Source organism: Limanda limanda, chromosome 16 (genome assembly GCF_963576545.1).
Source record: "Limanda limanda chromosome 16, fLimLim1.1, whole genome shotgun sequence".
Taxonomy (NCBI): domain Eukaryota; kingdom Metazoa; phylum Chordata; class Actinopteri; order Pleuronectiformes; family Pleuronectidae; genus Limanda; species Limanda limanda.
In genome coordinates, this window is record NC_083651.1 from 3,986,952 (window position 1) to 4,121,075 (window position 134,124).

Genomic DNA, 134,124 nt, shown 5'->3' on the forward strand with positions numbered 1-134,124 from the left:
ACTGACCCTCAGGAATTCTCAGTACTTATTTTGTATTGAGAACTTGCAAAACACTGCCGGCGGGCCAGCTCTAATAGTAAATAGATTTTATCATGCGGGCCACATATAATTCGGCCTTGAGTTTGACACATGTGACATAGATCATTTAATACAGTTTGAAGTACATTGTGTTTGGTTACTGTCAATATATTACATATTTGTATTAACACTATAGTAATTCTGTGTTTCCTGTTCATTCTGCAGGTTATGCCACCCCAAGGGCTTCGTGGATCTCCAGCCGTGAAAGAGAAGGGCTGAGCTCCGCCCCCTCCCCCCCCCAGGTTCCTGCTGCTTAGCACCTTCCCCTTCTTTCCTCTTATGATAAATCCCCTCGCCCAACCTCACTAGGCCCCTCCCCTCCCCTCTCCCCCCCGACTCCTACACCTGACCCCCTGCCACCCCGGTCCTTCTCTCACACTAAGACTTCCCCTGCCCCCCCCTCGACTAGCTGCACGCCAGGCCCCATGGCGACAGGAGGTCATGCCCCTGAGATAGATGTGCTGATCAGTCTACAACAGGTACAGTTATTTTTTTAAATTTAGTTTTTTAAAGATGAATGTAGTAAAAGTGATTAAAAACACGTGAAACAGACGCCAATCTTTTGATAAACATGACCATGAGGTTTTTTTTTACAAGGATTGTGGTTTCATTCCATTTGAAAGGATTTAAGAAGTCTGCTGTCTCTCCTCCAGCAGCTCCCTCAGGAGGTTCACTGTCCCCCCCCCCCAGGGCTTTGAATGATCCAACCTTGGGGAGAAGGCCACAGCTTTCCGTTTGAATTGACCTCATTTAACCAAAGAGCGCTCATAGACGACTGAGTGATAAAGAACAGCGGTCGAGTCCCTTGAGCAAGCAAAGTGATTCTTACAGATCTGTGTGTTTATAGGTTGATCAGTTGATTTTATTCCTTATACACATTTGATTTCTATATAAAAACCCTTTCTGACAAAAGAGGGAATCTTTTTTTTATAAGTTTTAATTCATTGAGTTGAAATTTTATATTTTTGAAAATAAGCTTATTTGTTTTCTTTCCAAGAGTGAGATGAGCGTATAACATTAAAACTGGACTGGGGGTAAAGGCAAAAGAAAATCGTTCAAATTGTAAAACACTCTTTAATGCTTTAATATAATGTGTAAAGTATACGAAAAAAGGATTAGAAGAATAATCTTATGCTGTTCTGGCAACAAAAGCCATCGAGGCATATTTTCCTGACACCTGGACTGGATTTCAATGTCTGGTCTATCTGCTTATATGAATAATACAAATCCATCACTGTACACACTAGCAGTGCTGGTTTGCAATGTGGGATGTGTTGATAAGAGATGTTTAGGTTTCATCTTGCAAAGCACTGTGACTGTGAAGTCTTTAGGATGGAAATATGGATATGCTAAGGTGCTAAGGTTTGTAATGGATGTTTTTCTGGAAGCTGGTGAAAGGAGCACTGAGGCAGCAGCTGAGGTCTGATGCAGAATATTTTCCAAAAAGATGCCCAGACCTTTGCAAACAGAGAGATATCAGGAGTATGAGTGTGTAGCAGATGCGACTGTGTCAGTTTGTACGATGGAATGATTCTCAGTGAGCCTGTAAAAGGGTCAGAGCTGCAGTTACCAGTCGGAACATTAACGGTGGCAGCTTGGCTTGAAAGCTTCAGACTAGAAAGTGAAGTGAGAAAACAAGTCTTCAAACGCTTGTTCGGCACCAAGCTTGAAATAATGTCTGATCCAGTGTTAACTCCTCGGCTGCAGGAGAAGATACTGTGATACATTTTGACAATCTTCACACCAATCAGCTGCCAAGCAGCTTCTTTATCATCGACCAGCGAGCGATTCCTGTGGATCACATGCATGCTGCAGGCTACTGGGTGCTGCTGAGAATGTGTTGGATGATTTGCTGTTGCCAAGTTGTGCTGCTTTCCAGAGAGAGACAGTTTTCAAAAGGAAGCATTTGGATATAATAGCATTCTAACCCTCAGGCGGATCCTGCTCTTTGAAACAGCCTGTGTTTCATAAATGTCAAGAACAAAGAACATGTTTATTTTTCTATTGATGTTTTTTTATTGTTGCACTATGGTAAAAAAATGACTTTCAGTAAGATGTGCCCAAGGTTTACACATAATCCTTAATCAAACAATAAGAGGGGAAGGTTATATAAGATTATTATTATTCTATTATAACTTCTTTCTTTTCATTAAAGATTTGAGATTTTGTTTTTGCATTTGAATTGTTTTATTTGGTTGATGAATGAAATAAACATATATATACTGTATGTATATTAAATTCAGTTTTATCAGATTTTACTGAACAGTTTAATATAATCCTGATTCCTCCTCTGAAGAAGGAGATGAACGACTCAAATTCACATTCTTCACAGATTTATTTGAACTCTTTTAGCAAAACAGCAGAGACTCCAATAACATGATTTACTTAAGTCTTTAAAATGTGTCAGACACTAGGAAATAGTGTCTGACACATTTTTATTTGATAATTTATAATTTATAATATCTATAATCATTTTTATTTGACCCATACAGACTAGGGAAGGGGGAAAAAATCGCTTCTGTTACAAATCGCGATTCTTGTGAATGACGATTTTAAATCGATATGCTGCCGCCCAAATCGATTTAAAAAAAAAAAAAAAATTATTTTTTATTTTTTTAAAACATATTTATTGGTTTATACCGGGGGGTATATGGGGGGAGCAACATCACCCCAGAGCATGTTGACCAGCTCTTGTTTTTGCACAAGAATCTAAACATACCCAAGCACTAGCTTTGCATCGCCTACATGCAAACAACAATAGCCTACTTTTTGTTTATTTCAAAGTTTATATTTTAAGTAAACTTTTATTCATTCTATTTAATTTACCTTTTACTTATTGTTTAAAAGTAGCCTTAGTGGCATACATTTCTTAATCTGTCAGTTTGTGTGCAGTTGACAGGGGTTATACAATAATAGGGCACATCTTATTTATTTTCTCTATTGGCTGCCCGGCAGTCATTAAGTTAATGTTAATATTTGAAATAAAATTGGTAAAGCTCTAGTTGAATTTGACTGTGTTGTATTCGAAGGTATGATTCAACATTTTTCCATGGTCCAGTATTAAAAAAAAAAAATAACCAAAAGAAATCCCAGGAAATCGTAATATCGAATCGCAATACTTACAGAATCGCAATACCCACAGAATCGCAATACATATCGTATCGTGATAGTATCGTATCGGGAGGTCCCTGCTGATTCCCGTCCCTAAGTATGATGATGATATTTGTCTCTGCAGAAACGATATAGTGAGAGATTTTCGTCACGCAAAAAACAAATTGATTATCTGGACTGAAAAGTGCAACGACGCGTCAATTAAAAACTGAACTGTTCCCTCCAGTGTCTCAGCACAGCCATGAGTCACACGTGGATCTGTGAGAAATGCTCTCGTCCTGCCGAGTGCCTTCTCTCTGTTATTCAAGTGAAACCGATTAGCTTGTGTTCTCAGGGATAACGAGCTCCGCCAGCTGAGTAGCTGACGTGTCATGATGCGCAGTGGGGACCAGTGCAAAGCCTGTTGTGCCTCTGCTGAAGGAAATAAAAAGGCTCAACGACACATGAGTGGACCATTAACTGTCCCCCTCTCAATTACTGTGTACTTAGAATAACCACACACACACCAATACAGCAATACCAGAGTCGACAGAAAAGAAAAAGAAGAAGAAGAAAAAGAAGGTTAAGGAGGAGGAGGAAGACGATGACTGAAAACAACAATTAAGCCCATGTTTGTGTATATATTCTGTTAGTTTTTATGCCATTTTAGTTTTGTGACATACATTTATATAATTTTCAATTGATTTGTTCTTAACAGCAGGGAGAATATATAAGATAATTTGGTCAACATTTTATAACAGTGAAACGTGGAGTTAATCCCAGTGTCCAGTCATAAAGTGAGAAAAATGTAAATCTATACCATACACACTGCATCCACAGAGACACAACAGCATCTTTGCAGCATCACCACCTATAGGTTAACGATGCCACTCGGGACGATGACAGACTGAGGTGGAGGAAAATGTGTGAGGAGGAAATTAAACTCTCCTCCAGTTGCCACAGAAACGTCACCAGCTATGACCGGCTCGCATCAGCTGCAGTTTCTGAGGAGACACTTCCCGGGTGCTGGTGGTTTTGGTCATGACTTCAGATCATTTGCTTAAATTGAAACGTCTGGGGTTTTAACTGGAAACTATATTGGAGCTCAGTGCTCACAGGTGACACGATACACACTCTAATCTGTAGGTTATAACGTCTGAATCTGGATCCAGGTGCAGAACACAGACCTCAGAGAATCTTAAACAAATGTGTATTAATCCTGAGAGTCGAGTTGAGCAGGGCGGTGCAGCCAGGAGGGGGTGCAGGTGATATCTTTGCTTGATGCTTCACAGGTGTAGAGTGGATAATTGGGTCAGTCACCGGATTCCCACTCAGCACGAGAGAGAGAGAGAGAGAGAGAGAGAGAGAGAGAGAGAGAGAGAGAGAGAGAGAGAGAGAGAGAGAGAGAGAGAGAGAGAGATAGCAGAGATCCTGACAGTAACAGTGATGCTTACCTTTTGAATAAACCTGATCATGGACAGAAATAATCTAAATATAAACCAGACTTCTTGATCACTAAAGTGAGGGTCTTTGATCTCACACACACACACACACACACACACACACACACACACACACACACACACACACACACACACACACACACACACACACACACACACACACACACACACACGCACACACACACACACACAAACAGAGTAAGTCAGCATCTAATAAATATTTGAATGTGTCTATCTGGCTCAGCAATTCCTTTAAATATGAAATATTAATGTTGTACTATGAGTTGGACAGTTGATGAGAAAAGCTAAGACAGACTAGAACTCAAAGAATTACCAACACAAGGTCAGACACACACCTGACCTGTGTCTGGACTTTCAGGAACGATAAGTTCACTATTCACATAGTTCCTCCACCACCTGGGGGGGGGGGGGGGGGGGGGTGCCCTCCTCCTATGGCCCCTCCACTCCACCCGACTTCAAAGCTCACATGAAAGAGCTTCGAGCCATTTGCTCCAGTTGAAGCGTGAGCAAAGCACCAGCAGCTTTCCACCACTAAAAGCTGTTTCAGGTGGGAGCAGCATTCCCTCTCATGAAGTCACGCTTTTACTCTGAAAAGGACAGGATGTCACGATGTGAGAGGCTGAAATTAATCAGATCTGTTTGGTTTGTGGGAAAACAAGCTTTTACTGCTCAATCAATTTAAAAAATCCCTCTTTTATATCAGCTCTGGCTTTATTATCTGCCTTCGGCCCGGTGTAGATAGGTATAGCTCCGATCATTAAACGGATCCTGTCCCTTCAACCCACTGGTAATTAGGAGGTAATGGAGCCCTGGCACAGAGAAACCGGAGACCACAGAGCTGCAGCCAGTGTGCTCACCGTGCCAGCACCAATGTGAGGCAGAGGCAGCGTCCTGTCCCGGTGATCTGACCAATCACAGCCCTCACATGGCTCCGGCAGGACACGCCCCTCAGCCTCATCCGTCTCCAGGGGCCGTCTCGTGCATTAGCTCTTTTCTGTTTAGCACTTTGTCGTATTGATTTAATGTTCTCCCTTCATAGAGTGGAGGAAACACAGACATGTTGAGCTTGTTCCTCTGTGGAATCATCTCAACATACATTTCTGACATTGACACACAAAGGAAAACCAGGATTTTGACTTAAATGTGGGTGGTAACAATAAAAAGCATCGATAGGATCTGATTTTGTTGTCATCCAAATATTATAATTTAAGTAGTTGGATGCAGTGTGTTTAAACCAATCCTCTATATTGTTGACACAAAGTAGAATTGGTGTTAATTTAGTCGTCCTGTGTTCTTGAGGGATTTACATTTTACTTTCTGCTCCTTTTGCAATTTGATGCATTTCTCCCTGATTTCAGTCAAATTTAAAGTGTTTTTTCTTTCCTCCATTCTTCTCCAGGTGAAAGTGGAGGAGGAAGATGAGGACGGATCTCTGGAGGGAGAGGAGGAGGAGGAGGAGAACTGGGAGAAGGCTCTGTCTGTGGAACGCTTTGGGGACATTCTTGGTGACTCTGCTTCTGCCAGTGGAGACAAGATGGGCCGACACTACACTGAGAAAGACTTTGAGAGTAAGACAACTACCGTTTCTATATGTTACCTGCAATCATGAAACCAGTTTCACTACTAATAAGTTTTGTAATTAAAAAAAAAGGGAGTGAAAAATATCTGCTATGCACCTTTATCCTCTTCTTTACTGTTTGTCCATTATTGGAATAATTCTGCTCAATTTTCAAGTCACTGCAGTCAATTTTTCACACTGAAATAAAAACCAAAATACACAGCCCTGTTTTTCTTTATTGGATCAGAATCATTTTGAATCGATAGTCAATTCTGAAATTAATCATGACAAGAAACAAAATTGAAATTCAGGACATGAGGGAGCATGATAGACCAATTTTTGTAATTTCTAATTTCTATTTTTTGTTTTTTTGTATTTAATGGTTTCAAAAAGCCATTGCTTAAGAAATTAGGATTTAAACCTATACGTGTGCTGAAGAGTGAATTAATTTACATACGATGCTGTACAGGTCGGTGTCTAAACGTCAAACTCAAACTAATCTCTCCATCTGTATTGTGATGTATTTCTGACATTGTGTGTAATGTTTTCAACGCAGATCACAGACACACCTTCCACCACACGCACCACCCCCTGTCCACCCACCTGCCGCTGCCGCTGCCCCAGCGGCTACGCAAGCGGGTGCACGGCACGGACAGGAGACGCAAAAAGAAACGGAAGAAAAGAAAGACGTCTCTGCCCCCCTCCGATGTCACGCCCACAATCCAGGAGGTAGACGAGGAGGAGGCGGAGTCTGAGACCGACGGGCTGGGGGCAGCCGCCACGCCCACAGAGCCGCCCGGCATGCAACCACAGGTAAAATAAGACTGAAGGGCTGTGGTTGCTTTAGGGCAGGGGTCTTCAGCGTTTTTCAGGCCAAGGACCCCAAACTGATGGAGAGATGGAGCAGGGACCCCCTACTTTATATATTAGTTTAGTTTAAAAAACTGTGTTTTATATTAAACTGAGCTTAGTGCCATGTATACGCATAGCTACCCTGTCGATGTGCATTCAATACTAAGCTATTCAAATAATACACAGGTTCATATTTTTATTATTGTGTGTGGCTGAATGAAAGATAACGTCTTCTTCCTCCATTTATCCGTTCGCTACAATATGTTGGATTCATGTTGATGTATATTTGAATACATTTAAATTTGTCGAAACAAAAATTTAAATTTTAAAAATATAAAAATGTCGCGACCCCCCTTCAGTACCTCCGCGGACCCCCTAGGGGTCGAGGACCCCCTGTTGAAGACCCCTGCTTTAGGGTGTTAAGGTGTTAAACCCTGTGGAATTGTCTCTTCAGAGCTTGATTGGCTGTTGCAGGAGTGCTTATGCTTAATGGTTCCACTAACACCAGTGGTTTCAACCATAGATATATATGAAGACTAGATGTCTCGTCTGCGTTGCCGGCCAACGGAGCCGGACGTCCGCACATGGCGGCCATCTTGCTAGGGGGCAGCTCGCTCACCCATAACATTGTGTTGGTAGTGGTAAATAACCATAACTTGCTCAGTTTTCAACCGATTTTTAAACGGTTTGGTTTGTTATAAACGTCAGCGATGTAGTTATGACACTGCATAAATTATTCATTTTTTTTAGAAAATAACATAATTATTCATAAGTATGCAGAGTCGTATCTACATCTCTGACGTTTATAACAAACTAGACCGTTTCAAAATTGGTTGAAAATTGAGCAAGTTATGGTTATTTACCACTACCAACACAATGTTATCGGTGAGCGAGCAACCTCTGGCAAGATGGCCGCCATGTGGTGACGTCCGGCTCCGTCGAACGAGACCTCTAGTCTTTATATATATCTACGGTTTCAACAGCCTACTCTCAGCCACACGTTAGCACATCCCACTCCTCTCACTGATCTTCCTTTTCCTCTCAGTTTAGTTTGGGGAGCCAAGAGGACTTGGAGGAGCCCGTTCCACTCTCTACCGTCCACACGGAAAACGAAGGGCGGGCGGCGTCGTCGGGGGGGAACGCTGCGGTCACGCCCACAGAGGGAGCGGCTCACAACGGGGGGGGTGTTGCTCCTGGACAGGATGAGGAGCTGGACGGGGAGGAGGGGGATCGCCACAGGTACTGTACCACAACATCTCAAGATTCAAGACTCAAGATTCAAGATTTTTTATTGTCAAATGAACAGAGATAACATGAAGTAGTCACTGTCAATGAAATGCTTGGGTCACACACTCTCCTTAAGCAATGCTCAGTCATTTCAACCCAAAAAAAATAAAATAAAAATACAAATAGTATAAAATAGAATAAAAAAGAATAAAATAGAATAACAATGAAATAGAATATCAAAAATTTAAAATAGAAAATAAAATATATACATCTTAATATATATCTTTACAGATGAATGTTCAATTTGTGCAGTAGTGCAAATATTCAAATATGCTTATTATGGTGCTGGTGCAAATATTATGGTGCTGGTGCAAATATGCAAATATTCTCAGGTGGTGAAAACAGGTTTAATCTGTTAAAATTGAAACAGAAGCAGCTATAAACAACGTCTTATGTTCGCTACAGCATCAGCATTAATCTGTAGTTGTGTCTGAAATCTATTATTCACTTTCCTTCAGACTCTTTTTCTTTCTCTTCATCAACTTGCCAGGGAGATACCTGGGTCTGTAGCTGCTCAGTGACCAGTAGCCAGTGGCTTATCTCTGCAAACAGGTTCTGAATGTCCAGGAGCCAGTGGGCTGTGAGATTGGCTCTCGGCTAAGTGCCGGGCTGCTCAGTGGGTTTGATAGAGAGCTGCAGCTGCTTCCTGTTGTGGCTGGTAACAGGTGGTGGTGGGGGGAGTGGAGCCCAGTTGTGGCCAGTGACCGAACACGTGAGTTAGAGACGCTCGAACCCTCTGTAGAGCTGCACAGGGCCGGAGGATCGGTGGAGCTGATAAGATTTAATAGAAACAACAGCTGTGCTGCTCATCAGAATGTTTCTTTATTGATTTGCATTGTGATTCCTGATTGATTTCCTGAGGGGGGGGGGAACAAAGTAGGCACACTGCAATGCACAACTATTGATTTTTTGATGGAATGTCTTCTCATGGAATCGTATTAAAAGGGAATATCAACACAATAAGCTATTGTTGAAAGTTTAAATGCAGAAATGATCAAATCATAACTGAGCTGTGGCTTTGATGCCTCGAGATTATATCAGACGTCCCAATATTAAACAATTAGCTTTGGTTATTTGATGTAAACACAAGTTTCTAGGCTGTGGCTGCAGCTTCATTATTGATTCTACATTTTCATAAAATAAAGTATAAAGTACTAACGTGGCTCGGCTAAACACTTGGTGGTTGTTATTAACTTAGACATATTATTCCAGATTGCCAAGTGCGCCCATATCATCAACATTATCTGAAAAATAATATAATACAATATATATATGTATAATTAACCCTGATATTTATCTTTGGTAATATAGCAAGGTAAGTTTCCATAGTTACCTGCAGTTTAATACACCTCATGGACTGGTTTTATTAACTGGTATAACTCCTTTTTCATTTTTCTATTTTCTATTTAATGATCAGAAATAAGTGTTTTGTCAGCTAATTGTATAATAGAGGAAGGCACAGATAGCAAAGACGGATTTAAGATGAATTATTTAATATTCAAAGGTTTATTTGTTCTAAATTTGGGAGTGAACGCGTCCAACCCATTCACTGAGGCACATGTTTCACTGAGCAGCAAACACCCAGTTGTCTATGTTCCTATCACAACCATATACTTTATCCTTTAGATGCATGTGGACTTTACATTAGCAGCTCGAGTGTTTTCCTTGTGAACAGGATCAGCTTCAATCACACAATCGATACAGTTTTTAAGCTTCTTGTGATCCACTAATGGTCAAGAGAAGACCCATCTGTTCAGGAAGCGTGCAGAACCATCACAATATGAATTATTTGGTGACGCCTTGCATTATGCATGGTGTTTGCTGCCGGGTGGTCAGGGTCTCCATGGTGATTCAGGTATTTTTCTCTGCTAATGCCCGGTTGTTAAAACACTTAGAGCCCCATCACGCCTGTGCTGTGTGATGCTGTGTGTGGACGAGCAGCCGGGGGGGATGAGTCAGAGGCGAGAGGAGACCCGGGCCTGCTGCTGTGTGGGGAAGCCCTCTGCTGGTGGACTCGTAGAAATACAACAGAGAGGAACATCATGGAGAAAAATCTGTTTGCCACCTGAAGCTGTGGATCCTTATTCTGCCACATTCAGCCATTTGGTTCTCTGGATCACATCGGTGAACAGGCTCTGATTCTCAGGCGTCAGGCCGTCACTCCTCTAGATCCTTTGATTGAGTGGTTGACATTAGTGTCCTAAACTTTAGACTTGCACGGTCTTTACCTTCAGCCCTGAGTTCCAGAATTCCTCTCTCAGAATCAGAATTGGAATCAGAATTCTTTTAATTGCCAAGTATATTTGCACATACAGGAAATTGCCTTTGTGTGGTTGGTGCACTTTACATAAATAACAATCAGACATTAAACAACAATATGAAGCAATATAAAACAAAACAATATATACAGTAAGAGAGTTATGGGCACGTACAGTGCTAAGGTGTAGAGATTTTCTGGAATAGGTGGTGACCGGGGACTTCAACCTGTAGAGTCCACACAAATATTCATAAACAAGGAAAACAGCTGTGTGTGTGTGTGTCGTTGTGTGTCAATAGATGTCTCCCACATGATTTTGCAGAAAAAGCCAAGTTTGAGCTGGCAAATGTTGAATAATTGGCAAAGTGATGTTGTGATTCAGCTCCTGCACATTCAAATACATGACATGTGCAAATGAGCCCAAGGAAAAGGAATTTTTTGGTGACGCCGTGACAATAGGTAGTATATTATATTACCTATTGTATAGTCAAATACTTATATTCATACCTCTACTATATATATATATCATATATTATATCATAGTCTCTGTATATTCTTTGTAAACATAAGTCTATATACACATATTTATACATGTGTACATGTTATAATTACTATTATTATATCACTATTACTATTATTATTATGTATACTGTTTCTGCCATTATTACTATATACTGCTTTTATATTGGTATAATTACTATCATATATAAATATATATTATGTTATATTATATACTATATATACTGTACTATTCTTATATACTGTCTAACAATAACATTACCATCATATCATCAGTACTATTACCATCATCTTGCCACTGCACTTTATCTACCTATTTTATTTTATTTTATCTTGTGCTTCTGTTTTTTATTCTTTCTACCTCAATATTTTTTATTTTATTCCATTGTATTGTATTTTATTGTATTCAAATATACCGGCTGCTATGACAACTTAATTTCCCTTCGGGGATGAAGAAAGTAATCTATCTATCTATCTATCTATCTATCTATCTATCTATCTATCTATCTATCTATCTATCTATCTATCTATCTATCTATCTATCTATCTATCTATCTATCTATCTATCTATCTATCTATCTATCTATCTATCTATCTATCTATCTATCTATCTATCTATCTATCTATCTATCTATCTATCTATCTATCTATCTATCTATCTATCTATCTATCTATCTATCTATCTATCTATCTATCTATCTATCTATCTATCTATCTATCTATCTATCTATCTATCTATCTATCTATCTATCTATCTATCTATCTATCTATCTATCTAGCAGTGTTTTTCATACAAGCTGGTCGGGTCACATGTTCATATAATCTAAGATGCATCCGAGCATCTTCAAGATCATCTTATCATGATCTGTCCCTGGACATTGACTGAGATGTTGGGCATTTAATATTTGCATTAGTCACAGGAATCAGGCCGAGCACATGGGATCTGGACATTTCCCTTTCAAAGCAAATCATTTAAACATTCAATAATCATGCGTTGCTACTGCCTCTCATCTATATATCTCTCTCTCTCTTTGCTCCTTGTCAGTTTCCCCCCGGGGTCGGACCCCTCCACGTCCACCACGGCCTGCGGCTGGTTCCGCAGGAAGCCCGTCCACCACCGCCTGGCCGGCGCCCAGCGGAGCAACTACGACCTGCGGGAGCGGATCTGCATCGGGAGCATGACCGCCCTGGAGACCGCGGTCTACCAGCAGGTGCCCACTGATGAGGCGGAGGCCCAGATGTTGGCCAGTGCTGATCTGGACGACATGAAAAGTAAGGAGGGTGTAGTGAGAGACGTGAAAACGAAAAGTTACAGAAGCAGACAGAACAAGGTGGATTTATTCAGACATTAAATCGGACCAAGGGAAATAAAACTACACACACTTTGTGGCTAAAAGTCCAGATACAACACAAGATGTTTTTGTTGGAGCAGTTTTGAACACTTCAGTTCCCTCTACTGGCAGTGACATGTATCACTACACACTTGTCTTGTTTGCCTATTCAACACTTTAAATGGTTCATAAATCAAAAGAATAAGATGTATCTGCTTTTCATACGAGTTAAAGAAGAAAGAATGAGCAGGAAAGAAAAGAGTAAAATTTGAGAAAACAGAGAAGAGGAGGTTGACGAGGAGTCAGGAGCTCGTGTGGCCAGAGAGAAACTCTCTCTCGCTCTCTCTCTCGCTCTCTCTCTCTCTCTCTCTCTCTCTCTCTCTCTCTCTCTCTCTCTCTCTCTCTCTCTCTCTCTCTCTCTCTCCCAGCATCCAGGGGCATTAATTAACAGGGGCTGCAGTCGATTCCCCTTCAGCAGCGACCCTGCCCCGGGCCTTTCCTGCTTTACCAGAGCACAGTAATCATTGACTGTTTAGGATCTGGAAACACAAAACAGGGCAACCAGAGTGGCTCAAAACAAGCTATCGGATTTGCAGGGAGGAAAACATTGACAGGGCGCGAGTATCAACCACTTTGTGTCTCTCTGTTCCACTCTGGTTCTTTCCGTGCTCTCAGTTTAAAACAGGGTCTTCCTCTTAGGTGTGAGGTCTTGATGTGAATGAGGGTTTAGCCTTCATCGCAATATCTGTCTGGGTCATCCGAGATTTTGTTATCAAAAGCTTAAACTTGAAGTAGGAGGTGAATGTATCTCCTGGCTGAAAGACATTAAGACATTAAGAAGCCTTAATGACGGAGACCCTTTTATATATCATCTGTAAAAACTGTCAAGAAGCAGAACACACACATTAAAAAATGTACGCACACAATCACAGACACTGTATCCAGATCCCAGCTTCATGTGTCCCTCACACCTGTTGTAGTCCAGTCAGTCCTCGACTCCTCAGGCCACACATGGTTTCTATGGAAACGCGGGGACAGAAATGGTGCAGCCCGCTGTGATAATTACCAACGTGACATCTCTGAAGGCAGAGTGGGGGGGGGGGGGCTGACTCCCTATAGGCGTTATCATATGATTCTCTTATGGTTCCTCAGTATTTATATTTCCATGCATGTGTCTGTGTGGTGTTCATGTGCCCTTTTTTTTTGGATTAATTAAAATTTGCTTTGTCAACCATTGCATCCTGACTTTAACCCCCCCCCGATGCATCACGTGGTTGGAAAGTGATGGAGGCAGCATCGAGACGAGGGGCATCAACCCCACTTTGTGTTCCTCTCCCAGCAGCCCAGTGGATCAATGGGATGGGGACATCATTAAAACAGGGCGGCACCAGCGTTCAGTTGACGGGCGTGTCCCACAAAGTAGAGCGTCCCTTCTCAACACTCGCTTTCAGGGTTTCAGGCAGCGAGTGTTGGAACCATTTAATGCATCTTTCTGATCCTGGAGTCAACAGAGGGAATCAGCCTGAGGGTGGAACTCCAATTTTGTATTTTTGTTTGGTCTTGGTAGAGGTGGATATTTTCAAATCCTCTCAAAGTTCAGATTTTCTGCTTCAGAATAGAATATTCAGAAGTTGAAGACCCTCAGCTTTTCGTCTTTCTTGGCTATTTCGGACACAAGTCATTTTGCAGAACCAGTACGAAGAGGCAGGCTGGTGAACCCAGGCTCTTTGGATCCGGAACCCAGGGTGAGCGACGGCGTCTGACAGGTGGACGCCCTGGATGAGCAGCGTGTCCACTCAGAGAGAGGAGGAGCGGAGGAGGTACCGACCGTGGAGATGACAGACATTGAGGGAAAGGAGAACCAGGGGCAGGAGAACCAGGGGCAGGAGAACCAGGGGCAGGAGAACGGTGATAACCAGCTTGACGCAGACCACCACGGACCAGTGGACCACCAGACCAGTGTGCAGAAGGGAACTCCGAAGCAGCACCAACACCACAGCTCTCTGTCCAATGTGGCCGGGCTCGAGGACCTGGAAGAGTTCGTTTTGGATTTTGATGATTATGACTTGCTGGAGTCGATCCACACTCAGCTGGGGTCGCCTGAAGAGCCCGTCCGTAAGTTCTGTACAGCTGTGTGTCTGCTTTAGTAGCATTTAATATCTGTCCATTGAGTGAAGGAGGTTTTAAATCCCACTCGTACGAAAGTAGTGAAAGTCACGTCAAGCGCCTGAGCCTGTGACGCATCCTGACGCGATGGGAAATTCATTTGCATCAGCGTTTTTAAACTATTTTTACATGTAAATCAATAGATTGTGGAGTTCATGTGTTTCCATTGATTGTAGCCCACTGCTAGCTTGATTAATGGTAATGCGGAGCTTATTCATGGCCACGAACAGAACCCGGTCGTCCACAGTATCGAGCGAATTGACGCGGCGCTCGACTGGTGCGGCTTCCTGCTTCCCTATTGATCCACTGGCGCCCATTTGGCTTTGGGCTCAGCCACACAGCTGGAGCAGAAAGACATTTCATTGACAAGCTGTGTGTGGCTCTGCTCTTTGTGTTCCCATTTGGAAACAGCACATTAGGCCTGTGAGGCCGGAGAAGTTAGATTCCAACACGAATGAAGAGAAGAGAGCAGTCTGAGGACATTTAAGTGCTGATTGATTGTGGGGTTCATTTGAAGTTGAAAACATGGACACCTAGTTCCTGTATTTATAAAATGTGACACAGGGATATAGCTATAACTTGACTTTGTCTCACATTTGTATAAAATATGGTTGTTCCTCTTATAGTTGTCTCATAGCATATCAAGCTGAAAGGATGATAGTGATATTTTCGGTTTATTTTTAGTGACTCTCATTGAGAGGATCCATTGATCCACGAGTCAATACTGAATCCTTTTGACAACTACTACATAGATTGCTGGTCCCCAGGGGATGAATCATCATGACTTTGTATGAAACAACAATTACTGACAATACTAATGAACTGCCCATGAGTCTCAGCTGTCCTTTAATTCTGAATAACCAATATCAGCCTAATATCACACGAAACAAAGATTAACACCTGATAAGCCTGAGCGTTTAAATTGGCTAAATTAGCATTGAGATAAACACTGTTTTGCCAAGACTGTTTTTAATGAGGAAATATGTGACCATCACTCTCCTGTTTTTTATATTTCATGCATATATTGATTACTTTACTGTGGAAACACTCATTTCAGAGGTTCATGGCATGGCTGCTGCCTGACTGACATCGTGAATCCAGATTTGTGGGCTCTCGCAGATTGTTATTCCCGAATACGTCAAAAAATGTTCCCCTGTTGTTTTGAGTAAAACTTGATTTTCGATTATTTGGTTATAGATGTGCTGCATATCAGATTTGTGCAACAATTGAATTTCGTCCAGGCTAAAAGCACAAACAAATCTCAAATCAGATATGTGGACATCATGGTACCTGCCAGAAATATATATTGTTTAACGATTTCTGACATTTTACTGGATTTTTGTTTCTCGATCTTGGCCCTCATCTAATTTCTAAAGTACACAGAGATGATTATTCTATAAATGTGACATGCTGGTTACACAAGGACACATCCCCCTAAAAATGACTATAATCACGTACATGTGGGTCTTATCATGGACCCGAGTGAGCAATCAAGATGCCGCACACGTCCAGCTCACTGCTAGAGAAGTAAAAGTCACAAGTTTATGAATGTGCTCTGAAGCCAGAAATGTCTAAAGTGAACAAGAAATTCTAAAAGGCCTTGGCTTCGCCTTTTAAAGGCTGCGTCTGTGTCCTTTTCAACCACAGTTATTTACCCTGTCTTTGCCTGTGGGGAAAACAAACAAGGAATCAGCTGAAGGTCACACAAGGTCGACCTGTAAAGCTTCTCCTCCCTTGGGAAACTCGACAAAATGAAACACAGCCAGATTTAATCTCCATTTCCATTTCTCTCTGCTTCCCCGAGGAAGGCATGACGCAGCCGAGCGACACACAACACACAAACACAACACAACAAACATTGGTTGCGCTCTGGGTTCTTGAGGGTTACATTGAATAAGACATTCTATTTAGTAGGAAATCAATCATATTGAGTCCTTGGCCAGTCTGACTGGTTGGAAGCTGCTCCTCACTGAACACCAGCCACCTGTGAGCCTGTTCCTGTGCTGCGGTGTCATAATGACTAATCATGTCCTGCAAACACTTCTACTCTCACAATCTGGAGGATGAGCGCCTCCTTGGAACCGTTAGAAAGAGATTTCAGAACAGTTCCCTGTGCATTAGCATCACATTAAGACCAAGATAATGTATGGGGCTGAACAGTGGCGCTGTCTCCTCACTGGAGGAAGGATCAGGGGCTGGATCCTGGTTCTTCTGGGGCCTGTCTGTGTGGAATCTGCATGTTCTCTCTGTTTCTACATGGGTTTTCATAAGCTCTGAAAAATGCAGACTGGGTTCAGGTTCCCAAATGAGACTCTAATAGATGTGAATGGTTTGTCTCTGTATGTTGTCAATATGGTGATCACCTGTACCCGGCCTCTCACCCAATTTTAGCTGCAGTTCCCCAACAACCCTCAAAGTATGAGCATTGCAGATAAAAGATGGATGAATGGAAAATATTTGTGCATATATTAATGTCTGTATCGTCCTTACGAGTCAGTTTTATAGACTGAGGTATAGGACGAGCATCAGCTTATTTATGTCTGCCTGGAAAGTAGGAAATTAATCTAAACGCAGTTAAAAACAATATAAATATCATACACTAGTTGTGTATTTTCCTCTAAGAATCTCAAATGTAATTTTTTAATAACACTTTATAACCCTAAATGTCACTGAATATTACAATTTGTTCTTTCAGTAAAAAAACAAATACCAGTAAGTACTAAATAAGCTATAATTTTGCCAAATTGTTTTCATCACCAAAAGTAATTTTCTAAACACATTTCCACACACGCCTTTTACTTTTTCCTTTTCCAGTTGTTTTCTCGAAAATAAGTGACCACCTAAGTTTCCCAGCTTTTAACTTCTTCTCAATCAATCTTTCTCATTATATTAAATTCAATATAAAATGATTTGAAAATGGAATCGCTCCACCTCTGTAACAGTTTCCTGTGGTGAACAGATTCTCACTCACCCATGAAGCTTTTGTTGCTGGGTGGATTCTGTCGGCTGGAAACCAGGACAGACCTGGAAATGTTTTTTTCTGTTATTCTCTAACATGCAGCACATTTTCTGACTTAGAAGCTTCACGGTCCTGAATCTCCTCGTTCTACTGCCTTGGTCTCTGACGCATCACATCTCCATGTTGACCTTCTGCTCTCAGGCCACAGGTTTGAGGACAACCCCGGGGTGAGACGCCACCTGGTGAAGAAGTCGTCCCGATGTCAGCTGACCCGGAGCAGCATCAGCACCACGCCGCTCTCCAGCCTGAAGAAGAGGAAGAGAGCAGCCGAGAAGAAGACACATGAGGTTCGATGATCCCTCTGCCATTGGACTTATTGTCTCACTGTTAAAAGTGTATAAAACCTAACTCAAGCTGGCAAACATATCCCATCTCATATTCAGTTGTTGTCCTGTTTCCTCTCCAGGTGTTCGTGGAGCTCAACGAGCTGATCGTGGAGAAGGATCATGAAATGCGCTGGAAGGAGCGAGCACGCTGGATCAAGTTTGAAGAGGATGTGGAGGAGGAGACCGACCGCTGGGGCAAACCTCACGTGGCCTCGCTCTCCTTCCGCAGCTTGCTGGAGCTGCGTCGCACCATCACGCACGGTAAGAAGACGAAGATCAAGCACTGAAATACTTGTAAGACAAAACAGTCTAAGCCTCCACTCTTGCCCCTCCTGTACATGTCCCTTCATCAGGTGCCATCCTTCTGGACCTGGAGCAGAACACTCTGCCTGGAATCGCTCATCTGGTGGTGGAGACGATGATCATCTCCGATCAGATCAGAGCCGAGGACAGACCCAGCGTTCTGAGGGCGCTGCTGCTCAAACACAGGTCAGGAACCAGTCTGGATCTAACGTGATGGAGAATAATTATGACTAAGCTTTGAGGAAGGGGTGAAATAACAGCATTTCTGCTCGTCTTAGATTCTCAGAGGTGAAAACACAGGCTCCCTCCAACTGCTGTGGAAGTAGATGGAGAATCATTAAGCTTGTGTTGTGAGATTCCAATTCGCTCCTTTTTGCAGAGATGCATCTGCTGTTGCATTGCCTTGAGATATTGGATCTCAGCTGTTAGTGTGTGCTTCATGTTTGCAAACGGTACAACATCTAGCAATGCAGAGACAAGTTTATGATGTGCAATAGGTTTGCCTGTTGATGTTAAGTGTCAAAGTCGTGCTCAACTACAGCTCATGCAGAGAATGTACATGTTAATGGTTCTGCTTTCAAAATATCATATGCAGTTACCATTGCATGATGCTGATCAATCAACAATAAGGGTTCATTAAGGTTGTTTCCTGTAGATCTGGTCTTGGGGAGCAACCATCAGGTACTGGTGAAACACAGTTATGCTCCTCAGGCAGTCCCAATGTCAGTGTAGATACATACAGCCATAGTTGAGTAAGTACAGTGACACTGTCTAATAGCCTGGACCTTTAGATTTAGAAATGCAGGGGCTACAACTTTTTGACCTTTAAACGCTGCCTTTATTAAAATCTCTGTCCCCTCTGTCCTGAGATTATAATGTATGAACTTTAAAAGCTTGAGACCAGACTTTCTCAAAGCACCTGCGGGTTTTAATAAATCCAGGTTCATTACACTCCTGAGTTTTAAATATGCCGGACATACAGTAAAACCCAGGAATCGACTCGACTACACCAACGATCCACTTCCATTGTTTATTCAGTGCAGACAGGGAGTTTTTCGGTGCTTTGTTTTTTTTCTACATGAGCAGATTCTGTCCAGACAAACACATTATCAAGGTCAGTGAAAAGTATCGGGTGTGAGGATTTAATCCAATGGAAGCGGAAGCAGATTCTACTACAACTCACCCACCTGGAAACTGCACAGACACAGATCCTCACAGTTGATCATTTTGTTTCCCACACAACTCCAGAGGAAAAGTTCCATCAGATCCGGTGCAATGTTGAACATACATCCAACACACACCCGGCTCTCCATCTCCAGCTCTTACAGCTCATTGATCGGCACTCGTATTGACACAACAGCTAAACTGACCTAACACACGACCCATGGAATCGTGCGCTACACACCCAGCTCCATAGATTCTGCAGAGTTACATAATGAAAAAAAGCAAGTTCTCTAAATGTCGTCTGTCGGACTGATTTACCGGAGGAGAGATAAACCAGGCCTGTTAGGAACACAACTAAAGTCGCTCTCATTAGGCCGAACAGTCCCCTTAAATCAAGCTGCTCCACATTTCACACACTCATAGATATCAGTCCCATAAATATGCCTTAATATTTTGACCCCTGATCTGGATTTGCAACAAAACATAATTGGTTCTTCCCTGACTCATTCACATCAAAGTTTTGTAGTGAGCTACAAACTAACATAGAAGCAAACAAACGCTGATGAAGACATTTCCCTCATGTTCACTTTCTCCTGTTTATTTTGTTCAGCTTTAAAGGTCATCTTAAATAATATTTAATGTCTTATTACAATATTGTCAACCATACACATCTGAGATATAGCTTCAGACACAAGCTTCTTTCTGCGTTGGAGCTTTTCATCCCATGTCCTCAGAAGACAGAATTGGTCCAGTTGTCATGGAATTATGCATATTATCAGATTTCCATTTGTCTGACAACTTGAATGTTTCCTCTCTTTTATATACTTTAAGATTTAAAGTAAACAGGCTATGAAAGGACTTAAGAGTTAGATGGAAAGTAAACTTCCACTCCTTCCACTGATTTTGCTAATATAACGGTGACCAGATTCATCTTTCACAGCCTTTCCTCATAAATTCCCAGCTACTTCTACTGGAAAAAAAAACAGAAGACACCAGAGAGAAAAGATATTCATGGGGTGAGGTACTTTGTAAATTTAGCGTCGATCACATTCCACTTTGGCGTCACACCTCGTTCTATTGTCTTGGGGTCTGTCAATTCTAAATTGAGTGAGATGATCAGGTGATATAGAGCCATGTTGGAAACCTTGGCTTGTGTGAGACACAGATTAGTCACCAGCTGTGTCTCTGATTTTTTAATGCAACTTCCCCACAGTTCTCCTCATTAGCTGGACCTGAAAAGTGGTTTAGATTTTGCAGATGACTTTGCAAAATTCACAAGCTGTGTTGCTGTTGCATGAAGTGAAGATTCTTAGAATAGAGTCACGGCTGAGTCTCTGTAGAATCCAAATGATCCTGCAAGTCCACTTTAAGGCGGATTTATCAAATCATGAGTCAAAAATCAAGTAAAACTTTTAAATGTATATTTACTACTTTAGTTATAAACCAGTGACATTCCCATCCATCTCGGTTGTGCCACTCCACCCAGTGCTAATCCTGCATTACACAATTTGTTAACATTATAGATGTGAGCGTAATTTTCTTTCTTTCTGTTTCCTCACCGCAGCCATCCGAGTGATTTCAAACATCGCTTCCACCGCCACCAGTCGTCCAGCAGTCTGCACGGAAGCCTCAATCACAACCACGCCCACGAAACCAGCCTGCCGCTGGTGACCGAGGAGCACGACGAGCACCAGGACAGCAAGGGGCCGCAGTACGACCCCAAACAAGACGTGTTTGTCAGCCTCTTTGTAAGTCTGCTTGTTTCTTTCATGGACATTTCTGTTTCGGTTGTGAACTGTGAAGCAGTCCTGAGGGACGTGGATGGAAGCAGATGTGATGTCACCACTAGGGTTGCAAAGAGGCGGAGAGTTTCCAGAAAACATATTAACATGCTGATTGAGGATTGTTCATCTAGCCTATTTCCATTAATTAATCCTTCAATCGTAAAATATTTTCACAGACGATTCCAATTGTTTGGCTAACTATTTATATCTCTGGCATTGCATTAGTGTTTTTTTACAAACTTTTTTCTCATCTTATTCTACAGAACAATGCCACGTGCACTCTCTCATGTGTGGAGACATTTCACCCCATCCAATGTAGAAGGAAAGGCTGTGCACATTTGCAAATACTGTGCAAAGACCTATGTTAAGAATGACACAACGATGCAGAAGCATATAGTCAAGTGCCCAAAGTTTCCTCAGGACTCAAATCAGCCTATGACACAACAAAATGTTTATATTTATGTCTGTATATGACAAGGTAAATACAGTTAGTATAAATTACCTACAACATTTCCAGTTTATTCCTGTTAATTCCCGTTAATTCCCCTTAATTCCCGTATATTCCCGTTAATTCCCGTTAATTCCCATGGAAAGTTTCCAACTTTGAATATTCCCGGAATTTTGCAACCCTAGTCACCACGCAGGCAGACACCGCAGCAGATGCAGTTCCACCAAAGCCAAAGTGATTAACCAGTTTTGACAAGAACCCACTCGGATAATTGAGCTCAGCTATCTAAACGAGCGGAGATAAAAGCCGTCTTGTCTGACTTCCTGGTTTGCGTTAAGGTTCTGAGGATCGGCAGCGAGCGCAGGTTCGATCGTGATTACCCTGAAGTCGTGATGTGAGACCTGTGGCTCTGGCGTTGTTCTTTGAAACACGCCTCCATGAGGTCAGAGGTGGCGTAGGTAGCTCTTGAAGTCGGAGGAAAAGCCTCTCCGGGGTCACATGTGTTGACTTGTGTCTTCGGGTCAGCTGACAGGTGTTTCTACTTAAAGCTTCCCGATGCATTAGCTGTGAAAAGTTAATGTTCCCCCCGGCTTCGAATGATAAAACAGCCAAACGGGCAAAATTCTCCTCGAACACGAAGAGGCAGTCACGTGGCCGTGTGGTGTTAAATGAGTCACATTAATGTGTTGTGGTTCAGACGCTATCTGCACAATAACGTCTGTGTACTTGTCCCGTATATGATGTCACATCACACTGGAACAATCATGTGGATCATCTCCGTGCTTGTCTCCCTCCCAGAAATCTCTCCACCCTCTTCCTCCCGAGAGCCACCCGGCCGCGGCCAGATCCATGAAGCTGCTCGCCAAGATTCCCAAAGACGCAGAAGCTGTCATCGTTTTAGTCGGTAAGCGAAAAGGGAGTTTGGACAAAGTACATTAATAAAAAAAGGTGGTTATAGTATAGTATAGTATAGTAGTATAGTAGCTTTATTTGTCAATTTCTTTACATGTACAGACATACAAAGCAATCAATAATTTGTTTCTCACTCTCCCACGGTGAAACATAAAGTGCAGAGGGCACAACAGATAAGACAACAAGACATTGCTAGTTCTAAGTAAACAGATTCAAGTACAGTACGTATAGCAGCATAGGTTTTATGTAAAGTAAAGTGTAGACGTACTAAAGTGATAAAAGTGATAAAAGTGCAAAAGACATATTGTTTGTTTCATAGTCCTGAGTGATTGGGGGGGGGGGATGGGGGATTTCAGCAGAGAGAGTTCAGCTTCCTGACAGCTTGGTGAATGAAGCTGTTACTGAGTTCTGGTTATTGTTGGTGGTTATTTATTCCTTTTTATAAACTACCGAGAGATGAATCTGCTTGTTGTTAATGTTCCTTGTGTAAATTCCTGTTCGCCGAGTCAAATCACAAAGTGTTCTCCTGATGTGGAGCTGTGGACGATCTCTAACGGTTTGGTCTTTGTGTTTCTTCACCATCAGGCTGTGCTGAGTTCCTGGAGCAGCCGGCCATGGCGTTCGTCCGGCTGAACGAAGCCGTGCTGCTGGAGTCGGTGCTCGAGGTCCCTGTCCCCGTTCGCTTTATATTCGTCCTGCTTGGTCCCAGTCAGTCCAACATGGACTATCACGAGATCGGACGCTCCTTCTCCACTCTCATGTCCGACAAGGTAATTTGTAAGAAAAGTAAGAGTCCCGAACTTCATTTTCTCCATCATTCTGGTGCTGAGATCCGGTTATATTTTGCCGTAGAACTTCCACGAGGTGGCCTACTTTGCGGACGACAGGCAGGACCTCCTGAACGGGATCAACGAGTTCCTGGACTGCAGCATCGTCATCCCGCCCTCGGACGTGGAGGGCAAAGACCTCCTGAAGACGGTGGCTGACTTCCAGAAGCAGATGATGCGCAAGAGGAAGGAGCGGGAGCTCAAGAAGCAGCACTCCTCCTTCGGGGTGGTGCAGGAGAACAATGGTGTGAATCAAAACGTCTTTTTCAATCAGAAATACCAACACGTTTTTTTTATGTATGTTCTCAAATGTGAGAATGTTCCTTCAGTCTTCACATAAACTCTCAGCTGTGGATCTAAGACACATGCTGCATAAATTAACTCTTAAGATATGTGTCAACTTTTAGATCTTGCTGTTTGCATTTGCATGAATTTGTGCCTTTAATATTGTTGTGTTATTTTTATCAATCAATCAAATCAAATCAATTAGATTTTATTTGTATAGCCCATATTCGCAAATCACAATTTGTCTCTTTAACATTGTGAGACATCCTCTGTCCTTAACCCTCAGCAAGAGTCAGGAACAACTACTAAAAACCCTTTTTACAGGTAAAAATACGTAGAAACCTCAGAGAGAGACACATGTGAGAATCCGTCTCGGACACAAGTGCAATAGATGTCAACTGTAGGAAAACATCATCAAGATAGATATTGTCTTTTGCACACTCTGTCTACAAATTCTTAGACTCATAGTATATTATATTACCTATTGTATAGTCAAATACTTATATTCATATTCATACCTCTACTCTATATCATATCATACTCTCTGTATATTCTTGTTTACATAAGTCTATATACACATATTTATACATGTGTACATGTTATAATTACTATTATTATATCACCATTACTATTATTATTATATATACTGTTGCTGCCATTATTACCATATACTGCTTTTATATTGGTATAATTACTATCAGATATAAATATATATTATGTTATATTATATACTATATATACTGTACTATTCTTATATACTGTCTAACAATAACATTATCATCATATCATCAGTACTATTACCATCATCTTGCCACTGCACCTTATCTACCTATTTATCTAGTGTTTCTGTTTTTATTCTTTCTACCTCAATATTTCTAATTTTATTCTATTGTATTGTATTTTATTGTATTCAAATATACCGGCTGCTATGACAACTTAATTTCCCTTCGGGGATGAAGAAAGTAATCTATCTATCTATCTATCTATCTATCTATCTATCTATCTATCTATCTATCTATCTATCTATCTATCTATCTATCTATCTATCTATCTATCTATCTATCTATCTATCTATCTATCTATCTATCTATCTATCTATCTATCTATCTATCTATCTATCTATCTATCTATCTATCTATCTATCTATCTATCTATCTATCTATCTATCTATCTATCTATCTATCTATCTATCTATCTATCTATCTATCTATCTATCTATCTATCTATCTATCTATCTATCTATCTATCTATCTATCTATCTATCTATCTATCTATCTATCTATCTATCTATCTATCTATCTAAAGGTTTTAGCAGCATCACTATCATGTAACTATTATTCTCTCTGACCCCCTAGAGGTGAGCCCGGAGGAGGAGGGCGAGGGCGACCAGGAGGTGGACCCGCTGACCCGCTCTGGGATCCCGTTCGGAGGCCTGATCCACGACATCCGCCGCCGCTACCCGCACTACGTCAGCGACTTTAAAGATTCCATCGACCTGCAGTGCATGGCCGCCGTCATCTTCATCTACTTCGCCGCCCTGTCGCCCACTATAACCTTCGGAGGCCTGCTGGGTAACATGAACTTTCACAACAACACGAGGACAGTTGAATTTGCCACTTTGATCAAAGCTAATGCAGGTTTTTCATTGTGTTTATTTTGCACACAGGAGAGAAAACCGAGGGTCTGATGGGAGTGACTGAGCTCATCGTTTCCACTGCTACTCTCGGGGTGATATTCTCTCTGCTCGCTGGTCAGCCGCTCCTCATCATCGGCTTCTCAGGACCCTTGCTGGTGTTTGAAGAGGCCTACTACAAGGTACCTGAGCTGGAGAGATTATAAGAGACAATAAGACTGTACAACTCATCTACCTCTGTCAGAGCCACCATCACAGAACTGCACTAAACCTGTCTTCTTGCACTGTGAACCCTGTACAACACTCCGCTCCATATACACTTACTTCACATCATATGTGATATGTGTTAATATAAACCATATTGCTATTATATATCATTTTATACAATAATATTGTCTACATATTCTTACACTCATAGTATATTATATTACCTATTGTATAGTCAAATACTTATATTCATACCTCTACTATATATCATATATTATATCATACTCTCAGTATATTATTTGTATACATAAGTCTATATACACATATTTATACATGTGTACATGTTATAATTACTATTATTATATCACTATTACTATTATTATATATACTGTTGCTGCCATTATTACTATATACTGCTTTTATATTGGTATAATTACTATCATATATAAATATATATTATGTTATATTATATACTATATATACTGTACTATTCTTATATACTGTCTAACAATAACATTACCCTTCATATCATCAGTACTATTACCATCATCTTGCCACTGCACCTTATCTACCTATTTATCTTGTGTTTCTTTTTTTTATTCTTTCTACCTCAATATTTTTAATTTTATTCTATTGTATTGTATTTTATTGTATTCAAATATACCGGCTGCTATGACGACTTAATTTCCCTTCGGGGATGAATAATGACTCTATCTATCTATCTATCTATCTTTCTATCTATCTATATTTTTCCAACCCCAGAGTTTATCAATCACTGACGTCTGCGTCTTCTCACTCAGTTCTGTCAAGCTCACGACTACGAGTACCTGACGGGTCGGGTGTGGATCGGGTTCTGGCTCATCATCATCGTGCTGGTGATGGTGGCGGCGGAGGGCAGCTTCCTCGTCCGCTACATCTCGCCCTTTACCCAGGAGATCTTTGCTTTCCTCATCTCCCTCATCTTCATCTATGAGACCTTCTCCAAGCTCATCAAGGTGAACTGACTTTAGACACCGCAGTGTTTATACGTCCTTCCCTGGTCCTTTTCTGCAAAAAGCTCAAGTTACAGTCAGTCGCTGGAGGATGAATTGTCTTGTCTTGGTTCCAGGTGTTTAAGGAACATCCTCTGATGTCCTTGTACACCAGTGATCACTCTCCAGCTACTCTGCTGCACGAGGACGACGGCCCGGTCTTCAACCAGCCCAACACTGCTCTGCTCTCTCTGGTCCTCATGCTCGGCACCTTCTTTGTGGCTTTCTTCCTCAGGAAATTCAGAAACAGTCGATTCTTGGGTGGCAAGGTAATCATTTAATCACCTTCAACTTCAACTGTGTGAACATTGAATCGTACCCAATGGAGCTTTCTTTTAAAAAGACGAAGCTATGCAGAGGAAAAATATATAATTTACAGTTTGTTTTGATGTTGCTATTTAAACTCGAGTTTCGTTTTATTAATTTGAAAGTGATGGCTACGAGAAGATTTTTGCAATCATTAGATTTGCAGAAATCTTGCTAGTTTAGGATCAAACTTTATTCCAAATTTAAATCTGTCTCCAGCTGTGGAAAACAATGCTTATTTTTTTCACTAGTTTTGCTTGTAAACATGGATAAATTATACTTCATCAGGCCATATTGTCACTTTCTGATAGAATTCCCTGTAGCTCACAGAGGGAACATTAAAACCACGTCTTGTAAACTCAGCATAAACTCAACAGTAGCTGAAGCTCTTGGGAAACCATGACATGTTTGGTTTCTCCATGTCCTCAGGCCAGAAGAGTCATCGGGGACTTTGGAATCCCTATTTCAATTCTGGTCTCAGTGTTGTTGGACTACGCCATCACTGACACTTACACACAGGTCAGTGAACTGTCAGTCACATTGTTTTATTACCGCTGTATGAGTCAGTGTCTTTTCTATTTAGACATAACCACTTTTTTCTGATTTCAGAAACTCAACGTGCCGTCTGGCTTTTCCGTCACGTCCCCTGATAAGAGAGGCTGGTTCATCAGTCCCTTCGGTGACAAGCAGCCGTTTCCAGCCTGGATGATGGCAGCGAGTATCGTACCAGCGCTCCTCGTCTTCATCCTCATCTTCATGGAAACTCAGATTACTTCGTACGTACAGTGTGATCATCCACAGTAGTGATTAGGGTTGCAAAATTCCGGGAATATTCAAAGTTGGAAACTTTCCATGGGAATTAACGGGAATATACGGGAATTAATGGGAATATACGGGAATTAACGGGAATAAACTGGAAATGTTGTGGGTAATTTATACTAACTGTATTTACCTTGTCATATACAGACATAAATATAAACATTTTGTTTTGTCATAGGCTGATTTGAGCCCTGAGGAAACTTTGGGCACTTGACTATACGCTTCTGCATCGTTGTGTCATTCTTAACATAGGTCTTTGCACAGTATTTGCAAATGTACACAGCCTTTCCTTCTACATTGGATGAGGTGAAATGTCTCCACACATAAGATAGTGCACGTGGCATTGTTCTGTAGAATAAGATGAGAAAAAAGTTTGTAAAAAAACACTAATGCAATGCCAGAGATATAAATAGTTAGCCAAACAATTGGAATCGTCTGTAAACATGTTTTACAATTGATGGATAAATGAATGGAAATAGGCTAGATGAACAGATGAACAATCCTCAATCAGCATGCTAATATATTTTCCCAAGTAATATCATGGAAACTTACCTGACTAGTCCTGCACTCTACAGCAGGCCTCAATAGCCCTGCTGTAGAGTGAAGCATGCTGGGAGTTATCTGTGCATGTGATGGAAGAATGCACAGTGGAGGGTTGAAACTCAACGTTTTGTCAACTCAATTTTTTTTCAAAATTCCCAAAATTCCCGAGCTTAACTTCCCATGGAAAGTTTCCGGAAAGTTTCCGGAAATTTACCGGAAACTTTCCGCCCCTTTGCAACCCTGGTAGAGATACACAGTCGTTTATACATTTTCTGCCGTCTCATCACTCTCTCAATCTCTCAGCTTGATAGTGAGTAAGAAGGAGCGTCACCTGGTGAAAGGCTCGGGTTTCCACCTGGACCTGCTGCTCATCGTCATCCTGGGGGCCTTCTGTCCCCTGTTCGGCCTCCCGTGGCTCACCGCGGCCACTGTCCGCTCGGTCACGCATGTCAACGCCCTCACGGTCATGAGCAAGGCCACGGCGCCTGGCGAGAAGCCCATGATCCAGGAGGTGAAAGAGCAGAGGCTGACCGGGCTTCTGGTGGCCGTGCTCGTCGGTGAGAGGAAACAAGGGCATGGGAAGGATGGGTGGGGGGTGTTGTTGACCATTATAAAGTGTCTGCTGATAGCGTGCAGGCCGACACGCTGGAAAGGGGGGGTGCAAGGAGCTGCTGTCAAAACTGTGCCATCATCACATTTGCTTAATTTACCAGACATTTCTGAATCCTCAATGCATTTGTCTCCTTCAAAATAAAGCGTACAGTTTGAAATGTACCTATTTGGAATGACCTGTTTCCTTGACCTCTGCTGATTGCTGGTGGATCCGGTCAACAGCAGTTGTTTCATTATTAAAAAGTCTCTGTCCATCAGGCATGTCCATCGTGATGACCGACGTGCTGCGCCTCATCCCCCTGGCCGTGCTCTTTGGTATCTTCCTGTACATGGGCGTCACCTCCCTGACGGGCATCCAGCTGTATGAACGCATCACCCTGATGGTCACGCCCGCCAAGCATCACCCCGACCACATCTACGTCACCAAGGTGAAAACAGCAGCAGCAGCAGTAGCCATATAAAAAAACCCTTTATGATTCCATGAGCATTATCCAGGTGTCTGCAGCTCTGCAAGTGTTAATATGCACAACATATTTAAAAATACGTCATATAACTTTTAATCATAATCCAGTCCCTGGTATATGTCTGCACACTTTAGAGAAAAGGGTTTATTTAAATACAACTAAGATACAACAGGTAATAATGGCTTCCATTTTGGGTTTGAAGTTTAAATTACTGGTTGAAGATTTTAAGTTTATTCCTCTAAAGTAATAATACAAAATTGATAATATTCTTTTTACTCATTAATTCACTGATCCACTAGATGGAGCTAAAACCCTGCAAGAGTTTCATTCTGCAGAGGAGCAGTGTGGGAATGTGTGTTGCATGTGTCTTTGAGTGCCTGTGTGTGTGTACGCCTTCGTGTGTGTACTGCTCTGTGTGTGTGTGTACGCCTCTGTGTGTGTGTACTGCTCTGTGTGTGTTCGCCTCTGTGTGTGTGTCTCTGTGTGTGTGTACTGTGGTTTATTGTCTTTTGGGTTTCTTACCCATTAACCAACCACACGTGTGTCGCTTTCAGGTGAAGACATGGCGGATGAACATGTTCACCATCATCCAGCTGGCGTGCATCGTGGCATTGTGGGTAGTGAAGTCCACTGTGGCCTCGCTGGCGTTCCCCTTCGTCCTCATCATGACGGTGCCGCTGCGCCGCCTCGTCCTCTCCAGGATCTTTCAGGAGCGAGAGCTCCAGGCGGTGAGTAGAGACCTTCCAGGGATGTTTGAACCTCGGCCACAATCATCTGCTCTAACGTACTGGAACCTAAACTTATTCTACATCAAATTAAACTTGAGATGGATGCTGGCATGAACTTTACATTCTTCTTGATTTCCTCCTGTGTGATTATGGACAGCGTTCTTATCCAAATATTTTCCAATGATATGCAAATATTTCTTTTTGCCTTGACCTACTATGAGGCCGCACTTTGTGTTTTCTTGGTCTGATCCACTCAACCCATACGTGTCATCACTCTCAGATTCAAACCTTCTAGTTCCAAAATGTCCACTTTTTCAGGAGCTTGGATAAACAGCTTTGTTCTCAGCTTGACCACCGTGTGTGCTGTGTTCCATCGAACGGCCTCATGAACCTGAGGCACGAGAGAATTCCCTAAACCACAAAATAATTAAGTTAAACTTGAAAGTTATAAGAATTCGACCTCCATGATGTTTGATTCCTCCGACCTTCATTCCTATGTACACATTGCTTTGTGCACGTCAGTTTTTATTGTATTTCTTAGTTTGTTATTTAATTATTTTGAACCTAAGCTTTTTCGTGTGCTGGCTAGAGTCTAAAGATATCACTACGTGTATTTCTCAAAGTATTTAAATTTGCCTTTAATAAGTGGTGGACCCTTCAGTAGTTCAGTTTTTAAATAAATACTTAAATAAGATATCAGCTGTCGTGGCATCTCAGGTCACCGTCAGGTTCCGGGTGACAGTTACCAGATCTCTGACTGTCTGTGTGGACGGTAAAAACATTATGGATCATAGCATGGTCACACGGCTGAACGTACCAAGTTAGAGATCTGTGTAAAAATAGCTTTGGTGCATTATGAAACACCGTCTTGATAATTTCTAGGAAACACTGAATGTATTTGATTGGATATTCAGTCCACAGAGTTCGGTTTAAAGCCAAAAATCTAAATCCAAATAGGAACTAAGCAAACTTTGCATGAAACTGACTGAAGTCCATTCGTCTTTTTTCCCGCAGCTGGACTGTGACGAAGATTCTCCCAACTTCGATGAAGACGGACGGGACGAGTACAACGAGATCCACATGCTTGTGTAAATCTCAGAATGGGGCCCGGCCGACCGCACCCCCTCCGTCCTGCAGCTCTGACCAATCAGAGGAGGCCTCTCTGGAAAAAACTCAGCAGAGCGGAGAGGAGCTACCATAATGGTGTTTGTAAAATATACACAAAGCTATAGCTGGATAATTTTACTTGCTTAGCTTTGTTTATTCCAGTTTTTTCAAAAGAGCCCACCTCATGTTAGATCTCTGTGGTGTTGGTGGTGGTGGTGGTGGTGTTGGTGGAGGTGGAGGTGGTGGTGGTGGTGGTGGTGTAGCTCTGCTCACCCTGTCTGAAGTGGAAGCTGCAAACCACACAAACACTTAATCCAACTTTTGTATCCCGTCTATCCCTTTAACTACCACGCAGGTTCTGGGCATGAGTGCAATGATGATGGTGACCTGCCGGACGACCGCTGGTGATGATGCTTTTAAGCTGATTTTGCCAGCGAAAAAGTGGGAAATCTGGTCAATTTCCTCTAATTTCATTCAGGAAGCGGACATTCATCGAAATGTATTATTGTTCAGGTGACGTGACCCTCAAGCCCCGAGAGAATTCCACTGCCGTCATAGTTTAGCGGCGTTTACTACTGACATTTCCTGTAGGTTGAAACGATGTGCGGACGAGGAGTTGAGTAATGTTCCTGTCTGTTGTTGAGTCCGTGGGCACAAAGCCTCCTCCTGGTAGTAAAATCTCCACTGAGCCTTCAAGGGGTGTCACTGTACTGTGTTAGGTGTTCGATGCCCAACATACCAGTCCACTGGGCCTATTACTGTGACCTCGGGTGTATAACTACATAGCTAACATGGTCTCAACCTTATTTTTCTACTTTATTTCGTGTCCAGATCCAGAGACTCTTCAACAGCTTAAGATTTAAAATGAGATAAAAAAAAAAAATAACACTGTGTAGGTTGACGCACTAAAAACAATGATTCATCCGTCCCTTCAAGATTTTCGCAGTGTTGTGCGTTTTTTTTTAATGACACACTTGACTGGAAACTAAGCGAACATACAAGTGCTAAAAGTTGCCGGGGAACAGTTGAGTGTTTGGCGGAATGTATGAATGATGCTTTGTACAGTAAGACTGTGAACTTGGAATTATAATGAACCATCTGTGCTCCGAGTGGTTTTAAAAATACCGAGAGATTAAGTTTTCACCTCCCATACTGCGAAACCCATTACATGATTGGAAAGCTTCTCAGAAACCGGACTTCTGCCCACATGGAAAATGTTCAGGAAGAATGGCACCAAATTGCATAAGGCATTTCGACACAGATGAAACCGGAGTGTTGGTATGTTCTGACATTCCTAACACTCCAAATATCATCTTTGCACCTTTGCCTGAGGTGATGAATAACCCAGAAAAAGCCAGTTTGATGGACGCAGGTCAAACTGGGAGACGGCTCCTGCACATCTTCGTCGAAAAACACAAATTTTTCAGAAGAGGAATTGTGCAGGATTCTGTAATCTCCTGACACCTGTCGTATTTAACCACACTGCACAGGACAAACAGTGCACAGACACACACGGAGGCAGCTGAAGGGGTTTCTGGGAAAAGGTAACTTTATTCTATTCACCAGATGAACAACACAAAAAAACGCTGCTTAAAAGTGAAGCACAGATTCTAAACATTAAGTCCAAAATATTGTTGAGGGTCAGCAGTGTGTTAAAATGTATGTATGTCAGCCGCAGGTTCATTTCACACAACCATGTCCTAAATTATAAGCCATGCAAGGATTCTGTCTCAGGGGAAACTGACCTTCGATCTGTAAATATTGGTTCCCAGCCTTTAGTTTGTCCTTTGTACATAAAGCGGTCAAGGCAATCTCACGTGTGCAATGTAAGATATATATATATATACAGCGGGATTTTGTGTCACACGGCAGAGGAGAGAATAATGTGTCGACTCCATGGAGGCGACTTGGAATCGGACTGTGAACGAGTTCTCTCTACTTTGATGTGATCATCCACCTGCTGCTCACAGAGTTAATGAGTTACTCAATGTGCTTTGCATTAGCAGCTCACTCCACTGCTGGGCTGGTAATGGACCTTTTCAACCACGTGCTCGTGTTTCCGCTTCTTTGCAAAGAACAGGAATTTTTACTCCCATTATATTTGGCCCCACTGCGCTCGAGACATTTTAAACGCTGATGCTCGGCTGCCGGTGTTTTCACTTCTCAGATTCAGATGATACCGATTCATGGAAAGTCTGTTGATGACGAAAAGCTACTGGGGGACCGGCCACACGTTGAAGCTACAGTTCAGGGTTAGAGATGCATTAAGGACTCAAAAGGGATTATGAGTCAATGAAGAGGCTTGAATTTCAAAATTTCTATTAATGTGAATATTATCCAAAGTTTTATTTTTTTTTTTTTTTGTTGTTTTATTTAACTAAAAACATTTATTTCACCTCCTCCCTGTATGATTTTGTAAAAGCTGTTTTTCCCCCTTGAACATGTATTTTATTAATATTTTGGTCCCCCTAAAAAAGACTACTACTACCATGCAGTATTTTAAATTATTACTACACTTCAGGTCCACAAACTACAAGAGAAAATTACAAAAGACATGACCTCAGGCTCCTCTGTCTTCAAAATCACACATCCTGCGTTTTGGCCCTTTATTTTGGAATCAAACTAGAATATAATTAAGTTATAAATACGATGAACCTAATGTTAACTTCCATAGCTAACTTCTATTCAAGTATTTAAATGAGACATGTGACATTTTAGCAAGTCGCTGTCACCTGAGTCCGGTGGAGTTGTGTGTCTGCTGCACTGGTGGAGTCGCACACAGATCCACGTCCTCTGTTTTCAGAGAACACAAATCTGCTGAGACTGTAATAACACATGTATAACACATGCACGTGCTTTTATTATGACAAGACTTGTTGTGTTGGAGGAGGCAGCAGCCCAGACTCCCCCGACCGGAGTTCTTCTCAGCAAAACATCCTTTCAGTGTTTACACACGGCGGGAAAATGAAATTGCCGGTATTATTTAGGATTATAGAAGGTGGGATGCTGCCACTTGGTCCTGTCTGGGCGCTGGATGTTAAAACATGTGACCCTCATCGTCCACAGGAGCAGCAACAGACCAAATATAAGCATGTGTTGAGTCTTGAACCTCTTTTGATTCATCTCTATTGGTTCGAGTGAAAAACAGAGACATTTTTTGAGTTCTCCGATATGTAATCATGTTTTATTCAACCGGAGTCACAGGATTAGTTTCCCCATTTTGGTTTTCATTGACACATACTGTTGGTGATATCCTTTCCTGTAAATAAAATCCTGTCCCTATAAATGGCATATATTTTATTATTATATTATTATTGTTGTGACAGAATTCGGATGATGCCACAACAGTATGTTTTCCAGTTTTAACACCAATACCACCACTCACTTACAGCTTCAGTTTCTCATAAGATATCATCTCCAAACACTGCTCAAGCTGCAATAAGCATTTTGGAACCTGAAGAGCACAGACGGACATTTTTCACCCAAACTCACAGCGACAAGCTCTGATCTGCTACTTGTCGAGGAATGTTAGCGCTACACAACACGACACGACAACCCAAGTTTGTCCGTGACACACAGGTCTTGAAGAGCAGCTCCATCTTGCTATTTCTGTAAAGAGGTTTTCAAAAGACTGTCAAATGTTATTTTTTTGTCTGAAATAAATATTTATTATGTGTTTCAAATACAAGCAGAATCCTTCATTTTTCTTTCTTTATATATCACATTCAGAAGTGAAGTTGGTGTGAAGCAGTGCAGTAAATCTTGGAGCCTTTTGTTTTTGTATACGAGCTGTAGGGCCCAGACGGGGGCGGGATTAACCACGAAACACAAAATAATGAGTCTCAGGAAGTTAATACATTCACAGCCGAGAACTCAGACAGTCAAATATCATTTTTCTATGTCTACAGAATAAATCACCATATGCTTTAGGGGCATATAGTGATTTACAGAACCCACCCAGCCATAGAGAAACACATCAGGACATTTGAGAAGAAAAGAATTACTTCAACAATAAATAGTTTGACAGTTAACTTAAAATAAATATCACTCAGGTCACACGGTGCTGCTCGGATATTAGGCAAAGTAATAGTTAATTATGACAATGAAGACTCGATCACATTGAATACTTATAGAAAATATTGCATATAAATGGGCACTTTGAAAAGAAAAGCTAGTTGAGCAACTCAGTCCATTGACATTAGTCCATTTTTTAAACGACTAATATCTATGACTGAGTGCAATTTGGTGCTGTTTGGTTTGAATTTTAATTTAAAGGGCCTGTTGGGTTTTTGGCGGAGGAATATGATTAACTGAGTGCTATATAGTTGTGGCTATTCAGATTATGCACCTTCATAGAGATACTGTAAAATAAAGATTACAGCTCAAGCTTCATATAACTCTCTTTTCTTTTCATCGGCCCTAAAAGCAGTATAGATGCCCTGGATTAACTAGTGTTACTCAAAGTAACTTTTTTGCAAACAAATCTAGTTATTTTCGGTAATTGTAATTCGATACTATGAAAGTCACATAGTAAATCTGTAATTACACAGTTTTAGCAAAGACAAATTTCTATCTAAGTGGCAAGTTTGTTAAGCTTAACAAAGTTCAAGGCTGGTGATGATGAGAACTCATCAGACTCCTGATCAAAGATGTCTTGTGTCCCTTGGTGATGAGAGGAAGACACACGAAAGGCATCAGGAGGGTGATGATGGTGGAAGGGGATATTAACAGGATCAGGGTGATGAGAGGGGGGTCACGGAGCATTCCACAGAGGGAGAAGTACTTCCTGTGGACAGCCAGGTAGACGTCGTCCTGCAGAGACCCGTAGCCTTTGCACCGAGAGAACCCGGCTGTTTCCTTCACACATATCTGCAGCTGGTAGTAGAAGCTGCAGAGACAGAGAACAAGTTAACGTTAAACAGCTCACACTTGCTCTATTTGTTGGATTTTTAAGGATTTGGTCATTCGGTTGATGACCTTTGCATGAAGCAGTAAAACAAATCCCTGCTGGCCTGTTGTTGGCCTTTGGCTCTCAATCAATCCAACCCCACACAGCGTCTTTGATTCTGGGCAGTTTGAGAAGAGGAAAGTGAGAACATCCCGGAGCGATGGAGACTCCCAGCTCATTATGGATGTAACAGTCGCCCACGGATTTCGAGGAGGCAGCTTACATTTCACTTTGTCTCGTCTTATGGGCGAGCGATCGACCACAGTCTCACTGCAGCGGCATAAATTCTGCGAGCCGTTCTCACCGAGAGACTTGAAGGGGTGGAAAACACGAAACAGATTCAATGGAGCCTTGCAGCTGGAAGCCTGATCAACAAGCTTGGCTCTCTGTGATGACGGACGCTCCACCCTCGCGCGCCATTTGAGCTCTATGGGAGCACAGCCTCCAACCATGTTAGCCGTAAAATATGGATTATTACAGCCATAATTAAACCCCAAACGTCGGCAGAACAGCAAGAGCGAAACAGCTGCTGTCTGGGAATACGAGCCCGGGAGCACCAGTCTCGCACTTTTTTCATTAAATGATGACTAATTAGCTGAAACTTTGACCCGCGCCAAATGAAGCCAGGAAACGGCAAAGTACCTGACTCTCCCGTGACTAGAGGTCATATATCTTGACTGAGAATGCCATAAAAAGGGTGGAATGTGCCTCTTTGGCGCAGCGTTCCAGTGGCTTCACCCACTGGGCTGCGTGTTGAGCTCAGGAGCGGCTCGGAGCCACACGTGCACCGCAGGCACCGAACAGAACTCGGGCTCACGGCTGCCAGGAGCCTTCTTCAAAGCAGTCGCATGTGTTTGCTGATCACACGCAATTAATCACCAATACATATTTGTATTTAGGGAAAGAACAGTTCTTAAGCTCAATGATAAATGAATGCAAAATTACATTTACCCTTTTACTGTAGGCCAAGTGCACCTGTCCTCATAGCCGCTGGTCTCCATGCTGCTGTTGAATGTCAACAGACAGTTGTCAACTTCACTGTGGAACATGCGCAGGTCACACGGCGGATAGACTTTTTTGGCCATTCCTGAAGAAATGGAAAATCGGCATCAGGGACAGAGTCAGAATCAGTCTGAGAAGTCGATCGTCTGGTTTGTGATGGATAAACATCAAATGAACAAAGAAATCAAACTCCAAAAAGTGACAGAACTCCTTTTTATTAGAAATACATCAGTTTTCATGTTTTGGTTGCAAATACTTTAAAGAAAATAGTGTTTAAACAATTTATATCGTTCACATTTGTCATTGATATTATGTGTTATAAGAATAAAATGGATATTTATTTGCCAGAGATGATTTTGCCTGAATGGTAAACGGTATCTGAACTGTTTTTATAAAGAGCTTTTAGTCTTATTGATCACTCAAAAGCACAAATTCATACAGAGCATCTTTGCAAAGCCCAGTTTTCAAAGGGGTTCGAACCACCGGACTTCTCATCGGTGGACTGCTCACCTGTCGCTATGAAGCCGAGAGCCAGAAGACACACAGTCAACTCCATCTGTCAGAGAAAAACATGATGAAGGACTTCTACAACGAAATAAAATAAACAGATAAGTCTGGAACAAACCAGGGATCATTTCTCTATGTAAAGTTCAATGTGGTTTTTTTTTTAACTCATATCTATGTGAGGGGTGAGTCCCCTGCTTCCTCTGTAAACAACCTAATCTTGAAGAATATTTGTCATCTTAGTTTTGGAGTACATCTGTCATGTGGGCATTCAGGCTCACTCTGTCCAGCGTGAGAATCCATGTTCTATCTGTCCTCCTCCACACTGGAGAGATCAAGCTTTAGATAGAACATTGACTGAATGCATAACCACATTACTATTTGAGATAAATAATATTTAAGTTTTTATCTCAAGCTGCATTTTGTAACAGTCTCAACTGCAAGTTCATCACCACGTTTAGTAAGATAATCAATATTTTAAACAATAAAAATTATGTTCTGCAAGAAACAGACGTGACGGCCATCTGCTTCCTGGACATTCCCACAAATTAATGCATTTATCTCGGGGCTGGAAAACAGATGATTAGAGATTGCCTTCCCCTTCCACACACACACACACATACACACACACACACACACACACACACACACACACACACACTATTTTGCTGCTTGTATGAATAAAATATGATGTCACTGCCAGATTCATTACCAGATATTTACGAAATGTATCAAACTCTGAAATAAATGGGGTTAATGTTTGCCACATTATCTAAGCTACTCAAAAGAATGAGATATTGAACATTTATCAATACTCTAATACAGAAATTGATTGTAAAAATTGACAGAGAAGAAAACACTCTCCGTGTTCATACCTGAGCTTTTTTCCGCTGCTGTTATACTTTTCCCGTTTAGATCCCTGGTCGGAGCCTTGAATGGAATCAGCCAACTACCATGTGCACAAGTGCATGATCACAAAGAGCTTCTGCGGTTATCTCATCCACTTTCCCCATTGGTGCAACCCGGAGCTAATTGGATCGCGCAACAGACAGGCTGCTTCCTTTCCCAGACCGAGATGGCAGTTCCCATGCTGCTCCACACTCAGTCCCCTGAGGGACACTGGAACCGAGAGGCCGCAATGTCAACAAGTGTGTATGCTAGTATCTCAAATACATCAGTGTTTTGTTAATATTCTTGTTCAGGGTCAGGACTGTATTCTGCCAGCCGAGCAGGAGGTGGAGAAAGATCTTGAACAGGTTGTCAGGCTGTTTAATTCCTTATTTACAAAGCAAAACTTTCAGAAAACACACCAACGGGAAACATCTACAACCAAAAGGCACTTTGAGTGAACTTGCATTTCAGGGAATCATTTTTTTAATTATTTAATTTCCTGAAGGTTAAGGGTTCACAACTTAATCCAGTGAAAAGTAAAAATAAAACTCTATTACTTTGTCTTACATAATCGTGAAAACATCCATTTGCCATGAAGCTAATAGACGTTGAGATTCACTTGTGTACAAGAGGGAATCAAAAGCATTTGAACACCTTAGAGCAGGGGTGTCCAAACTACGGCCCGCAGGCCAACTGCGGCCCGCCATCCATTTTTAATTGGTCCGCATCAATGTCTAAAAATATAATGTATAAAAAAAATTAAAATTTTTTTTTTTTTTTTTTTTTTTTTTGAAACTCAAAATTTAGTAGCGCTCAAATGGCACTTACTTAAAGCACTTTGTTTTGCTTTATGGGGCCAGGCTTCTTCGACAGGGGAGGGGCCGGTGCATGCTTTTTGTAACTATACGACAAAGCTACGCAAGCCTCACGCAGCCCGCTGTGGCTGTGATTGGTCCGCTAACTACATCCTTTCCAGAGTCATATTTCCGGTTTCATGCTCCATAATACCGGCAGAAACCAAGGAAGATTTAGAAGAACGGTTATGGACCAAATAGAAGAGCACTTGGCTGAAGAGATCTGAAAGTATGACCGCTTGTATAATCCGTCACTGACTAAATACAAGGACACGCAGATGACCTGCAATTCCTGGAAGGAGATCTCGACCGACGTCGGTGTGCAGGTCGACGAGTGTACGAAGCTCTGTAGAAAGATCAGGGACAAATTTGTCCTCCAGAAAAAGTAATAAACAGTCGACAAAGACTGCCACACACAAAGAAGGTGTCTCTAAGGTTGTCTTCGACAAAAAATGTTACTCCACCTAGTGGTCTGGCGGTGAATTGCTTTGCTGACTTGCTAGCTGTCCCTCAGAACGCCACCACGCCACCACGCCCCCCCGCCCTGAGCGACGCAACTCTCAACAGTCCACTCCAGGTTCAGGGGGGCGTGGCGGCGTGAGTGGCCCAGTCCTTGGTAGTTTTTTTCTGTATGTGGCCCTCGGGACAAAAAGTTTGGACACCCCTGTCTTAGAGTCAAAATAACCTAATGAGTATTGATCAATGCACCCTTATCACTTAAAGCTTCACCGATTCATAGTTTGGCTACTTGGGGTCAGCAGAACAAGCTGGAAACAAAAACACTGACATATTATCAATTTTAAATGCTGTTTATTTTAGTGTATGTATTAACAATCTTTTAGCTTTTTATTCATTGAGCAGATGCAGCTCAACAAGTCCTATTTCTGTACATACATACAAAAGCTCTGGAGAACAATTTGCTCTGAGGTTTTACAGAATATATTATAACATAACATTTACAAACCTTTTCCATTCACAATCACATAAAGTCATTTTTTGTACAAATCCTGATTCTCATTACAAATCGCAGAATCCTCCCAAAGGCAGCCTCTGGTTTCACTTCCTCCATATGAATGTATTTCCTGTGGAAAATGTAACCACCACTCTGTGGTTTTGCATTTGTCTCGACTAATGACTCTTTGAAAGACGGATGTTTCAGGAGCACAGTGAACATGTGGAGTCAGTGTCTTGAATCTGCTCAGTGAGTCTGCAGTCAGACTACTTTGTATTGAGAAATGTAAACTGTAAAACTGCTTTGTTACATCACATTAGCTCTTTACTTATGTTACGTCTGTACAAGGTTTTTGTAATTTACTCGTCTTAAAATGCTTGGAAAGTTAGAGACACTACAAATAGGGGCCTTCATAGTTAAATATTTCAAGTAAACTTACAATAATATACTTCATTTCATCCCAGTAATTATTTATTAACATAAAAGCTTTTTTAAACTTGGGGACTTCAGTTCTTTTGTCAGACACTAATCTCCTGAATCTGAACCTTAGAATTCAGTCAGTTCACTCTTTACAAAAACAACCATTCAGAAGCTTTTCTTTTTTCTCTCATCGTCCTGTACAGCAAGTTTTTTTGTTTCCATCCAGAGACCGTGTGCAAATGGCAGAATCAGGCAAAGTGAGGATTGATGGCCCTGACAGACATTACTTCATGGTCTCAGACTATAGTTGCATTCCACCGCGCTGTAGCTGCCAAAGTAACCGTGCAATTTACGTATAGTTCTTAGAAAATGTTACTGTTGTGAATGTGGAAAGAATGTTTAAATAATAAAGAAACAGAAAGGTGAACTGAACAAGTCAAAGGTCAAGGTCAGCCTGACATCACAACCGAGCTCCACAGGGTCTAAGTCAACACCCACTTGTTCTGGAGCTGCGGTTCATCCAGACCATAATAACCTCGGTTCTCCAAGTCGGTGACACAATTATGTTGACGACCCACCACTCGAGAAAAAAAACATAATTAGGCTGCACAGAGACGCAGAGTAATTTGTTCCTGCTGTTCCCTCCAGAGCCGTGTTGGGACACATCACTGACACTCAGCACTGACTTTAATGTTCCAGAGGAAAGATCTGGTTTTTCTATAGATCTGCTTCGAGTTAAGCCTGTGATGCCGAGTCGGTCGTAATTGTGTTTGTCACATAAGCTCAGCGCTGAAAGGAACTTAAAAAACACAATCATTCTTCTTCTAGCAATAAAATATGGGTAATAAATCTAGTGCAGATAGAGCTTGTTGTAATTCCACTGCAGTTTAATAAACATGCATTTAAAACACACAAATAAACTAAACCACAATCACACGTCCCACACGAGACTCTAGCTGTGGACTCTGATGTTTGTCAGTCAGCAGGTAACATGGGAGCAGATAGGACCCTGTCCCTGGCATCAGAATGTTTACCCACTGACATCCAGGTTCTGATGCTTCAGACTGTTTCCTTCCAAGGGTCATTTTTGGATTTCACCGGTCAACAAACCCAGCTGTTGTTAGAAAATGCTGATATATGTCACGTACGGGTTGCTGTTCACATGCTTGGCCTTGCCTGGGATCTTACTCGGGGATCTGGCCTTCCGATGTCCGAGCTGCACCGCCGAGCGCTTGGCGGCGTGCCCCAAAGTCACGGCGCTGTGTGCAGAGATAGTGCGGGAGCCGGGCTGCGGCTGCTGTCCCATGTGTGCCCGGGTGGAGGGGGAGCTGTGTGGGGTCTACACGCCGCGCTGCTCCGGTGGTCTGAGGTGCTACCCGGGCTCAGGGGCCGACTTCCCTTTGCAGCAGCTCATCCACGGTTTGGGTCGATGTGGACAAAAGGTGGAAATAGACGTCACGACAAGTCTGAACAACCAGGCAGAAACAAATGGTGAGTCTCTTCCTCCTGAGAGCAACACAGGGACAGATTTAAACCCCACTCGTTCATATATTAACAATGGATCAAATTAATATGTGTTGTATATTCACCCAATTCTGCATTAGCTCTACTAAGTCTCTTTAGTTCACTATTAACTCCTTCTAGATCAAATCAGAGCTAGAAGGACAGCATCTTGTCACCGCCCATAAGAAGTATTCAGCTGCAATATGCAACTTCACCACTAGATGTCACTACATTCTACATGCTGAACCTTTAAGTCTTTTTATTGATGTTTTCTTTCTTTCTTTCCCCACCAAAAAATCAACCAAATGCAACTCATACGGTTTCTCTCTCACTCTCAGGGTCAAAGTACGTTTAGGCCTTTATCGTTAATATAAACCAAACAATAACGTAAAGTGATGTCCAACTTTTTATGACTTGTCTTCACTCTTTCAGTTACAATGCAAGTCTGTAACTGGTGATGAAACGATGGACATCAAAGTGTGTTTGAGGTCATGATATTGTGTTACTCTTTAAAAGTGTGTGATGTAACACTGCAGTCCTGTATATGTTGAAGCCTCTTTAATAGATTGTACGACTGGTCCTTTGCCAGGTGCTTTTATTCTGTAATTTAACACAGAAAAGCCAGTTTTGACCCGTCATCATATTTGGTTATGAAGGTCAATCAATCAGAATAAGGAGGTTACACAGAAAGCTTCTCACTGCTGGACTCTTTTTATGTCGTCTACATCAAACGTTCACAACACAGGACGTCGACAGAAGTGACCCAGAAATCCTGCAGGGGACACAGACATGTTTTTGCTTTGCTCTCCCACGTTACAGTCGTATTCGGGTGAAAAGGTCTCTATTGATTCCCGGGAAATGAATGTTGACATATGCGATGTGTTTGGCAGACGGTGGGAGGCCCACATCTGTCGGCGCAAACAAGTGGTATCCTCACGCTGAACCCGTAGCATGTCTGCGACCCACGTATCCTCAGAGCTCTGCTATCGGGAGGGCCAATAGGAGGATTAATGGCATGGATAAAAAACTGTGTTTGGAAGACGTCCACAACAGATTCTCCTCGAAAAGGTGTTTGGAAAAGCTGCAGGTGTCCATGGCAACCAGATTTCTTATATCGGACCCTGTTTCCTTCTCATATCTCTTCTTCTCCTGTCCTCCATAAGGAATGAATGAATCTTCATTCGGTTTGAATTCAAGGGTTTTGGTGGGAGAGGTTTGTAAAAACAGACCTAATTCCATCCTCATTATATATTCAGCTGAGCCCGATGGACCCGTCGGTGCTCTCCGCTCAGATTTACCATCTTCGGTGTTCAAACCAGTTCGAGCACATGAAGAAAAAGCCGAAAGCCGAGTGTCAGTGGAACGTGCGGTTTGCCCTCGGGTCACGGTGTAATGTTTGGCTTTTCGAGCGTGAGTAACTGCGCCGGCCGTCAGATGTCGACATCTGCCTCCTTTGTACCTATTAAAATGCACACTTTGACTTTTATTTTCTAGAGTTCTGTTGTGGTTGTTCGGTGTGATGCTGAGTTCAGATGGAAAGATCCTCTACCGAGCTGAAGTAAACAACATTGAAGCCCGAGAAAACAGTCCAGAGTTCAAATAAACCACCGCAGCTCGCACACATCACATCGCCCTTTCACATTTTGACATCGTTTTGTGCTTTCACACCGATGATGTCACTGACGCAGCATTTACCACCTCCGCTCCCGCTCCACCTCCTGTACTTTTACCAATTTCCACATGGCAAATGTGACAGAGAACGGCAACGCTGATGTTTTGAAATCCATGGCTTTGGTTCTTCCAATCTGAACATGTGGCACATCATCTGCAGTGTTTCCAGTTCAGCTATTTTTGTAATGGGAGTGGACTCTCAGTCACGGTTCACGGAGGTTTCAGCCTGGTGACAAGCGTGAGTCCCCGAAAGAATCTAAACGTTTCTCTTCCCTCGAGTCCTGGTCGAACGGGATGAACTGAAAATGAACCTCTCATGAGGCATTGAAGTCAGATCCATGGTCGGGAGCATCTGTCAGTGACATGGATTTATCATTAATCAATATGAACAGTTCATCAGGGGGTCCATACTGTAGCTCTAGCTCAGGGGGTAGAGCGGGTTGTCCTGTTACCAGAGTTTAGGAGGTTAGATCTCAGTCTTTCCCATTCCACTTGCCTTAGTGTCCCTGGGCAAGATACTGAACCCAAAATTGAACTTGTGTTATTCTATTGCCACCTTATTATTTCCACAAGTCTCTGTCTGTTAAATCTAACACTTGAAAATGTGTATTAACAATTACATTTACATATTTGAGGATAGAGCTCCTGTTAGTGAGAGAGGGGAAATAGAAATTGCACTTGTGGTAGTTTGAATATCAGAGACTCTGATCCACGTCTGTCTCAGGGATCTCCACTGGATACGACTTCCCTCACTTCTTCTTCTTTTAAATGTTTTAAATTATATCCAAGTACACTACACAACTGCCAGAGGAAGCTGAAACAAAACCTCAGAAGAGAGAGAGCAGTAATAAGCTTGTTTAAAAATGTAATCCCTGAAAGTGTTAATGTGTAAGTGAGTTAAAAAACCTAGAAGCCAGATTTAAGGTAAAAACCTCCAGCTCAGTACTTCTAGTCTGAAATGATTATTATTTATGATGTTGACCATGTGATGTTGCCATGGAACCCAGACCTGGAAGCTGTTTGACAGTGACTTTGGCGAGTTGACACGTTGAAAGTGCACAGTCCAAAACCAATCTGGCATTTTATCCAAATGTGTCACGGGTCTCCGAGAAGGCAGCCAAGAGGCAGGAGGAAAAGTCAAGAGTCCGAACTCGTGCTTCTACAGGGCGACACAAATCCAAGCAAGCAGGGAAACAAAGGTCAAAGGTCGGAGCTGAGGCAAAATCCAGAAAACACAGGCGAGGTCATGATCCAAACATTCAGTATACTGGAGAGGGAATGAGGGAATGGGAAACGTCAGCAGGTGAGTGGGGAGTGGTGCAGTCTGAAGTGACAACTGGAAGGATTCAAAGTTTGGAAAAAAGTACAGAAGTACAACTGGTCTTTCAGGGACTTCTATACAAATCCAGTTGTCTGTATTCAGAACTGATAGAGGAGTTAGTCTGCACCTTATGTACTGAGGGTGTGGAGGTCTGGTGGTCGAATAGGTGGTGTTTGTCCACCTCTGACCTCTGACCTCTCCTCCTGAAGGTCAGACTGCCTGTAGAGACTCTCTGAGCTCAGTGCTGGATGCTGGATGCTCTGCTGGATGCTCTGCTGGATGCTCTGCCGGATGCTCTGCTGGATGCTCTGCTGGATCCTCTGCTATCTGTGGAGCATGAGCGCTCTCTTGTGGGGTCCGTTGGTTTGATGAAGCAGCTCTCTCACTTGTCTGTAGGGATGCAGCCACTGAAATACAGATGTTCCTCCTTCTGGCTCTCAGCTAACTTCTTGTTGTCTTGTCTTGTGGCTCAAGTGTCCACATCCACACTTCCTGTGATGCTCGATGCTGGATCAGCTAAAGCATCTTTGTGCCACTGTAGGAACAGCCACAGAAGTCTGTTGTCCTGCTGCTCTTGTCATCCTGCTGGACGCTCATAATGTGTTTCCTTACTCTGGGTTAAACGGCTTCTCAACACAACACAACTGCAGCTCAGGTATAGATCCACATCATGACTGGAGCCTTGGCCTTGGGAAATAGGAAGCCCAACAGATTGTTTTGAAAAGTCACATGATTTATGATATGATTACAATCTACTGTCAGAACAGAAACATGAGTAAAGAATGGTAGAAGTACATTTACTCAATTGCTCTGTACAATTAGGAGGTACTTATACTTTGACTGCACACATTAGTTTTGAATCATAAGATTACCATTTACATTTATTAGACATATATATTATTTTATGGAGAAGTAAAACTCATGTAGATTTTGTAAAAGTTCGTCACCTTGACTTTAGAGTAAACTTACCGTCTTTCAAGTCTGACGAGTGCTGTAGTGGTGCCACTTGGCAACAGTGGTCCCTTTAAACTACAAAGGCAACTTCATTTTGTTCAGATGACACACACACACACAGACACACACACGCACATGGCCACATGGAAGCATAGAAACATGAAGAGTTGAAAGAAATCGCTAACAGTGAAAAAGGTTTGAGGGGAATCTCTGGCTAAAATCTGCATTATTCCCTTTCTGTGTGTACAGTTGCCAGCAGAGCGTTGTTTGAAGTGGTCGAGTCTTCAGAGACGAGTCCTCGGCGCTGACAATGGTTTGAAGTTCTCCGAGGCCACTTTCCTTCGGCCGCGGGGGGAATCGGTGAATTGTTGGAGGCGCGGCTCCAGCGTATAAGATAACAGGGCAAATACATTAATGCTACGCAACCGTGGAAAGACATTACTCATGCCGGTGCTGTGAGAGAACCGTGAAAGCGTTGCTCAAAGGCAACACTTCCCAGCAGCTCGAGACAGGTAGTTTCTATGGAGCTGAAGAGAGAATCAACAACAGAGTACATGCAGATGACAGCTGTTGGCTTAGGACGTGTTTTCCCTTCTCCGTGAAACATGCCGTCATGAGTTTTTCTAGGTGTCTATAGAAAACAAAGTCTTAAACACAACTATAGAAAAACCTTTACAGTCCGTCTATATTTACATCGCGGTCGCTTGACAACAATACAGAACTTTCTGTTGCATCATCATAGAAAACCACTTTTAATCCGATCTACAACCAGGCTGAAATGAAAAGCTCTCAAACTGTCTCTTGCATCAGACTATATGGGAGATTCTTTCAGTTTTTATGGATGAGTGAACATCTTAACACAACTTAAGCATGATTCTAGGCTTGCAGGCTCAAACAGAGTTTGGACTTTATCACGTTTAACCATAGCCGACAATCTGTTGTGATTACAGTCAATTTAGTTAAATCCTAAGCTCCTAAACCAGGATAAACCAGCTATAAACAAGGATGTTATGATTTTCAGTCAGCTTGAAATCTGCTTTGACAATAAGACTGTTCAGGGTTTTCTTCCCACAGCGAAACATCTCATCTGGATATCACCTGAATAAACCAGTTCATATGTCTACAGCTGCTTTGATTTGTAAAATCATGGGAATAATTATTCTGGTTGGAGGACAACTCTTACTCTTAAAAATGTTTGTGGCCATATTTGTTTGAAATAATCCAAAGCTGCACTGAAAAAACAAAAAAAACTTCCTAATTCATGAGCAAAGTTGCCACAATAAGAGCTAAAGGCTTAACGTGACATGTAGGACAGTTTTTGTAGCAGTAGATAAGCCGTAATTACTTAGTTTAACATTTTAACACCTGGGAGAATGTGCACTGAAGTCTACGTGTACAGACGCGCGGGAACATGCACAGAATCATTTCAGTTTGTGTCATTGTGTGTGTGTGTGTGTGTGTGTGTGTGTGTGTGTGTGTGTGTGTGTATGTGTGTGTGTGTGTGTGTGTGTGTGTGTGTGTGTGTGTGTGTGTGTGTGTGTGTGTAAACGCAGCTCTGGACAGAAGTGATTTCTACCAGTAGACACATTTCTAAATTGTGTATATTTAAACTGCACTAGAAACAAATGACATTTTCTCAACTCCCTGGCAAGTTTGACCAACAAATGACATGAAATACAGTTTTTTCGGGTGAAATGAAGAAGCCAAACTCACTTAGTTTTATTAAACACGAGGCAGAATGTGAACTGAAACTCATGTGTACAGGAACAACATGCACAGAAGAGTCAGAGTCATAGTTTGTGTTCACAGCTCTGGATATTTGCTGGGGGGGCCTTTCTCTCTCGGGAATGATTTACAATCTCAAGGTTTTGACAGTGCTAATTATACACACACACACATGCAGACACACACACACACACACACACACACAAATCTTTACTCAGCAAGAAAATCTTCATCTGACACGTTTCATCATGAGTCTGGAAATGAGTAAAGACCTGGAACTTGTACTTTGAAGCAAGTTTAACTCAACCAGGATATTATTGTTTTCATAACATTGGTCCTTTCTGATCACCTGTAGTATGAAGCTGGATATAGACTGTGTCTGTATATCCTTCCAACCTTTGAGTGAATTATCATCATGAATTATAAACGACATTGTTAGAAGCACAAATTAATCACTGAGTATGTTACGAGAGGTCGATAGCTCCTGTTGCAGTTGGTTTCAGCAACAGAGAAAATCACATAACTTGAAAAGAAACAAAATAATACAAATGCTACATTTCTTTGTCTTAGTTAGTGTTTCTGTGTGTTACGGCTGGATCTGTTATTTCAAGTAAGGAATTAGAAATCAAGCAGATTCAACAATCAGTGTAATCATGGGGGGGGGGGGGTGTTGATCAGCATCAGTGTTGTGTGACAGTGTGTTGACGAATGTACGGTGCGTTGTTGTGGTGCGGAAATGAACTAACAAAAACAAACAGTGCAGGCAGCAGTGGTCGCGTGGTGAGAGAGGGAGAGAGAGAGACACTGACACCTGAAGGATCTGCTTTCATAACCAGCAACACTGGCCAGGTGCTCCCAGTGAGACTGGTCCCCACTGCTCCTCCCAGTGAAGCTCCTAAAAGAGACACACGATTATGAAACACAGGAATGGGCGGTACTTATGTATTCAAAATACGTACTTGAAATACAAATCTGTATTTTGTAATTTGTATTTGATAGGTTTGCTGAGAAAGGAAGGTTCAGCATGAGTTGCCATGGTGATGTACAAGTTCTCCAGCTTCCAAGGTCTGTGTTTGAGTTCAGCTTCAAGTTACCTCAACAACTACAGGTCCTGCTTCATTGTGTTGGCCCCAGAATCAGAACTTGTAACGACTAAAATCTGGTTGATCCTGTGTCACAATTACAATCCTCAGTGTCCTTCTGAATCCACGTCTTTCTGCTCTGAATGAACCTGTTGGCCTCTTGTCTGGCTCTCGTCCCTCCGCACCACACGCTGCTGAACAACTTGATCTCCTGATGTTATAAACCTAAATGATCTGGATGTAGAAGAGATCTCAGCAGCTCTGTTCACACAGTCACGACAGTAATTACAGCCATTGCAACGCCTGAGTGTCCAGTGTGATGTGAGCTATGAGGGACACAGGAAGCCCCGAGGACACAGAGCGTCTTTGTCTTCTAATTCCAGGATTAAAACGGCTTATAAAAGGAAAAGGGCCTGTTATTAGAAAAATATTTACTTTTAATAGCAAGCTTGTGATTAAAGAATAGGTAAATGTAGAGAATGTGTCTGTATGTGTGTGTGTGTGTGTGTGTGTGTGTGTGTGTGTGTGTGTGTGTCTGTGTGTGTCTGTGGGTGTGTGTGGGTGTGTGTGGGTGAGGGTGTGTACAACATCTGCCAATTAAATACATACCTAGAAGCAGGATACAGATTACTGTCATGCTCAGAAAACAGACTCTGAAGGAGGATTTCTAGGAACCTGCAATTATCGAATCTCACACAGGGATTAAAAGCAGAAACGCTGACACAGCTCTGAAAAGCTTTCGGACCCGGTCTGTTTCCACGGAGGCAGATGTTTTTTTGTGTGTCTGACAATTTATTTGTGTGTTTCCTTGTTGCAGAGGTGCACGGGACGGAGAACCCACTCACCAAGAGACCCACCATAGACGCCTGGTTCTGGCAGGAGTCGGCCAGGAAGCAGCACTCGAACGAGCGCAAATCCAAGATGAGGATAAGTCCTCCGGACCTCCGGACCCCGAGAGTGTCTCAGGTCAGGACTCAGGCCTGTGAACCTCTAATGAGTGACACTACACTACACAGGGAATCATCTTCTCACACGTTATACATCAGATATCATAGGCACTGGAGGGTTTAGTGGAATATGATGTTGCATGAACTTTTGGCCCCAGTTTTTACAGTAAATGGCAAAAAGCAGTAAAACCCTCAGATCCTCCCATGTGACGTGTGAGCAGCAGTGGTACAACACTGCCCCCCTCTGGGCACACTTCCATTCAGACATGTAGATGTGCACAGATACGCACTTCTCATCGTTTCTTATCACTCCTTATGGACTTGAATTCATCCTCGGAGACTTATCATAACCTTAGTGATGCCCACTATTCGCCCAACTCCACGACTCTACCCTCATTCTAGCAAAACCCAAGGTGAACAGCGAACATTTTTGCAACTGTTGTGTTTAATGTTATTGTTGCATCCAATTGTTGAACAGAATCCTGTCAGTAATTCAAGAATTTATGAGAATACACTTAAATCAGATCATTTGAGATGGGATTAGGAGAGGCGGTGGACTAGTGGCAGAAACTTGGACTCTGGGCAAAAAAGGTCAATTACAGTTAATTAGATGAGTACAAATTTATTCCATATTAAAATCACTGGTTATTATCATTTGACTTTTATTCTAATTGTTCTGTCCATTGGTAAAAATAGTGTTTTACCCATCAAAGTAATTCTATGGATTCAGAGGACTGTAGCATAAGATATAGATGTATAGATGTGGCTCAAAGTAATTTAACTTTTCAGCCTCATTTCCTCTTCCAGATAAGTTTCTCTCATCTTGTATTTATTTACAATGTGGGCTTCTAATCCAGTCTCAACTATTTGCAGTGACATGGTTGCATTTCAATTACTCATATTAGTCATATTAATCATATAATGATGGAGAGGCGGTGGACTAGTGGCAGAAACTTGGACTATGGGCAGAAAAGGTCTCTGGTTCGTCTCTGGTTCGACTCCACGGAGAAACAACAAAAAGACGAACCTGGATTGATCTGTCCAAAAATCCAAGAGTATTCTCCCTTCCCTGTCTAGTGCCCCTGAGCAAGGCACCTTACTCCCCCAACATCTGCTCCCCGGGCGCCGTACATGGCTGCTCACTGCTCTGTGTGTCCTGCACCAGATGACATTTTCCTCCTTGCATGAGTGTGCTTGTGCATGTCCGTGCATGTGTTTGGATCAAATAAATGTATCTTAATCTTATCTTAATTTGGCAATAAAAGTCAGAATCTGTAATAACACACAGACACACACACACATATATTTATATCTCTTTCTGAGAATTTGTTGACATCTTTCTAATTATGTCGACCTCCAGGAGGACGTGTCGCATTCAGCTGGAGTCTTAGCTTGAGTAGCTGCACATAATGAGCATCCTCATGATGAGAAGTGATGTTGTTCTGCGCTCCACAATGGAATGTGTGCTGGCAGCTCGGTACAGTCTATACAGTAGATCCCAGACCCATTCTCTCACATTCACCCCGACAATTTCACAGTCTCAAAGGCAGCCTCGCAAAAATAATAACAGTTCCTGGAACTTCCTTAATGGGTTCGGCGTGGAAACACAGATATTCTTTCTGTTTCATGCAAATGAGCTTGGACGCGCCGGCCGATGGAGGCCCACATACATCTCTCGACGTGCACAAACAATGATATGCATTTGCTCATTTTCTCCCTCACTTAACTCCCTCAGTCCGCAGCAAAAACAAAACCAAACAAAACAAGGAGGAATCACGAGCTGTCGGGTGCAAAACAATAGTAAAGATCATTAGAAGCAACAAAAGAGAGAATGCAGGAGAAGGAGTTGTGCAGCTGGGCAGGCGGGTGGGGGGGGTGGGGGTGTGGGGGGGGTTCAGACAGCTGGTGTCAGGCATGGATGCACCTCGGTGTGGGTGGCCATGTGAGGTCAAACACTGCCGAGCACATACCTCGCTGTCAGAGCTCGGGGTCGTGTCACTTTTCTCACACAAATTCCTTTAATACTTATAGATTGTTTTTCAGATAAAGTCTCTTTCTGCATCACGTTGACGTTTTCATGGAAAACACGTTGTCTCGTCTGAAGTGGAACCATCCAAACTTAACTCTGACACTAAAGTATGATCTGTTTAATCAAGCAGCAAAAAAAACGAATCTCTGTTCATGGTAAACAGGTTCTGCAGACAAAAGGTTTTCATTGTATTTAAGAAAAGTGTCATTTAAGTAGAAAACAGTAAATGTTCCATATCCAAGATGTTAAACATTAATATAGCAGCAAAAAACTGTTTTATGTTAAGATAAAGTCCACTTACTTTTGTATTTTAGGTCACTTTAACTTTTTAGGTCACTGCAACTTCTATTTTTGATACAATGGTATTCTTGAGCCCTTTTTGTAACTTCTATATTACAATTTATTTAGTTTGTTTTACTTTTATGTGCTTTTAATTTGCTTCTTTAGGTGAATTAATACTTGACTCCTTTTATCATGTTGTCTCGTCTGAAGTGGAATCATCACACCTTTTTTTTTTTACTTAACTCTGACACTCAAGTATAATCTGTGTAGTCAAGCAACAAAATAAATTAATCTCTGTTCATGTAAAACAGGTTCTGAAGACAAAAGGTTTTCATTGTATTTAAGAGAAGTGTCATTGAAGTAGAAAACAATAAATGTTCCATATTCAAGATGTTAATATAACAGCAAAAAACTGTTTTATGTTATGGTAAAGTGAACTTACTTTTATTTTATAGGTCACTCTTACTTTTTAGGTCAACTTTTGTAACTTCTATATTACAATTTATTTAGTTTGTTGTACTTTTCTGTGCTTTTAATTTGCTTCTTTAGGTAAATTAATACTTGACTCCTTTTTATCATTTTGTCTTGAAAAGCACTTTGTGTCTTTGTGTTTGAGAAGAAGTAATGTCACCAGACCTCTGGGGCCTGTCCATCATCTCAGCCAAGCAGCTTCTTGAACCGTTGACCCATGCAGATAAATATTTTCACACAGTATTTGATTTATATCCTTTACGCCTCAAACTGGATCCAGAGCCTCGCAATCTTGTTTCCGAAAGTGCTGTTCTTGCAAAAAACAGATACTTCCCATGTATGGGAGCCAGGCAGCAGATACTGAGGTGTGGATTAATGTGGATCTTTATTATTAGAGACAGAGAGAAGCAGGGAGTCAAACACCGAGAGACAGAAAGTGTAAGAGAGTCTCAGTGAGAAGGAGAGAATACCATTCATCCATATGTACAGATGTCTGATAAGGTTTGTGGCAGACTGCGCCTCCTCCTGCTCCTCTTTCTCATCCTCAGCCAACTAATCATAAGACTGGACTCCTTTGATCCCACTGGCAGACTGGTACACTGTGTGTGTGTGTGTGTGTGTGTGTGTGTGTGTGTGTGTGTGTGTGTGTGTGTGTGTGTGTGTGTGTGTGTGTTCCACTCCACTCCTCACATTACATTACATTTCCTTTAGCTGACGCTTTTATCCAAAGCGACTTACAATAAGTGCATCAACCCCGAAGGTACAAACCAAGAACAACAAGAATCAAGAAAGTACAATTTCTTCAAAAATAAGGCAAAAATACAAAATGCCATAAGTAAGTGCCATTTAAGTGCTATTAAATTGTTAGTTTCAAATCCAAAATATCGGCTGAACCTGCCTCACTGCAGCTCATAAAACAAGTTTCCCATAAATGTGCATATTTGCGACATTTCAACAGGAGACACAGAAGCATTTCATTCTTCCGTTCTTTTATCTTAATGTAATTCTTCTCTCCTCTTTATGACTTATAGTTATTTTTCCCCTGTGACCGTGTTTGTGAATCTGCCCCTAGTGGCCGAGTACAGGAGCCGTGGTCGTCATCAGTGTGAATAACTGTCTCCTTTCTGTCCTGTCCCCTTTCTGTCCCGTCTCCTTTCTGTCCCGTCCCCTTTCTGTCCCGTCCCCTCAGAGCGCCTGTCAGCAGGAGCTGGACATGGTCCTAGAGGAGATCTCCAAAATGACCTCTGAGGACAACAGAGGCCCACTGGAGGACCTGTACGGGCTCAAGTTTCCAAACTGCGACAGACAAGGACTGTACAACCTCAAACAGGTGAGCACTGGTCCCAGCATACAAACCAGCTCTGTTTGTCCAGTCAGCTGTTTAGAGCGAGCTGCATAAGGGACAATAGACACCACTGAGTCGAAGGGGAAACACAATTTGTCCCTGAAACAGAGAACATTTGAGTATTTAATGTATTAACCTGTCAAACAAGACTGGGAAATAGGCCATTGAATTAAAACATAATCAATAAGAAACTTTTTCCCTGAGCTGCAAGAGGAAGACTTAACAAATTGAAATAGAATCTGGGAAAATGTTTTTTGGACTGAAACGATGTCTGGCTGCAAGTGAAGTGTTTGGGAAGAACATGCGGCACATGGTGTGAAAAGGGCAACGCATACCGATGAGAGCACATCATCCCAGCAGGCAGCAGGGTGGAGGGAGCGTGGTGAGCTGGAGCTGCTCCACCGGGTCTGAACAGCTCTGAGGGGAAAAGGACTTCCAGAGTCTGTGAAGGTATCACACAGGAGAACAGCTGAGGCTCAGTAGGACAGGGACTCTAAGCACTGAAGTGATTCTACTGCAGGACGACTTGAACGTCAGAAAATCCTTTAGAGCCTGAACTCAGCACGATACAGAATCCGTTGGACGACCTGGAGACACGTCCTGAAAACGTCCTTGGGTCTGCCCAGCAGCTACAGTCAAGGAGCTAAATTGACTTTATCAATCAATCAATCAATCAAATTTTATTTGAATAGCCCACATTCACAAATAACAATTCGTCTCATAGGGATTTAACATGGTGAGACATCCTCTGTCCTTAACCCTCAACAAGAGTCAGGAAAAACTACTAAAAACACTTTTAACAGGTAAAAATATGTAGAAACCTCAGAGAGAGACACATGTGAGGATCCGTCTCCAAGGACGGACACAAGTGCAACAGATGTCAAGTGTAGGAAAACATCATCGGGATTTTTTTAGCAGCATCGATGAGGATAAACATTTTTGAAGGATAACTTCAATACTATATGTCAAGCAGTCCTGCTGCATCATAGTCTCTGGTTAGCAGCAAGATCCTGATCGAGCATCAGGACCGGATCCACTATAGTCCACAGTCATTGTCCACTGGCGCCAGTTAGAATCCGTCATCAGCAGCCGCCTCGGTCGTGGTCCACCACCATCCGATGCCAACGCGACAAAGGATCCTCCACTCCCACTACGATCAGATGGCACGATACAGAATCCACCGAACTGGATCCACCATTGCGACCTCTGACGCGCGATCCACAATCATAATCCATGGTGCGGCCTAAGGCACAGGAACTCCGGGGAAGGGGTCAAGTTAGTAACAGTTAGTTCTGTTTCCAGGGAAGCTGAGACTGGTTTAAACACACCACAGATTATAATTGTGTTGCTTGTCTGTCTCCACTTGTGACTAACATGAAGATCAGAAGACATTTCATGACCAATTCATGTATAAAAAAGAAAAAAGGTTATTCCCGGCACTTGCTGTGCGGACGTGCATCACAGAGACCTTCAGAACTTTTTATATATTCCCCAAGTTTCCAGAGAAACCCTGAAGCAGAACCACGTAACTACTGAGCAAACAAACAAAAAGACAAAGCCTATCAATTTCTGAACCAGAGCTGTGACTACATTATCCCACAGATACACCCCCAGCTTCCTGAAACTGAAATGCTGCTACCGTGACAAATTCACCAAACTCTGTTTAGAATTCCGTCGATATCAGTGGTGGAGCTTTTTGCAAAACAGCAGCTCGAGCAAATCTAATAATCAAGGAAACATTTGGCTTCTGAGCCTGAATGTTGAAACCTCTGGGAAACTTGTTAATTCAGATCCAGCTCCAGATGATGGATGATCCGTATCACATCCTCTTTCAAAAAATACAAAAAATGAACGATTGGCCGCTCTCTATGTTCGGGAACTTCCACCAATGTCACGGTGCTGGCCACGCCCCCTGGTCCGTGATGTCACAGCAGGTGTTTTCCATCCACTGTCCAAGGACAAAGCACCTGCTGTGACATCACTCGTGAGGATTTGGCCCGTGGAGAACTCAGTGGTGTCTCAGTGTTTCATGATGAAGTGAAACGAGACCCCAGAGTGTTTACAGATGTCATCAGGTTGTTCTGGAAGTTCTCGTGAGGAGAATTATTGTGACCGGTGACTTTTGATGAAAAGGAAAAACAGTTTTATTGTGAGCAGTGGCGTCTGAGGATCATCGTTGTGTACACGTGTAACACATTTAAAGTTGGCTCTTTCTTTTTCCTCTTTCTCTTGACCTCTCTCTGCGCTCGTCTCACCCACACACTGACACACACTGACACACACTAACACACACTGACACACACTGACACACACTAACAAACACTGACACACACTGACACACACTGACACACACAGACACACACTAATGCACACTGACACACACTGACACACACTGACACACACTGTACGTATCATTAGGTGCAGCTCTTCCCTTGGATTTCCCCTCTGTTCTTTCAGTCTGAGTCACTCTCACACACACACACACACACACACGTACATGTACACACACACACACACACACACACTCTGAATTCTCTTGTATCGCCCTGGCAAAAATCTTCCTGGCAAAACATACACGTCCACCCCTCCCTCCTGCCACCACTCTGCACACAGCCGCCCCCTCCCTCTCTTTTTTTTTTCATAAACTTTCACACCCTCCTCCTCATCATCATCATCCCTGGCTGCCTGTTGTTAGACACACACGCACACACACACGCACACACACACAGACGCACAAATGTGTGAGAGATGTTGTCATCGAGAATGAGGCAACAAGCTTCTGAGCTCAAGGTTACAAGGCAATAAAAAGTGCTTGGCGTTGATCATGGGAAGACTTTGGTTAAGCTGAGGAATGAGCCGAGCTTCCGACCGGAGGCCAGAGCCTGAACTCTGCTCATCCATAGAAATCAGAACAGCGGAGGAGGAGGACAAACAAGGTCACGTCTCCGGCCCGTGGAGTCTTCACGAGGATAGCGGAGCAGAAGAGAAGACTTGAAAAGGTGCCACACGGTTTCTTTAAAGCAGCCGGGGCTCTCAACCACTCGGCCAAATTTTCATCACTGGTCACAAACAACAGCATTGTTTTCCGGACCGGAGTCCCCCGGTTCCCAGGGAGGAACACTGTACCTCCTCAACACCCGGCTCCCTTTTTGGAGTTGTCCCTCCTTGTCGCGCGGTAATTACTGTAACTGTCACTTTTTTTGTTCTTTTGCAGCGAAGGAAGAAAATGGAAAGTCTTTTCTTCGCCCCCTCTCGGCTCTCGGTTCTTTCCGCCCGTCCCCTCCTCAGCCGCCTCCCGCGTGCGCAGCGTAAACTGTGTCCCCTTCAATTACGACCTCGTTTCTGAGTGGAGGGGGGGGGCTCCGCGGGGGGGCCGGGGTCTACTGGCATGCCTCTGTGTGTGTGTGTGTGTTGTTGTGTGTGTCTGTGATGGCATGTGTGCGGCTGGGGATGGGTTGTGGTTTGGGGGGCATGACCTGAGGATGGGCTGTTATTGGGTGAGTGGTGTCCCACCCTAACCAGAGCCCTCTCTCTCATCCAATGGCCCCCCGCCATCGGGAGCTACACACACACACACACACACACACACAAACACACATCTTGAGCCACCATACGCCATGCTTCATTAGTGCACCCCCCCTGCTTCCCACTGTGCATCCTTACCCCCTCCCTCCCTCCCTCTTTTTTTTCCAGTGTTTTCCAACTTGTCTAGTTTGTGTTTTTCTCTCCCCTCTCTCCCCAGTGCAACATGTCCACCCACGGCCAGAGGGGTGAGTGCTGGTGCGTTAACCCGTTAACCGGGGTCCAGATCCCGACCACGCCCAGAGTCCGAGGGGACCCCAACTGTTACCAGTTCCAGGAGGAGAACAGAGAGATGCCCACCGCAGCCACCTCCCACTAACACAGATTCAGCTGAAGCCATGTGACGATGTTTCCTTCAAAACTCGGTCAGGATCTGTGTTATTGGTTCTATCAACATGTAAATAAAATGAAAAGAAACAAACCAGAAGCATCTCTGATTGGTTAATGAGTCTTTTTTATTCATTTTAATGTAACAGTTTTAATTTAACTAATTTAAAAGTGTTCCCGTGAACCCACACCTGCCTGTGTCACACAAGGTGAATTACACATTATAGTTATAACACTGGAAACTGCTGAGGGGCATCACCACTGCTTTGTGTGCCCTAGCTGATATGTGCGTGTGTGTGTGTGTGTTTGTATGTGTGTGTGTTTGTTTATGTTGCCGGGGGTTACTAATGAAGTGTTGACATGAGGAGGGAATAGGATGAGGTGGAGAGGGGGGGGCTGACATTGACAAATGTGACACTAAGTAGGTAAAGGTGTCTATGAATAAACCAACCAACCTTACACACACACACACACACACACACACACAGATACACACACAGACAGACGCAATATTATTAATATGTGTCATTTCAGTTTCAGCTTAATGCTCAAATGTATTTTGTCTTGACATATCCGTGTCCTCAAGACTTAGAACACGGTGTAAGATTATGTATTTTCGAGTCGAACATGATGTCGGTACTTGTGGACACTTGCATGACACCACACGTGGAGCCATGTTGTGTATTTGTTGTGTTTGTTTTATTACGTCTGAAGAAGCACTCACCTCGGCTGCAGCACTGTTTACCCCTGAGACTCCAGAGCTTCACCCTCCACCTCCGTCAGCACAGTGGTGAGGACATGATGAGTGGATTCAAATTTGTCAGTGAAACTATCTCTTTAAAAATAGAAAAATAATAAATCAGTGGGATGTTGTTGTGATGGAGATTCTGTGTTATCCAGGGAGGGGAGACGTGTGAAGTCTCTATGTGATGCAGGATGAGAACGTTCTGTGCTCGGCTCCGACTCAAAAAAAACACTTTGTTCTGGACCTTTTTCAAGGATCTGAACCAGAAGGTGCATCGTATGAACCGGCTCGTGACCGGCCTTGGCCACGCAAGCCCACCCGACACGCCAGTGCACCAGTGAGCCGAGCGCCAGTCCAAGGGTGCAATTAATCATTCCGTGCAAAACACAAACGCTCCAACAGCTTTGTCCACTTTTTTGTGACACAAACAGATTTAATATATTTTTTTGTCTTATTAATGGTCTTGTGGTTTTTTGGCACGGAGTTTGTTTAAATTGTTGACAGCCTGGCCTGGTTGGGCACATTTATCTTGGTGGTGCTTTGGTAATTTGAGGCCGGCCTTCCACCGAGAACAAATCAAAACAAGTGTCTTTTGTCTTGGGTTGAGTAGATCGGGCACAATGGGCTGAGGAGAGTTTAGCAGTTGGAACAGTATGGGTTAGTATCTGTGCTTGAGTGATTGTCTCGCCTCTCTTTCCTCTCTCTCTCTCTCGTGCTGTGTGTGTGTGTGTGTGTTTGTGTGCGTGCATGTGTGCGAAAGCACTCACGTGTATATTTGTGTTGATTCGCCCTACTTTCCGACTACTATTCCTTCAGTTAGCATTCGACAGCTTCCGTTGCTATGTTGATGGTGGGCCTGTGTCTAAGACTCGCGGAAGCTCTACTTGTTGAATGTTAACAAAATAATTGTTGTTTTATCTTTGTTGAAATGACAAGGTGCTCCAATGTCAGCAGGAAGTGAGACAATAGATTCATTGAAAGCGGAGGGGGGAAAAAAGCAGATTACTGTGTTTCACCGACGTAGAAGAAAAAACCTTCAATTCAAAAAACACACTGTAACGGATGTGATGGGACACGAGCAAACCAGGAGGTAAGACTTCAGCTTTATATAATGAGAGTGAACCAGAGCAGGCAATAAGTGCACATGTGCTCGTTAACACTTTCACTGCAGGTGCACTGACACTGAACCAGAGGCTGAATAAAACCTTTATTCTATAGGAAAATCACAGGTTATTACGATTTGACTTTTATTCTAATTGTCCATTGGATAAAATAGTGTTGTACCCATAGATTTATATATAAAGGCTAGATGTCTCGTCTGCGTTGCCGGCCAACGGAGACGAACGTCCGCACATGGCGGCCATCTTGCTAGGGGGCATCTCGCTCACCCATAACATTGTGTTGGTAGTGGTAAATAACCATAACTTGCTCAGTTTTCAACCGATTTTTAAACGGTTAGGTTTGTTATAAACGCCAGCGATGTAGTTATGACACTGCATAAATTATTCATTTTTTTTAGAAAATAACATAATTATTCATAAGTATGCAGTGTCATATCTACATCTCTGACGTTTACAACAAACCAAACCGTTTAAAAATCGGTTGAAAATTGAGCAAGTTATGGTTATTTACCACTACCAACACAATGCTATGGGTGAGCGAGATGCCCCCTAGCAAGATGGCCGCCATGTGCGGACGTCCGGCTCCGTCGAACTAGACATCTAGCCTTTATATATAAATCTATGGTTTTACCCATCAAAGTAATTCTATGGATTCAGAGGACTGAAACATAGATGTGGCTCAAAGTACTTTTACTGTTCAGCCTCATTTCCTCTTCCGAATAAGTTTCCGTCGTCTTGTATTTATTTACAATGTTGGTTTCTAATCCAGTCTCAACTATTTGCAGTGACATAGCTGCATTTTAATTACTCATTTTACTCCAAAGTTACAGTTACTTAGATGAGTACAAATTGAATAGAAGCCAGAGAAGAGCCACAGCAGAGTTCAGCACCTGGAGATGCTCTTCTTCTTCTTCTTCTGGCTCGTAGGATGTAAAGCAGCAGCCTCTCTGACTCAGTTTACCCAACATGCAGTTGTGATTCTCACAGTCACTTCCGATCGGCGCTGGAGAACCCTCCATTTGGGATTACGCCTCTAAGTCCATCTTTGATGAAAGGGCTTGGATGCAAACCAGCAGCCACTTGTCTGCCGTCGTCTACCACCAGCATCGGGAGGATTCCCCCGAGAAAGTCGTGTTATTTACTCTCGACTTGCTGTAAATTCTTTTGTATCTCCTTTAATCTCCGTCCCGGTGATCAAAGGAAAACCGCCATCACCGCTCTGAGAGACGCTATTACACACGAGCACAAGCAGTGATTTGCAAAGATCCCAATTATGCAGTGTAAACATCTGCATGCTATTTGTAAGCTTTTGTCTCGAAGTAACCCCCCCCCCCCGTGATTCCTGAAAGTCGCTTTTAATGATAATCAGCCGCGGGGGCGAATCGATGTACAGGCAGGTCGGAGCGTCTCCAGGGTTTCTTGTTTGTGACTGAACAACACTGATCGCTGGTTTCATCGAATGTTTGTGTACACAGACGTGCGGAGGGGTCGGGAGTGGTCCCTCTCTGCAGCGTGTGGGGGTCCCGGGGGATTAGAAACGGGCTCTGCACAGCGGTGGGACGGCTCTGGGGATGGGGGGGGGTGAGGTGCGTGAGTTGATGTTAGATGAAGCCATCCAACGTCGTGGGCCTAATTATGTAATAAAAGGGGCATAAATGCTTTGAAGCCCTAAGTGCAGTTGTCAGTTTCTTTGAAGGCAAAAAAGTAATTGTCATGTTCACTGCCTCACAAATCAAATCTCCAACACGTGTTTCCCTCCTCCCTGAAGTCAAAGTCTGTGCTGTCCCTGCCACATGCATGCACGCACACACACAGACACACACACACTGAAACACGCACACACTGAAACATACCACAACCTTTACGGCGGCCTTGATCTGCCATACAGGAACTGCTGGGCCCTCCACCCTTTCATGCCCTGCTTCAAATCACCAACATCTGCAGCTGGTCAAAGCCCTGAGGTCCCCGGGGGGGAGAGATTTTGATGCCCCCCCACCCCCCCCACCCCAAAATGAAAAAAGGTCCCATTCTGTCGCTTCCTGGAACCCATGAGGGAATAAAAGTGACCAGACACCCTCTCTGTGGGGAAGCATGAGAACATCCCTTTAATATTCAGTCCTCATGTAGAAACTGAAAACAAATAACTCATCAGAAGTCGTATCAGTGAAGTTGAACCTGGTTTGATTATATTTCTGTGGGAAACTGCTTGACCTTTGACCTGTTGACATCACTTACTTGTTCTCCACAGCTTTTCTTCCGCTTGTGTTCTTGTGTTTGGCAGCATGTGTGTGTGTCTTCATCAGGAGGTGTTTCTCACAGGAGTCCATTCTGCCTTCAAAGTGGTGATAAATGTAAGTTTTCCATAACATCTTCCTCCTTGAAGTTGAAGCTGGTGGTAAATGACTCCCTTGTTCCTGTGCAATCTTTTTTCTGAGCACGGCGCTGACAACCAGGTGACTTGCCCTCGGGGCCTTATACAGTCACATCCTGCATGCTGCATGGGATCCCTGGGTGTCTCAGACTAATGTCTAAGAGGTTTATCAGCTCGTGCCCTGGAGATTAGTCGGTGTTTACTATCGCGGTGATTCCACTTCAAACGGCACATTTCAAGCAAACTTTGACTTCGACTCAGTTGAACATGGAGAGAAAACACTGGAAATGAAAAACCTCACCAAGATGTTTTAAATGAATACGTAACTTTATTTAAATAAATGCTTTGTCATAACAAAAAAAGGACAAAGGTTAAAAGAGTACATAAATTACAAGTTGAATAAATATTACACAGTGATATTCACTTAATAATTTGAGATTTTTTTGTCTTTATTCTTTTTATTCGCCTTATGTAGTTTCCAAATACTGACCATTTGAATTTCCCACTGTCCTCCCGGCCACCGATGGGTCTATGTCACAAGCCAGTGAAAAACCAAATTAATGAAAAACCAATTGTGTGTTGACTCGTTACATCCAAAAAAGTGTTATGTATTCAGAAAAAAGCTGTTCTGTCATTACTGTACTACTGAAGTATGAAATGTGAATATGAGTTCAAACCAGGAGGAGACAAGAAAACTGAGGAAGTCGCTACTCGCAAGCAGGTGTGTGTGGATGAGGGGGGGAGGGGACACAATGAAGAGTTCATTTGGAACATTGATAGTATTCACACCCTTGACTGATCCGGACATCGAACGATCCCAGATATCAGATATGTCGTTGTTTTGAAAAAACCTGAGAGTATCCCAGTCGAAGAGGTAACTTGATCAATGCGACTCCTGGTTGCAGTATCGTATTTCCCCAGATTTCAGTGCCTCTGAGACCTGGTAACCGTCGTGCTAGCTGTATCTAATATCATGCAGTCGCTGAAGTGGCGATGCCCCGATGATGACCACCGCCCCGCCCCCCCCGTGGCGCCCGCTCCTCCTCCTCCTCGCCTCTCTCCTCTCTCTCCTCTCGAGACGCCACGAGAACATCCCTAGCTGCATGTTACTTTTTAATCTAAAGTTTCCCTAGAAGTTGCTAGTGTGTATTGGAGGTCCCAGGCGTGGGCCGCGTGCACAGCCCCTGTCAACAAACATCACCTCGAGGCCACGCCTTCACAAGGCCGGCACGAGGTAACACAACATTTAGCTTTTTGTGGCTGTATATTTTTTTCATCTTTTTTTTTTTTTTTTTTTTTTTTTTTGTACAATTTGTTCCACTAACTTCATCGTGATCCCACATCTTAGGACGTCGTTGTGTGTCAATATCAATAGTGAGTAACTGAAATAAGTGCAAGCTGCTTTTTTTTTTTTTTTTTTTTCTCGAAAGTGGTAGTGGGGGGGATTTGGTGTTGGAAGGGGGGGGGGGACGGGGGCGAGGAACCGTGACCATGTGACGCCGTTCAGGACGCATCACCACGTCATTTCTTTTTTTCCCTTTTGTTGCAGCAAAGGAAAACGTTCTTCCTCTCTCTGGCAATCATATACATTGGCATTCACATGAAAAAACGCGAGAACCCTAGCTTATTGGTTGTCAAAGAAAGAGGGGGGGGGCAGAGATCCCACACGGGTTTTTGCAAAGCGTCGCCGACACCGTTTACAAGAACCACCACATTCATGAGTTGTTCTCTCAGATCAGAACGAACCCTCGACCCCTCTTTGTCGTCGGGGTCAAGTATCGGCCCCTGGCGGGCGGGGGGGCGGCGGGCGGGGGGGCGGTCTGACGAACTGAGTTGCCCCGTGTCACTTTCACGTCACTGTTTTTATGTATTTGCATGTAGGAAGGCACTGTGATTTGAACACAGAGAGAGAGAACAACTCTACTTTAAACGACCCTGTAGTAACCTGTAACGTTTGTGTGTTTGTGTTTGTGTTTTCCTTGGCTCCTCCTCCTGAAACGCAGGAGGTGGAGAACCTGCTTCCTGGAGGCGTGTGAGCAGAACGGTTCCAGAGGGGTTAGCTTCTCTGGAGAGTGACTCTCCCGACAGGCTGCTATTCAAATTCTTACAAGGCTAAAAATCTGTTTGTGTCTTTTTTCCCCCCAAGCACAATTAACATCGTTGTCATACTTTGTTTCTACAGGAAAGAAAAACAACAACATTCAATAACTATATTTAAAAAGTAACGTAATACACCATGGTTACACTGTAGTAGCAGTACTGAGGGGAAACCACTTGATCAAAGGAACATGGCTCAAAAGTGGGCGGTCTTTACTTCACTGAAGGCAAAGAAAACAGCACAAACAAAAAAACCATACAAAACTACACTTCACACAACTGGGTCAGAGAAGCCACCGGCCCGACTGGCAAGTTCGGATTTTTTTCACGCACTGAGTTTCCCCCCCCCCCGAAAAAAGGAATCGAACGTCAAACTTGAGTCCCGTTCGTCGCCTGGGCTGAAAAAAAAATCGTTCTTCCGCCAGCAGGGCGGCGCTCTCTGAGCTCCGTGTCGCCCTGCATGGCATTGTCTGTTCTAATAGGCACAGTTGGCATATCAGGCTAGCTACATCGTCGAAGAGCCACTTACACGTGGGTTCGTCACTCGTTTGTTCGGTGAACGCTCCGTGTCCCGAGACATTACGTTTACGATAAAGAGAAGAAGGCCCCGCCCCCAAGACCACGTCGAGCGCTACCGGTACTCGTGACACAACCAAAGAGAGAGAGAGAGAGAGAGAGAGGAATTAGGACATTCCTTTTCTTTTTTTTTTGTAATAGGCTCACTCCGTCATACGCCAACATAGAGGCCGATACACACCACGCACTCGCACTGTATACACACATACACACATTCATGCATGCATCGTTTTGTGAAGTTGTCGAACACACACACACATCTAAGCAGGTTCCTCTTTTCATAAGTGCTCTGACAGAACCACGGACCCAGAGAGAGAGTCGACAGCAAATCGCTCCTTTCTTCCCAATTTGTCAGTTCCACGGTAGCATCGCATCAAAGTGCCTGATGCTTTGTCTACCTTCAATAGGATTTTGTTGTGTTAATTATTTTTTTTTTTTTACATCATACAAAGTGTTGTACTTGAAAACCCCCAGCTTCTATAAAAATATATCCATTGAGTGCATATATTTTCATGGATCTGCCATCAGGGGGCGCCCCGGCTCAAGGGGGGGTCCCCGCTTGCAATAGTCAAGGGATCTATTTCAATCTCCTGGGACTCTCCCCCCCCCCCCATCCCCCCCCTCATTTCGAAGATGAGTGCTTGGTCAACAACAGAAAAGAAACAGAAAAAAAAAAAGAAAAAAAATACAGGTGTCCTTTTTTCAGCCTGTTCTTTCGTTTGGATCTTTTCTTTCTCTCCGATTTGAAAAAAACAAAGAATCTTGAGGTGAACGGAGGGGCGGAGCATACAGGTGTGACTCGTGGAGAAGGAGGCGTGGACCCGGGGTCACGTGTGGTTGGTTTAGGGGGGACAAGGGGGGATAAGGGGGGTCGCGGTGGGTTGGTCCTCTCCTGGTTTTTCACTCGTTGTTGTTGCTGCTCTCCAGGTCTTTACACTGAATGTCCCCCCCGCTGTAGTCTGTCCCCGGGAGCTGGACGCCGTACTTGTCCACGCACCAGCAGATGCCTCGTTTGCGGCCGCGAGACGGTTTGCACTGCGGGTCAGAGGTCAGAGGAACGGGTTAGAGAAGGTGGAGAGAGCTTGTATAGCTTTAATATAGATAGATAGATAGATAGATAGATAGATAGATAGATAGATAGATAGATAGATAGATAGATAGATAGATAGATAGATAGATAGATAGATAGATAGATAGATAGATAGATAGATAGATAGATAGATAGATAGATAGATAGATAGATAGATAGATAGATAGATAGATAGATAGATAGATAGATAGATAGATAGATAGATAGATAGATAGATAGATAGATAGATAGATAGATAGATTACTTTATTCATTCCCGAAGGGAAATAAAGTCATCATAACAGCCGGTATAATTTAATACAATAAAATACAATACAATAGAATAAAATAAAAAATATTGAGGTAGAAAGAATAAAAACAGAAACAAAAGATAAATAGGTAGATAAGGTGCAGTGGCAAGATGATGGTAATAGTACTGATGATATGATGGTAATGTTAGACAGTATATAAAAATAGTACAGTATATATTTTATATAATATAACATAATATATACTTATATATGATAGTAATTATACCAATATAATAGCAGTATATAGTAATAATGGCAGCAACAGTATATATAATAATAATAGTAAATATAATAATAATAGTATTAACATGTAGAAATATGTGTATATAGACTTATATATACAAAGAATATACAAAGAGTATGATATAATATGATATAATATATGATATGATATATAATTGTATAAACACCTTGACTACTTGAGTGGCATGTTTGTGAAATGTTGAGGTTATTTTCCTGTTAGCAACAGATTCTCGGGGAATAAAATCCACTGTTTGCAACAATTCCACAGATATGAACTGGTTTTGATCAATTTCTTACTCTGGCGTGAGGGTTAAGTTCCTGGTGGTGGTAGGAAAAGAGTCTAAACATGTGTGAGAACGTGACATTTCACATGAAAGCATGAAACTCACCTGCTTGCGCTTGAAGAATCCTTTCCTGTCACAGTTGGGGAGGTACAGAGACAGAGCCATGACACGAGAAGTGTCCTTCATCCCCTGAATGATCCCGTCCAGTTTCCTTCTGCACGGACCCTTCGGAGGCAGAGACAGCAACAGGGTCACGATCATCACTCACGTTAATCTCCAATTAAGCGTGAATTAAGATGTAGGAAGTGGTTACAAGGCACCAGCTGTTTGTCACAGTTATCACTACTTGGGAGTTACCAGAGTCTAGACACAGGAACATTGAATACTTACAAACTCGGGCTCGTGCTTGTCGATGGGCAGAGGGGAGTAGTCCATGGGGGAGCCCATGGAGCGCTGCTTGCCCTGCTTCCTCTTCAGCTCCTTGCGCATGGCGTGGACTTTTTTACTGACCACGATGTCTTTAGGAAGGAGTGGCACTTTAGCGGGCTGGAGCTCCTCTGTGATGTCTGTGGTCATGGTGTCGTCGTGCTCCCGGGACTCGCGATCTGCACCGAACGAACACAAGATGCTCAATCAATGTCACACACTTATATCTATAGTCTAACATATGCAGCTGTGGATTCATGCACTGGTATGTATACTGTTCACTTCAGGCTGGTGTGCTGTGCCTGCCCTCTGCTGAATATGAAGGGAAATGTAAATAATGTAAATTCACATAAATAGTCCAGGCAAAGTAGCGTTTTACGACCGACTAATTGTAAAAGAATTTTTTTCAGCATAGATCATTTCTATGAGGTGTCCAGAACAACATACTAAAAGTCCTAAGAAATCCTAGTTGAGGAAATATGTTTAATTCTCATCAATGTGTGCCAATAAGGCCCGGCAACAATACACCCCAAAATGACTATTTTTTTCCTTTACTCCTATCAAAATAAAACTTTACACAATGAAAGTAACCATGAAACGTAACATTTTTTGTATTACAAGTTTCTTTTGAAATGAATTTGACAAGCACATGAGCTCCACACTTATTGAATATGTCCTAATTTGCATAGGCAAACACCATTCATATGTATTACAAATACATACATAAATTCATTTTCAAAGAAACTTGTAATACAAAAAATGTTACGTTTCATGGCTACTTTCATTGTGTAAAGTTTCATTTTGATAGGAGTAAAGAAAAAAAAAAATCTTTTTGGGGTGTATTGTTGCCGGGCCTTATTGAAACACATTGATGAGAATTAAACATATTTCCTCAACTACGATTTCTTAGGACTTTTAGTATGTTGTTCTGGACACCTCATAGAAATAATCTATGCTGAAAAAAATTATTTTACAATTACTTCTATTTTTGGCTCCAAAATGGGTTTCCTTGCCTGGACTAAAAGCCCAAACTCAAAAACTGCCAACGACATTTTATCACAATCCAACTAAATATGGATGTTAACACTTGGCGAGTTTAAATCTAATGATCACTTTTGTTGTTGTCGTTTTGCAAGGTTTGCAATATACTGTATTTCATCGGAGCATTTCCACTGAGATCTGTGACTTTCTACAGCTGGAAAACAACGTGTGACTGAAACTAAACAATTAAGTTGCAGCGCTGTGAAAGCAAAACAAGGAACTGGAAGACGCTTAACGACCCACGGAGCTGAAAGCACAACAATGTCTCGATATTAATATATTTTACTTAATCAGTTGTATAGCTTCAACAGAAATTCCAGCATCTCTGCTTGCGTGTAACATAACAGTATTTATATAGAAGTCACAAAAAAATGATTTACTTCTTGTTGCAAATACAAGTTTTTTGTATCTACAGGGTTATTCCAATAAAAACAGCTCTTCATTTAACTTTGTTTGAAACAGATTTAGGATTTAAGAATGTAAAGCATCACCACATCGGCTAATGTTTCACCCAGAAACACTCATTGTTGACCTATGATCATAAATCGCAGCTCATTCGCCGCAGCAGCATAAATACAACACCAGGTGCGTTTCCCAGGGTTCGTGCCACCAAATGTTGCCTAACATTTGTTTACAGGGGAGGGGAGGCAGGAGCTTAGATCAACAGCTGATGGAACAGCTACGGTAAAACTCCGGCTTAACTGGGCTTTTCTCACCCACCACCGCTTTCCAACGCCCCAAACTCTCTTATATCACTTCCTGGGAAGTGATACGCTGACATCCAATCGCGTGAGACGAATTACAGCTGATCTGCGTCCATGAGAACACGAGCAGAGATTTGCCCGGTAATCTACAAACACCTCCTCCAGTAGAGATACTCGGTGTGTTAGAGACAAATGTTGACCACTTAAAAAAATCACAGAAATTGGGAAAGGGCATCACGTTTCTGGAAAAATGTGCAAACACATTATCTGGACTGCTTGACTGCAATAGGGCCTGCGAGCGCTGGGTTGCTATAGCGACGTGTCCCACATTAAACTGATTCAAATGTCAAGCGGAGGAAAAATCCAGTTGCTTATGTGGACTTGTAAATGCTCGGTGCATTTCTGTCACATGTCCTGAAGTCCTCGGACCCGAGTCCTGCTCCCCCAGAGGGCACTGCAGTCCCAGGGATCTGGACCTCCCTCCTGATAGGATAGTCACAGGTTGAGGTCCTTTATCCCCAACCCCCACTCTCCTATCTTTGGGGCTCAGCCTCTTAAGCCCGGACCCCCAGCCAGAGGTTCTTTGAGGCCACAGAAAGAAGCCCTCTGCTCTTCCCCCCCTTTGGCTTAGCTGTACCATAAGTACAGAGTTATTGTGGGGACTTTGCCAGGCCCCAACTGGCTGAAGCGCTGGTGCCAGTGGATGACCCTGGTTATATTTATCTGACAAGGAAACCCGCCGTGGTGCACAGGGCCAGACGCACTGAACCAGAGAGGAATGTTGGCGGCGGAGCGTGGGCCGGCTGCCGCTGGAAGCCAAGTCGACTTCCATACTTGTGCGCTTGTATACGGGGTTGTGCGTTTGGAAAATATGATTTAACGAGTTGCCATAACTCCGCTTGCCTGGCCTGTTAGTACACAGCCGCCGTGGAGAAAGGCGCTGAGATGTAACAAGGACGCGAGCTCCAAGAAACTGATGTTCAAAGAGCCTGACACAGCGTGAGCGTCTGGAGTCTCTGGGAGGGAAGCGAGGTGGGGGCAGGGTGATTACCAGAATTGGGTCTTTGGCTTCTGTGCCGCTCGGCCGTCTCTTTGAAATTAATCTCACAACTCATGACTTGGCAGGCCTTGGTTTGTGTTTAGATATGTCCTTGTGTCTCTCCGCTCAGACTACCGAGCTATTACTTGCTATAAATAAATACGTCAAACAAGCATTCCTGTGTACACCACGCATGTGACCGCTGTGGAAAAACTCTTCATTTTTTTACTCGACAGTCCAATGATTTCTCAGGGCACTTAATTAAAATGCCACATATTTGGCAACAGGAACGTGCTGTTGAAAAAAAACCCAGACCCTTTTTAATGCATTCTTGTTTCGTGTGTAATGTCATTCGAGCAAACAAACGGTCGGACTAAAGACGACATCAGTTCTTCTCACCTTACAAGCAAGTGACAAGTCACAGGAAATATTAGAGACCAGTGTTAGAAACGAGGTTTGTGATCTGCTATTTGACATTCACGGAGCTTTTCCCTAACACAATAGAGTCGGACTCCTTTTCTCCTTTTACTTTGCAAAATCACTAAATTCATCTCTTCTGAAGTGGGCTCTTCAGTGCGGCCACAGAAACTCAGTTTTTCCATGCTCAGGGTACCCAGCTTGTAAAGGAGGCTTAGAGGGTCTGTGTTTAACTCCTGAAACTCAGCCAAGACACTGGCCAGCCGCCAAGGGAGCCGAGTCATGTGCAGCTCGTCCATTCAGCTGCGCCGCTATCTCTCTCCCTGGGCCCGAGCTGGAGATTTCATTAGAACGAGAGGAGCAGAGAAGCCAGAGGAGGTGCACCTGATACTTCTCTGTTTAAAAATTAACATCTGCGCACAATTATGCTTCATGAATATCCCAAGTTCCTTACGGGCGGCCGTCCAAAGCATTAAAGATAAGCTACTCCTTCTTTGGATGTTCTCTCCCCACTGGATCTTAAAGACTATAATCATACCGTTTAGATAGGGAAATAAGAATAAACAGTAGATTCTCCCACCTTTCATTTGGATTTCGCAGCATTACAGCCATGTTTGTTTTTCGCCCTGCCTTCGATTAAGTCTCTGTGCAGCATCTGAAATTACATCTTTACACGATGTAAGAGGCTGGTGAATAGGGCTGCTGTGTGATCTCAACAGGGGGTATGACAAGATAATTGTGAGGATAAATGAGCCCCAGGGCCTGCGCCATATAACGTACAACATTAGTAAACCATCCTTCAGCCTCAGCTACTTAATATTTGAAGGAAGGCCACGGCCCGATAACCCTCAGCAGCTTCTGGAGCAGAGAGGGAGGTGTGAACAGCCGAGTCACCACTCAGGTCCAGATGACCCAAAAGAAATGAGTCTGCTGGAAGATTCTGGTGATAAAACAAGTGTCAAACTAGAATGATAGCACGGTTATAGGCAAGTTACATCATCTGCACAGAGTTGACAGCTTTAGGCTTTAAGACACTGACACTGGCTTCACAAAATACAGACTTTATCAAATGTTCGGTCCGTGCTTTTTTTTTTTCACCGCCAGAGTAAAGGAATTATGTTTTGACCCTTATATCCTGTTGTTCCAGAGGGAATTCTTGCATGCTCTCAATCAGCTCCCGAACATGCAGGAAATCTCTCTTCCCATGGTATTGTGCACGCAGAATATGTTCATTGCAATCAAAAAGTTTCCTGCTTTTCTCAATGCACGGTATAAATAGCAGCGAGAACAATTCAAGGATAATAACTCACAAAACAGGACTTGTGAGGCGATAGAGAATCGCTCCCGGTGGGAAATGCTCCTATAGGTAAGCAAACTTTCTGACCTGTTTACAGCTTCCACAGTGTAAACAGAGGCTCATGTGAACAGTAGAATATCAGAGGGAGGCTCACGGCCCTTCTACTGTACATTCCTAATTTTGGTCTGAGGTCTCGTCCCACAGCTGAGCTGGGACACAATCTCTTTTTGGGTCACCGACACCACAACACAATTGCTGGGTGTGACGATGTTCTCACTCCGAGGCGGCTGAAGCAGCTATTCTGGCGAGTGTCGAGCGTTACTGTACAGGGCCGGTCTCCGAGCAGCGTGACCAGAAACATCACAGCGGGTGAAAGACCGGCTTCACGTTTAATTTGCGTTTGACACCAGCTCGATGGTGCGAGACCAAGCGCGCCCTGAAAGGTTCAGGCAACCACACAGACACCATTTTACTTTTACAATATTCTTCTGCGTGACCATAAGATGGGATTTAGCAGCTGGGACACACAGTTAAAGTTTCACCTGTCGCACATTCACAGCAACACCGACGCTGCAGAGCCGACATCGGAGGCTCCATTGTCTCAGAAACTCAAGAGGACTGTGTGTTTTTAGCCCGACTAGTGATTTGAGTTTTCAACAGCTCCCCTGTGGAGTGCTCTCTTGTGCCGGTGCTGGCCTCTAACCAGGTGTCAGCGGTGAGATCACCGGTCAGGTCTAAACACATGTGACATCATCTCAGAGCGCAGCATGCAGCCATCCTTGCCTTTTGTATCGCACGCTTGAGACCGCAGTGTTGATTTCTGTCACGGCTGTCGACACCAGCAGGTTGGGTGTCAGCGACCGATAAGCCGAACGAATAATATCCCTCTTTAAAGTTTTACACGTGGAAATATGCTTTAAATAAAAGCCCGGGTGTCATATCTAAGGAACAGGTAATCTATCCCCCCTCCCCAGCATCTCATTTTCCATGAATTGTGTGCTTTTTTCTCAAAGTCCTGTCGTGTGATACTTCGGCAAAGTGACCTTTGCGATAATTCTCCGCAGCACCTGCAACAGATCAGTTGCAGCATGCTAAGCTTTCACTGCGCTGTCTCAGATGTTCAAGGTGAGACGGGCTGGAAAGCCACATACGCTCTTTCCTTTCACATGAGCCCATCATGAAGCTGTCAGGCAGCCGGGAACACACACACGTGACCGGAGCTATATCGAACGTGGCATGTCTGTGCCAGCACACAGCAGCTCACAGGGCACGGTGGCTGGTTGTCATTAGTCCGAGTGTGTGGACGGAGCTGGTTAACCCAGTAACCAGCTGTGGGACACGGAGAAAGCAGGTGGTGATTCTCAAAGTTGACATTACTTTCTAGAAGAACCCGATGACAAGCAATTCTGTACGTGAAAGCAACAGTGTTACCATAGATGTGGTGTAAGCCTACGTGAAGTTCTCTGGCAAGCGTTTAGCATCAGACGCCTGCGTTTGCTTCACCTACTGATGATTGAAAGTAATCATGACAAATACATGCGATGTGTGAAAAAACCCACTAAGTGTTGGGAATGTCAATGTAGCTGAAAGCGTCTGGCAACAGGTTAAAACTGCCTCTGAAGAGCCAAGACCAATGTAAAGCATGCACCTCATGGGTACAGGCCCCAGGTTTCCTGTTGCTATGCTAATAAGGGCCACAGCCTTTCTGTCCATGTGAGTATTTCTGGATTTGGAGCCACTCCCTAATCATCTTTTGTTTCTTGGCAAAGAGCAATCTGTTTCAAACATAAGGCCCCCTTCAGAAGCTGTAAGGACGAGAGGGGCCCGCTGCTGCCATGAAGTCATATCTGTTGGCAAGCTTTCACCCGGGTCTGATTCGCTCGCTTACAGAAATCTAAGTGCCCCCCCGAGCAGCTCCTGGGAGCCCAGCACAGGCAGAACATGAATTAATGCACTGCTGGGACACGGAGCCAGACTGCAGAGTGACGGCCACGGTGCTTTTTATTTTTTTTTACATGAGCAGTAGAAGGAGGAGGGGAGGTGGTGGTGGGGTGGGAGTATAGCAAAGATTCCTCTCTCCCATTGTTTGGCTGCACCAGTCAGTGTTCAGCAGGCTGCAGCTCTCATGGCCTCCACCGACACTCCAGCTCCTCCTCCTCCTCCTCCTCCCTGTGTTTGCCTTGCTCAGCTGGTGGAGCACACAGACAGCTGCAACCCCACACCACAGGAAGCCGGCCTCCACAGTTCCCATCAGCCGAGGCCGTCTGACAGAAGGCCCTTCAGAGGAGAGAGGCAGCCCGAGGCATTCTGCTGAATCACTGCGTTGTGACTGAGCGCCCATGCAGTGAGCGAGTGCACGGCCAGCGGCAGGAAAAGATGCTCTGGTTACCTCCGAGGGCCGACAAAGAAGTCAGGCTCCGAGTGTGTGTGTTCCCGAACTCATATCCTAGTGGGGACCAGGGTTGGAGCCTACAGAATGAGGACATTTGTCTGGAAAGTGACATCTTGGCCGGTTCCTCACTTCTTCACGGGGATGTTTGAGGGTTAAGACCTGGTTTTGGGGTTAGGGTTATTCATTTAGTTTGGATGGTTAGGGTCAGGGTCTATAGGGAATACATTACGCCAATGAGTGTCCTCACTAAGATAGAAGCACCAATGTGTGTGTGCATGTGTGTGTTCCTGAACTCATATCCTAGTGGGGACCAGGCATAGAGCCTACAGAATGAGGACATTTGTCTGGAAAGTGACATTTTGGCCAGTTCCTCACTTCTTCACAGGGCTGTTTGAGGGTTGAGACTCGGTTTTGGGGTTAGGGTTATTCATTTAGTTTGGATGGTTAGGGTCAGGGTCTATAGGGAATACATTACGCCAATGAGTGTCCTCACTAAGATAGAAGCACCAACGTGTGTGTGCGTGTGTGTGTTCCCGAACTCATATCCTAGTGGGGACCAGGGTTGGACCCTACAGAATGAGGACATTTGTCTGGAAAGTGACATCTTGGCCGGTTCCTCACTTCTTCACAGGGATGTTTGAGGGTTAAGACTCTGTGTTAGGGTTAGTCATTTAGTTTGGATGGTTAGGGTCTATAGGGAATGCATTACACCAATGATTGTCCTCACTAAGATAGAAGCACCAACGTGTGTGTGCGTGTGTGTGCTCCTGAACTCATGTCCTATTGGGGACCAGGGTTGGACCCTACAGAATGAGGACATTTGTCTGGAAAGTGACATTTTGGCCGGTTCCTCACTTCTTCACAGGGATGTTTGAGGGTTAAGACTCAGTTTTAGGGTTATTCACTTGGTTTGGATGCTTAGGGTCTATAGGGAATGCATTACGCCAATGAGTGTCCTCACTAAGATAGAAGCACCAACGTGTGTGTGCGTGTGTGTGTTCCTGAACTCATATCCTAGTGTGGACCAGCCTACAGAATGAGGACATTTGTCTGGAAAGTGACATTTTGACCGGTTCCTCACTTCTTCACAGGGCTGTTTGAGGGTTAAGACTCGGTTTTGGTGTTAGGGTTAGTCATTTAGTTTGGATGGTTAGGGTTAAGGTCAGGATCTATAGGGAATGCATAACCCCAATGAGTGTCCTCACTAAGATAGAAACACCAACGTGTGTGTGCAAAGTCAGAGTGAGACACAACTGCCTGAGGTGTCACAACAATCACACACAATGCACACCCAGACACACACACACACACATGCATAGCCCCGCCCAAGCATACGTGAGTGCAAACACACCCACCCTCCCACACACACACACACAGAGCACAGTCTACCTCTACACCAGTCCCTGATCAATGCTCAGGTGTGTGTTGTGTATTTTTAGACACACATTCTGTTGGTGCATCACTGGGAGGAGAGGTGAGGGGGGTTGGGCCCCACCAGCTGCACGGAGCCTGATGATTCTGTCAGCAGCCCAGGAACCGGCCCAGTGGAAAAGCTGTTCTAACAGAATGAGGCGTGAGGCCAAAACCTTTGTGGTTGTCACCTACTTATCCAGTTGTTGACAAGCTGCTAAAAAACCCTCTGAGTGACAGTGGAGAGCTCTCTGCTGCACCGAGAACTGTCTTAAATCATTCAGGGATTCTGGCTGAGCTCTCTAGCCTCCCTCCCTCTCTCCCTCTCTCTCTCTCTCTCTCTCTCTACAGATTTAGTGGTAATCCGACTCTAAACACCACCCTAGGGGCAGCCCGAAGACCTAAATCTATCTAGATTCTGCTTTTTAAACTTGGAGGCAAAGTAAGTGGAGCAGCACCTCAGCAGTCTGTGAAACCGTCTCTGCGCTTTCTCCCTGCGCACGGATCGATTTCACGTCTCCAGTTTGGTTTAGGTGCGAGTGGGGCTCGACAGACACTTGTTAAAGCCTGCAGGATATTAAAGGCTGCAGACTCAGACCCACTCTCTGATAAAGTTCTTTTTTGGGGGTGCTCAAGACGCTGAGAAAGCCTGAACTGAAATGTAAATATTTTTTAAAAGCAGGGTGGAGGTGGTGGACCCTCGTCAACCAGCCCTGGGATCTGCTCCACCCGCAGCTTTGACACCCACGGGCACGCGTCCAACCCGCGGGCACGCCATGCGCCTTTTACGCACCGCAGATTCAGAACGACATTTCTCCAGGAACCCAGGGAAGGCATCAAACCCACCAAGTGCCTTTTGTTATTAAACCCGCAATATACACGATATAAATAAAGCTCAGCACAGCACGGTGGATACCAAGGTGCGTGGATTGTGTGTGTGTGTGTGTGTGTGTGCACAAAGAGCCGAGGAGGTGCGAGGAGGAGTAAGCTCCTGCAGCCTGGTTAATCACTGCGGTGGATAGAAGTTAATCAGATGGCTCCTCAAAAAACCATCTGTCAAACACACGCTGTGTCAGGGAGCAGCGGACACACACACACTGCACAACACAGACACACACACATATATACAAATAGAGAATATATAAAAACAGAATAATGGTTGGTTGATGTAGATTCTAGTGGGGTTGTTGGACAGTTTGCATGATCATCCACAGCCACCTTGCGCGTAATGGGTTCGAATCCCTCTCTTGCATGCGTGCACCAGCCGGGTGGGTCTCCGGGTCGGTGGGTGGGTGCGGGTCTTACCTATGGGTGGGTGAGCCGGTTTGTATCCTTTCTCGTTGGTGCACACCCCCCGGCCGTGGAGCAAGGCGTGCAGCGGCTTCTCCTCTCCGCTCCGGGGCAGGCACCGCAGGCCCTGGGTGCACGTCCCGGTGTACACGCCGCACGCCTGCCCCTCGGACAGGGCGCACGTCAGGCAGCAGCCGCAGCCCGGCTCCTTCACCAGCTGGCAGCCGATCGGCACCGGAGGACACATGGACAGAGCCTTCTGGTCGCAGGGCTCGCAGGGCACGTACGAGCCCAGGCAGCCGGACAGCCCCAAGATGAATGTCACCAGGAGGCAGAAGCTCAGAATCATTGTTGGGGGGTTTTGCTCTCTTTGCGGTTTAAGAGGAGCAGCTGAAATGCGGAGGAAGAGGAGGGGAGACACGCAAAAAAAAAAAAAAAAAAAAAAAAAGGTAGACTGGTCTAATGAACACAATGCCTCTCAGTCAGATAATCCGATTTTTTTTTAAAGCTAAAGCCAGGAGTCTTTATCCAGGAGTGGTGCTATATCTATAAAAGAAAAAAATACACACAAAAAAAAAATAATGATCTGTGCACCGTGCAAAAAAAAAACTTGTTCAAATGAGCAAATTTAAAATATATGTGCAGCTTCTTCCACAAGGAGATATATGTGGTCCAACAATTTTCTTTTGCAGGAAAATCTCAACTTCTCTTCTTCTTCTTCGTCCTTCAGCTTTGGACTCCCAGATACTTTCTCCACCACCAGAGGTTTTCCTGAGCAGACTGATCAACTTGAGAGCTGCCTCTTGCGTTTTAAAAAAGTAGCCGAGCCCCAAACGCAGCAGGGGAAGGAGGCGCACCACGGCTTGGCAGGAGGAGGAGGAGGAGGAGGAGGAGGAGGAAGAGGAGGAGGAGGAGGAAGAGGAGGGTCGCTCTTTCACCCTGAATGCTGAACTGATGCCGAGGTGCAAGAGGCGTCAGCAGCACATGAGCGACTCAGCTCCAATCCAAAAAACAGTCATGCACGTCTTCTATTTGTTTTACTCCACAAATAAATAAATAAATAAAATAATAATAAAAAAAAAAAAAACACAATCAACAGGTCATGCAAGCTCATATTCAATCTGACTCATGAGTGAAACAACTTCCTTTATGTACAGTTTAGTTCATCTGGACACGAAGAAGAAGAGCCACAAGTGCCTCATCTTCGTCGCAAGGTCATTGGAAGAGCAGAGACCCCCCCCCCAAACCCCCCCTTACATCACGTCACAATGACGTGGACGCAGGGTTGGGTGCAGTTCTCATCCTGGAGGTTGTTCATACGTCACAGGTTCACACCCCCACCCCCTGGCAGTTTGATACCTGCTCCGGTTCACCTGCTGCACCTGTTGCTTCCACTGGACACCATGCATCCATGCTGCACGATCCACCATGCACCACCTGCACACACACCACCCTTCTTCCTCTCTCTCTCTCTCTCCCACACACACACACACACTCACACAGACACACACACACATGCAGGGAAAAATAGAAAGTCATGTGCAGGGAAAGAGAGAGACAAAAAAAAGATGTCACGAACTCTGGGATTTGAGGCAACAGCCTGACAACTTAAGTGCAACTGGGCTGTGTTATGTTATAGCCTGCACGCAGAATAACGCCTGATTGTTTCAGCGTGTGCCTCTTCCTCTTCTTCTTCTTCTTCCTCCTCTTCTTCTTCTTGCACCACATATGTGCTCTAAATCACTCAGGGCTGTTATTTCCATCTCTGCATGTTTTTTATTTTTGTATTCTCCTCCTTTCCTCTGTAGCAGCAGCGTTTCTGAAAGTGGTGTCAGCTTCTCTTTACTGTATTCACTCTTCTTCTTGATGAACTGCAAAATCTAATTTCTTGAACGTGGCTGTCCAGTAAGTAACCCAGCAGTTGCCCATGTCCAGTGGAGGTGGTTTACTCCGGACAGTTCAGCAGTCGACCACTAGAAGGCGCTGTTAACAATGGTAAAGCGTGGAGGAGCTTTACGTCCTCTATGTGTGTGTGTGTGCACATTAGAAATCAGAGAAATTAACACACTAATGACACCTCTGTTGAGAACTGGCACTGGCACAGAGCTTGATTGTGCGCGGAGCATATGCAGCTTTTGGATGAGTACACAGGAATCTAAAAATAGAGCGGCTGAAGTGTTTATTTCGTACCGAAAGCAAAATATTCTCCATGGAATCGATGACTGGATAATTACATAATCCCATTTATATGTAAATCAAATTCGCATGGGCATTTCTAATTTACTTTGGCAGCGCCCCTGTAAATTTGTGATTCACCACAACATTAGTATGGCACATGTTTAGTGTTTCCTTTACTTCAATTCAGCCATGATTGTTTAAAACTTGGTTTACGGAGGATGTTGAAGGCTTCCATAACCGCTGTTTACATATCTGGACTGTTTTCTTTCCCCATGGCTCTTTTCCCTCTGGTTTCCCTTACATGCCTCCGTCCGTGCTATCACTTCCCATCTTCTGCATTTGACCGTAAACATCTGGAACGGGCTGAAGTTTTTTTTTTTAAACACACAGGGACAAATTATGAAGAAAAAAAACACACATACATTAATTCAGCAGCCGCAGAGAATGCACAGAGTGAACAGTGATGGTCTGAAGTCCTCGGCAGCCAGCTCCAGAGATCGGAGCGCTGCGGTGAGTCAGAGTTCCCTCCAAAACCAACAGGAGCGGCAGAAACCCTGCAAACAGCGAGCTAAGACATAAATCTGGCCTCCTCTGGCCAAACCCGAGCAGCGATAATGAATGGGATTAAGACAGTAAAGCGGCGCGGATTAATGGAGCATCCAGCAAATCTCCGCCGGGCATGAGACGACGGACGAGGAGACAGGATGACAAACGATGAGGAGAACACACTCCCAGAACAAGGTTCACTTGAGGATGTACAGTATTATATATGTTTGTCATATGTTTTTCTCCTTAGATGCAAATTAACATTCCCCACGAAGGTCTGCTCCTCCCTCTGTCCTGTGCATCGGTCGGATTTAAAGGAAAAACAACATATTTCGGGTGCATTCGAGTGCAAGCGCTAAAACTTAACGATGGAGTGACCTGACTTGGACGTTTTGGGGATTTGGCCTCCGAAGCCACAAGTGGTAAATCATTCTTAACTCAGATTAGAGGCAGTCAAGTGGTTTCAATGTACAGAAAACAAAGTATATCACCACACACAAAGTTTTCCTCACTGAATCTGAGAGATGATACTCGATGACTCTTAAGTTTGTTTTTAAACTTACCTGCAGTCTCCTCTTGAACTTGCTGGGCCTGATTACAGTTAAGCCGCTGACTAATGCTTTTTTGTCACCTGAGATCGTGCCCGCCGGCTAATGATTCATAAAACTATGAAGAAATTTGCGGTGCAGAGTGGGAATGTAAGAGGAAACATTCTCCCTATGAGCAGGATGAAACCTTTGTATCATGCTGCAGAGATTCACATCAACATCGGTGTCCGCTCCTATCACCACAAACTCTCTGGACATCTTCGTCAGTGTCTTCTGTGTGTGGCCTCCTGAGATATTTGTATTGTTTTTGTGTATTTATTTTTGCATCTGCTGTGTGTTAGGAGCACGGAGGTTCCTACTGTGCTCTCACATTGGCTCATTCGGAGTTTCTGCAGACTTTACAACTAACTTACAACTGGAAACAAACAGAGGTCAATGAAGATCACAGATTTCTGAAAATCCTAAATATGTCGCCATCTAGAGGTGGAATCTTTCACATTAAAAAGGTGATGTGATGTAAATCTATCAGCATCTATGAGCCTGGTGGAAAATTGAATTTATTAAAAATACTATAAAAGTGTACAGTTTGAATATTTGTCCATCGTCTGTCATATCCATCACTGTCCATCCACCTGGAAGGTTTGTAATTGATCAGGACGAGCGAATTCAAACAGTTTGACATCATGTACAGAAACTAAATATGGGCTCAAATGAGTAAAGTACCTGAGTATTAAGATATATAAATGTACATAATAAATATCCGCAGTTGGTCAGAGACAGGACTCACACTCTCCTCTCCAGTCTGACATTTGAATCCTGCCCCACACGTCCGTTCACCCCCCCACTCTCAACAAGCTGAATCCCCCTGTGATGTTTATAAGGGCAACGGCTTCCTGTGACGCTGCTACTGGACATGAATCACAACCTGCACAATGGTCCAATGGGAACACAACTCCAGAGATAGTGGGTTTGTGATGACTTTTGTTTAAAAGATGCTTCTGATTGGTTAATCAGCGTTTTCTTTTATGCCAATCTCACAAATCAATGGCTCCACCTTCCCCTGAAAGAAGGCTACTCATTGGCTAATCCAGCAAACTGCCGATAGGATCATGGAGAGTTTTTCCAAATGGCAGTGGGAACAGTTTTTTGACGAGTCATGGTGTGAGCCACTGGTTCCGCAGCGCTAACGACCAACACGTTGTTCACAAACTCAACTGAGTTTAAACTTTATGTCAGCATCAACCTCCGGAAATGCAAACCTCTCACACTGCATGTGCTCAGGAAGCAAACTATGTGTGAAGTACAACACTTACTGAATCCATAGGTATGTGTTTAATTGCATGTTTATGTATGTGTGGGAAACAAATGGCACTTTTGTGTTTAGGTGCTCCAATAAGCTGTAAATGATTTTTTTATTGTGTGTGTGTGTGTTTGTGTGTTCAGGTGTTTTTTGTGTTCCATGCCCTTGCGTTGCCCCCAACGGATGGAAAATTACGAATGCCAGAGAATGCAGCTTGTAATTTTTCCTGTTCCACTTTGTCAAGTCGTCACTTTACATATACACTAGAGGAGTGCCTTATACACAAACACTCCCGGGCACACAAACAGTCCCTTTTCCAAGGACACACAGAAAGGTGTTGTTGTGTATATCTGTGGAGGCCAGACAGCGGAGCAGGCGGCTCCAGGAATAAACCGCTTGGCGGGCCTGCATTGTGTCATTTCAACTGTGGAATAAAGACGCCAGGCTGCAGAGTCAGTGATGTCTGTGGAAGTGTGAGAAAGAAGCGAGGTTGTGCAATTGTGAGTTCGCACGACACAAAGGAAGGAAGACGCAGAGGAGAGCAGAGATCGGAAAACACAAAGAGCGAACAGAAATAAAGGGCGAGGGCGGTTTTCTTCTCTCGTGCTGCGAACAGCTCCTTAACGTGAAATTATTATATTTGTCTGGGTTTCACTGGAGAGCTTGAATATGTTATTATGGTAAAAAAAAATGCTGTTTGTGGTCAGGAATAGAAAATATTGACTTTTTACTGCATCGATATGGTCAAATTTTAATGAAGCGTATTGGATATCCGTGTAAAAATATGAGGCATTGATAGCTCCAGAAGAAAAACACTGATATCAATATCCGCGTTGCAACATTTAAAGTCCACATTACCCGACTGAATCTCATTCTGCAAATGACTGAAAAGAAAAGTTGGTGGTTTTATCTGTATATGTGCGTTGGCTCACAGAAAGAAATGAATAAATCTCACATACAGGGTTTATTTTCTAAAACACCAGATCACTTGGAGATACACACGCAGCTTTTTAACTCACTAAATACTGAGAGGCCTAAAGCCCGCTCCTCGCCTGGATCGCGTCTCTCCAGTGTTGCCATGGCGGCCTTGTCAACAGGGGGGGGGGGGTGAACTTTGTAGGGTTTCCACTGGCGTTGAATTGGCTCAATGTGACCATGAGGAAAACCTGCGTGGTCTTGTAATGGGAGACGGTGCGAGAAGGCGATGGAAACTTCCGCAGATCAAGATAAGCTGGCTGCTAAGTGTAGAACCCAACACAAGTGGAAGTCTTTTTATAGTCGCTCAAGGTACGGATGCATTTCCAAAACAAAACCCATTCAAACACGGAGCCGGAGACTGAGAGGAGGTTTCGCACCGTGGGATTGAAATGGCTGACGCTGTGATTTTGTTTAACAAGTGATGTATTTGTTGTTTCTCCTCCATGTTGTTTCACCTCCTCAGCCTAAAAGGATGATTCACCGCGACCTGTCCTTCTCTTCTCCTCTTGCATATTTCACTTTCTCATTCCTCATGCTGGTCAGTGACAGGCCACCTTGTGCAATCAGCCCGACAAAAGAAATGTGTGTGTTTTTTATTATGTGTGTGTGTTTGTGCATTCAGGGCATCAGGCCAGCCTCGAGTGTCTTGTAAATATGCTCACAAATATTTGAATTTTTACGACACGAGCACGCCTCGGAGTTTTCTTTTAAACACTTTCAAACAATGTCTTCGATTTGTCAGTTGAGGTATTCAGCTTCAGATCCGCGGGGTCTTACACTAAGATCAACATTAAACCTCTTTGCTATTAATCAAAAGTAAATTCCTTTGTTGTCAACGTTTCAAGAAAGCACTGGAAAGCAGCTACACACAGTAAAACATAAAGAAGTACAGTATAAAGCAACGGATAATTAAATAATATAAAGGAAATAGTTGGAGGCCTTCACAGATTTACATTAGCCATTCCATTTGAGGTCAAAGCTAACGTGTGCCACTTCCATGGAGGCCGTGCCAACACTCTGTGGTCCAGTAGCAGCTCCGGGGATGAAACTGTGATACTGGGCAGCTCAGGTACAGTTTGTGCCAATCTCTGTGTGTGAATGGCGTCTTGGACACTGGGAGACAATGAGCCGGAGGCTGAACCGTCCAGTGCCAAGCCTCTGATGGAGAGCACATCAAACACATCACTATACAGGCTGGATATCCCCGAACCCGTGTGTGAGTCGGAGCCAGAAAGAAACCGAATCTAAATGATGTTACTGAACAATTTAAACAAAACCCAGAGCTCCACTGTAAAGTAATGATAATGAGGAGCATCGTGTCCGCAGGGCGCGCACAGATCCATGTTTGCTGGATTCACCAGCACCAGGTCCAGCACCAGTACCAGGTCCAGCACCAGTACCAGGTCCAGCACCAGGTCAAGCACCAGTACCAGCACCAGCACCAGCACCAGGTCCAGCACCAGGTCCAGCACCAGGTCCAGCACCAGCCCAAGCACCAGGTCCAACACCAGGTCCAGCACCAGGTCCAGCACCAGCCCAAGCACCAGGTCCAACACCAGGTCCAGCACCAGGCCCAGCACCAGGCCCAGCACCAGCACCAGGTCCAGCACCAGGTCCAGCACCAAGTCCAGCACCAGCACCAGCACCAGCACCAGTACCAGGTCCAGCACCAGCACCAGCACCAGCACCAGGTCCAGGTCCAGCCCAAGCACCAGGTCCAACACCAGGTCCAGCACCAGGTCCAGCACAGGGTCCAGCATCAGGTCAAGTACCAGCACCAGCACCAGGTCCAGCACCAGGTCCAGGTCCAGCACCAGGTCCAGCACCAGGTCCAGCACCGGGTCCAGCACCAGGTCTAGTACCAGCACCAGCACCACGTACAGACATAAATGGGGCATGTGTTGTGTGTTTAGCATAAAACTAACCACTCACAGTAATCTCCCATTACCTTTGAGTGCACTTGCATCTTTACATGTTGCTATTGTAAAGGTAGAAAACCCCTCCTGTAATTGAAATATAATATATAATATATATACAAATAATACTGCAGGTTATGTAATCACAATAATAATATCACATTCCAACTATAAACAACAATTTCTCCTGCACCTCCTCTGCAGATGCAACAGTTTCACTTTGTGCACGATCAGATCATTTGTATGTATAACAATCAGAGGGTACGTTCACATTGTACACAAACCTATAGGTGAATATTATTCTCTAGATAATGTGCTTTAAAATAATGGTGAAATACCGCACCACTGACTTCAGACTATAGTTTTTTGTCGGTCAGAAGCACAATAACTTTTACTTGATAGTGTAACTGTTGAGATCTGAGGAGACGATGACATCACTAGAGAGGGAACAAGGTAACTATGTGATTTGACCCCTGAACCTTCCTTGTGCTCATTCATCTTCCTCACGCAGCTTTTAGGTTGATACATGATTTATACAACATCTTACTACAGTATTTATATATTCAGGATCAGCCTGTCCCAGCTCTCCAGTGAAGATGTGTGTTGTTTACACCGGGGGAATCATTTTAACCCCAGACCCCGAGATGTTGGCTGACGGCTGCACTGTTCCGTCAAATGAAAATAATCATCATGTCGTCTCCATCGATTTATTCACACTGCACTCAGATTCAGCCTGACATATTTGGTATCTCTGTGGACTTTGGGAATTCACGCTTGAATTGAAAATCAAAGGTTTTGTGGGTTGGAACCAGGTTTGGCTGCACGGCAGGAGTCTGCAATGATTGACCCGGAACCAGGTCAGTGGGTTTGAGAGGTTACAAATGCCCAGTTTGATTTAACCAACCTGTCAGCAGTCATCATCTGTGGTGAATATATAACACGGCCACAGCCATTGTCCAGTGTTAAACCTTCGGTCAAAGTGGAATCAGGTGCTGGCTGTGCCAAATGGTTAATTGTTACACTCACAGTTCTTGTGGTTGGATCGGGGGAGTTGCAGGCCAAGCAAAGCACATAGAGGAGAACACATCAGCCCAGTGGTTTGCACAGTAGAGGAAGGGGTAGAGAGGTCAGGAGGTCAAATACTACACGTTAACCCTCTTCACCGTCTGAGCTGTCATTAAGAGAAGATCTATATCAATCATATTTTTTGGTATCACATATTTGGATTCACTAATTCACTTATTCACTAATTCACTTTCTATTTACTGCAGCATTAGAACTAATGTAAGATAAGGATTTGAAAAAAATCCAACATTTCAACATTGCAAAAAACATGACAACCATGGATATTTTTAAGCCTGTTTACAGTTTTGTCTGATTTATGGAGTGATAAAAAGTGACTTCTAAAATCCCATCTGTAAAAACGTTTGGCTCTAATGTGTCAACAAAATAAAAGAGGAAATTTGAACCTTGCCTTGTTCCAATGTTCAGCTTTCTGGTTTGGAAATAGGAAATCCAGTGCATCTTTATTTTAGATAGTGTATCATTTGTATATTTAAAATAAAAATATTTGTTTTAATATAGCTAATACATTTTGGGAAGTGACATCTACTAGGTAATACCAGAAGCTGAATTATTCACACCGATGCTTTAAATGCAGAAGGAGCTCGAGTCACTTTCATGATCTTTGTTGTGCCTGGATCTGTAATCAGTTTTTGTTGTTGTGCTTTAACTCGGCCTGTGGTGACGCTGGTTGCAGCTTCACAGTAAAAGTGACCTGGAGTAATTAAGTGAAGAGCGGCTGCAGAACCCCGAAGCCACAGCTGCTACACAACAAGCTCGACTCACTGCACAGAACCTCAGAATCTATGTTTAATATCGATTAATATTAAAACGTATCAAGCGTCCAAACTGCATCACATTGCATCACACATCACCTCCTGGTGACCTTTACAGTGCAAGTTGGAGGCTGTGAAGATGACTGGTGCTGGAGTCACGTGAGCCACAGACATTATTTAGATATTTTGGAAGTATTTCTTTGTGTTTTCTACGTGATCAGATGCTTCCTCTCAGCTCCAGCGGGTCCTCGCTGCAGCGTATTGTCATTTTTCTCAGTGAGCGTTTGACAACAGTGACGACGGGACATGTTTTCCACGACTGCTGCAGAGAGAGAGAGACGCGTCTCAGCCGAGTGCTCGAATGAAACAAGAAAAAAAAAACATTTGGCCGAGCTGCAAATCAGAAATTACACCCCATTTGTTGGTGTAAGGGTATTTAGCAAACTGCAGACATAAAACTTTGCCTCTGGATGTGAGTTTTCCAGTTTTTTGATTAGAGGGTGGGTTTGAATTTTGATTTGGTCAAGGCTCTGGTTGTGACTGCGATGCTGCAGAGAATCCCAAACGGGCCCGAGTGGACACAGAGGCTTTTGCAGAGTATGTAATTACATAGTAAATTATTCAGTGGGTCCAAACCAAAACATAAAGGCATTCATTTTCAAAACCAGCTTACAAGGAAGCCTCTGGCAGCACAGGGCCAAACCGTTTGCTTTCTTTTTTTTAAACGGAGACTCTCGATGCTGAAACCTGGAAGTGGTTTATTGTTTTTGTAAAGAAGGATGAAGCTTTGCGTTCTTTTTTTTTAACGTGGCCCCAGTCAAGCACTGTCGATAAATAGGAAAGGCAGTTAAATCTTGGTTTTAAGTATTGAAAATGAATGTGTAGCAATCAGTCACTTTGGCAGAAAACAGGAGACACTTGAGGTGAGATGCATTCCCACAGCTTTACATCAGCTGTGAAGGACGTTAGACAGCAAGACACATGAATCCTCGACTCATGTTCCATTCAAATACCTTGTGAAGGACGGAGGAAGATAAGACTGAAGAACAGATCACAGCCTTGAAGAGGGTTCCTGCCCTGATGTGACCTCCTGACTCTCCTCTAACCGACATGGAACCAGTCTGGATTACAGCTCATGGACTGATGTGAAGGGGAAAGGAAATGCAACGACATGTAAACAGATATAATCAAGGAAGGAACTGTCATTTATATCCTGAACATGTGTTGACTCACGGCCATTTCCTCCCAGAAATCATTCCGCCAAATGATTCCCACTCTTCTCTTCACCCTTTCTCCCAACAGAGACGGGAAATTACTTCATTATGAAAGTGTTAAATATGTCCTCAAGCATTCTGTATGAAAGATTCTTATTAAATTATGACTTGTGACCATAGACTGGATATAAATGTAGTCCCACAGTTGTCCCACTCTTTATTGCTCATACTTCTACCTCCAGAGAAATCCTCATTACTGGACTCCGCTGTACAGAATCACACACGTGTTGTGTTCTTATTTGTTAGACATGTGAAGCAATACATGTTTTATATGAAGAGTTGTTCCTGTTTGAAGCTCACTTGATGAAAATCAGAACTTAAATGTCCGAGTGGGAACCTCTGGACTTCTGTGGACTGTCTACGAAAGATGATGACAACTTCTTTGAAGGTTTCTCTGCAGGACATGTAAGGAAAATGTTTTATAAACTCTCTGGACTAATCATGCACAGGAACATGTATTAGTTTTATGATGTTGACTCTTAAGATAACATCGCTGGTTGGATAATTGAGGTGATCCAACTAATTAATGTCTGAACCGAGCTGATTTTCACACAATCAGAAACTCATCATAAAAGTGACAGAACAAACTCCGTGATGACAGGAGAGAGAGAGAGAGAGAGAGACAGAGAGAGAGGGGGGGGGAGGAGAAGGAGACACATGATTCTGAAGGGGTTTGGCCGTGATTTTGATTCACTGGAACGTCTCCAGCTGGTGTGTTTCAACAGGCAGAAAGTATCCGATGGATCTTGTGTCTTACGGACGTAATACAGAGAATAATCGACTGCAGTGAAGAGTTGAGCATTCCTCTTCCAGTGGAACATCCTCTTCCTCTCGCAATAATTAAGGCATGATGGAATTACTGGTTCTCGAGGCCCGCTGCTGAAATACGATGCACGAGTTTTGGGATTTTCTTCAAAGTCAGCAAAAAACAAGTTCATCATATCACATTTGATACTTCAGGGTCTGTGGTTGTACTTAGGATTTCTGAGACGACCTCTCCTGCTCAGTGAGATTTCTCCTCGATGCATTATTTACTTGGGCCTGTGGACTGGGTATGAATGGAGATGGTGTGGAAACTGGAAACTGTAAAAAGTTACTGTATAGTTCAGGTTATTTACATCTAAGAGCGATAGTGTGAAAAGTGAATATTATCAACTTACAGTCTGATCAGGAATCAGATTGTTAGCTTAGCATCACATAAAGTGTGTGGATTGGGGAAACAAGTCTGGCTCTGTCCATCTGTCTACGAATTCTACACACGTCCTACTGTCTGTCTGTCTTTGGGACGCATATTTCACAAACCATTCCATCATATTGTCTTCATGCCATGTGTATTGTTTAGGACCCAACGAGCTTCAGTGTCTAATTTGTTGGGATTTGGACTTGCCACATGTTCAATATCAATAAACTTTAAATAATTAAGATTAAGATTAAGAATAAGATACATTTATTTATCCCACACACATGCACAGACATGCACAAGCACATTCATGCAAGGAGGGAAATTTAACCTCTGCTTTTAACCCATCTGGTGCAGGACACACAGAGCAGTGAGCAGCCATGTACAGCACCCGGGGAGCAGATGTTGGGGGAGTAAGGTGCCTTGCTCAGGGGCACTAGACAGGGTAGGGAGAATCCTCTTGGATTTTTGGACAGATCAATCCAGGTTCGTCTTTTTGTTGATTCTCCGTGGAGTCGAACCAGAGACAAACCAGAGACCTTTTCTGCCCATAGTCCAAGTTTCTGCCGCTAATCAAATGGCGCCTTGTGTGGGTGGGGCCTAAACAGTCATTCTGAGGACCAAATTGAACGTGTCTTCTTCTATGTCCTCAGGAAAACTACATCAACTGAGTCAAGCTTCACCAGACTCTGAATGAACAGGTGAGCAGCTCTTTGTGCAGCAGCAGTAGCTTCTACGGTTCCAGCAGGATGTCTTCATCTGCAGTGGCTCAAAAATTTGATGTGGTATTCATATGTATCTTGGATTTGTTTTGGTTTGATGTCGGGTCCACGGGTCCCTTCTGCCTGCATGGGGCCCTTAAAGTCCCTTGTAATGCTTCTGTGTAGAGTTTGCTGAGCATGTGTCTCGGTGAACAATGAAGTATGAAGCATTTAAGCTGTTTGTGTCCTTCCTGCTACTTTGTTCCATCTATTGAACATAATCGCACAAACCAACGCACATGTGGTGGATGGACGGCATCAGGGTCGTTAGCCCTGTAGCATTAAAGGCTCCGGCCTTGAATTCTTTATGCACAGCCCTGGATCTGTTCATCGGCACATTTCAGTCATGCGTTAAAGATCTTGAAAATAATATCACAACACAAGTAGCTTTTGGCTTCTCTGTCTGTCATTCAATCACACACACAGAGAGAGAGAGAGAGAGAGAGAGAGAGAGAGAGAGAGAGAGAGAGAGAGGCAGCAATTACGAGTCTGAGCTTGTATCTGAGCGACTGCAACGAGCCAGGTCGTCTGTCTGTGGACATGAAGAAGCTTCTTCTACAGAACATGGACGTCAGCGGATGTCGTCAGAGCAGCTACAGTTTCATGATGAACCCAAAGTATCGTTACACAACCCAGTGTTTTACACGCAAAGAATTATTTGTGGTTTGCTCACACACACACAAACACACACACACACACACACACACATCTGTAAAGTCAAACCGGCTAAATTAAATAAATCCTCAATACCAGGTGGGTTTTTGACTTTGTTATCGTGACAAGTCGTGTTTTTAATAACAGTTTGTGTTTATCGAGACCTCAGATCAGAGACAACTCTACAGGGTCTTTGTTCTGAGACTGATTTCAATCATGAATTAATTTTCAGTTGTATTAAATACAACATGTTGTTTCACTTGCATCTAAATCACCCATTGATCCCTATATACTGAGGACGTGTCCGTTGTATCACAGCCTGGCCCCTCCTACCGCACCCAATCCTTCCCCTGACCCCCCACCCCCCCCTTCTTTGACAGGCCTGTCTAAATGTCTTTTACGAGCTGAAAGTGAGTCCCGCCCCCCCCTCAGCGTTGCATGATATCACGCTCTCATTAGCTTTACGATTGACCGGAGTGTTTTCATGCTCTTTATTTGAGTCAGCTTAGATTTATCAAAAAACGTGTATACCGCTCCTTGAGGGGCGACATCGCTCGGGTTCTCAGAACTCACTTATCGGGAAAAAACTTTAGATTTCTAAAAAGTTCAGCACCAGAGTTGCAACATAAAACTTCTCCATTGTGAGTCAGCAGCCTGCTTTCAAATGTGTGCTTTGTAAAGTAGGTACAGAATGTCAGTCAGATAAATTGGCTTCTTAGAGCATCAAAAGTAAATGCCCCTTGGCTCCAATGACTTATAAATATCATGATTAAATATTAATTTACTACATTATTGGATTGTAGATGAAATGATGTAGCTGTGCATTTCAGACAGAAAGAAGAACCTCTGCCAAGAAATCGGCCTCCTGATCCAGATCCGCTACAACATTTAACTGGTTCTTCACTCACCCACCTCACACCCTTCTACCTAGTGTCATGGAAATATGTTGTGTTGTTTTTGTGTAATCTTGTTTACAAAAAACATACAAACCAATGGACAGGTGTTAAAACATAAGCTCCACGTTGAAGCTAAACTCAAATCTGTGCTTTTTGTGAAATACTGTATAGTTTTACTTCTTTTGTGCCATAAACTGTTTAAATGAATTCATATGAGAGGAGTTGGGAAACGTTTGTTTTAGTGGAGCTATTAAAAGTTCATTAGACATGTGAAACCTAAATAATGTGAGAGAAGTATTGCATTTTAAACGCTTGGTTATTTTTTATGCACAATGTGAAATTGAAGAGAGATAAATGCAGTTGATTAAAAAGTCTTCAGCTCAGATTTACACTGCAGGTTGATATGGTCCAAACCTTTATTCTTCCTTAAATTCACCGTTTCAACCTCGCCTTGATCTCTGTGCATGTTAATCGTTATTCTTTCACGTGTTTCCACTCAGAGCGAGAGGAGGAGGAGGAGAAGGAGGAGGAGGAGGAGGAGGAGGAGGAGGATGAAGAGGAGGAGGAGGAGGAGGGAGCGATCTGGCCCTTGTGTGTTGAAATTCACCCGGTGTCCTTTTGATGTTGTTATCGTGCGTTTACTCGCTTTGCTACTCGCAGCGTTGTGGCAACCCCGGCTTTAACAGCTCTTCATAACACTGCAGCGCTGACTGGACCAGACATCTCCCCCCCCCCCCTGTTCTCTCTCCAGCATGTGAACGGCTGCAGATAAACTCCAGTAGGCTGCAATCAGTCCAACTGAATAAAGTGGCTCCATCTGGTTTTGTGCGGACTCTGGTGTTGTGTTGACATTATTAAGTCAGAGAAGCCTCCAGTGTGGTGCTGGCTATTCTGGACTGTCCGCGGTGCATCTGCTCTGCTTCAGCTTTAAAACCGACGCAATGGATTTTATCCCAGGACACCGAAGCGTTCACCATGCGTCAGCTCACAGGCCCCAACTCAGTGGTAAATCTAATTTCCACCTTAATGGATGCAAATGAGAAAGGAAGTTTCATATTGTCAAACCAAACAACGAAAGGAATCACAACTGGGAATAAGTTTTAATGTGTGGAAGCCAAAGTGATTTCTCTATTATGAAGTTATGTTTGCTGGGAAGTGGCTCTGTAACTATTTGTCAAATGTAATGAGGAGTGGATTGCTCTAGTTTCTATCCTCCCTTATGTCTCAAAAGTAGAACTACAGCAAGTCCAGTTTCAGAGATTACCTAAAAGTCCCCGGCTCAAATTAGTCTCCTCACAATCCTCATTCCAGGTCCCTGCCTTGCGTGATTGCTTCTCCTAATTACCCAGAAGCCTCAGGGGTTTGTATTCCCTGCAGAGACCCGGTGGCCACACGTCACGGCCGTGGGTCAGAGGGTCTCCGTCAACATGTGGGCCTGCTTTCAGCATGTGACTGCTGACCCATGCATTTCATCACACTGCACTCATTTAAAAAAAGGTCGAGACTCGTGGAACCTGGAGCCTTTGGCCCAGCCCGACCTTTGACCCGGTGTGGACACTTGCTCGGGTTTTAATCCCCAACAATAGGAGGCATTCAGAGCCGGGCAACCTGTAGAACATCTGTTCCTGTGGACTAGAGCCGACCGTAGATCAGCAGCTCGGGAGCGAGTTGGCAGGAGAAGCTGCTTTATCAGGAAAATGTATCTTTTCTTTAGGCTGATGGAGAAAAACACCAGAGGAGGTCGAGTTTGAGGTGTAAAATGTTCAATATATAACTTTGATTCATGTCCAATAAACTGTGCACATAGTGTGTATTCAAATCCTGTTTATACACATGATTGATATCTGATATGCACATGAACTGAAGATGTGGACATTATGTTCACAGTTTAGGAGAAACCTTTTTCCAAAGCTTTGGATCATCTCTGTATTTTTCCATCTGTTAGAAACGTTATATGACCAATAAATGGTTTAATGGATCCTCAGCCTGAGACGCAATGCATAGGAGGATTATTGAAGATATGGAATCAGTTTTTTTACTTTCTTTATGTTGGAAAACATACAATATATTTGTACATAATGTATGTAATTACTATAAACTGTTTTCCCAGGAGCACCATTGGGATGTTTATTTATTATATAACATCCAAGAGCCAAACTAAATCATTGAACTCATATATTACACTAACCTCTATTTCACAATGGCTGGAAATGGTTCTCTGGAAAGGTATCTTCTGTCAGAAAGTAGTGATGATGATGATGATGATGATGATGATGATGATGATGATGATGATGATGATGATGATGATGATGATGATGATGATGATGATGATGATGATGATGATGATGATGATGATGATGATGATGATGATGATGATGATGATGATGGTGAGCAGTTGTAAGATAGTACTTTTCTGCATTCCTCTCAGAAAGAACAAAAGGAAGTTCAGTACAATCCCATGTTCTGTGTTATGTAATTACAGATTTCAAACATGGATCATGTAAACGTGTCAGCGTCTCCAACTGATTCTAACACTGCTGTAAATGTTTTATGTTTCCTACACACGTTTTATGTAGAAGAGTGAGTCTTGTGTTTTGCGATAATGAGAAAAAGATTTTGCCATGATAAGAATTTTCTCTTGTTACATAAAAAAACCGAGCTCTCTGTTATAATGGTGGCAGCAGTTCACTTCATATTGATCAAATATTTCTTATTAACGACTGATAATATGATTTTGGGGTGTTTTTAACAGAAAGACAGAAGGTTACACCTCAGTAATAACTAATCAATAATCATAATGATAATAACCTGGTGGCTTTCGTTTTGATTTATCTTTTGCCGAACTCTACAATTTCATATTTTAGTCGTCCTGCTTTACTTGATTCCTCTTGTTCTGTGGTGGAATCGAACTGGTGGGCACGTGCTCGTTTGACAGTTGTATGAGTCATGATTTGATTGTCCCGATGAGAATTGTATTTTTATATTATTAAATCTCTGTGTGTGTGGAAAAACTGGAAGTGACAGATCTGCTCCCCCTTGTTAATCTTGCAGCACCCGATTGGCTGGAATGACTTGTTGACCCCCGTGTTGTTGTTATTGGTGCGTAGAGTTTTATAACATCATATATATTTCCCATCAGGTTTCCAAGTATTTCCCACCCGACCAGCTCTAATCAGCCAGAGTAATTAAAAACACACATGTGGGTGTGCGGAGGATTTAACAGTAAATATTTAGTGCATTCCTCAGTGGTTATGTACCTTCTTCCTCAGTAAAACACTGCTGGGACTCCACTGATTCTGGCAGAGAAGAATCCGGGCTTTTTCCTCTGCTGGATCAGAACGAACCCACCAACAAACCCACGAGGCTTCGGACCTGTACGATAGGTCTTTTCTAAATAAAAGGATTCCCCCGTGTAATTATCCTTAGAGCCTGAATTGAGCCACACGGAAACAAAAAGCTAATCCTGCAGGTCCTTGACAAGTCTAAAAAAGAAAACTCAAGCTCTCTTGGAATGTGCCCAAAAACATCTGGTAAAAGTGTTAAGTGGTGAGCTGCTCGGCGATAGTCCGCTTTATGTGCCTGGTTTCTACACTCACTTCAACATACAGTATAACACGCAGCTGTCAAGGTTTCTTGTTAGTGACTCTAACGTTTATTCTATTTAGCATTTAACAGCACGTCCAAGCTGCATTATTAACGCCTTGCACTGGTGTTTTCATTGGTCCAGTTAATGTGATGTATTTACCAGTGACCGGCGACCACCTCAACTGTGTCATGTGATGTTTTTCCAGCTTTACGAGTGGACGCGGGCCGCCCTGCACGCACCATTAAACTATTGTTCTGCTTTTTGGAACCCTGAGATCTGGATGATCTACGGCAGCTCGGTCCTGCAGAGTCACCGGCTTGGCTCCGGGCCTCGGCCAGGCACGGTTGAGTGAGGTAAGGTTTTTCCCATTTTTTTTCCTTTGCCGTGCATTTAAAAAAGGAGTGACGTTTACGAATATGCACTTAATGCAATCTTCAAATGTGGAGTTACTGTTGTTGTATATGATCCAGATGTTCCTGCGTGCTGTGCCTAAGTCGATACAGAGCTCCAGTCCACAAATCTTTGGGTCTTGTCATAATATTTTAACAGATATTGACATATATTTGGTGGGTGAAGCAAAAGAGGCAGTGGTATGTATGAAGTAGGTCACAAATTGCAGCTCTCACATACAGCAAACAGATGTTGAGCAAACGCTGCATTCAAAACAACAGGTACGAGCTGTTCACCCTGTTTAAACTCTTAATGTATCGATAAATACAGGTTTTCTGGGCATCAAGGTATTATTTAGAACGCTGCAGATGCATGTTCGCCCCCAGCAGCAGATTCTGAGCTACGCAGATCCATTTCCACATGTGATCCGTGACCCGCTCCTCTCGTGACAGACTCGCAGCACCTCAGGCGCGGCGCTGCTTGCAAGCCACAACAAGAAGTGATGAGCCACTCCAAGAAAAAGTGCTGACACGCTTACTTATCCCAGCCGGAGTTAGTCGAGAGGACGAAATAGACTTTTTTTCTACGAGTTACTTTGTGTTGACTGTTAATTTTGCCGTTTCCTGATGTTTATTCAGGACATTTGTATTGTTTTTAAATTGCTTCAGCTTCTGTTGTGTACACAGAGGACATGAAACAAGAAGAAATACATATAAATATATTTCTCTTTTTAGCTGCTTGAAGAAAAAGGTATTGGAGTATAGTGGGAACAATTAAATAATAAGTGTATTTCATTGGTAACGTCAAATACTGTAACATGCTGTATTAATCAATTTGGGCAACTACAACTGGTCTGTATGTGTGTGTGTGTGTGTGTGTGTGTGTGTGTGTGTGTGTGTACGTGAAAACCTGCATGAGGTTATACTAGTATTGCATGACCGCACAATATAAAAGCATATTACACCATTTTGAATGTGGGCGTCTGAAAGGTAAAATGATCCACAGGTACTCTGAAGTAATGACACGATGATGCTAATCTGATTAGCTACATGGTCGCACCGAGATGGGAGGGGCATCCCAACGATACTCGCAGAGATTTCACCATGAGTAATCTGATTTGTTTCCTCTTGGCTGAATTATTGCTTATCAAAAAAGCAATCATTTCGAAATGTGTGTGGTTAGGTTGTCTTACCAAACTAACAGGAGCCAACACCGCCCTGGTTTTCTGGTTAAACTCCACATTCTTGGTGGCTGATGGTGTGATGTACGCAGTAAAAGTTTAACGAGGCTGATCCAAAATGTTCTAATTTCATTTGTAAGAAGAATCTGTTCCCTCGTTGAGCATTGATCCGACTACATGCTGCTTTACTCACATTGATACAGTGACGTGCACAAACACTGAGCGGCTGCAATGGGAAACCCAGAGGTTATTAAAGAAGGAAGTTCGTCACAGCTGATTTACTTAATACAGAGCTCTCCCTATTTTTCATTTCTTTATTGAGTTCTGATTTTTCTCTTTGTGTGGTTGGAGCAACCAGAGGCTGTTTGAAACATCATCTGGTCAGCAGCATCCATTTCCAGGTCAAACCAAGAACTAAGGATTGTCCAATCTTTAGAGAAGTTAAGATTTATGAGTAGAGCAAAATGATTTATGTTTTCAGGGTCATCAATTATATCCACGGACCAGTTTTTGTCCCTCTCTCTCTCTTCTACTGGGGTTGATAAACTGAGAGACATCTGACTATTTTAAATCCGAACCCCTAGGGACTGTAACCTTGGTGAAATGCAACTGTCAGATGGTATTTACCTCCAGCACCTCCCATGGGCCCCCCCCAGAGTCTCCGTACAGTTGGAGATGCCTGAAATAACTTCACAGAGAAGCATCGATGGGGTTTTGAAAATAAAACTTCAAACCACCTCAATCGGTTCCATTCAGTGTGAAGGAGAAACAATTCTGCCCCAAGGTTCATCTGTATGTCCAAGATACCCTAACGCTCTGATTATATCTGACATGTCATTCTTTAGGTCATTATTTAATCCTTATGACCATTGTTGAAGGTCAACTGGTAAATGAAGAGTGTCTTCTCTATGCTCATCTCCCTCTTTGCCTTTGTCTTTTACAATCCTTGCAAAGACCTCTCGAACTCCTCCTCACACGGGGAAGGAAATGGGGCTAATCCAGAGTTTTCCAACGGTCTTGAGATGAGATGAAACTGTCGTCATGGGACCAGAGAGTCATCCTGTTCTCAGACGATTCAAGACTCCAAAGTTCTTCACATGAATATCACCCCCGAAAAACATGGGGCAACAACCCAGAAACGACCATGTGTCCTTGATTTGAGAAACACAAACACAGCTGCTTTCTCCGACATATCATCGACGCAGGGGTGCCATAACATCGTGGAGGAGAGAGCTCACGTGTGAGGTCAGCAGTTCCCTCTGTGCTGTGTGATAGAAAGTAGTGAGCTCACATGATTTGAAGAAGTAGAGCAGTGTGTGTGTGTGTGTGTGTGTGAAACAGGCCAAAACATGCTGTGGATACCATCAGTGTGTTGTGAGGACGCTGTGATTGAGCCATGAGGAGAAGTCAACACACGCCTGACAACACTGGTCCTTTCTGCTTCTCAGCTGAAGGTAAAGAACAGAGAGGAATGGGATGGTCGGCTGCAGTGAGGTTGATAGTTCGGGGCTGGATGCTAATCTCCCATCTGATAATGCACATGCAACGTGCAACTGTGCATACAAAAGGTAAAACGCCATGCCAAGGACTCCACTCCCTTTTTCCATATCTGGTTCTCGTTGCCTGGCCCTCTCACTGTACGCTTCCCCGACATGCAGAGTACAGTTCTACAGGAACACGCCCAGAAGAGAGAGAGAATCATGTTTATCGTCACGTCTTCATTGTTAATACGGAGAAGCTGCTGCAGATTCTTGGAAAAAAGAGCAAACATTAGTGGTGGTAGTAAGAAACCTGGAGTTGGAACACAATGCGTCCATGTTCTGTCTCTTCGCTCCTTTCTCCTGGTCAGACATTCCAGGATTGTGTTTCTGTGTCTGAAGGCGAATCCGTCTGCGCACACCAGTCCTTCATTGTGCGGCGCTAAATGTCACAATCATGCAAGAACATGATACACATTGTGTTTCTGGAGAGCGGGAACACAACGCTGCCAGACAAAGGTTTTCTTCTTCCCTTGTTTCTTTGCACTCATTACTGTTCTGTCGTGTCAGACACATCGAGAGATTTATGAGAACAATGCAAATGGGTTTTCAAGTCATCACATGTCAGGAGTGAAGTGTAATTTGAAAGTTACTAGAAGGTAAAAGTCATTCAAAGACATGCGATACACTGCACTCATTTATTTAAACTTTATTTCAATATCTCAACTAATCCTCAGTATTTCTCCTCCTCTGCATTAACAGCTATTGCATTGAAAATCATCAATAAACAGCTTCCATTGGACAAATATACAGAATGTCTTTTTAATTTTAATTTGCATTCAGTGTCATTACATTATAACTGGTTTTAATGTTGTATCTGATCGATGGAAGTGACAATTACAATTGGAGAACAGTGAACCAGTGAGAGGCTGCATACATACTTTATTATGCACATGGATATATAGAATACATATGTTTTTCAGTCCACATTTTCATGAGCAAATAACATCAAACTCTGGGTTGGACAGATGCTATAACTCCCCAAACTGTCTGAGTTCTCTAAAGGAACTCAAAGCCTGAAATACTTCTCAGATGCTGCTGTGCCCACATTAGGACATTTTATAGTATTTTATGTGACACATGTAACAATCTGTGAAACTCTCTCAGAAGCTCGGAACGCAACAAAAGTAACAAAAACTGAAAACAATTTTGTTGTTTGTTTATATTCAAATCATGAAAATGTTCTGATTAGTTCCATGTATGTTTGACAGGGAGATTTCTCCTGTGAAATAGGAACAATAATAACTCTTAGCAGCCACAGTTGTTTTCTGGTTTTATTATTTATTATATCCTCTGGGCTGTTCAGAGAAATATTGTGTCAGAATGCAGCGTCATGGTCCTTGGCTTCGTTGTCCCACTGACCTTAAACGACAAGACTGGAAGCTATTCTAGACTTTAGTTATTGTCAACAATTCCAATGGAGAGAGGAGAAAACCATTGTTCAGACAACTGTGGTAGTTGTGAGTCTTTATCTACTTCCTAACCTCCACCTTATCTGCAAAACTCAGCACTAAGTCCATTTATTAATTTTGGAGACATTAGTCTTTAAAATCTGTTTTTTAAAACAAATACAGAAAGTTTACACTGTGGATTTTTAGCAAACTTCAGTAAGTAGTGTAAATAGTGTCTCACTGATGTGTTTTGAATAGGTAACAATGAAGCTCCCAGGTATCAGGCTTTGCAGGAAAAGCTGTGGATCAACGGGATTTGTTGACAATAGGAGAAACATCATCACACAGATTTTTTGTTTTGTTTCTCTAATTTTTGTATTTCAGAGTTTCTTTCCCTTCTACTTATATACTTCATATTCTCGCGGGCTGGATCCATACGCTGTCCAGAGGCCGAACATTCCACAGCTCTGATCCGAGGGCTTACTCACTGTTCAACAACACTTCCCTCAACGGCTCTCTTGTTTACGACTCTAACACTTTGGTTTCCTCCGGACAGGACCCCGGGTTTTTCTGGGTGAAGGGAGAAGTTACACCTCAATGAGGTTAGAAGCTCGATACTCCCCGTGGGCGTGATGACGAGCAGACACACCGAGCCGGAGATGAGGAAGGCGGAAGGCAAAGGAGGAAACATGATGAGCGAATAAAAACAAGGAGATGTAGCCGGAGAGGAACGGACACTTGGATGAGTCGGAGTGATAAGACCCGGTTCTCTGTCGGCTCCGAGCAGATGACAGCACCGACACCCTCCAACCACTGTTAGTCATTAGAACCAGTAATGGAAACACCGAGTGGAAACATCCACCACCACGCTCTCGGAGACGTGCTCACCCACCGGAGCTCCAGAGAGAGAGAGAGAGAAAGCTGTGTTTTCCTTTATCACGGTAAATGAAGCTGACGGCTCCTCGGTATTGTTTTAGGAGAGCACGCGTGTGCGTCCCGCCGAAGCGCCGCGAGAAGCCGTGTTGTCTTTCCTTGAAGTCAAGTTGGGCGTTCTCACAGCTCTTCCCTGGGGGGGGGGGGGATAAACTGCTGCAGCCAAGGCCCATCGTCTCCCTTCAGGAATTCTGCAAACGTGATTTAGTTCAATCTGCTACAATCACATGTCAGACACAAAAAAACAAGAGTATGTAGTAACTGTGTGATGACTGAATCCTGGCAGGAAACAACAGAAGTATTGTCATTTAAGACCATTTCTTCTAAAAACACTGGCAGGTACTTGATGTCTGTATGGAAACGTGAGAGTGGATTTGATTAGAATCACAGTCTGCTCACTGGAATCAATAGTTAAGGAATTCTACACAAAGAAAAAGGTCACAAATAAACGTAGATGTCACTGTACTTTTCAGCAAAAGTTACTCAAACTAGCTGATGTAAGATATACGATTGGGCTTCATCTATACACAGATAATATTTCTCACTAGAATCAGTTTAAAGCTTCTGCTCATTCCAATGGAGAGAGGAGAAAGCCATTGTTCAGACAACTGTGGTAGTTGTGAGTCGTTATCTCCTTCCTAACCTCCACCTTATCTACAAAACTCAGCACTAAGTCCATTTATTCAATTTGGAGACATTAGTCTTTAAAAAACTGCTCACTAGTATGTGTATGGACGTTTTTAAAACAAATACAGAAAGTTTACACTGTGGAATTTTAGCAAACTTAAGACCATTTCTTCTAAAAACACTGGCAGGTACTTGATGTCTGTATGGAAACGTGAGAGTGGATCTGATTAGAATCACAGTCTGCTCACTGGAATCAATAGTTAAGGAATTCTACACAAAGAAAAAGGTCACAAATAAACGTAGATGTCACTGTACTTTTGAGTAAAAGTTACTCAAACTAGCTGATGTAAGATATACGATAAGGCTTCATGTATACACAGATAATACTTCTCACTAGAATCAGTTTAAAGCTTCTGCTCATTCCAATGGAGAGAGGAGAAAGCCATTGTTCAGACAACTGTGGTAGTTGTGAGTCGTTATCTCCTTCCTAACCTCCACCTTATCTACAAAACTCAGCACTAAGTCCATTTCTTCAATTTGGAGACATTAGTCTTTAAAAAACTGCTCACTAGTATGTGTATGGACGTTTTTAAAACAAATACAGAAAGTTTACACTGTGGAATTTTAGCAAACTTAAGACCATTTCTTCTAAAAACACTGGCAGGTACTTGATGTCTGTATGGAAACGTGAGAGTGGATTTGATTAGAATCACAGTCTGCTCACTGGAATCAATAGTTAAGGAATTCTACACAAAGAATAGGTCACAAATAAACGTAGATGTCACTGTACTTTTGAGTAAAAGTTACTCAAACTAGCTGATGTAAGATATAAGATTCGGCTTCATCTATACACAGATAATATTTATCCGTAGAATCAGTTTAAAGCTTCTGCTCAACTATCTGTGAAGGTGTCAACATATTTTTTAAACGACTGTTCAGTTTGGAGAGTTTATATTCAGGTTTAAAGCTAATAACTGTAAGTATGCATAAGGCGTTCCTTCATTTCTGGGTGGACTGCCTTTACATTTACGGCACGTCCTTGAAAAGAAGCCAAAAAAAGGTACGAGTATGTGTCATAAGAATAACAGGCAGTAAATACAATTTACAGCTGACATCTTTGAGTGGGAATTTGTCTTGGCGTCCTCTGGATCCAGGCTGTGTCCTGATTGCTCGGCTCGCTTGTGTGCACAAGGACGCATTGTGCATTCCAGACCGAGAGCGAATCAAGTGATGGAGCAAAGATAAACAGGTGAAGACAGGATCGTCACTATCGAGCGTCCACAAAGGTCTGAGTGTGCGTAGAGGGGAAAGGAAGCATTGTGACCACCACAAATGGAAATCCAGACCTAAAGTAAAACCCTCAGCTTTTGTTAAGAAAGAGGAAAAGAAAAGGGAACCGTGAGCTGCCAAGAGCTGGATTCCTTGTGCCCGAGTGACGCCTTCAAGCACAAGGCAAAGCCACAGTGATTCAGAGGTTTACAATTCCGGGGATGCGATTGAAAAAAAAGGAGCTATTGTTAGACGTCTCTGCTTCACCACAATGCGGCGGTGGAGCCTGACAAAGCCACCGGCAAACGCCATGGCTACAGTCCGGTCATTTAACACAACGTCATGGCCTGGCTTTTCTTTTCGGAAGTTACAAAACAAGTGATTAATGAACACGTGTGTGTGTGTAAAATGCTGCTGATCATTTGTAAAATGGCTCGAGAGAAAGCAGTGCAGTGGGATGGCTAACCGGGCCACACACAGACTTTCCAAAGATGTCCCTCAGGTTGAACAAAACCCCGGGACCGGTGGTGTGGCAATGTGGAACCAGCCTGCAGGAATTAACAAGGGAGGCCTCGGGGGGGGGGGGGCACAAAGCTCAGGGGACAGCAGGGGAGCGGCCGTAGTCAGATATAAGTCAAATAACCCTGGATCTTTATACTAACCACTGTAAAATTACTCCTGGATAAATTACTTCACCCCTACTGTATCATACTGTTTAATATTTATCCCTGCATTTTTTTTTTTGCTTTCTTTTTCCTAGACTGTCGTACTGTTTGTATTGTTTTGTTTTGTTTTGTGATGTACAAGCACACTGAGACCCACTTCACCATGTCCAATTCCTTGTTTGTGTAAACTTACTTGGCCAATAAAACCTGATTCTGAACAATATTTAGAACACTGATGAGAACAGACAGCGTCATAAATGAAGAGGTGTATACATGTTTAAAGTATTTGTACATAAGAATCTAGTTGTATTCATAACAAAATCATCATGATCCAAGATCTACCATGTTTTGTTGGGATGGACGGAGATATTCAGAAGGAGAATTGAAAAAACCAGTTGATTGCAATGCATTATGAATCATATGATGGAAGCCTAGTGGTTGTGATTAAGGTTTTCACAGAATTTGCAGTAGACCCAACAATATAAGATGCATAGATAGATAGATAGATAGATAGATAGAGTACTTTATTCATCCCCGAAGGGAAATTAAGTTGTCATAGCAGCCGGTATATTTGAATACAATAAAATACAATAGAATAGAATAAAATTAAAAATAAAAGGTAGAAAGAATAAAAAAACAGAAGCACAAGATAAAAATACAATAAAATAGGTAGATAAGGTGCATTGGCAAGATGATGGTAATAGTACTGATGATATGATGGTAATGGTATTGTTAGACAGTATATAAGAATAGTACAGTATATATAGTATATAATATAACATAATATATATTTATATATGATAGTAATTATACCAATATAAAAGCAGTATATGGTAATAATGGCAGCAACAGTATATATAATAATTATAGTAATGGTGATATAATAATAGTAATTATAACATGTACACATAAATAAATATGTGTATATAGACTTATGTAAACAAGAATATACAGAGAGTATGATATGATATATAGAAGTATGAATATTAATATTCATACATAGAAAGCAGCAGGAGAAAGGGTTGTTATCTGAAAACCTTTCTTCTCATTCTACTCTAACGTGATGTGTGTTAGATGTAAAAGATCTGATTCTGATTCTGCATGTGTCCCATCGGACCCTGTTGAGACCCCTGGGACTCTGACGGCTCCTCCCAGTGAAACAGTGTTGTCCCAGTTAAAAGCTCTGGTTTGCTCTGTGGTGAGGACAGTGTCTTCTGATCCTCCCTTTCTGTGTTAAGTCACATCTACCCACTCATTTTGGAATCAGACTTTTAAAACACACATGGAAAGGCGTCTGGACGTTGAAGCAGCTTCTTGAAAAGCAGTTTAAGTTCCTCGAATTCCACAAGTCATTCTTTTCTAATCCCCGGCTGAACAGAAAGGTGAAACCGAATCAAAGGCCCCGACTTCACCAAACAACCCTTCATTACAGGAGCGTGTATGATTTCCACATAATCATCGGTTATGACTGTTCTCTTGTTTTCTAGTCGTTTAGTTCTCACTGATACCGATGTCAACATTTTTCCGTTGAAATGTTTACTGAACAGACAATTGAGTTTCATCTCTGGAGTGGCTGGTCGGTTTTCCTTTCCTCCAGCTGCTCGTGTAACACGACGCTGTCAGATGTGACTCATTTTATTTGTATTTTTTTTTTTTTACTTGGAATGAAAAACCGTAAATGATATTTCCCAGACTGCTCGTAAAATGTAATCTGTGTAGCATCAATCACCGCCGTGATTTTCTTTTCGTCAAATTTCTTGCATATGCGTCAAAACCTGTCAGATTTACAGCCCGGGTCCACTTTCCTGCGTAGGTGTCACATGACTGATCTCTGCTTTTTTTTTTCTATATTGAGTCACTGGACATAGCATCAACGTGGGACGGGGGGGTGGAGGATCATAAAACTTTTATTAGATACAGACTGCATGAGGCGTTCTGTCCATTTGGGCTGTGAGCTCCCATCCATCATCAGCTCGGGTGAGAAATGAGAGTGAAAGTGAAATAAAGGAGATGGTAAATCTCTCTTTCTTCTCATCATATAAAAACTACAACACCGAAAAACAAATATATCCCCCCAGTGTAAGAGAAATTTATTGCCCCATTAAATATCTTATCTCAGTGCTGGAGGCAGCAGAGTCTCACACAGAGGTTATTAGTGTTCTGACAGACAGAGGAGAGAAGAGATTCACTCAAAACTTAACATTACTTCATCATCTACGTCTCAAATACACGTTTTGTTGACATGAAAACTAGGGTTGCAAAATTCCGGGAATATTCAAAGTTGGAAACTTTCCATGGGAATTAACGGGAATTAACGGGAATTAACAGGAATATACGGGAATTAACGGGAATTAACTGGAAATGTTGTGGGTAATTTATACTAACTGTATTTACCTTGTCATATACAGACATAAATATAAACATTTTGTTGTGTCATAGGCTGATTTGAGCCCTGAGGAAACTTTGGGCACTTGACTATATGCTTCTGCATCGTTGTGTCATTCTTAACATAGGTCTTTGCACAGTATTTGCAAATGTACACAGCCTTTCCTTCTACATTGGATGAGGTGAAATCTCTCCTCACATGAGATAGTGCATGTGGCATTGTTCTGTAGAATAAGATGAGAAAAAAGTTTGTAAATCCCCGAACTTAATATTCCCGTGGAAAGTTTCCGGAAAGTTTCCGGAAATTTACCGGAAACTGTCCACCCCTTTGCAACCCTAATGACCACGCACCAGGCCTGCTGTGTGATATCATAATCACACAAATTAATTTGGGAAAACGTATTAAAGATGCTGAGCGCCTGAAGGCCTTGTCATGCGTAAGCGTGTAAACATGTAATCTACACGCATGTTGAAGAGAATGGCGTTGGCCGTACACATCCATTTATTATTCTCATTCAGATTTTAAAGAGACCCCCTGGTGTAGGTATTAAAGCGCTGATAAACCAGATTTGACTTTTTCATATTGTTCACATTAGGGAGTGTGTGTGTGTGTGTGTGTGTGTGTGTGTGTGTGTGTGTGTGTGTGTGTGTGTGTGTGTGTGTGTGTGTGTGTTTAAATGGATGCTGTTTTTATGATGTTACGTCTTTTGGCAAAATCAGCAGCGATTACTTATCTGGACGAGTCAGATTTTAACAGGCTCCCTCCTCTGCCTTGTAAAACGAGTCCCATCCTTCTTTGGAACATCGTGCGGTTTCTCTCCGACATTAATGAGTCACTTCCTGCCGCTCGTTACATCGTGATGTCACCTTCAGCCGCAGCACTGGCTGTCGGGGGTTTGAAGTCTTTTTTTACACAAAGCAAAGATCACACAAATTTTTGGATTAAAAGGAGACCACCGACGAGGAGTTATTATTTATTGTTCCTCTCCCGTAGCAGACGTCGTTCTGTTTTGGGTTTAATTGGAGTCGTGAGCCCGAGATTCAGGATGACGCAGCTGTGTCATCAAATTTTATTAGGATGTGGTGGTTGAAAGAAAACACAGACAGCACAACAGACAAAAGCAGTGAAGACAAAATAAGACGAGCAGCGTTCTGTTAACCTCACCAGTTAGTGTCAGTCTGGTTTTCACCTTCGTCCAGTTTCACGTCACCAAGGGCGTGGATTTATCGAGGTTGCTATAGCGATGTAGGAATTTATTCCACCCCCACACCTCTAGGATGTGTTAAATTAACACATTATATCATATCATATTATATTATACTGCATGACATTGCATATTGCAATATGACACTGTTCACTGTTTCGCATTTAGCATTTCACTTTTTTACTTCACTTTTTATATATTTTATCTTTTATATATTTTTATTCAGAAATGTTTATCTCAAAATAAATGTTACTTTGTATAAATATTGGTAAAAAGTGAGTAAATAAGAAGTAAACAGTGAGTAAATATATACTGGTTTCCCATTTTTTATTGCTCTCCTATGCATGTTGTATTTATTGCGTTTTTATGTTTCTATGTTCATTGTTCGCACCAATAACCAGAGCAAATTCCTTGTATGTGTGAACGTACTTGGCAATAAAATACTTCTGATTCTGATTCTGATTCTGAATTGTTTCTCCAGGTAAACAGCTGCCAATATCTAAATGGAGATATGAGCTGTGACTGAGAGGAATGCAGCCTAGCTAACCTGTGGGAGTGTGTCACATTCCAAAATAGCCTCTAGCCAAGCAAAGAAACGACCTTATTGATATCCTCAGGTTGCCAAGAATCCTGATTATTTAAAACCAAATGAATCATTCGTACCATTTCACAGCTGGTTCTGTTCTAACAGTGTTTCAGGGCGGAGTCACATGAGGCCTCAATACCTCCGATTCCCCAACGTGACCTCATCAGCATCTGAAAGGCTCGGTGTTTGCAGGCGTGACCATGAACAGAGCATCCGTGTTGAAACCTGGAAAACAGGCGAGGAATCTGCAGGTCGATGACTCAGGTCACGTTCTGCAGTTTCAGACTCAAAACACAAAGTCTAGATTATAGACAATTGTTTCTTCTAACAGCTCGAGCGTTCTCCCAAACCCGATCTGTGACATCACAGCTAACCTTCCTCTGGCAGAGCATCCACAGGGAGAGAGTTATTTGTTATTGAAATCAGGATTTATCCGAGACCTTTACTACGAGCCTCCTGTGAGCTCTTAGCTACGTTGTGTGAGCATCATTATTCCACACGTCAGGAAAATATTGCAAGATTGCTGAACTCTTTCCCCCCCGAAGGAGCCCAATGCTCCTCTGGAGAAGCACCTGCTGCTTGCACCTCGATCTCACTTCGGTCTCCACGAGCGTGATGTCCACAGCGCCGTGGATCCGGGGCGTGGATACGAGTCCCGCTCGGAGGAGGAAGCAGCAGCGAGAGCCGGGACTCGGAGTCCAGACACATTCATTCCCACGTGAACTTTCCTATCAAGGTTTGTCAGAAAGTTGTCAGCAGATTACGTGGGGGGGGGGGGGGCCAGGTCGTGAAACTTTAGTGCAAACACATGAGGAGAGGACTTATGCTCTCATCAGAGACTCGGGAATATTTTATAGCGGAGCGAGTGTTGCACAAGCAGACGCTTAAAGTCCCTGAGATTCAGGGAGGATCTGAATGTGTGTAATATTTATTGAGCCGACCTCCAGAATATACGATTGTGGCTCATCAGACAAAAAACAAAACAAACGGCCCCTTGAACAGTGGAAGTCAACCGGTTCATGTTGGTCTGTGTGCACACACTGCACTTGAGAAATGAGCAGACAAACCACAACAATAATCCAAAAGTGGTCAAATCAAGTCAGAAGCAGCAAACATGCCGAGCACATCCTTCACGTCTCCTCAGCGCTCGGTGCAGAAGGTCGCGACCCCCCCCCCCCCCGCTGCCGACCGCACGATACCAGGAATCCGACTTTGTGTGTGGACGCACACAGATTGTTCCAAGAAGTTATCATTTTGGAGGGTTTGAATCGGTTTGAGAAAACAAACAGAAGAGAACTGCATGTTGTGTTAAGAGCTGTTTTGTTCTTGCAGTGGTAAGAAAAATGAATAAGTTGAAAATGCTGAGATTTGTTATTTCATCGGGGGTCTCGAAAGGGGGGGGGGGGGTTTCTATTGGTGCCTCCAGAGCTGGAGATGATGGATCATAAGTTCAGCTTTCGGTTGTGTGTTTGGATTTCTGTTGATCAGTTTTAAAAATGCAACGCGTTAAACCTACAGCAGAAAAAGACGATTAAACTCAAAATATGATGCGAACAAAGTCGTATTTTTACAAGAATACAATTTCATCCAAACTCTTGAACCAAACTCATTGTGAAACCATGAAACCTCTTTCACACAGATGTATCCAACAATCTACAGTCGCCCACAATTTTACAAAAACTGAAAAGATGAAGTGTTAAATTATCTTTTAAGAATAAAAACTATTGTGTCCTCCTGTTGTCAGACGATTAAACTCAAAATTGTATTTTTACAAGAATACAATTTCCTCTAAACTCTTGAACCAAACTCATTGTGAAACCATGAAACCTCTTTCACACAGATGTTACTAACAATTTACAGTCGCCCACTTCCAAGAATTTTACAAAAACTGAAAAGATTAAGTGTTAAATCAACTTTTAAGAATAAAAAGTAATGTGTCTTCCTGTTGTAAAACGATTAAACTCAAAATCTTATTTTTACAAGAATACAATTTCCTCTAAACTCTTGAACCAAACTCTTTGTGAAACCATGAAACCTCTTTCACACAGATGTATCCAACAATCTACAGTCGCCCACAATTTTACAAAAACTGAAAAGATGAAGTATTAAATCAACTTTTAAGAATAAAAGTAATGTGTCCTCCTGACGTCACACTTCCACTCTATCACACAGTTATTGTCTCTGGTGTTTAGACTTTTTTTTTTTTTCAATCTGTTTATTGAATTTTTTACATAATTAACAAACAAAACATTCTGTTCCATCAATAACAATTACAGATGTAATTTCAAAATACCACAGAACAGATACCAACCCCCCACCCCCCTCCCTCCGGCACCTAGCCCCAACAGATGAGCACATATAGTTGAAAAATAAAGAATTGAAAAGAATAGATGACATTAATAATAATAATAATAATAATAATAATAATAACAATATAATAGTAATACTAAAAATTAAAAATAAAAGAAACACAAGTTCAGCAAGGCAGTACTTAGCTCACAGCGATCAGACAGCTTGTGATATTGACATAAGACTAGACTTTGTTTTAAATCACCGCTCTGTTCTCATTGTTGGAGAAACGACAATCACCCATCGTCTTCTCCACGTAGCTCGAAGATGCTCTGTGAAAACTTCATTTTTTCCCGTGAGATAAAAATCACTCCAGTGCAGATCTGAGGAACATGGCCCACTTGGTTCAAACAGCCATGAAATTGTGCGAGAGCCAGATAAGACCTGATTGGACTTGTCAGGTTCGGCTGCACCACCTGCATCTCCTGACTCCCCCCCACTGTCTCACCACTCACCCCCCCCCCCCACCCCACCCCTCACTGGGAACTGTTGAATGTGCACTTTCTCCCCTCACACATCTGTGACCTCAGCGTGTGTGTGTCTGCTCTCTCACACACAGACACACACATGTGAACGCAGGCACAAACAGGAGCACACATGCAGACACACACTCACTTTCTGCACAGCCTCCCCCCCCTCCTCCCCTTGCACAGAAACAACACAGATGCACTCCTCTCTCTCCTCCCGTCCCGTTCTACCACAGCGGCCGGGACTCGAACCTGTGACACACGAGTCTCCAGGGCAGCGTTTTTCCAGCTTCAGGAGCTTTTTGCTTTTTGCCTGGAAGAGCCACGTCGTCGTGTTCCTGCCGGGAATCGAACACCCGGATCGTTTGCTTAATGAAGCCGGATCTGGAAGCTGTTCCTCTGCCACGTGTCGGGCTTCACTTTCCAATGTATACGTGTTCCTATGTGTTCGCTCAGGCGCAGCACACATGCAATTACAAGTTCCCTCCCTGGTTCCAATGAGCCTCACTCACTGCTTATTTTGCAACAGAGATTAATCCAGAATTGGCTGAATGCAAATCCTTAAGTATACTGCAGTGTATCAAATAAATGGTTATAAATAGAACCCGAATGCAAACGAATGCAGATGTTTTTCGACCACAAGCTTCGCGGTTCCACTTGGCTCCGTTCGAAAAAAAAAAAAATATGGCAGTGTTGCACTTCTGGGCTTGAAAGAAAGTTCCACTTGAACATGGGGGCAAGTCTGATACCTCGTATTAAACCTTCATTTCCGAAAACTCTTGAAACTTCTGATTTGATTCACTTTGACATTCTTTTTTTGAACATATGCAGAATTCATTATTACAGCTGGCCGGGAGTTCTGTGCTCACCGGGATCTGCATGATACGGCGTTTTTAATAAAAGATAAATTCAATGCTTTAATTTGAAGTTTGAATTTCAGGCTGACGTCTAATCAGCTCTGTTAAGAAAATCTGAAATAAACAATAAGGGAAAGAAATACAACCACAAATCTTGTGATTTGGACTCATAGCGTCATGTGTCATGTGAGGGAGGAGCCACAGCTCGACCTGCAGCTTTCTTAACCATGTGATTGGAACTAGCACAGGGGTAAATGGGAAAACCAGCATGAACCAGTATGTGAGCAGAGGCTGGGATCTGATCTGCTGCTGCACAACTCTCTAAGTCCTCTGGCTCGGCCTCTGACACTCTGTTATTATTTTTCCACTTTGGTCTCTGCCTCCTCCACTGATTTCAAACACTCAGGCTCAGAAGAGGCTTAAGGGGGATTCTGCACAACTCGACATGTCCCGGTTCAAAGTGAGAGTTTCTCCATCTGCTTCATGTTTAGAGTGAGAATTAAAAAGTCAAAATGAAGGAGTGATATTGCTGATTTGAGACTGTTTATCCCTAATCTGGTGTTGGCACCATATCTTTATGAATGTACTTTGGGATATAAATGTTTTAATGATGTGAAAATGATACAAAATGAATACTTTAGCGATGGTTTCCTTGCTGTCACTTCTCCTTTGCTACTGCTTAGTCGTTCATTCAGGGAAAAACTGCTTGAAATTCCTCCGTTCAGAGAATGATCTGCTCTCCATTAGAACTTTAGCACATTGTTCCTGTGTAATGCATCAAAGTTATGTGTGTGTTAAATTAAACACATCGTGTGACTCAATGCAAACCCAAAGTAACGTAAACTTTGAAATTACTTCATCGACCAGTGGCTCAGACTGAAGTCCAACTCCTGACTCACCATCTGCAGGTTTGAGAAGTTAATTTCACATGGGAGTGTTATCTCATTAGCTACTTCTTGCTCCACTCACAGGGAAACGCGCAGAGCTCCGGCCAACTGGATTTCACTAACGGCTTAAAAGTAATCCTGCAATTGCAGATATCCTGATTTCGCTCTTCCTCCGGTGAAGTCCATGCGCTCCCTGAAGTGAGAAAGCAGAAGTCGGTAGATCTCCGTGTCTGTTTGGGAAAGTGATGCATGTGCACAGGCATGTCACAGGTGCTGCGGGAAACCAGTTACCGCTTTCTCTCTCTCACACACACACACACACACACAGACACACACACACAAATCCCTAAAAGGTGACACGTTTATTCAATATTTAAGTAAGATTACTTTTCATTTCCACCTTTAATAGTTTTAAAATAGTCTTTGGCAAGTATCACAGCAGTTAAGCTCTTTTTGTAGCTGCAGTCTCAGTTCTAGATTCAGAGATTTCTACTGATTCTTCCTGTAAAAAGGTTTGTTAGGACGTCTCTTTGCAAACGTCCTGAAACACAGAAGTTGGTTGTGGGGACACAGGAAAGCTTTTCCTCTGATGACTCTTCCACGAAGGCCGTATTTGTGCAGGTGTGTAGCTGCACAGTGGAACTCCAGAGTCTGATAAATCTTCCTGAAGGGTCACTGCGTCAAACAAGAGGTTTGATTTGTATTTTCTAGGAATCCTACGAGCACTTTCTCCCTGAACGTTCTCTGAAGACCTCAACCTGACCTTCACTCTTCCTGTTACCTGCCATTTCTTTATTTCCTTACGAACGGAGGGAATTGCTTTGCTATCTTCTCGAGGCCTCTTCTCCTCCTTTGTGGCCATCAGTTATTTTAATATTCAGAGTGCTAGGCAGCTGTTTACAGAAGAAATATGCAAACCTTACCCAATATGCTCATTTTATCTTTTCACTGACGATGTCCCTACACTTGCTCTTTTTATGGATGGATATTCGATTGCTCTTTTAACCTCTAAGTTAAACTCTGAGTTGCATCATCCACCTTGGAACTCATCCTCTGGAATCAAGAAACCCATGAAAACTCAAACGATCACGTCCCTGAATAGTGATGCGGTGAAAAAATATAGCGTATACTAAAAAAAACATCAGGAAACTCTATTAGTTTCAGGAGAAAAGTCATTTGAGGAAAATTAATATGCTTTTACAACCTGCTGGCCGGTCCCATTGAGTTGAAAATAAAATTTGAGAGGTGGCATTCTCTGTTCCAGACTGATATTGTTCGTGAACTGCATGTGTCCCTGGCAGAGCTCCCCCTTATTCAGGGGCAGCACAATACTATATAGCAGGGTAAAGCCCCAGAAGATGATGTCATCCACTTTGAAGCTAATCCATGACCAGGATGTTGAAGGATCTTCCCCTCCTCCTGCCTCTGCAATAGAATACAACGATCACTGAAACCGAGAGATTAAGATTTTCTTCAGAGCAGAGTGAACTGAAATGAACCGCTCCAAGGATCCTCGACTCAAACAAGGTCACTTCTGAGGACAAGGACTGAATTCCATACAAAACTCAGTCGTGTTAGCACCAAGCACCTCCATCAAAGTTGCTTCAAACAATACAAGCTTATTGCTCACCAGTGTGTTTTCACGTTTTTCTGGGGCCCGGTGTTCCCAAAATATTGAGGCGCACAGTGTGGAAAAGTACAAGTTGCCCAGAAACGCAAAAGCAGCAAACAAAAAATGTCAGACTCATTGAAAACAAAATAACAGAAGTATTTTATTGTGGAAAAAATAACCTGTGTAACTAAGGACCTTTGTAAAAAAATGGCCCATGATGAACACAGTGCATTTTATCTTCCTTGGCTCAGAGAAGAATTTCACCATGGCGTCATAGAATAGAAAATGTTCCACTAGAGGCCAATAAATCGAAATTATCATGCAAATCCTGGGGTCATTTTTTACATTCTTTAATTTAAAGGGACTCTTACCTTTGTTGCATTTGAGAATTACAGCACATTCAAATCATCCCGCCTTCCTCCAATGCCCCACCCCCTCGTTCCCATCTGCGGGTTTTTTTTGAAGAAACTTTATTTACAAGCAGACTTACAATCTACTGCCTCCGCGCACGCACGTGAGTTTTTGTTTACCAAAGCAATGGATTCGGTAAGTTATATACATTTACATTCACATGCCTTGATGACTCGGGCCCGAATGCGCCACAAGAAGCAGACGGAAAACCTGCATGTCCATGCAGCAAACAGACAGGTCTGTCGGCCAATAAGGTCCTTCGGTCCGAAGAATTTTATTGGTTGAAGTTTTCACTAAATATTATGAGAGTGAAATAATTGTTTGTTTTTACTCCTGGTGGGTCTGTCTTGCATTTTAGAGTGTCATTACCTTATTAATACCAATTTAACCTTATCCAAAAAAAGTGTAAAAATGCAACAAAGGTAAGAGTCCCTTTAAGGCCATTCCTCCAAAAGTGACTTAAACGTCTTCAGGTGATCATTCAGAGCTGAAGCTGAAACCTGCCTGTGAGGACGGGCAAAACTTTATGGATGTTTTCACATCCCAGCAACACAGGAGGATTCCTCCCAGTGCTGTGAAGTGCGAGAGGGAAGGTCAGGGTGAGAGAGAGAGTGAGACAGATAGGGAGAGAGAGAGGCAACAGTCACGTCACACATGCTCCACCTGGAAGATACCGTGCAAAACACCAGGTATTAGTGTATATGTTATTATGAGCGTGGACAAATATATATATAAAGCTCATTATGAAACTCTGGTGGGACAAATAAAACTACTGTGGGCCTCCACAGTCGAGGTAATTAATGGGAAACACTGGCGACTTGTCAGAAGTCGTCAAGACAACGACACAGATGTTGACTCACACGGCGCTGCACTCAGGATTATTATCATTACTTCTAAACTAATGGATATTTGGCTTTTTCTAGTCATATCATCGGTGTTATTTTTGGGTTTTGTCATTAAAACACTTTATTTGGCCTGGCAGGGATTCCTGTCCGCCTGGTGGCCCTGCAGGCGTATACTGGAAAAGCTCTGCTCACAAACCAGTCCATTACTATTTACTGCCATGAGATGTAGATGTGACTGTGTGTGAGGTGAGTCCATTGGTTCACTGGCTGCAAGAATTCCACTTCTTTGGACACCTGACATTTCATCCTGCTCCAACATCACGTCAGATTTTCAGCCTGGTTAACTTTAACAGTAATAAGTATTTCCTACTGCAGATTATGATGAAATACTCTGTTCTGCACAAATTAGCGAACCAACAACACAATGATCTGAACTAGACCAACAAGTCAAACCATTGCAATTCAAACCATTCTTTTCAGCTTTCATAAATTGGTCAAATATGTGGAACCACTAAAAGCAAGGGAAACCATGGCAACAGGAGCGAAGCCAGGGTAAATTAGGTAAATACTCATGTTTGCGCTCAGATACTGTCCCAGAGCGAGAGGAGCTGAGAGACAGAGATGTCAGAGGACAATGAAGAAGGATCCTCACTTCAGCAAATATCCAGATTTACAGAGAATAAATAAAAATAATGTAACAGACTCATTAATGAGCCTGTGATGCATTAAGGCTCCTGCACTGCACCTGTTGTGTTGGCGCCAGAGGAGAGAGACACAGATCGTCCTGTGATAAGTCTTCAGGGTTAGGGTTGTAATCCTAACCCTAACCCTAAGTCTTCAGGATGTAAATATGATTAAGATTAAGATTAACATACATTTATTTGTCCCAAACACATGCACAGACATGCACAAGCACACTCATGCAAGGGGAAATGTAACCTCTGCTTTTAACCCATCTGGTGCAGGACACACAGAGCAGTGGGCAGCCATGTACAGCACCCGGGGAGCAGATGTTGGGGGAGTAAGGTGCCTTGCTCAGGGGCACTAGACAGGGTAGGGAGAATCCTCTTGGATTTTTGGACAGATCAATCCAGGTTTGTCTTTTTGTTGTTTCTCCGTGGAGTCGAACCAGAGACGAACCAGAGACCTTTTCTGCCGATAGTCCAAGTTTCTGCCACTAGTCCACCACCTCTCAATTCAGTTGACCCTCACATCGGGGGAATCCTGACTTTCCTATTGGACACCGAGCTCCTCCTTTGAGTTGTGGAGGTGTCGCCCGCCCCCCCCTGACTCCCGTGTTAGCGGAGGAAGCAAACACAACAGGGACGTAATTGAAGGGCGGACTGGAGAGCTGTCAAGTCTCCTGCAAGTGCTAGCTTGATTCCCAGACACGCACACATCTGAATTCTAATCTTTATGATTAAACCTTAGTCTCCCTGCGAGGGCCCTTTAATCACCTCTCATTATTAATAGATAGCGCCGGCTTTTGACCCAGACCTGAACCGGGATCCGATCCCAGTGCCCGGCTCCCTCCTCACCACCACTCCACACGTGTTAATGGTGATTTCAGAGGCTTTGTTTGCAGCGATGTGGTATTTACCTGCAGTTTCCTGCCTCTTAGTGAAGGGAGCTGAGAAAACAGGAAGGTGAGACTAAGATGACGAAGCATTTAGGAATGATTAATGGTGGGATGCGTCGTGAGGAGGGATGGGTATCGTTTGGTTTTTTATCCGATTCCGGTTCCTAACCGATACTTTTAAAACGATACCGGTGCCTAAACGATGCCTGAGCCGATACTTTTTTGTAAAAAAGTGCACAAAACGACGCTTGACTACATTTAAGAAAGTAGGTTATAAATATAAATAAATACAAAACACTTTTTAACTTAAAAACTATGAATAATATATGAACTCTTAAAAAAAGTTTACACTATACATAAATAAATAAAAAGAAATACAAGACACACAAACACTCTGACTCGTGACTCTGACTCCGGTGCCTCAGCCAATCGAGAGGAGGACGCTGGGATTCTAACCCTGCTTTTGGGAAACGGCTGCTGGACTGGAATCCCTCTCTTAGCGTTTCATAAGTCCATGTGAGTTGTGTGTGAATGCAGCGTCCTCCTCAGAGTTATTATCGTTTGAATGACGTACTCCAAAACATGTTTATCAGATGTCCCGGTGCACTGACGTCTACTTATAGGATATATGACATCTACTTATGGGACATGTTTACCCACACTGGCTCTGGAAGGGACTTCCAGTCTGTGTGTACATTTGAGGCTTAACCGTCTCTCACTCTCTCTCGTGCTTGTGTGTACGTGTGTGTGCGTTTGTGCATGTAAGGGGAGAAGGTACGTAAATTAGAGATTATGCACAAGTTTTGTGGGGTTGTGGGGTTAACCTCTGATTAATTGCACAGCTCCAGTCGGTTGCGGTGAGGGCACGCTACTGTAATTTTGCAGCTGCTTGATTTCAGCATATGATACATGCAGTCCAATTGGCCTTCCGACCGCATACCAAAGCACTTTAAATAGTGTTCGCTTCTCAGGGCTCTTTGCTGTCAACAAAACTATACGGGGAGTTATTAATAATGTGTTTTTCTCTCGATTGGAAGCATGCACTAACAATAAAGAACTCTCTGCCCTGGAGGTTGTTAGTGTTTTGCTTTTTGTCTCCTCGCATGTCAAGACTCGCTTATAATCTCATCCTTTTACAAATGAGGTAAAGAGTGTGTGTGTGTGTGTGTTTGTATGTCTGGAAGCGAGTGGAAAGAAATATTTACTAATGGCACGACAAAGTGTCTGACTCAGTAAGCAATCGGCCATAATCCTGAGTCAACACAACGTCTTGTGGATTTACCCGCAGTCATTTTCGGGTTTCGTGCTGTCAGGGTCTCAGCGGCGCTGCCTCCTCTCCTCCCGTGTCAGGCCTCATTAGAGGTGTCTCTCTGAAAGGTATTAATCCCAAGAATTTATTCTGTCACCCAGATTGAAGCCACAGACACATAACAAAACAAATACTCCTCCAGCGTGGAGCATCTGCACAGCTTCGCCCCAAACTCACACGTGTTTGCCCACGATTCAAAACGGTTTTAATCACCTACAGATTCTACGATCTTGGATCTTGCCCGGCTACATAAAACAAAACAGATGTCCTCGACTCGATAGCAGACGGAGACAGAGGAGTGTCGCGGGCCGGCCTGACTGAAGTGAATTTGCTGCCTAATGACCGTGGCGTCCTGACAGTAGCACTATGGTAAAAAAGTCAACTTTCACATCACCTCATAAATCAACACACAAGTTTTAACTCTCCAACATTCTTCCTCCACAGCCACATAATGTCCGTCCAGCTTCAGACAGCTGAGAGGACAGGAGGATGAGAAACGGTCTCTTAATCCCGAACTTAATGCGACGCAGAGTGTCAGAGAGACGGCTTCACGAGATGTTGGTGGTGTGCTCCTGGACTTCCTCAGGGTGTGTTGGACTTAAGAGATGATTAGAAGTGAGCTGGTGGGCAGGGAGCCAGTGCAGGCCTGGAGCCGGGCTGTCAGGAGGCTGGATCCGGGCCAAGGATCCCGACCCGGATCCCGAGCCGCGGCACGACACCGGCTCCGTGACGTTTCCACTCCGGGCTCGGAGGTGCTCGGTAATAGAAACCTCATGCTGGTCCCTTCCCCTCCATCTCTCCATCTCATTCCCCCCCTACGTTTGGACACAGAAACTCACACCGAGACAGATGTTCTGTGGATGTTCACTCGCAGTCTCACCTGGATTAAATCAGAACTCTCCCCTCGGGACCCCGGGGGGCCTCTTGTGACTGGAGGCACGCAGGCCTGATTGCTATGAAGCTATAAATATATACAGGATAAAGGAAGTGAATAGCTACGGAATTAAGTTATATATGAAGTGTTTGGCTTTGTTTAACATTTGATTTATTCCGATGCTGCGTTTCAGTCCCGCTTTGGGGTTTTAGCTGCATTGAATTAAACAAACTGCAAAAACTCCAGTGACCTTTGTGACCTTGAAGTGATGTGGTTTCTACTTCAGCTCTGATTGCACTTCATAGTTACGTCATTTCAGAGGAAGGTGTCGGCACAATGAAAACACTCGAGAGTTGAAAAAGTTAAAATAAATGCACACGCCTGTTGAGCCCTTAAAAACATGACAAATATCACATGTGACTGTACAGACTTTTCTTTTTTCTTTCAGAGGAAACTATTCAGGTGCTCGATACTCAGGCCTGTGTGGGAAGCTGGGGGGTGTGGAACCTGTAGGACATGAGTGTTTACTACCTTGGGAGGCTCCGATGGAAAATACCAGTGAGTTGCATTATGGAAAGAGTAGAATCCATCATCCGCGATAGACTTAAAGTCTTAAAGTAGCATTTTAAATTGGGGAGTTGCTTTATTCCTGCACGGGAACTGAGCAGCTCCACTTGACCTGAGGATCCAAACACACGAGAGGCTGGTTCGAACAAGGGTCTTGATTTTTTATCAGATAGATTTTCCGTTTTACACAATGTAAATTCTATGTAGAGTGAGCGAGCTCTGTTTCTGAGAATTGCGTATTTCACTCATGTGCTCTTGTTGTGACACTCGAATACCTCGTAGCATTCCGAGGTCACAGGTGAAGGAATTTGATTTCACGGTATCTCGTCTGAGCCGAGGCGACGCCACGGCTTGTCTTCGCTGTGACGTGGACGATCGGTTTGACACGTTCATCACGAGGGACGATGGAAGGAGAGCGGCTCGGTTTCGCAACAGCCTCCCTCTTCTTTCTTAGTCCTGCTTTGGTATTCCCCTGTGGAGAGTCTCGCCACCCACAGCTTGGAGAAATTAGGTTCCCCCTCACATTTCAAAAAAGTGTCGGGGTGTGCCGAATGGTAGTGGCATGCAAAGTGAGTCTAAAGCAGCGGCTGAACTTTTGAACCTGTCACCTCGCCTTTCTTCCCTGCAAGTGCATGTGAACTCTGCCTGCCATTGTGTTACGAGCTGAAGATGGAATCAGGGAGGTTGGACTTTGTGTGAACTTTTCTCATTAACCTAATTCCCCCCCTTAATACACACGCACACACGCACACACACACACGCACACACGCACACACACACGCACACACACACACACACACACACGCACGCACACACACACACACACACACACACACATACAGTACACTTAACTACCTCCCCTGCCAAACACACAACATGCAACTAATCCCAAATGGAATGATGGATTAAATATAAAATAGTAATTCATGTTGTGGGATTACTTAATTTCGTCTGCATGAATTAATTAATCCATTTCTTTGCATTAATCAGAGCAGGGAGGGCCAGCGGGGGGGTGGCAGTTGGCTCGCACCTGGGTTTCAGTGTATAGACGCACACATCACTGCGTTAAGTCCCTGATGAATATCATTAATAATTACATTTATTCCCTCTGACACTGTTCCTCATTCAGCGTTGACACTGAACACAGATTGACCATAATCCAGTATTTTCATTATGTTGTTGGATTGAGGAACATTAGCATAATACTTATGTTCACATTGTTTTAGCTCTGAATGAACTTTGCCATAAAAGTTTTGAATGTGATAAATCCAACCTGTCACAAGCTCTATATGTTAAGATGGATAATCAAAGTCTTAACAACCAGAAATAAATGAATAACTAAAAAGTAAATCTCCAGATTGTGGTTTATTCTACACTGGAATTTAAAAGAATATATATTTGCTTGATTAAATCTGCTTTTAGGACCTTTGATTAACAGACGCCATATTTCCGGGTGTCAACATTATAAACATTTAAACAAATCCTCCAAGGAAAAGGTTTTATAAGTGTTTCTGATAACATTTCATCCGTGTTCCTTTCAGCCGAGCGATACCACTGCCCTGAAACTCAAGCGGCTAAATTGAACCCAACCTCCTCTTTCTGTGTTATTTACCCCTGAGCTCTTCTTTGTGTGACCTGTCAAAACGCCACAGGTCCTTAAGTCACTGATTCATCCTTTCTCTGCCCGATACGTGAGATCCTGCCTCTCCCTCTAACTGCAGACACCTGACTGTCCACCTACTCACCTGCTCCCCTGATCGGCTCATAATATTTACCAGCCCATTCTCTGACAGATTTTTCCAGCCCGTCATAGCTGCTGCGGTTTGCTTTCTGCCTGGTTCTCCTGCCTGTAGCTGAGCGCTGCCCCACGCCCTGACTGCTGCCTGTCGCTGCCTGCTGTGCTCCGTGTCTAAAGGTGAACTCCTCACGACTTGTAACCATGTTTCTGAGCTTCCCCGTCTCGAGCCGGGACATCAACATGTCTTCTGTGGGAGAAACGTCATCATCAGGTGAAATCGATCAATCAAACTGCATTTCAATCAGGAGAGTTGTAGAGAAAACAAATGAAAATAAGTCAAATAGAATGAAATTCAGTTTAATGTGAACAGAGGAACAGACGCCAGTAGGAAAGTGCTTCCCAATTAACTGTTGAGCCAAGAATAAGACAAAAGAAATACATGTGTTGACACTGAAATTCCATAAAGCTGTAAACATCAATTATTGTTTAAAAATTGTTTATAACAGGCTAATAAACACATTACACATTCATAATAACAACAGACAGGTAAAATGGAACAATATTTACTACAAAGATGCAATCAAATTACTCCATGACATTGACAATCAGTGAATATGTACAATAGACTCAGATATCAACATTTGAACCCCGACGACTCCATTTGTTTCCATTGTCTCTCTTGCATGACACAGACGCTTCAGTGATGATTGGATCTTCATTTCTTTTTAGAATCACGGATCATATGAACAGTGACGATTTGATTTCCTCACCCGGAGCCAATACAGTGATTGGAAATGTTTAAAATTTACTACCAACTCACACGATGACAAATACAATAAATAAAAACTACAAAAAAAGGACTGTTAGATGTGTAGACACAATAAAACATAGAGCAGTGGGATGTGCTCAGTATTGACACATGGAACAGATGTATATGCAGTTCAATGACGACTTTGTTAGCCAGAAAAAGAAGTGGGGTGATGGGGGATTGTGGAGGGGTAAACACAGGGATATGGGATTGGGGGTGGGGGGGTTTGTGGAAGAGTTAAACTGCTGGGCTTGGGTTTCAAATCTTGCCTGAACACCTGGGTCTGCATATTGCTCGGTGGAAGCAGCTGGGGAAACTTTTGGCCTGGAGTCGAAAACCCCGGCTCTTACTTGGCCGAGCTTTTCCAGCTCGCTCCCATCTCGCTGGAAAGTGCTTTTCAGCTGGTGGAAACCGAGAGGTCTCCCCGAGCCCCAGAGGCCTCAATAAAGAGGCTCAGATGCCCCTGCATGCAGAGGGGGGGGGGATGTCTCAATTAGGCATTTGTGTCACACTATGTGGTGTGTCACTCAGAGAGTTGTAACTCTTTAACAAAACCTAGTAACACAAGGAAATACGAGCGTGTGAGAATTTGCCAGCACCGTGTTCGTTAACTCGTACAATCATATCCAAATGGAGTGAGCCTGCTGGAGTGAAAGCTGAAAAGTTGCACGTGGACTTATTTCAAAATTTCATATGCAATGGTTTGTATTCATCTAACAGATCCGTACAAGTTTGAAAACGTCACTTTTCTAAACGCTGGGAGTTTCCCCAGATCAGGTTTGTGTCTATAGGTGTTGAGCTGCATCTAGAATAGCATTAAGTCTGTAGCTGGATGTGTGGTGGAGTGTTTTTGAGAAGGCAAATATCCAAGTCAGACGCTTCAGAGACATACCCAGGGGTTTCTCCTGCTGGTCTCATATCCAAAACTCTGGATAATGTCCAAATAATGAGAATACAGCAGATTATTAGAGCAAAGAGCACGTCGATGATGTTTCTAATACACAACAGATGCAACAATTGAGAAATAAACCAAAAATCTTGGAAAGAGTTGCTATACACAAAGAAGACACCAATAACTGTTGCAGAGGAATTAATACTTTGTGTACTGCTTCCTCTATTATGCGCCAAAAGTCCAAACACCATTGTGCAGACCTGTTCTGGGGTTCATGTGTGGAAAGGACTTGTGCCTGTCTGCCTGGAATTAAAGAGCAAGGTCCACCCAAAATGGACATGGACTTATAGCAGATAGAAATTAATTTTAAAAGATGCTAGGATATATACATTATATACATTCTATGAGGACTTCTAGGCATTCTCTCTCTCCTTCAACTCCTCGGTTGATCACAAACCAATTAGGGCCACTGGCCGGGCACAGGAGAACCACGGGTTTCCATCAGACCACCTCACAAATGAGTCTCCTGTGAGGGACTGGGATTGAGTTCCCAGTCCCGAGCAGTCGCAGCCAGTAGTGACTGGGTTGCTTAGGTTGGACAGATGGGATAACTGGGCGGGTCAGAGGAAGCAGGACCAGCTCAGTGCTGCTGCTGCTGGAGCTGCTGGAGCTGCTGGAGCTGCTGGAGCCATCTGGAAAAGTGGAGCGGGACTCCAAGGCCTGACGATGAGGTGAAGAAAAGTGCTTTCCCCTCTGCGCCTGCCAGGCTTAGCAGTGATTTGTACCACAACATATAGGAGCTTGGTGAGGGGAGCTGCTCGTTCTTTCCAAGCAGTCGTCCTGAGATCTCTCTCCTCACTCTGCACCATGGATCCCCTGCTTCCCTTTCTCTCTGGCTGCTGCTGCCGTCCCCTCGGAGCTGCTCTGGACCGCTCCTTCCTCTTTGTTTGTATCCAAGAGTTGTTCCTTTCAGCTGCCAAACTAAACGCTCCGACAGTGGGAGAAGTCACATTGTTCTCTCAGAAAAAGGTCATCATTTGTAATTACAGCTCTTGAGTTTTAAAGTAGGTTCAAGCACTCAATTTAGTCTCATATCCGTTCCCCTATAATAAAGTCTGTTCTTGTCTGTACTTCCATAGAAGTCAGCAGTCGCACTAGTCCTGTCTGTTTGAAAGGTGGTTGTGGATTCATCTCTTTACCAGGTGATGTTACCAAGATGGAAAGTCGCCAAAAACAACCAGTCAGTCTTTATTATTGATGTTTATACTCCACCCAACCACTATACTGAATTGATGTTCCCTTCCACAGACGTGTATGTGCAACAGGTAAAGGGACACCAACCCAGAGCAAATGGACTGGAATCAATATTCTCAAAATCTCTCCGTTGATCATGAGACCTTAATCCTCCAGGATCCCTGGATGTGTTACAGCTGTGATGTGGCATGTGACGCTCACACGAGCTGAACCGTGGTTCGAGTTACGGTCGACTCGAGGTCTTTGGTTAATGTGCAGCTGCATAAATTAGATTTCAGTCCATACTGATCCATTTGATGTACAGTTATTTGGATATCATACGGCGATAAGAAGGTTTTCAGGTGGGGATGTGTTCCAATCTCCCCCGGCGTAACACAAAAACCTGTACATATGTTTATCAGAATCAGAATCAGTATCAGAAGGTATTTATTGCCAAGTAGGTTTACACCTACCTGGAATTTGCTCTGGTTATTGGTCCATACAATGAACATAAAAACACAAGAAATACACCACACATAAGAAAAACAATAAAAAACTATATATATTTACTCACTATTTACTTCTTATTTACTCACTTTTTCTAATATCTATACAACTATTGTCTAAACTCCCATTCTATCGTAATGTTGTAACTATCGTAATGTTGTAACTTTGTGTGGTTCATCATTCTGATGGCATAAACAAGTTACCTTGTTTATATATTTATAAAATGTTAGGTATGATTAACCTTTGATTGTGTACACCAGCTATGTTTACGTCACTTTTAATGACATGAGTAAGGGGAGAATGGTGTGTGTGTTCATCATGGTGTCTATGTGTGTGTGTGTGTGTGTGTTGGTGTGTGTGTGTGTACACTTGGAGGTTTATGGGGGGGGTCTTTTGGGAACAAAATGTACTGTACTTGTTTTGGCCCTGATGCAAAGCACTTAAAGGCTTCTTCATGGCTAGAAGCGCTTTCAGAGTCCGGTATCCCTTTTCAGATGCTCTGGTCCGGCGGAGCTGCGGCTTGTTGCGGTTGTCTTCAGCTGTTTGGGATCCATAATGTGAGAGCTCTGGGCTCCCAGCAGCCTCCCTTTGTCCCGTCCCACAGAGAGGCTCCTGTTGATGACTTATTTTGGAAACCAGAAGCACGGGCCTCTCAGCACTCGGGACAAGATGGCGAGTGATGGGGCCTGGCTGGCTGGGGCTTAAGTGTGTGAAAACCATGAGGCTGATAACAGTTTTTGGGAACATATCCAAAAAAATGGCTTGTTATTGTGACAGTTCTTTTTGTGTGTGTGTGTGTGTGTGTGTTTTGTGTTTTTTTTTCTCCTTCTTTTACTTTGAATTGTTTTGTTTCTCTGGGTGGAACATGCTGTTATCACGCCCAGCAGGGGATTTCCGGCGATAAAACAGGAGAACGTGGTTTACTATTTAGTGCGGCCAATCACAGCGCTTCCTTTTATAAAGTTGTTACTGTTGATTATGTGCTATTGTGTTCCTGTATTAGTCTCACTCGGCCGCATTCAGTTTGAGGTATTGCTCATTGTCATCGCCGCTGAAAGGACGCTTGTGTGTAGCACGATGGGAAATGCTAATGCGGCTCCAGCTGTGTATGAAATAACCAGTTAAATGCTATAGTATGCAAATAAAGTTATGCATTTCCAGTATTAGTAACAGTAATTATTCATTTATCATGTATGTCGCTGCGAATAAATCTGCTTAACATATTCATATTGCTAATCTAACAGGCTACGGCACATTAGATTATTATTTAAAAGCATTTAATTGTATTGGTTTTGTGGCTGTTGGTGCCACTTGAATGAGTTGGAGCTATTTAAGGCATATGAGTGTTGAGCATAATGGAAGATACAAAAATACACACTAATTGTGTAACTCATGCAGACAAAGTTTAGATTCCAATGCTTTTAAATCCATCTGAATCCCTTTGGAAGTCGTCTCTGCTGCAGAAATCCTGGCTCAGGTTGTTTCTTTCTAATCAGGGAAATTCTGACTCTGCCTCTAATGAAGCTGGAGCAGGAATAAAGGTTTGTGTTTCCTAAACTGCCGATGCAAACGCTGCCAGCTTCAGCGCCGTGATCCTCGCAATATCCTTTCACTGGTTCATTAATCTGGCTCGGGAGCATTACAGGAGATTTGATGGTGTTGGCAAGAGAAACTCCTAATTAGGTCTGTTTGAGAAACTTTGATTCTCACTCAGATTGAAGTACACCTAAGTCCTGAGTTTGGCCGGTAGAACACACGGAGCCAAACGGGGATAATTGTTTCTGAGTTTGTTTGTTTTGCAGTGACTGAAAACAGGATTGTTGGTAGAGAGAGATTCATGCAGCAGTGATGTATCTCAGGTTTATTAAGATTAATAATCAAAACACACTTTTTAAGGAACATTTGTGTAAATCTGCCTTGTTATACTTCGCTCATCAGAGGAATCCTCCGCCTTGTCCAGTCTGAAGTGAAACTCTTCTTATGTTACAACACAATGATGATACATACATTCCATGTTCAAATGATGGTGAGATCCAGGGTTTCATAACCAGTTATGAACAAATGGAGATTCCCAATAACCATTATCCAATAAGACGTAGGGGATGAAACCCACAACCTTGGTTCCAGGCAACAATCAGTTCCATAGCTCAGCTGTAGCTAATATCGTACTTCATCTAGTTATTATCCTTCTAATATGAGCTTCTTTTTTCATTACCCTTTATCTTATTCCTCCATATTTGGTAGAATCCGTACAGTGTATGGCTGAAACGCAGCTCGGTGATACTTTGAGGTCGCCACGCGTGTGTTGCTGTGCAAGAGCAACAAAACATCCGTGTGGTAACAATTGTGTTTCCTCGTTGATTGTCTTTCCTTTCTCCTCAACCCAACTTCAGCCCCAGTCACTTTTGCTCGTCCTAACCTCGATACGACCCAAGACCTAACCCCGGCACTACAGGAAACACATGGGGAAGCAGTATTCAAAGGGGAAACTGGCTTTGACGTGAGACCTGCAATAAAGTCTGGTAATAGATTCCGCAGAACTATTAGAGGCAATTCAGAGGGCAGCAAGGAAGTGAGGAAGGGATTCGTTTAGAGGGGAAAGAAGAAATAATTACAACCTCTTTATATGTAAATATGCATATGAGCTGAAACATAATCTTCATGTTTCAGCTTTTAAGGTGTTGATTTTCCTTTTTAAACCTTTATTCAGAGTTAATTTGATGTGCACACGTTTTGTTTTTCCCAGAAAGTCAATAAATTACAACACAAATGTCTAACAGCACTAAAAGACAATAGCCAAAAAGCTAATTAATGCACCTTTATTTCCATATTTGTCTAGGTAGTGCTAATTCTTTCTGCTGGTGCCATTAGACAACTGCAAAGGATTTCCAACCTACCTAATGTCAGGATTGCATTAATCTCTGCTTCATGTGTTCCCTCAGGGAAACTTAAATCCGCCTCTTTGCTCCTCAGAGATTTGATGATTTTTAGCCTCTTCTGCGGAACAGAAGCTCAAGTGGATGTTAACGTCACATGTCATCATTTATTTGCCAAGTGTCCGTCCACTCTGTTTTCACTCGTCCAGATTTCAACAAGCACTAACCTCTTTCTATTTTTTCAGTTTCTGGCCTTTTCACCTTTTTTGTTTTCATGGGCAACGTGAATAAACTCAATAACCAGATGGACAGAACCAAAATATGAACCTAGAACTCAGTATTGTACTGTATAGTCAGTTCAGCCTACTGTTCTATGTTGGTTTTTCCAATGACGTGCAAGTTCTCTACATTTCACCGTAATGTATTTCACTTACAAAATGTGACAGTAGAAAATTGTAAGAACTTTTAGTGTTGTCAAGCTATATAAAGATAACTCTCTAAGGATAAGTCACATAAACTTGATATACTCTTCTGTGCCCATGGAGAGAGTGAGAACACTTGAATATTTCCTAAATGCATTTAGTCAAATGTAGATTTCTGCCAAAATAAGGACTCCTGCCGAGAGATGATTTCACAAGAAGCCATATGACTACAATAGTCCAACAGATACACTGTCAGATTTGACCTTACCCTCAAAATCACAATCACGCCATAGGGACCTCACTAATCATTCACATTCAGCCGTGGTACGGAATGTGCTCTTTCACAACAGCAACTGTAAACTACGACTACAGCATCGTGAAGAGCAATAACACTAATGGCCCAGAACCAAGGAGCATCTGTGATTGTTTAATTTCAACTTAAACACTTCATGCCTCAGAGCATTCTGGGAGTGAAACCCAATTCAAATATGTGTTAAAGGTTCAGTGTGTGAGATTTAGGTGAAAGGGATCTATCGGCTGAAATTGAGTTTAAAATAATCCCTAGTGATGTTTTCATTGTGTGGACTAAATAGAATCTAAATGCTACAAATTACATAGTGGTGAGTAGATAATGAGTGAATTTAAATTTTGTTAATCTTCTGAAATGAAGGTAGAATATTATCTTGTGAGACTTTAAGGAAAGTCAGCACAATCACAGGTCCCACCACAGGCAGAGCTGCACATCTGCTGGTGCGATTTACCTTCTCTCGTGCCCACAGACCTGTTAGCGCACGTCACCTGGAGCTGGAAAGTGCGTAACTGCAAATACAAATGTGAAAGAATGATCTGTCATCTGTGCCGAGACACTGGAAAGAAGCTGGTGATGCAGACTCAGCTGTGTCGTCCAGGAAGAGATGGTGACACTGATTAAAAACTACAATAAATCCTCATTGAGACCAGGATGTTTTCAGAACACGTTAGGAAACGATAAAATACGTCACGTAATATAAAGTATATAAAATATTTAATCCATTGTTGATTCTCTTTCCTTTGCCTCAGGGGTTGTGTGGGTTTGTTTAGTAAGAACCAACGTCAGAGTCTGGAGGCGGTGATCTCACTTAACCTCTCTTCATGCAAATAAACATGACATTTGTGTTAGTAAACTCACGCTGTGGATGACACTGTGTGTGTGTGTGTTTGTGTGTGTGTGTGTGTGTGTGTGTGTGTGTGTGTGTGTGTGTGTGAGAGAGAGACAGGAAGAGAGCGAGCAGAATCAGAGGGGGCTGAATAAAAAGAACAATTGCGTGCTGTTATGAAGAAAGATTTTACTCATCTGTATATGTGGTGATCAGTGTTGATATTCCCATGTGACGGTTACAAACAAATCAGAGATGTTAGCTGAGATGGTGTGTGTGTCAGAGAGAGAGAGAGAGAGAGAGAGAGAGAGAGAGAGAGAGAGAGAGAGAGAGAGAGAGAGAGAGAGAGAGAGAGAGAGATTGATCGGAGTCAGGATGGACTAAAAGAGTGATATTAAATATAATATATTAAATAATGTGTTGAATGAGTTCTCTGAGTGTGACCATTACGTAATTTTGCCCAAAAGAAACACCTGATGATGGGCTCAGCCAATCACAGATAGACGCTGTATTCGTCCAATCTCCAAACCTTAACTTGTCCTCGGCACAAGCCAAAATCGAAGACGAAGACCTTGACGTGTGAGGTGATGTCATGACGCGGCTCTCTCTCTCTCCAGCCGATGGAAAAGTGAAGCAGCACCAGCTCGAGCAGTAACCGGGGGCAACAGATGTGTGATTTTTTTGAAGGAATCTGCGATGTAAACATTCGCATTCAGTTCATCACACACCCGTTTGGTTTCGGTGGTATTATCACCCAGCTGCTCACTTCATCATTACACAAGTGCACTGGATGTGGCTTTAATCAACCCAATGTTCCACTCCTCACTCCGAGCCGCTGCTCTGCCAGAGGAAAGTCAAACCAATCGCAATGTGACTCTGTGGAGACTTGTTCGTTTTATGTTTTAACGGGAAGGAACCACGTTGTTGTTAGGATATTCCAGCTTCTGCAAAAGACATTGACACACGCCGCACATGGACCCCTTGGAAATACATTGTGCAAAGGGGAATATAGAATAGGACACACTGTGATGCCAGGTTAATGGCTTGTTGTGACCATCTAAACAATAATCAACACAAACAGCCAGTGGCTTCTCCTCTGTGTGTGTGTGTTCGTGCCACCAGGGTCTCTCCTGCCTTAGCGGAGGCTGCTTCCTCTGCTCCTATAGCAACCAGTAAGCAAAGCTATCTCTTGTTTCAGAGCTCCATTGTTTCGTTTCCCATTTTAAGCGAGAGACCTTGTGTGCCCTGCTCAGTATATTTTAAAACAACACGTTGGATGCCAGGCGAATTGTGAGGCAGTTATTTTATTACCCCTTCTGCGTTGTTAATTAGAACGCTGAACTTTCACAAGGAGAGTTCAACTGCAAAACCACAGCAGTACATGGGGTAAACACTATCAAATACTTTATTTATAATTGATAACTACACATCACACTATCTGCCTTCCTTAATTAAACCGTTTGTCATCTGTGTCTTTAACTGTTTGACTGTTGCAGGGTTTTGAAATGCCTCTGGTTCCTCTGCTCAGCTGGAAAGCTGGAATGGAAACCACCTGTGTTTGTCTGACATTCCTCTTGCTCAACAGTGCAGCGCTCGCTCGGATTGTGACCTGATTACCTTGCGCTGCAAAGGATTATCTTGTCTGTTTATGAAATTATGAAATTGTTAAACAGTTTCACACCAGTGATTTTCCAGTGATGTAAGCATCTCCCCCCCCGGTCTCTGCTCATCTAATTTCCCTCCAGCTTCCTGCGCAGGAAGGGCAGCAGCCGATCTGCTGCACATATGTAAACTGGGAACATGTAAATCACGTCTGTCGGACTATTAGCGAGGAAATTCTTTAGCAAAATGACTGATTGTTTAGTTTAGGGCGTCGAACATTACAGGAAGCCACCATTAGGTTTGGAAAGCACATCATTTAAAGCACATATTTCATTTCAAGAGGAGTTATAGCACGAACCAGAACGTCTGCAAAGATTTTATATTGTGAAAAACAATGAAGCAGAAACTCTTGCATTGTTATAACCACTGACAGGTGAGTGGCACCTGTCGGGAAGGGGGATACATCGGGCATAGAGGTATTGATGTCTGATTTACTGAGTGGGCCACATGGTTTTCATCGTACTACCATACAAACCAGTAGCCAGTCAGATTTCCCTTTAGCCTCTGTGTTGCCTCAAGTTTGGCCTGTATCATTGTAAAATTAATTAAAAGGCAAAAACCCCTGATGACGCTAAGAATTTATGACACATGACCCACGGAGCTTCTCTTTCCTGCTTCTCCTTCCTCTTCTCCATACTTAACACATCAAGGTAATTCTTATCTGATCAGTACATGTTACTAACTTGACCCCTTTCCCTGAGTTTCTGTGCCTTATCGCCCGCGGATGCAGGACCACAGCTGTGGCCGGACATGGATTATGATTGTGGATCGCGCGTCAGAGGTCGCAATGGTGGATCCAGTTTGGTGGATTCTGTATCGTGCCAGCTGATCGTAGTGGTAATGGAGGATCCTTTGTTGCGTTGGCATCGGATGATGGTGGACCACGACCGAGGCGGCTGGTGATGGATCCTAACTGCCGGCAGTGGACAATGACTGTGGATTATAGTGGATCCCATGTTGATGCTGGATCGTGATCTTGCTGGCTGCTGACCAGAGACTATGATTGCAGCAGGACTGCGTAACATATAGTATTGAAGTTATCCTTCAAAATGTTTACCCTCATCGATGCTGCTAAAAATCTTTAATCTCGATGATTTATGTTTTCCTACACTTGACATCTATTGCACTTGTGTCCGTCCTGGGAGACGGATCCTCACATGTGTCTCTCTGAGGTTTCTACGTGTGTTTACCTGTTAAAAAGGTTTTTAGTAGTTTGTCCTTACTCTTGCTGAGGGTTAAGGACAGAGAATGTCACACCATGTTAAAGCCCTATGAGACAAATTGTTATTTGTGAATGTGGGCTATACAAATAAAATTTGATTGATTGATTGCTTGATCAGGCAGCAGGGGAACAGTCACTCCTTAAAGTTGTGCTGGAAGCAGGAAAATGGACCATGAGATCGTGATGGTTAGATGATTGAGTCCGAGCAGCAGGTAAACACTGGTTAGTACCTTCCAGGAAGTGGAAGTGAATCAAATGAAAGGACTCCCAGTAAACCACTGATGGCACAGATCACTGAAAATCAATTCTTATCAAGTAAACCTTGGGTCCAAGTATCCATGTGGTTGTCTCTTTGACCTGCACCATCAACTTCAACCTTCCTGCAGATCGAACACACCCTTTTCCTTCGTGTGTACATTCCCATTCTTCCTCCCTGATGTTGGCCGCCTCACCGTGCAGCTGCAGAATCTGATGCTTATGTTTTATTGCTCAGTTCTGCAGGACACCTTCAAAGGTGCTGTCTGTACCTTCATCTGTCAGAGCAGCACCATATTTGGAATTTTTAGACAGGTATAGTTGTATCAGTGTAAACTTCCAAGAGATGAAAAGATAAAAAATGTAAATGACTATCAATAAAATGCCTCATTAAACAGCATCCAGCCTGCGTTGACATTTCTAACTTTAAGAGTTTGCATGTTCCGACAGATCTTTCGAGTGCTCGGCAAAAAAAGAACGGAATAATCTAATGGAGTTATCAGAGATTGAACGTGAAGCCAAGTGTTAGATGAAGAGAAGGATCTTTAACTTCACCTCTATCTTTTGAACAGAGGATCGGTGAAGTCATGAGCGAGTCTCATGAGTCTCCTGTGGAAATTTGGATGAAATACGACCTTGAGCAAGAATTTCTACAGCTTCGAGGAGACAAGACATTTTTTTTTTTACGACATTTATGTTGCTGAGAGGATTAATCTTAGACTTTGGTCCCTTCCACTTTGGTTGTTTATTACAGTCAAAAGGCCAGAGACACCAGATTATTTTATTTTTATTTTATAGACAACTGTATTTATTATTGGCTGTCATGATGTGAAGAGGAATTCAACAAGTGTCTCAGAAACAACTCACCAACTCTTTCTATCTGGCATCACTGTGTCTCCTCACACAGCCACTAACACAACTGTATGTGTATTTACTGTAGATGCTGACGAGATAGACTTGTAGTATTTTCTTTCCATCGCCATGGAAAAGGGGCAGTTTGAGTTCAACTCTCCAGATACCTTTTGAAGGTCCTAATTCTGCGCATGTGGACACAATGCATATCCATTTTCTTTTGGTTATGTCTTTATTAAAAGAAGACAAAATAAAAAATCCCTCCATGGTCATAAAAAGGGCAATTTAGCATGAACAACAACGCCAGTGCACGTATTGTGCTGTCATGCGCAGATGTTAGTTTAATTACAGATTTATGAAACGACATTTATCCAACTGGAAATTACACAGTGCTGAACTGGGAAGGGAGGGGGGGGTGCACACTTACAATGCTGAGTGTGCAGGTGGAAGATATCACTGGAATTAACTTTGAATTCTAAACACATCTCAAGGGCAGAGGCTCTTTGCTCAATCACAGTTTGTTTAAATTACCAGTTCCATTTACAAACTTGAAAAAAGTTGATTAGTCTTTAAGGTAGGAAGCCAGGTGTGTAATTGTACCATTATGTTGTTTGTACGATGGTTCATCAAACCTGAGGTGGTTCCGGACTCTTCCTCATTTAACATTGAATCTTTTATGATTCATTGTTTACAGTTTACATTCACGTCTTAGCTCATGTAGCATCGATATTGTTTCTACGGCTTTTGAGAAACTCCGAATGTCACAATGATGAGAGGAGGAATTTGAATTTTTTGACTTTCTTGACCTTTTCAAAGCCTGTGGAATAATTCTGAGCAGAGGTCATCACCTCTGACCTTCAGTAACAAACCATTACACATAGCAGCTAACTTTGATGGATATCCCAGTTTAATGAAGCGATAGATCAACCAGTCCTGCCCAGTCAAACTAAGGAGAAGCAAACAATCAGAATCCAACTCAGGGAACTCGGGGTCAAACTCCTGAGGCATTCCCAAAATAAACCGAAGCACTCGGGTGGGTTTAGTTCTCAATCTGGCCAGTGAATGACATCTGAAATGAGAAACAGCAGGTGCTATTTCCCGCACGGAAACACAGAAGCACGGCCTTTGTTGCTCCCCCTCTGATGGCCATCGGCACAACAAGGCAGCTGGACGGATTTCAAAGAGACTGTATCAGAGGCCTGCTGGTTTCATGTTCTCCCATCATCCTTTGTGACTGTACTGGCCACGCCTGCTGGAGAGATTGTTGAGGCTAGCTGCTTCACTGAGCTGCTGCTCCAGATCCGCGGAGCCGTCGGCAGTGAATAGACGTCTCAATCCAGAGAATGCAAAGTAAATCGGGTCCAGTTGCACAGTTTATTGATTAAAACTAAAAATCAGCAACAAACAAGGGAAAGCTTATTTGTAAAGAACATTTAAAAGGCATTTTCTACAGGTTTGAGGAGACAAGACAGTTTTTTTTTACAACATTCGTGTTGCTGAGAGGATTAATCTTAGACTCTGGTCCCTTCCACTTTGGTTGTTTATTACAGTCCAAAGGCCAGAGACACCAGATTATTTTATTTTTTATATTTATAGACAACTGTATGTATTATTGGCTGTCAGGATGTGAAGAAGAATTCAACAAATACAATCCAGAGCATGCAAAGTTTATTGATTAAAACTAAAAACAAAAGCAACAAACAAGGGAAAGCTTATTTGTAAAGCACATTTCAGGGAATTTCAAAAATGCTCTACATGAGATATGGAGAGAATCTTAACAAACTGCAAAAGCATCATTAGAAAATAATAAAAAAGTTCAAGATAATATATTTAAGGTTAATGGAAAAAGTGCAGTTTAATAAATAGGTACAGGAAAGTCTTCAGCATTCGTTTTAAAGAACTCAGAGTTGCAGCCGACATCTGTGGCAGAAACGATGACTTCAGTTCTATATCAACTTAAGACAATTAAAGCATATGCGATTATTATTATATCTTATTATATGTTCAATGCACTTCTATCGGAGCTCGTATGGGATGGAGTTCTCCAGGCCCGGGTCCCACAGGGATCCATCCGAGGTCCGCTGCTATTCATGTTATACATTAATAACATCATTCTGCCGACTCGGTGCTTCTGCCTCTGTTTTCTGTAGATAGAGGA

At 43.0% G+C, this 134,124-nt stretch overlaps 3 protein-coding genes across 3 annotated transcripts; 2 read left to right on the forward strand and 1 right to left on the reverse strand.

Moving 5' to 3' along the window:
* Positions 1–503: 503 nt before the first annotated feature.
* On the forward strand, positions 504–31,125 carry slc4a3 (solute carrier family 4 member 3). Its single transcript, XM_061089051.1, has 23 exons — positions 504–557; positions 4,597–4,605; positions 6,067–6,220; positions 6,767–7,023; positions 8,108–8,301; positions 12,171–12,397; positions 17,783–17,928; positions 18,048–18,228; positions 18,321–18,456; positions 20,999–21,164; positions 22,465–22,570; positions 23,164–23,348; positions 23,431–23,650; positions 25,046–25,261; positions 25,357–25,505; positions 26,331–26,525; positions 26,639–26,830; positions 27,297–27,386; positions 27,477–27,643; positions 28,533–28,786; positions 29,100–29,269; positions 29,860–30,033; positions 31,048–31,125. Exons 1-23 carry the CDS (start codon positions 504–506, stop codon positions 31,123–31,125), a joined length of 3,720 nt encoding a protein of 1,239 aa, XP_060945034.1.
* Positions 31,126–41,705: 10,580 nt separating this feature from the next.
* igfbp2b (insulin-like growth factor binding protein 2b) lies at positions 41,706–58,044 on the forward strand. Its single transcript, XM_061088336.1, has 4 exons — positions 41,706–42,202; positions 49,785–49,933; positions 53,886–54,026; positions 57,784–58,044. Exons 1-4 carry the CDS (start codon positions 41,839–41,841, stop codon positions 57,940–57,942), a joined length of 813 nt encoding a protein of 270 aa, XP_060944319.1. The 5' UTR covers positions 41,706–41,838; the 3' UTR covers positions 57,943–58,044.
* Positions 58,045–65,487: 7,443 nt separating this feature from the next.
* LOC133021720 (insulin-like growth factor-binding protein 5) lies at positions 65,488–77,572 on the reverse strand. The gene is made up of 4 exons (XM_061088685.1): positions 76,798–77,572; positions 67,157–67,371; positions 66,872–66,991; positions 65,488–65,895 (listed from the first exon to the last, which is right to left on the reverse strand). Exons 1-4 carry the CDS (start codon positions 77,129–77,131, stop codon positions 65,761–65,763), a joined length of 804 nt encoding a protein of 267 aa, XP_060944668.1. The 5' UTR covers positions 77,132–77,572; the 3' UTR covers positions 65,488–65,760.
* Between the last annotated feature and the right edge of the window lie 56,552 nt (positions 77,573–134,124).

Bases quoted from the DNA above. Each gene is read 5' to 3' on its own strand.
- slc4a3 (XM_061089051.1), top strand. From the start codon at position 504: ATGGCGACAGGAGGTCATGCCCCTGAGATAGATGTGCTGATCAGTCTA. The intron at 6,221-6,766 runs GTAAGACAACTA...TTTTCAACGCAG, and splicing joins CACTGAGAAAGACTTTGAGA to ATCACAGACACACCTTCCAC. The intron at 25,506-26,330 runs GTACCTGAGCTG...CTTCTCACTCAG, and splicing joins TTGAAGAGGCCTACTACAAG to TTCTGTCAAGCTCACGACTA.
- igfbp2b (XM_061088336.1), top strand. From the start codon at position 41,839: ATGCTGATATATGTCACGTACGGGTTGCTGTTCACATGCTTGGCCTTG. The intron at 49,934-53,885 runs GTCAGGACTCAG...CCGTCCCCTCAG, and splicing joins GGACCCCGAGAGTGTCTCAG to AGCGCCTGTCAGCAGGAGCT. The intron at 54,027-57,783 runs GTGAGCACTGGT...CTCTCTCCCCAG, and splicing joins GACTGTACAACCTCAAACAG to TGCAACATGTCCACCCACGG.
- LOC133021720 (XM_061088685.1), bottom strand. From the start codon at position 77,131: ATGATTCTGAGCTTCTGCCTCCTGGTGACATTCATCTTGGGGCTGTCC. The intron at 66,992-67,156 runs GTAAGTATTCAA...CTGCCTCCGAAG, and splicing joins ACAAGCACGAGCCCGAGTTT to GGTCCGTGCAGAAGGAAACT. The intron at 65,896-66,871 runs GTGAGTTTCATG...TCTGACCCGCAG, and splicing joins GATTCTTCAAGCGCAAGCAG to TGCAAACCGTCTCGCGGCCG.